We start from the raw sequence: 143,788 nt of genomic DNA on the forward strand, positions 1-143,788 counted from the left end.
CTCTCTGTCTGACTTATTTCATTTAGCATAACGCCCTCTACATCTATTCATGTTGTCACAAATGGCAAGACTTTTTATGGCTAAGTAATAGTCCATTGTACATATGTACTGTTTCTTCTTTATCCAATTGTCAATTGATGGACACTTACGTTGCTTCCATGTCTTGGCTATTGTAAATAATGCTGCACTGAACATACGGGTGCATATGTCTTTCCAAACTAGTTGTTTTTGTTTTCTTTGTGTAAATACCCAGAAGTGGAATTGCTAGATTGTATGGCAGTTCTATTTTTAATATTGGGGGGAACCTCGATACTGTTTTCCATTGTGTCTACACCAATTTACATTCCCACCACATCCTCCCCGACACTTGTTTGTTGACTTATTGATGATGGCCATTCTGACAGGTGTGAGGTGGTATCTCATTATGGTTTAATTTGCATTTCCCTGATGATTAGAGAGTTGAGCATCTTTTCTTGTGTCTATTGGCCTCTTTGGAGAAATGTCTCTTCAGGTACTCTGCCCATTTTGTAATTGGATTGTTTAGTTTTTGATGCTGAGTTGTGTGATTTCCTTATATTTTTTGGATATTAACCCTTTATCAGATGTATCATCAGCAAATATCTTCTCCCATTCAATAGGATGTCGTTTTTTCTTTATAGCCTTAACCACCAACATTAAGTTGTAGAAGAAACAGAAGCACTTACCTTAATTTGCAGTGACAATTCAAATTGCTGAATGCATGACCAAGTCCAATGGGGTTTGTACCTGAAAGCTAATGACACAACTCAGCAACTAAGGTACCATGCTCGTGGCTGTAGAAAACCACATTTAGGACTAGCCTCAACCTCAGAAAGAAACTTACAAACTAGTGTTAAGTTTATGTGCACATTAGATAGTAAAATATGACATCAAAAAAGCAGCAAAACTGCTTTTTTTTTTTTTTTTTGTCCTACATCTTAGCGAAGCTGCAGTCATACCGTGTGCTGTCCGCACTTTGCCATGCCGCCCAAAGACGACAAGAAGAAGAAAGATGCTGGAAAGTCGGCCAAGAAAGACAAAGACCCAGTGAACAAATCTGGAGGCAAGGCCAAAAAGAAGAAGTGGTCCAAAGGCAAAGTTCGGGACAAGCTCAATAACTTAGTCTTGTTTGACAAAGCGACATATGACAAACTCTGTAAGGAAGTTCCCAACTATAAGCTTATAACCCCAGCTGTTGTCTCTGAGAGACTGAAGATCCGCGGTTCCTTGGCCAGGGCAGCCCTTCAGGAGCTCCTTAGTAAAGGACTTATTAAATTAGTTTCAAAGCACCGCGCTCAAGTAATTTACACTAGAAACACCAAGGGTGGGGATGCCCCAGCTGCTGATGAAGATGCATGAAAAACAGGTCCTACCAACTGTACGTTTTGAAAAATAAAACTTTATTAAATCTAATTTTTAAAAAAAAGCAGCAAAACTAACGTAGCTCAGGAAAGGGGGAAATCACACTGATCTGGCAGGATGAGCGAGTCATATAAGACCATATGAACATTTCAGAATGATGTGGTGAGCACACAGGGCCATAGACAGATGATGTATTAGGTTGGTGCAAAAGTAATTGCGGTTTAAAATGTTAAAAATAATTGCAAAAACCGCAATTACTTTTCCACCAACCTTATATTATAGAACTGTACACTTGAAGCCTAAATAATTTTATTAACCAAAGTTACCTCAATAAATTTAATTAAAAAAAAGAAAAGGAAAAAAAGAAAGGCCATATAAACCTAAAGGGCTTCAGTGTTCTTTCCTTTGAACCCATGCAAGAGTGAACATATACAATTTTTGACGCCTGGTGGCTCAACCGTTTGTGTGCAGGGCAGTCGTTTCAAAAATTCCTTGTGTTTAGCCACGCTTTTCCTACCCCTTTTTTTGGCCTTATTTTGTGAACATTTAATCAATTTTTATTCATAACCACATCCATAGTGCTATGAACACCAGGGGCTGTGCTGCACGATCAGTGTATTTTTTTCTGATTTTCTACATGGCCCCACAGGTTGGGTTATTTTTACTTCCTAGATAAGAAGACATGGGGACAAAGGCAGTTAAATTGTTTCAAAAGTTCACCCAGCTACTAAGTGGCTGGTTGTGTGCCAGGACAGCAGCAGAGGGTGTGGCCTAGTGCGCAGGCCAGATTGCCTGGACCTGCCCTTCCAGTGTGTGATTGTGGGCAAGTAGCCAAATGGCCTGTCGCTCAGTGTCCCCGTCCCGTTACTGGGAACACTAATACAACTCTCCTAATGAGGTTATTGGGGTGAGTACGTGAGTTAATAATGCTTGAAGGACTTAGAATAGTACCCAGTACATAGGACAACTCTCACTGAAGGCCTCGTCAGTAGGATGGATGGATGGACGGACGGACGGACGGACGGACGGACGGACAGATGGATGGATGGATGGATGGATTTCACCAGGAAAGACCGCATTCAAACCGAGATGCTGTTACTGAGACCCAAGGCTGGCCAGAGCCAAGCTTTTTTAATACAAGGTCCCACATTGACCATTGTTATTCTGAATTATATCATATCAGGATCTGCATAGCATTTGTTGGCTGTGATTTATACACATAACCATTGTGGGAGGGAAGAAAAAGATTGCAAAAGAGAGCAAACTCATGAATTTGTTTTTTACCATCTGTAATAGATAAAGTCCCATGGTTCCGAGCGCACCCGCGATCCCTGGTGAAAAGATTCCTTAAGGATCTAAATTCTTTCCTGGATCAAGTAAGTATGGCAGATGGTTAGGAAAGAATGTCAATGATCTCAAGGTCAAATATGAGGCATCTTTGTGCAACAAAGCGGAAGCTAAGATACTGTTGAGAGTTGTATTTGGAAGTTCCTCTTGGTTACTATATTATTTTTAAAATCGCTTTGTTTTAATAAGAGACTTTGAGGAACCAGGAGGAGCCGAGTGAGTCAAAATGACCCCGTTACTCTGAGGATTAGGAAAAAGACTACAGATACTATTCTCCAATCCTTTTGTTCAACACTGAATTCCATTTCCTCACTGTGACTAAAATAGGTAAAGCTCAGACATGAGCTTTGGCTGTTAACTTTCTTAACTTCCCTTTCTGAAAAAAATAATATAACCTACAATTAATAAATAACCAAATCCCCAGTGTTCTTAGTGGTGACATGGGAGCTAATCACTTCTTTAGCCATTACACTGATTGTTCCTAAGACTTTGGACATTTGGCGTATGTGTTTACTTTTAAACAAGTCATTCATTCTCTTGTGAATCTTTAGAAATATTTCCCTTCCTCCATTTTAATATTTAACGGGCCAAATTTTTCTGTAAACATGGGAACTTCATATCCAGATGGAACACTCCGCATCAAAAACCATTGACCGTGGGCTCAGCGTCATCTGAAAGAGACTATTCAAAGGGCTCAGAGTAGCAATGAATTCCTAGCGCTCTAGAGTGAATATGGCACTCATGAGGTCTAGTGACACACTTATGTTTGAAAAATAATGCAGTACACTGATGTGACACAGCGCCCTCAATCAGAAAGCATCTTCCTAACATCCACATTCTTTTTTTTTAATTTAAGTATAGTTGGTATACAATATAATATTGGCTATATTAGTTCCGGGTGTAAAATATTGTGATTCAACATTTTTATGCCTTACAATGTGATCACCCCACTAACTCTAATAATCATCTGTCTGTCACTGTGCAATCACAATATCATTGACTATAGTCCCCGTCCCCTTTTCACACATTCCTCCACCCCTGCCCCTCCTACAACCATCCCTTTGGTCTCTGTTTCTTTGTGTCTGTTTTTGTTTAGCTTTGTTTATTCATTTGTTTTGTTTTGTTTAGATTCCACATATATTTGAAACCACATGGTATTTGTCTTTCTCTGTCTGACTTAATTCACTTAGCAATATTCAATTGTATAAATATACCACATCTTCTTTATCCATTCATCTGTTGATGGACACTTAGGTTTCTTCCATATCTTGGCTACTGTAAATAACACTGCAATGAACATGAGGGTGCATATGTCTTTCGAATTAGTGGGTTTTAACCCAATGCTGTACATTCTTTGGTACCAGATTCTTTACTGTTGGACAATATCAACCTACTACATCTAAAGCAATTCATTTAAGTACAGCTTCATGAAGATGAAAATCTATAAATTATTCAGAGTCCTCAGTAGACTCTGAGCCATAAGACGCATTCAGTAGACTTTGATTCTGGTCACTCGCTCCTTCTCAGGAAGGAATCGGTGATCACCATTGTCTACTGTTCCTCCAGGAACACTGTCTGCTGGTCAAGACCATGTTTGGTCTGGGTCCCACTTCACCCTCAGACCTCATCCACACATAGATATCCCCTTCTCACTTCAAAGTTTTTATTCCAAAGCTTAGGCTTTGCTTATAAACTTGTTCCAAGACTAGTCTACATCCAGTTGACTTATGCTAAATGGTTCTTCTCTTCTGTATGTTCTAGAAGACTTGGTACTTATAGGAATGACACATCTGTTCTCTGGGCGTAGTCCCTCTGTTCCCCTTGGGGAATCTATTTTCTTCTTTCTGCTGTGGCAATAAGGGTGAGGTTTTAGGGTCATTTTTGTTAGGAAACCATGTCCTACCTAAAAGAGGAATTAAAAATGAATCATTGGTTGACATGTCCTATGGGATAATATTAGACTCTCTGTATAACACATGTGCGTGCATGCAGACACACACACCAGCACCACTCGAGAACATCACTATTTCATCATTTCAAGCTTGATATCATGTGCATTAAACTTGGCTATGCAACATCGTGGACTTGATGGTTATATTGATGTAGTGGTTGACCAGATGTCTAATGAGAACCATTCAGCAGAGGACTCTGTGTACCACTGGTTCCACTTCTACCCCCACCATGACAGGCAAGTACCTGTAACAGGACAACACCATCTGAACCAGGGAGGGTGTTCGGCAAAGCTTGGGGTTCTAAAAAAGGAACAGATTCTCAGAGTCGGTTACTATTTATGTTAAGTCAATACAACTTTGAGAAAGTACATTGTATTGAAAGGGAGGAAAGCCATGTCACTTAATGGGGCCTATGCCTTATTAGACAGGTGGACAAGAACCTTCCTGGGGAGACATCCAAATCTACTCTTTAGGGAAATTGTTCACTGTCTTCTGCTCATTTTTTTGTTGAGGAGTAATTGACAGAGATGTTGGTCAAAGGGCACAAACTTTCAGTTATAAGATGAGTAACTTTTTTTTTTTACTTAGACGTTTATCTTTTATATCCCTCACACTGTGTGAACCCCCCTCCCCCATCCACTATCCCTCTGCCATCGCACACAGCCATTACATTTCCACAAGATGAGTAACTTCTGATGGTCTGAGTCTGGGATGATGACTGTACTTAAAATGCTGTACCATACACGTGAAAATGGCCACGAGTAGATTTGAAGGGTTCGCCTAAGTTTTCAATCTGGGAATGAATCCAATTGTTGAGACGGCTGTTTAGTCTCTGTCTGTGACTTATCAATTATACAGAAATTAATGAAATCCCAAGTCTGCTTGGGCAGGATTTTGCTTTTCTCGAGGTGCAGTCATGATGACACTTATTTATTTGAAATCACTCTTCCTGTATGTATATACAAGGTGTGACAATTAAGTTCATGAGCTTGTTGCAACAATGTTGCTAACCTTTTTTGATATCAGAAGGATTATTCAGTATGAATTTGTACCAACTGGACAGTTAACCAAGTTTACTATTTGGAAGTGCTGAAAAGGCTGCATGAAAAAGTCGGACGACTTGAGCTTTTCACCAACAGTTCATGGCTCTTGCATCATGACAACGTACCAGCCCACCCAGCACTGTCTGTGAGGGAGTGTTTAGCCAGTAAACAAATAACTGTATTGGAACACCCTCTCTACTCACCTGATCTGGCCCCCAATGTCTTCTTTCTTTACCCAAAGATAAAGGAAATATTGAAAGGAAGACATTTCGATGACATTCAGGACATCAAGGGTAATACGGCGACAGCTCTGATGACCATTCCAGAAAAAGAGTTCCAAAATTGCTTTGAAGGGTGGACCAAGCGCTGGTGTCGGTGCAGAGCTTCCCAAGGGGAGTACCTCAAAGGTGACCATACTGATATTCAGCAATGAGGTATGCAGCATTTTTTGGAGGATGAGTTTGCGAACATACTTGTCAGACCTTGTATTTTCTAAATTCTAATGTTAGCTGGCTAGGGAGGGAACAGAGCAAATAACATTTTAACAGCTTTGCTGAACTATAATTCACTCAAACTATTATTTACTCAAACTATTCCAATAAGACACAACCCTGGAAGCAGACTCACAAAGGTACAGCTGCTGTCACTAAATGTGAGGCATTCGGATATTCCTATCCTCACTGCATTAACGGAACGTTCTGGTCACTGGATGCCAAGCTGATGTCACCACCAGGGCACCAACAGGGTTCTTCCAACAGGCGCTGGACTTGTCAGCCCCACCCCCCAGTCTGGTAAGAGGCCCAGAGTTCCTGCTGTGTGAGCACAGGGACTGGAGGGGCCTGTGGAAGTCTCCTGCCCCTCCCTGCCCCCCACTTGGGCAGATGCCTAAGCCCAGGGCTGGCTCACAGCCTCTCAGCTCACACCTCAGGCTCCAGGGGCGTCCACATGAGGAAGTGCCCTCCAGCCAGGATGACTAACCCTGACTCATAGGGACCAGGGACGGGGAGGGAGGACTGCCTCCCTCCGGCACAAGCCACTGCTTGCTTTGCACATCTTTTGGTGGAGGCACTGGTCCTCACTCAGTGACCACTGATATTTATCCTCCCTGCAACCAGTGAAGTGGGCCCCATGGTCTAGGAGGGGTAGTGGGCTGGCATTCATTGCAGCACCTGACCCTGGGCACAGAGGAGTTAAGAGTCCAGGTGTGTCCAGGCCCCCGAGGACCCCCAGCAGAACATGGGGAGAACTCCAGCCTCAGTGCAGAAGCCCTGACCCCAGGGTGCTGTGCCAGGGCTCCAAGTCCTGATGACTCACAGTGAGTCTAAACTTCAAATACACAGGGCCCCTCCTCACCCAGCACCTGCGGGCTGTCAGCCAGCTCCCCCTCTGCTCTCTCCCTCTGCTTTGTCTCCCCTCTTTTCCCTCTCTCCCCTGCTCTCACCCCACCCCCTCTTGCCCTCCCCCCTGCTCTCTCCCCCACTGCAGCTTCTCCCAAGTTCCCCTGACAGCCTTCCTGGCTGCTCCCCAGCACAGGGCCCCCAGAAACCTCGCTTTCTTCCCACACAGATTCTTCTCTCTCGAGGCCTCTGCTCAGAACACTCCAACCCTTACCTGTCCCTCTCGTCACAAGTCACATCACCATTTCTAGAATTGGGCTTTAAGCCCCAGGAGACTTAGGATGACCCCCTCAAGCACCCTACCACACTGGGGTCACCCCCCCACCACCGAGTGCATTAGACCTTTGTAGACCATGTGCTGGCCCAGGACCGCTAGCAGGGAGATGTCATATCAAATATACAACAAGGGAGTTAGTGACATGGAGGGGACCAGGGCCCAGGCCTGAGGGGTTGGGAGTCCTTAAAGAATGTCCCAGATCCTGGGACACTGGCAGGTCTGTGGCCTGGAGCCTGGCATTCACTAGAAAAGAATGTGGGCGAGAGTTCCCACTGCCTGGCCTCATGAATGCTGGGAATACGAATGAAGCTGGTTTCATGTCCTATAGTGTGTGCATGTGTGCATGTGTTTACACATGTGTATAGTGACACAGAGGACAAGAACAATCAGGGAAGATAATTTACTTGAACGAGATTCAGGAATTCATCGACACTACCTGAAATTAGCCACCTCCAGAGAGGATTCCAAAAGCATGTTTCACAGAAAGAACTGAGGACCCATTTGCTAATAAAATTGAAGCCATTTCTGAAATGTCACCAGGACACAGATAACAAGATGGGAAAACAAGCTCTAATCATAAGAGTTTCATTTTAAAAATGGATGTAAACAACAGAACCAGATCAGCCAGAGAGGGTCATGTTCTAGAAAAAGAGCCGCTGCCACACCAAAATGTCCCAGGGAGGGCTCTGGACAGTGTGCCAGGACCTCTGGACAAAAGTCTGAGTCATCCAGTCTCCCTCCAGCTCTCTCTCTCTCTCTCTCTCTCTCTCTCTCTCTCTCTCCCTCCTTCCCTCCCTCTCTCCCTCTCTCCCCATTTAACAGTTTGGCAGAAAACTCCCTTAAGATAATCCACCCCTTTGCATTGCTCCCCATCTGCACCACAGGGACCCTGAGCCACACATGGGTTCCCTGTTATTCTACCCACCTGGAAAAGTCCACACTCCCCCAAAGAGATCCTGCTATGTTACTTCTATGATTCCAAACTACTAGAAGTTAAGAAGAAAGTCTGCACAACTCATTCGCCAAAAAATGGACCTGACTGACAATCTTAGCCTGTCCCTCTTCTTTACCCCCTTTTTTGGTCTGGTTGCCAGGAAGATCAGAGCCGAACCTGACCCACGTGGGAAAGCCATGCTGACTTCTCATAGATGCGTATATTCTGTCTCATCATCTAATCTTGATTCACCATCCTTCAGATGTGTCCTTTATTTTATTTATTTATTTATTTATTTATTTATTTATTTATTTATTTATTTATCTGACTTTTAAAAAAAATCTGAGAATAAGTTTCTGAACCTCCACTGAGGTCAAAGTCTTGGCCTGGAGGTGAAAACCAGTAGCCAAGTGGCCTAACAAGACGGGGCGCCTCGCACGCCAGAACCAGGCGTCCAGGGGGGACAAAGGTTTCTGTGTGTGGCTCCACTGGCCAGAGCTTGGGAAAGCAGTGTGACTTAGCCAAAGAGGCAGAAGTCAAGCGAGGCCATGGCATAGAAGGGGCTTCTTCCTTCCCAGCCTCTGGGACTGGGTTTGAGACCCATGGGTGGGGACCAGAATCCATCAGACCCTCTTCACGGGAGAATCGAGCCTCAGTATCCCCAGAGCAGACCCTCCCCCCATCACCCATGGTCATCAGGACTGGGGCCATTGAGAGGCCTGCGTCCTCAAGCTGTTGACAATGTTGAATATTGGGCCCTAACTGAATCCTCAATAGCTCCCACAGCGAGACAAATCATCTTAGTGTTTCTAGTGACCAAGTACATTGTCTCCAGAATAATCCCATCTCTCTTGCTAAGAGCAATATTTCTTCAGTCTGTGTCCTGCCCTCTTGCTGGGCTTCAACTCAAGTATTTTAATGGCATGAGGAAAAGGACGATGGGTAAGCAGTTGGGGTTGCAGATTAGCTCAAAGCTGACCCCTGTTTGGAAGCTAGGGAAAATGCCAAGATGAGGGACAGAGTCAAAGCCTGCGGGTGACGGACTCCGGCCCTCTGTCCAACAGTCCTCCGGAGGTGAATCCTGCCCCTGCCCAGCACAGGTGTGTGTACAGAAGCCCCCAGACCCTGGGCCCACACCTGGGGACCCTGACAGAGGGCCCAGGGAAGCCCCCTGAACCCTGGAGTAATTGTGCCTGTGACACAGGTGTGGTGTGGCTGGAGCTGCAGAAGTCAGGGGAATTTGGAAGGTGGCAAAGGACAATCAAGGCTCCTGCCAGGTCCTGCCAGGTCCTGTGGGAAGGGAGCCTGGCAGTGGGTAGAGCATGCAGTGCTGCCCTCTGCTGTCAGAGAATTCTTTCAGGCCAGAGTTAAGAGAAGCTAGGGCCAGTTCGATTGAAATACATGTATTGCAGAAGAAAAAGGTGCTAAGGTGTTGGCTGAGACCTCTGCATATTATTTCCTGAGAAGCTGAGCCACGGTCAGAGCTCATGAGCTTAGCTGGGGCAGAATCACGCATATCCCACATGAGCTACAACTCTGTGTAAATAACATTGTATTTTAACCGTTTGCACCATCTTTTCTAAGTGTAGGATGTTCTAGAAAAGGATGGGTGATTCTAGAGCCCAAAGCCTGTACTGGGGGTGCCAGAGACCTCTGGGCAGAGGTGGGTAGAGCCTGGCCTCTCTCCTGTCCCGGGAGAGTGAAGGCCACCCACCTGCCGTGGTAAAACGGCCCAGTGTCCTTTTCAGCACCGCGGGCCCTGCTGGGGCTCAGTCCATCCATGCAGTTGTTCTCAGGCTTTGCACTCATCCGGACAGCTGGCAGCTGGTTTAAAATACATATTCCCTGGCAGGACTCCCAGAAGCTGGATCATGGGGATTCAGGCATTTCTCCATTAATTCTGCTAACAGCAGGGATCAGATCTCCAGCCTTGCCCACAGTAGGCACTTTTTGCTCTTTTACAATAAATTGTTGATGCTCGGAGATGAGCGGGAGGATGACAGAGCGTGCATGCTGCCAGCACTCAACCCGTCTGTGCACCCCACCTTCTGTCTGGGGTGGCCCTACAGCGAATAGCGTGTTTGTGTTGCTATCACAGGCTTCTCTGGGTTGACAGACGGAGACTTTCTTAGGCTCTTTACCCCCTTGTATCCACTTGACAAAACATTTATTGCGCATGTAGTAGGTTCCGGCGCTGTACCATCCCTACTGTGAACTGCGGATGGATGGGCCCGTGTATGAAACTTTTTTGGGGGTAAGTGCACCCCCAGCAGTGCCTCCTGAGACCACGCCCTGAGGCATCCATCTGCGTGTCTCCAGCAGGTAACTGGCATGGGGTTAAGCTCCATAAAGAGTCAGCATATTCATCAATTACCCCCACACTACATGTGTTGCCTGTCTGCACCTGCCAGTAGGACAGCGCAGGAACTCGGCTTCCTTAGGTAAGAACTTGGATCTTATCTCCCCAACCAGCCTTTCCTGCCCTCCTCAACCCCATCCTATGTTCAGAGCCCAGGGTATCGCTAGACTCTCCTCTAAGGTCACGTTTCTTCACGTGTCCCCGTGCGGGCGGGGCCAGGGCGCGCCAGGGCCCCTCTGGGGACCGGAGACAGGGCTTCAACGTCGCCAGCAGCGACGCCCACGTTTGCCCCTTAACTCCAGCAGCCGCTTCGCGTCCTTCCTCTGGGCCTCAGGCCTAAGGGGAAACCTGGGGCGGAGGGAGGAACCTCTGGGGCGCCCGCAGCTCCGAGTGCCACCCGGGATGGGGAAGCTGGGCGCTCGCTACTGCTGGGGCTCGGTCCCCCAACCGCCGCGGGCCTGGCGTCCCCACCTGCCGCGCTCTCCTGGAATGCGCTGCTCCTCACCCACCTGCAGCGATGCACCCCCTCCCGGTGATGTTCGCCCCCACCTACGGTGCTCCGCCCACCTACAGTGTTTCCTTGCCCCTATGGTGCTCCCCCCGCCGTAATGTCCCTCCCCTGCTGCTTTTCCCGAGTACGATGCTCCTGCACCTGCGATGCCCGCCGCCCCCCGCGCGCCTCAGTACGTGACGCTCCCCAACCCACGGCGCCCCGCCCTCAGCCCACGTCCCGCGCGCCCGCCCCTGGCCGCGGATTGGCGCGCCCAGAGCGGGCGGGGCGAGCGGTTCCGAGCAGCGGAGGAGCGGGTGGGGCGCACTGGCTGTCTCGCACCCTGCCCACTGCTGTCTTCGGCCTGCTAGCCATGGATCAAGACGGTATCCCCTCGACCCCCAGGGGCTCCCTTCGACAGTTTCTGGAACAACTCTCCGGGGCCGGCAAAGCCATCGGCGTGCTGACCAGCGGCGGGGATGCACAAGGTGCGCACTCCCTCCCCGGGCTGGGGCGGAGGGGAGCACCGATGGGAAGGAATGGGGGAACCAGGGAGAAGGAATGGGGTAGAAGAGAAGGGTGTGGGAGCAGCCGGGCGCCCAGGAACCGCAGAGGTACTTTCAGCGGGAGGAGCGGGCCGTACAACCCCCCAGTCACTGCGGGGCGGGGGAGGGAGGAGTATGGCAGCAGGATTCTTTATCCGGAAGACCAGTTTTCCACCTCCACGTTTGTTTTTAAAATTGAGACTTGCGATGGGGTCGCCTGGACCGCCCTTACGCAAGTCGTAGGAAGGGGCCGGACGCCCCTCAGAAGCTGGGTTACAGCGCGGCCACCTCCGATGCCACGCCCCTTCTCCCGCCCAACGTGGTAGGAGAAACGGCCGGGTCCCTGTGGCGCGTCAGGAGGACTCGTGCCCTTCGCCACCCCCCCACCCCCCAAGCAGCGCTGGGGAGGTTCCTGCTGCCGACTGTGGGACACTGCGTGGGGCGCCGGGTTCCCCGGCCGCTGTTGCCTGGCGCCCGGCACCGCCTCGTTTTTCCGCTGGGAAATTTTTAAAAAAGGTTTTCCGCCGTTCTAATTTCCTGTTCCCTTACGGCTCATGACCAAACCGAAAACTAAAATGGGTCATTAGGCCTCCCCGCCAGCCTCCCTGGAAGGGAAGGACCAGGAAGCGGGGACCCAGGACGTCACCAGCACTGGTCGCGGAGTCCAGGCTCCCCACCCCCAACGTGGAGGCGGATTTCCGGGGGAGATGGGGACCCGAACCCGAGTCCGCGGACGCACCAAGAGAATATTTCAATTTAATGGGGTGAGGGGTGACACGGCCACGCCCAGCAGTCGCGCTGGGTGCACTTGGGGTCGCAGGGGTTCCCAGATGTTGGTTTTCCGATCCAGGCAAATCCCTGGGTGGCGCGAGCCAACTGCTAGAAGGTGGATTGGATCTGCGCTTCCCAGGCGAATGCGTCCTTGGAGCCTGAAGGATCACGCAGGCTGGAGACGCGTCCCAGAGCTGGCGTTTAGTTTTTATTTTCCCCTCTGCCCACTAGATGAGTTCAAAGGCCCTGATGCCTCGTTTTCACCTGTTTCCAGGCCACACACGGTGGGGGGATGCTCGGGTGGGCCCGGCGCCCTCGCCCGAGTCCACCTTGCCGGTGACCTTCCCTTCGCCCTTGAGCGGGGCGGGGCTGGCGCGGGTGCGGCAAGTTGGGGTGCTGTGACCGCCTGTGGCACGCGCCTACGTGATTCCCGGTCCGTCGCTGCCTGCGTGCCTTCAGCCCTGGGCACCTGGCTTGCAGCGTGCCTGGAGCGTGGGTCCCCGGAGCGTTGGTCCCCGGCGAGACACCCCCCCCCACCCTCCCCCTCCCGCGACCTATTGATGGCAGCTATTGCAGCGCCAGTCACCGCCCTGGCCCCACAGGCCCGCCTTTGCGCCCGAGGAAACCAGGGTTATTCTGATTTGGTATTTCTAATAAAGTGACCCCAGGTACAGACATTCCAGAGGAAGACAATGTGATATAGCAGAGGCCAGGGTTGGGGAAATGGCAGAATGAAATAGATGACATTGCCCACGTTACTTAAATAAAAACCAGAAGGCATGCTTGGTAGCATCCGGTTAGGTTGCAGTGGGGCTACAGTGGCTCCCCCTGTCAAAAGCTTTAAAAGCACGTGCATGCAAATGAGGAAGCATATTAAGTGAATAGCATCCTGCGCCTCCACAGAGAATAAATCATTGGCACAGGAAGAGGAACTGGTCTTAAGTTTCCATGCTTCAAGGTCAGAGTTTCAAGGTTATTTTACAATTAAGGTGCTATGCCTGTAGAAAAAAAAAAAGAAAGAAAAGAATATTTATTTACTTATTTATTTGTCATTCTTTTTAATTCTATCCCAAAGTTTGCCCACTTGTGTACAGGCACTCAGGTGTTGTTGCAACACACAGAAGCAGTATGTTCACTGGTACTTATCCTGGCTATGCCACCTGTGAACAGTTCTAAAAGAGTTCACTAAGTCCACAGCTGGTCTCCTCAGTGGAGAAGGATACTTTGAGAATCAAAAATCTAAGAGAAGGTTGCTGGGTTGGTGTCCTGTCAGGTTAATGGGAGATGGCAGTTCTCGCCTCAGGGTAACATCATATTTGATGGCCTTGCTCTCCACTGGCATATCTGGGCTGTCCTACATTTCTGACAACCCACCACGGCCGGTTGTCTGGGCATTTCCCTCAGGCGGAGCTGAGGCTATTGGCCGTTTTTCTTGGACTTCGTGCAAAGCGCCAGACCTCCTGTTTCGATGTGATGTCTGAGCGTTTGGATGCACTTGTCACCCTGAGACGTACTCAGAGGTCTGGCCTTGGCAGACACGGACCCTTGGAGTAGTTATTCCCAGAGACGTTGTCTGTTGCCCAGCACCCTTGCATCACTTTATCTGGATTCTGATGTATCAGTGTTGGGTTTCCCCTAGAAGAATTTTGCTCCTAGCTATAGACCAGGGTGAGCATGCTCATGTCTTCATTTCTGGGTAGTTTTCTAATCAGATGTACGATTATGGTAAAGTGTCATGTCGAGGTGACCATAGCTGCTGTGTCTTGGCACATTTTATGTGCTAGGAGTTTCACAGATCTTATGTCCAGGCCTAATTACATGGCTCCAAGACATTTTGGAGGTGGGGACAAAGACCCACAGTGAGATAAGTGACTTAGCTAAGGTCACGCAGCTCATAGTGGCGATATTTAAGCCAAGTTTTATATTATCTCAATTCAAGTACTTTCCAGTCAGCCATGCTCTTAAGGGGCCCCTTGCAAGCGAGGTCGTAAAGTCTAGTTACAGCTCCAAGATGAGCAAAGCCTGACTTGCTCAGAATTTATACAGATAACTTATAGGCAGCTTTGTTTATGGAACAGAAAATGCCTTTGTACAGTGCTAGCAGTCACTTTACAATACAGTGATAGTGGCTAAAAACATGTAACACTTGATTCCAGAATGATGAAATGCTTTTTTTTCCCAATGAAATTTATGTTGTGTTTATTTACTTATTTTTTTAATTCCCCATCTATATTCCTGACTCCCCTAGCCACGCCCATTAAGGAAGAGTATTTCTAAGGCTAATTTTCTCGTTCTTTGGGTTTCTTCTGTTATCACAAGGAATCTGCAAATTTACACTGATTTTCACTTTTACCTAAAATAGGTTCCACATTGCCAAACAGACAGACTTAGCCGGACTAAGGGCCCACGCTCAGCCAGATTGTGTCAGCACCAAGAGTGACTCATCGTCTTAGACAGCGACTGGGCTTCAGGAGGCCTGTACAGCTGCCAGTGCAGAGCAGTGGCGGGCCCTCAGGGCGCAGCGAATGGCAGCTAAGCCCTGTTCTGCCCAGGACAGAGTAAACCTGAATACAAGCTTTCCAGGGAGTTCATTGAATCGAGTCTGTGTAAGTCTTTCCATTGATAGGAAGAGTGACTAACATTTAGGGACCAGTGCGATGCGAGAGTTTCAGGTATTAACTCATCCTCATTTGACACATGAACATGGCAGCTTTGGGAAGAACCTCATATGCCTGGTGCATCTCAGAACTCTGAGCCGAGTTCTGTTAAGTGGGAGAGCTGCAGTGGGAATGGGGGCCTGGGACACAAGTGTCATTCCCCAGGGCAGCTCTGGCACCCAGCACAGCATGTGGCCCTTGCAGGCACTCAAATGTTTGGTGACTGTCTCCATCCAGGCATCTCGGCAAGGAGTGCTTCCTTCTACTGGGAGTTCTAGCTGTCTTCTTTTCTCATCAAGTCGTGTGGATGAAACCTCTGCTAATCTAAAACAAAATCACTCTTACCTGCAGAGCGATTTCTGGGCACCATCAACATCTGGAGGTTAGAAGCCCTAGTCAGCAATGGGAGGTCCTGTGGGTGGCGCCCAGGTGCCCGGGGGGGGGGGGGGGGGTCCTTCACTGAGCCTGTTTTTCTTGAACTCCACCGTGGGGCCTGGCTTGGGTGGGCTCCTTCTGCGCCTGCCCAAAGTTCTGCTGACTTTAGATAAAAAGGGCAACTGGGACCAGTGACCACCTCGCCTCACACAGCTCTGGGCTCCTTACCATCCTGGAATTCTGCACATACACGTTCTGTCATGGGATCTTCTGTGTTTACAATGTAATCATTTAGCAAAAATTGTTGGCTGTAGGAGGCAGTGTGTTAGAATTACTGTGTTAACCCCATGTGTGCCACAGGAAGTCTGTGCAATTACGTAGCTGTCTACAAATGCAGACAACATTGTGTGACCTACTCAGATGGCAATTGGAAGCTAGACATCCTGTCATCTTTTAAAGAAAGAATGTTTTCCCCACTGGTGACAGAAAACTAGAAGCTTTAATATAGATCTGAAACCTCTTCTCAGGGAAAAATGGGGCCATTTGAATAAGCCATACCCATCTGGTGGGCTGTCAGAAGCAATTACAACTAGAAACGTGAGGAAAGGGCAGTGGCAGACACTGGAACACAAAATTGTCCATCCATTACGATTGTACTTGTGCTGAAAAGCTATCTCTGGATAAAAAACAGATGGCCATATGTTAAGAAAGTGGTTGAGTCATGATTCCAGTTACTCTCTTTAATGGGCTTCCTAGGCTACTGTGTTTTCCCAAGTGTCCGCCAGCAGCCCTCACCCCACCATCTTCCCCACCATATACTTAGTGCAGTGGAGATTACAGTCACGGCCTGTCAGGAGGCAAGAGGTGCAAACCCCCGGGGACCAGCGGCCTGAGCACCGAGCCTTACTCAGGGCGCTCTCTACCAGGGAGTGGCCTGGGGCCTGGGATTTTTCATTTGCAAAGTGAAGGAAGTGGAATCACCTAATTCCTGTCGCCCTCCTTCCCTCCTCCTCCGTCTCTCCTTCTCCTTAGTGAAAGGCTTCTGGCCGCAGGAGGACAGGGAGGACTGGTGCAGGACACTGCTCAGGGACCCTGCAGGCCCTGCTGCGAGGGCTCACAGCTTCCTGTCCATGCTTGATGCCCTGAGCCCCTACGGGCCTCGCGTTGATGCAGACCGGAACTTGAAGGTCGAGCGAGGGCAGGCCTGGGAATCCGCCAGAGCTGCGGCCCCTCTGGTTGGCTGCGGACCACGCTTGAGGCCTGCGTCCCCTGGGCATTTTGAAACCCAGGCAGTTCCAACCCTCCCAGTGGTTTCCTGTGATGGTTCTCTGACCCTGACAAAGATTTTGACTGAATTGTGACTTAGGACCCTTTCTACAGTACGGTGGAAATAAGTGACCTGGTCAGAAGTTTCTTTGCTCTGAATAGGGTGGAAAAGGGGTGCTGCAGGGTGACGCTTGCAGCTGTTCCTCCTTGTCTTTTCAGCTCTGCTTCAGCATGACAGGTTTCGTTTCCCTTGGCATGTGACTATTCCACAAACTGACGGTGACCTCCTAGGTGAAGGTACACCATGGGGTCGCCTCTCAGGGAGTGACCTGGGGGCAGATGAACAGGAGAAGGAAGTGGACGGGGAACAGCCCTGTGCCACGCAGGACCCTCCAGCTGCTCCTGGGGTGGGGTGGGGGTGGGGAGTGAGCCGATGGGAAGCAGCCTGGGCAGGCAGACGGGGTGTCTGCAGGGGCTGCGAGGAAGAGGTCAGGGCCAGATGGGCAAGGTTCCTGCGTCGGGCAGGCGTGAGGACTTTGCACTACCTGTGTGATACTGGCCAGGAAGCCACCTGGAGGCACTCACGGGCTACCACTGATAGGGGCGGTTATGTGGAGGGAAGGGGGAGGGGACCAGAGGCCAAGTTCAGGGTCTTGTGAGGAGCAGGGTTGGGCTGTAAGGGGAGGTGTCAGGGTGGAGTGGGCACCTGGCAGGACCGAGGGGTATGGGACGGATTGTGTAAGTGGAAGGTCTGACCTCTGAGAGGAGCTGGTCTGTGCAGCAGGAAGGAAGGCAGTGTGTGGAGCCAGCAGGGTGGAGGCAGGTACTTTGGTCAAAGGGTGTTCTTTACAGCCGTGCTTATCCTAGTGACCTAATGGAGACAGGACACGTTTGGCACCTGGGATGGAATAGTCACCACCTTTCAGGAGCTTTGCGCTGGTGGGCGTGGCAAGATTTAGGAGGCGCTGTGCAGTGTAATGAGGCCTGTGCACAGAGACCCCATCCTACATGTGACTTTAAACTGGTCACCACGGTAACAAAAGTAGAAGAAACAGGTGAAATTAACTTTAAACGTATATCTCATTCAAGCCAGTATTTCAACCCATCGTCAATATAAAGAGTAATAAGATATTTCAATTTTTTGATACCGAGCCGTTGAAATTCAGTGTGTCTCTGACTCGGCACCTCGTCATGAGCAGTGGCTGTCCCCGTGACAGTGGCTGCTCCTGTTTAGTGGGTCCCTACCGAGTGTTTATGTTGAAGTTGGAATGACACGAAGGGAGCTGCTGGCCCTGCTCTCACGTCTGCTGTGGAGACAAGGACCCAGCACGTGGCAAGCACGCTCCTGCTGTGGCCTTGGCCCGCCTGTAGTGCTCTTTTCCAGATGTCCTCTTGGCTGGCCTCTGTCACCTTCTTCCTTTCTCCCTCAGTGAGCACTTCTCCAGGAGGCGGTGCTGGCCTCTGAAGGACAGTAGCAGTCCCTCTCCACAGCGCCACTCTCCAGCCCCCCTCCCCCTGCTCTGCGTTTTGTTCTTCCCCCAGCACCTTCCACCCCTGGGTGTCATGTGCTTGTCATGTTAATGGTAACCACTGGAATAAGCCCAGCAGGGCCTGTACTGTCTCCTGGTTTCTCAGTGACACAGCCAGCAGTAACTGGCAAAGTCAGTCTGTGCATGTGAGATGGATGGATGGATGATGGACGGATGGATGGTGCGTGGATGGATGATGGGTGGATGGGGGAGAGGGGGAGGCATGAGGGCGGGATGATGAATGGATGAATGAAAACCCTTTACTGATTTATCTCAAGCTTTCCACTGACTTTGAGCGCAAGACCTGGTGATTTGGACCTTGCTCACGGCGGGGATGCTCCCACTCGGTAACTGATTCACTGAGCCAGCATCCTGACACAGTTCTCCTTAGGATGTTTTTTTCCTGCCCGTTCCTAAGTTGTCAAAAGAGGAAAGCTTTACGGAGAACTTGAGTAGCAAGAGCAAGTTAGGGTGCATTTTAAGTTTATTTTCTGCCATGTTCCACATCTTTGCTTTGGCACAAAGATGGAAACTCCAAAAACTCAGGGAGAGACCAGTAAGAGGGCTGAGCAACCTGACTGTTTTTCAAACAGGAGTTTAAATGTTGAAATCTGTAAGGCAATGGTTAGAAGTACTGAGACATACAGGGGAGCATGGCTTGAGGCTGCCACAGAGGGCTCAGTAGGGAGGTTTGTCATACTCCTCAGCTCACACAGGACATAAAAGAATGAACCCTGATTGTTTTATTACAATCACTGTGTTTCTTGTCTCTTACAAATTACTCAAAGTTTAAATTTTATCAGCACAGACTCTCAGGAGGCATTTGGAAACCATCCACCTCACTCCCGGACCTCAAGGAAGAGATTATCTTAGTGACTGGCTTACCTGCACGATGGTTCAACCAGAAGCCTTTACTGTGTAACATCAGGGAAACAATTTACCAATCTGTTCTTTCTCTCATATCTGAGTAATTATCACACACTTCTCACTTAGCTCCTCCCTAGTTTTTTCAAGGTTTTTTTTGGTTCCCATCACAAGATGGTACATCCCCTGAGGATTGAGGTTTAAATTTTTGCAAATGATAAAGATTATTTTTAAAATATTAAGATTTGGACTTGGGAGCAGGGTTACATTTTCCCATGGAACTAAGAATGAAAGTTGTTTTAGTTCCCAGGTTTGGCTGCCAAGATCAAAACAAAGGCAAAACGAATGGACTCGTCTGTGCCCAAGCGGTTACTGAAAACAGCAGTTTGAGTGCAGAGTGCAAGACCCCCAAACAGCCTATATTCTGTACGGATGGCAGGTGAGCCCCAGGACAGTGCCAGGCAAAATACTAAAACCGGCCCTACCCACCCAGGTGACTGTGAGACTCCAATACCAGGGACCCTTGTCTTGGTCCCGGCCATGTGTGTAAGAGGCCATTGGTGAAAATCGGCTTATTCTGTGTTCCTTGGTGTTTGCCCTCCAGGCAGCAGTTTGGATCCCCGCTGTGCACCAAGTTGAAAAGGAGAACTGACTAAGGGCACAGGCCCCACCCCACATAACCAAACCGGAATGGGCGCCCAGCAGGCCTTTTTTTCCTTAAAGCCCCTTTAGTCGTTCTAAGGTACAGCCCTTGTGCTAAAAGGAATTAGGACATCTTTCAAGGTAAAATACATAAAACCCAGGACAGCTTACACTGCAGCTTCACCATTTATCAATTTTGCTCCCTTGACTCTCAGTTTATCCACTCAGTGCCCGGCTGCCCGGTGTTCCCAGGTGCTGGGGCACTGACCCGAGTTATGGGTGCTGTGCTGTGAGCATGGCTCCCTCAGACCCAAGCAGGAGGCTGCTAACTCCCAGTGGGGGGAAAGGCCATCTGGTTTCACCAAGTGACACAAACTGGCAAGTGGGTAAAGGCTGTGTGGCTGGGCCTGGTTCTCAGAACGTGGCTCACCCCTGGGGGCCAGGCGGACAGGCGGTGCTCGGGGTTCTCCCCTGCCTGGGAAACCTGGGGGCCCTGGAGCCCTTACCTGTAGCCACTGCAGGCTGAGGGGTGACAGGCCATTTCCCAGGTGAGTACCTGTGTTTGCCCGGGTTCATCCCGGGAGGCAGGGTTGAATTGAAGTGGAGGGGCTGGTGTGAAGGTGTGTGCACACCTCCTGGGACAGGCTTTTATTCCACGGGGGTCTCCTGCTCACCTCTGCATTGTGTCCCACTTGTCACAGTGTCACTCCTGCCATTTCTTATCCACTTCTAAAATCCCCCAGTTTGTCTCCTTTTATTGTGCCTTTATGAAGGGCCCCTGGGAATGGGGGCTTCAGGAAGAGGAGACGTGGGGTGTTAGCCGTGTGACTCTCCCATGAGAAAACATTGGTGTGGTTCAGCGTTTGGTCGCTAACTTGCCAGTTTCAGTGGCGTTGCATAAAGTCCTGGACTCGTGGAGTCTATTGGAGGGACCATGGGGACCTTGTTTACCAGTTAAGTTAAGGTCTGAGGGACTAGGAGGCTCCATGCACACGGCCCTGCAGACAGGAGATGTGGCGTCAGCAGGTGGGTGCAATAAATCCACCCAGGTGTGAGCATGAGGGGCGGGCCAGGTCTGTCCTTCCCAGAACAAGGAGTGGAGCAGGGGAGGGCCAGGAAACCTCTCCAGGGTGCGCAGACGGGGCCAGGAGGCCCTGATGCTGGGACCCGGGGCAGTCCTGGGTGCTGTGGGTCATGCAGAGCATGAGGTTCAAGGACAAGCCTCCAGGTGGGCCCCGCAGGTAGGAAGGGCCTGTGGGGGGAGGGTCTCCCCCCCCAACCAGGAGTCTGCTTTTACTTGCCCAGGCCCTGGGGACTCCAGGGAGGGACATGGGCACGTTTGTGTTTTAGAAAAAACACATCAAAGGTGACACAGAAAACATCTAAACGAAAGTGAAAGTACAGACTGTACAGTGCAGCACAGTGGTGTCATGGCAAGTTTTCTATGGGACTTGTGTGCTGTGTCCCAAAGGGCGGGCGAGGGGGCAGAAGGACACTCATTTTCTAGCTGGTCTGTAATTGTTGTTTTAAGACCTTATTGTTGAGAGCAGCTTTAGGTTCACAGCAAAACTGAAGGAAGGTACAGATAGTTCCCGTAACTGCCCCCGTTATCACACACATAGCCTCACCCATCGTCAGCACCCCCAACACTTGGCACATTTGTTCCAGTCCGTGAACCTACAGTGACACATCATCTGTATTGACATGAGGGTCACTCTTGGTGGTGTCCAGTTTGTGGGTGTGGACAAGTGTGTAATGACACATACCCCCATTCTAGTGTCACACAGAGCAGTGTCACTGCCCTGAAACCCTCTGTGCTCCCCCGTTTATCCCTCCCCCCAACTCCTGACAACCTCTGATCTTTTCCTGTCCCCGTAGCTGTGCCTTTTCCAGATTCTGTAATATTTTTTAAGCAGAAGAATGTACTTATAAATTACTTGTACAATAAACAAAAGAGAAGCAAGCTGGATTCTGGCCATAGTGAGGATGGTGTTAGAAAGAGATGGTGGGTCTGGGGAGCAGTGCTGGGAGAGCACGTCAGCTCTGTGGGCAGGAGCTGGCGAGGGCATTAATGAAACCCAGCTCACACGACTGAGAAGCAGCAAGAGAGCTACGGGGGAGGAGGAAAGGATGAAGCTAAAATAAATGACTGAGGCTCAAAGTGCTGAGCTTGACCTTCTGGACGGGTGAGCGACAACCACCAGTCAGTTAGTAGGTTGGTCAAATTCTCCGTGTAATAAACTAGGTTTGAACATGAAGTAATGAGACTACCAAATATCTATAAATATGTCCACATGAATGTAGGTATTACATAGACATTCAATGTGGATTTATTTCCAAGATATGTACACCTCCCCCCAAGCTTTTTCAGTGACACAAATATTGTAACCTTTCAACATTATCACCTTGCAGAGGTCTTAATTCTAGCATTTCAGACCCGGCTCAACATAATTTGGAAACTTGACCATCTTCTGAGCAGGTTTGCATATAAATATATACAATGTCAGTGTCCGTGTCCATGAGCGTCATTCTGGAGCCACAGAAGCTTTCATTTTTTTTTTTTTCTTTTTCAATTCACCGAAAGTATCCCTTAAGTGGTGGTCCACGCTCTCCAACATCCTTATTCCTGACTTGTGATTCCAAAATTTAAGTTTTTAGAAGGAGGCAGATTGGAAGCAGTGGGTGTCCAAGGGCGGCTTGGCTGGAATAAGCTTTGCTGCTCCCGTGGGGGCACAGGATGTGTCATCCCTGAAAGGAGCGGCCCTCATTCCTTGTCACTTCTCTCCCCATGGCACTAGCCCATCAGCTAAAATGACGATACAGGATTCAGGACATGGAAAATTAGACTGTTCGGTTGGCTCTTAGGCAAGTGTTCCACGCGCCATGGCTTCAGCGGGAAGCAAGACGGAGTGTGTGGGCTCAATACCTCACGCAAAGTGCTTTTAATGTTTTTCTCTTAGGTCCTCTGAGAAAGTGTGGGAGCGTCCTAGCTTTCCCTTGGCTGGGTATTGTTTATAGCATGTAGGTTTAATTCACTTTTTATAAAATGCATCACTGACTTTGCATTTAAGGCCGTTGACTCAGTTTTTTTTCACACGGTAGCTGGTGATGGAATTAATTTTCATCTCCTCCTCACATCATAGACCCATGGTCCTTGTCAGTGCCATTTTCTTTGAATTTGGCTAACCGCAGACAGACGCGGGCCCTCTGCGTTGTGTTGCCACTGGGCAGAGTTGCTGCAAATTCGTCCAGAGTCGAGGCGGCTGGTGCATGTCCCGAGCCTGTGAGGAGAGGTGCTCTGAGCTCAGCGCTGCCCAGGCTCCTCCCCAGTGCTGCTCGGCTGGGGAGCCTCCTGGTCACAGCCAGTCAGTTGCTCAGCTCGTACTCACCGCTGTCCTGTCCCCCCACAGGTATGAACGCCGCGGTCCGAGCTGTCGTGCGCATGGGCATCTACGTGGGGGCCAAGGTGTACTTCATCTATGAGGTCAGTGTCGCCTGGCGGTCCTCATCCCCTGGCTCACCCTCAGCTCTCACGCCTGCCTGCCTTGGGCTCTGCTGACCGCAGCCAGGGTGGGCGGTGACAGCATACTCAGGTGGCCAGCAGGGAGCTCAGGGCCCAGGAAAGTCCCCCTGGGGCAGCCTCCCTGGGAGGGCGTGCTCCCTGGTCCTGATGCACTTGTGGGAGGTGTGTGTGGGAGCGAGGGGAGGAAGGACATGACATGGGCACAAAATGCCATTCTGACGTTGCCTCCCAGGATCGCTGATCGCAAGCCACCTGTGTTGTGGCTCTCATTTGACCTTGTAGAGGTGATATAGTCACTGGAAATGGGGCTGACTTTGAACAAACATTAGAATAAATGGGAAAAGAGGCCACTTTGAGCTTTGCACCATTAATGTATCTGTTTATGTGTTAACTTCTTAGTATCTGTTTATCTGTTAACTTTAAAACAAAGAGTCTGAAATCCAACAGCGGCCATGGCCCACTATCTCCTGCTTTTGAGGTCCTGGAAACTTAGAAGTGAGCAGTGTCTGGGGGGAGGAACCAATGTAGTTTGGACCACAAAACTACTAAGAAAAAACCCCAACATATTTAGTTTTAAGTTTATACACATAATAAAGCTTTAAAAATGTGAGGAAGAGAATACTTTTTAAATGGCTTAATTTCTTCCAGGCCACTCTGTTTCATTTGCATTCCTCCCAGTGTTGTAGTATGTTTCTACCTACCATTGTGGTGATGATTTTCTGTGTGGTATATGCATTCCACAACTATTGCTTCAAGTGTCTGAGTAACATTCCATCAAATTGATGTCTCATCCTTTAGCCAACTGTTTATTTACTGGATCACTCCATTCCCACACCACTGGATTATTTAGGTCACTGCCTGTTTTTCAGCTACCTTAACACTAATATGTGAGGCTATTCTGTGCTTTGTGTCATTCTGGGGACCCCAGGATGTGGCACTGACTTAGAAGGGATGGGATCCTATAATGTCTCTGATGTGTCTCACCAAAGTGAATTCTGTTCCAGCTTACCCCCCACCCCCCGCCCACACTGTGCACAGAAGTGGTGCCAGCCACATCCATGGTTCTGAGTGTGTGGCCCCCATCTCACTCCCCAGAGCTGAAATGGGTTCCCGGGCTGTTTACTAGAGCCGTTTTCTCCTTTGGTGACAAGGTGGCTCACAGTCTTTGCTCATTGGTCCGAGTAACCATTTGTTTATTGTTTTTTGCAAAGATGTTTCGTCAGGTGCTTTGGTTGCTTTTTTAAACTGTGGTTCTGAGGGTTTGGGTTTGTACCTATCTGCTTTGGGCAATGTTAACACGATGAAGCCAATCAAAGCATTTCCAGACCACTATTCCATCGTTTTCTCTTCGGATGTTTTTAGGGCCAGATTGCCCTTGTGGAGTCCGTCCTAGGCCTCCCCTGGAGGACGCTGTCTGTTCACTGACGTGGAGTGAGCACGTTAGGCATGGGCCACACTCACCCCTCCCCCACTTCTACAAGTTACAACGTTGAGTGTGGATATGATGACTTTTCCTGCTACTGCTGAAGAGCGTGCATGCATGCACACGGCTTCCTCTCCTTTTTCTTTTATTGTATTGTATTTGGGGGAAGGGATGGGGTTGCATCCTGCCTTAGAACTTGAGGGAAGACATCACACACCCGGCCTAATGGCACTTCCCGATACGTGAACGTGGTTTTATAAATCTTAGGGGTTGGAGCCCCCTCATGTCAGCTGCTTCTGTTATAATTAAAGAAACGTTTTAGCTTCGCTGAAGGTGGATCCACGTAGACTTCTGGTATCTAGCACGTTTCCCCCGGAAACTCTGGGTTTTGCTAGCTGCTGGCTGCGCTGGTCCTGGTACCCTCCCAGGTGAGGCTGCAGCCTCCCTGAGCTGAAGGCCCCTCAACACACAGAGGTACTTGGCGTCCACGATGACTTTGCAGTGTGGGGAGGGAAGGGAAGGAAGTCGTTTCAGTTATTTTGTAGCTAAAGGAACTGACTGGTCCCCGTGGACAGTTCACATTCTCTGTGTCACTGCTTGTCACTGGCAAGGCTGGGAGGAGCGCCCCAATCCCACATCAAACCAGTGAGGGGCTGTGTTTCAGCCCCAGGGACATTAATGTCTAGAGACATTCGCATTGTCCCATTATTGGGGTTGGGGGGCTCCTACTGGCATCTAGTGGGTGGGGGTCAGCGACACTGCTCAACTCCCACAGTGCACAGGATGGCCCCCAACAAGGAACTGTCTGGCCCCAAATGTCAAGACACCCAGCGTTAAACCAAGAGCCAAATCTGTACTTGCTGTGATGGGTGGTCCTCTGCTGGCGATGGGGGTAGGGCTGGTGGCTGTGTGCCTGTCAAATCGCTGGCATTGAAACTGACATAGTGACTGGTCAACATTAAGTCCTCCTCAGATTTAAGAGTTGTGTTTTTTTTGTTTTGTTTTTTTTTACTTTTTCAATTACAGTTGACATACAGTATTATATTAGTTTCAGGTGTATAGCATAGTGGTTGGACACTTAATTTACCTTATGAAGTGATCACCCCAATAAGTCTAGTACCCACTTACATAATTATTAGTTATTACATAATTATTAATAATTATTACAATATTCCTGACCATAGTCCCTATATTATACTTTACATTCCCGTTTTCATAACTGTCAATTTGTGCTTCCTAATCCCTTCATGTTTTTCACCAAGTCCCCCAGCCCCTCCCATCTGGCAACCATTAATTTGTTCTCTGTACCTATGAGTCTGTTTCTGTTTTGTTTCTTCGTTTGTTTTGTTTTTTAGATTTGACAGATAAGTGAAATCATATGGAATTTTGTCTTTCTCAGTCTGACTTATTTCACTTGGCATAATACCCTCTAGGTGCATCCATGTTGTCACAAATGGTAAGATTTCATTCTTTTATGGCTGAGTAATATTCCACTTTATATATAGAGGGTCTTTCCCTTGCACGAGGAGACATATACTCTTTAGGGTTCTCTACATATAGTGTCAGGTCATCTGCAAATAATGACAGTTTTGCTTCTTTTTAGTTCAGATGCCTTTTGTTTCTTTTTCTTGTCTGATTGCTGTGGCTGGAACTTCCAGTATTATGTTGAATATAAGGGGTGAAAGTGGACGTCCTTGTCTTGTTCTTGATCTTAAAGAAAAAGCTTTCAGCTTTTCACTGTTGAGTATGACATTAACTGTGGGTTTGTCATATTTGGCCTTTATTACGTTGAGATATCTTCCCTGTCCACTTTGCTGAGAGTTTTTATCATAAATGGATGTTGGATTTTCTCAAATGATTTTTCTGCATCTCTGATATGATCATATGATTTTTATCCTTCATTTTGTTTATGCGGTATCTCATGTTAATTGATTTGTTGATAGTGAACTAACTTGCATCCCAGGAATAAATCCCATTTGATTTATGATGTATGATTTTTAAAAATATGTTGCTGAATTGGGTTTGCTAATATTTTGTTGAATATTTTTGCATCTATGTTTATCAGGGATATCAGCCTATAGTTTTGTTTTTTTGCAATGTCTTTGTCTGGTTTTGGAATCAGGGAAATGCTGGCCTTGTAGAATGAGTTTGGGAGCTTTCCCGCCTCTTCAATATTTTGGCTAGTTTGAGAATGATAGGTATTCATTCTTTTGAATATTGGTAAAATTCCCCTTTGAAGCTTTCTGGTCCAGGACTTTTGTTTGTTGGGAGTGTTTTTTTTAATTTTTTTTATTACTGATTCAATTTTGTTAGTAGTTATCAATCTGTTCAGATTTTCTGTTTCTTCCCGATTCAACCTTGGAAGAAGATTCTGTGTTTTTAGGTATTTATCCATTGCTTTTAGGTCATACAATTTGTTGGCATATAACTCTTCATAGTATTTCCTGATAATCCTTTGTATTTCTGTGGTGTTGGTTGTCACTTTTCCTATTTCATTGTTGATTTTATATATTTGGGCCCTCTCTCTTTTTTTCTTGATGTGTCTGGCTAAACCTTTATCAATTTTGTTTATCTTTTCAATGAACCAGCCCTTGGTTTCATTGATCTCTATTTTGTTTAATTTTGTTCTGATCTTTATTATTTTCTTCCTTCTACTCACTTTGTGCTTTGTTCTTATTTTTCTAGTACATTGAGGTATAAGGTTAGATTGAGATTTTTCTTGTTTCTAGAGGTAGGCCTGTATTGCTATAAATTTCCCTCTTAGCACTGCTTTGACTGTATCCCATAGATTTTGGGACATTGTGTTTTCATTTTTATTTGTCTCAGTGTATCTTTTCATTTTTTTCCTTGATCTCGTTGTTAACCCATTCATTGTTCAGTAGCATGCTATTTAGCCTCCATGTATTCATGTGTTTTTCAATTTTCTTCTTGTAATTGACTTCCAGTTTCATACCACTGTGATCAGAGAAGATGCTTGATATGACTTCAATTTTCTTAAATTTATTAAGACTTGTTTTATGACCTAACGTGTGGTCTGTCTTATAAATTGCTCTGTGTACACTTGAAAAGAATGTATATTCTGTCAGTTTTGGGTGAAATCTTCTAAAAATATTAAGTCCATCTGATCTAATGTGTCACTTAAGGCCGCTGTTTCCTTGTTGATTTTCTGTCTGGATGATCTGTCAATTGGTGGCAATGAAGTGTTAAAGTCCCCCCTACTATGATTGTGTTACTGTCAATCTCTCTCTTTATGTCTGTCAATATTTGCTTTATATTTTTAGGCGCTCCTATGTTGGATGCATAGATATTTAAAAGGGGTATACCCTCCTTTGTTTCTTGTTACAGCCTTTGTTTAAAGGCTATTTTGTGTGATATAAGTATTGCTATCCCAGCATTCTATCATTTCTATTTGCATGAAATATCTTTTTCTGTCCCTTTACTATCAGTCTGTGGATATCTTTCAATCTGAAGTGACTCTTGTAGGCAGCATATGTATGGGTCTTTATTCTTTTATCCCTCAGCCACCCTGTGTCTTAATTAGAACATCTAATCCATTTATATTTGAAGTAATTATTAATAATTATGTAGTTATTGCTATTTTATTATTTTCTAATTGTTTTTATAATTCTTCTCTGTTGCTTTCCTACTCTCTTGCTCTCTTGTATATGTTGATAACTTTCTGTAGTTTGTGTTTGAATTATTTTCTCTATTTCTTGTGTATCTCTTATAGGTTTGTGCCTTGTGGTGACTATGTGCTGCATGTACACAGAGCTATGTTTATAGCAGCCTACTTGAATCTGATTATCACTTCAGTTCAAACACATTCTAAAATCACTACAATTTTTACTTATCCCCTCCATGTTTATGCTTTGTCATTATCGTTTACTTCTTTTGTGCATGTGTTGTGTGTATCCCTTAATTTACTGCTGTAATTACACATGATCTTCCTACTATTGTCTTTTAACCTTTGTAATAGCTTTATAGTTGTTTGATCCACTGCTTTTACTAAGTATTTGCCTTTGCCAGTCAGAATTTTTATTTTCTATATTTTCTTATTTTTTTATCGTTTTTTACTTAAATAAGTCCTTTTAACATTTCTTGTAATACTGGTTTAGTGGTGATGAACTCCTTTAGCTTTTTCCTGTCTGGGAAACTTTACCTCTCCTTTGGTTCTAAATGATAGCCTTGGTGGGTAGAGTAATCTTGGTTGTAGGTCCTTGCTTTTCATCACGTTGACTATTTTGTGCCAATTCCTTTGGCCTGCAAAGTTTCTGTTGAGAAATCAGCTGACAATCTTATGGAAGCTCCCTTGTTGGTAACTATCTGCCATTCTCTTGCTACTTTTAAGATTCTCTCTTTGTTTTTAACCTTTGGCATTTTAATTGTGATGTGTCTTGGTGTGGGCCTCTTTGGATTCATCTTTTTTGGGACTCTGCACTTCCTGCGTTTGTATGTCTGTTTACTTCACTAGGTTAGGGAAGTTTTCCATCATTATTTCTTCAAATAGGTTTTCAATCCCTTGCTCTTTCTCTTCTCCTTCCTGTACCCCTATGATATGAATATTGGTATGCTTGATACTGTCCCAAAGGTCCCTAACCTATCCTGATTTTTTTTTTAGTTATTTTTTCTTTTTGCTGTTCTGATTGGATGTTTTCTGCTACCTTATCTTCAAAATTGCTGATTGGATCCTCTGCTTCATTTAATCTGCTGTTGATTTCCTCTAATGTATTCTTCATTTCAGTCATTGTATTTATCTGTTTGTTTGTTTTATATGCTTTCTATATATTTGTTTTAAGTTCTCACTCAGTTCATCTATTCTTCCCTTGAGTTCATTGAGCATCCTTATAACCAGTGTTTTGAACTCTGCGTCTGGTAGATTGTTTGTCTCCATTTTGTTTAGTTCTTATTCTGGAACTTTGTTCTATTCTTTCATTTGCGACATGGTTCTTTGTCTCCCCATTTTGGCTGTCCCCTTGTGTTTATTTCTATGTATTAGATAGGCCTGCTACATCTCCCAGTTTTGGCAGAGTGTCCTTATGTAGTCTGGGCAGGGTGCTTCAGGTGTGTCCTTTGTGTGGGTTGTGTGCGCCTGCCTGTTATAGTTGGGCCTTGATTATTGTTGGCATGTCAGTGGGTGGGATTGACTCTTAGGCTAACTGTCTGTGAGGGTTGGTTGTCTCTACAGCAGACACGCTGTTGTGTGGAGGCTGATCCCATGGAGTAGTAGTCACTTTAGCAGGGTTCTGGTGCAGGTGAGGCTACGCTTGTGGTGTGTCATTTGTGCAGCTGGTTGGATGGTGCTCTGTGTCGTCTGAAGCCAGTCCCCAGGTGTGTTGGTTCTGGAGCTTCCTGAGATGGGCTCTGGTGCAGACCAGCGTCAGCCACCATTTGTGCCCAGCTCAGGGCCATCCGGTAGGAGCTACAAAATTATCTGCAGTTGGTTGTACGTGTTGGGTTTGGAGTTGCTTTGGAGAAATACACTGTGAACCGAGGCTGGCTGTCATTATTGTCATGCTTGGGACACTTCGGTGGGCACCACAATGTAAGCTGAGGCCAGCCACCTCTTGTGCCAGGCTTGTGGCCACTTAGTTGTAACCATACTTCAAGTTTATAATGTCTGCAGCTTATGCCAGCCTTGGTGCCACCAGATGGGTGTTACCATGCAAGTTGAGACCAGTCGCCACTTGTGCTGGGCTTTGGGCTGCTTAGCAAGAAATACAGGGCATGCCAAGGTGAGACACTGCTTGTTTGGGATTTGTGGACCTTTGAGAGATTTTAGGAAAGTCCACAGCTTGAGCTGAGGTAGGCCACTTGTGTGGAAAAGCCCCTGAAAGCGGCTTGGGTTGGGCATGTGAATTGAGTGGGACAGAGTCTTACGGATTCACCAATGCAGGGCGAGAGGTGAAAGCCAGGTTAATGGAGAGCTCAGATTTGGCGCCTGCTGGTTGGGTGGGAGGGGGCTCAACAAAGGCACAAAGACGCCTGCCAGCACTTCTGTCCTCAGAGAGAGCTGCCCTGACCCCTTCCCCTCTATCGCTCATCCTAAAGCCAATCAGTTCAGTTCCCGGTATGTCCCTGGCACTCTTCAAGCTGCCACCCTGGCACTGGAGCCCAGGGCGAGTGAGTCTGTGAGCAAGTGAGTCTGTGTGCAGGCCCCTCAAGAGGAGCACCTCGGTCACCTGCAGCTCTCCATCTCACCCGGACGGAGTCCCTGCTGGTTTTCACAGCCAGAGTTATGGGGTCTCCTCTTCCCAGCACTGGAGGCCTGGGCTGGGGTGCCTGATGTAGGGCTAGGACCCCTCACTCCTCAGGGGGGACCTCCACAGCCAAGACATCCCTCCTGACTCTTAACCGCTACACATGGGTGTGGGACCAGCCTGTTCTGCGTTTCCACCCCTCCTGCCAGTCTCAACGTGGCTGCTTTTTTATTTGCTTAATTATAGGACTTCGTTTCAGCTGGACTTCAGGCGATTCTCAGCGATGGTTGTTCTGTAGTTTAGTTGTCATTTTGATGTGGTTATAGGAGGAGGCAAGCACAGCATTTACCTACTCTGCCATCTTGACTGGAAGTCTGTTTTTGTCTTTTTATTGGCACTGTGTCCTGTGGTTGTCTGTGTTCTGAGGATATCTAGGTTTATTCCAAACTATACCCACCAGACTTCACACATTTCAAAATTAAGGAATTGACATGGAACCGTCAGGTCTGCTTACAACTACAAACCTTTAGTCTTTAAAGGAGTCTTGGCAAAGAATAGCAGGTGACTCTCTCCATGGCCAAGTGAGAAAGGTGGGTTCCAGAACCCACTTCCCTCACACGCAGCGGGCTCTTCCTTCTTCACGTCCTCGCTGAAGCGCGTGAGCTCTGCCTTCAGCCCCCTTTGGCAAATGGGCAGTGAGGAGGCCCAAGTCTGAACCAATCCCATCTCCTTCAGGGAAATAGACAGGAAATTTCTACAAACCTCCGTCAGGAAGATGTCACAGAGAATTCTTATGTGGAGCGGTGTTGGGATGATTCTAATATTTGTATTAAGTGGTTTATTGGTCATTGGCAACTTTGACGGAGGGCGGCTCGGGGGGTATAGTTGAATGCAGCCTTTGTGACTTGGCACTACCGTGTTTCCCTGAAAATAAGACCTAGCCGGACAATCAGCTCTAATGCGTCTTTTGGAGCAAAAATTAATATAAGACCCAGTCTTGTTTTATTATAAGACTGGGTAATATAATATAAAATATAATATAACACAATGTAATACCAGGTATAATATAACATAATATAATATAATACGATGTAACACCAGGTATAATATAATATAATATAATATAATATAATATAATATAACATAATACCGGGCCTTATATAAGATCGGGTCTTATATTAATTTTTGCTCCAAAAGACGCGTTAGAGCTGATCGTCCGTCTAGGTCTTATTTTTGGGGAAACACAGTAGGAGTGATTAGGCCTTTGATGTTCTTAGAGCTGGAGGGAAGAGGGGACAGCCTTAAGACGGAGGCATTTGAACTGAAATTGCCTGTCTGAAGATGACAAGTTGTTTCTCAGGGCACCCTTTCTCTGACCCCCAAAAAGAGAAATTCTGAGTGGAAGGGGACCCTTGGCATCCCCCACCTCGGGGTTCGCCCAGTCTCCCGTCACACCCACGAGACTTCGCTCTGGGGGTCAGTATTATCTAATTGAATTGAAATCGTTTGGAGCATCATCATGTCTCTTTGACAGATATAATGACACTCTATCTGTCATTCTGACATGCAAAAATCTCTAAAATCTGCCAGCTTTTTCCTGAGTCACTTGGGTAACACCCCCCGGTGAGCTGCGTGCAGTCCTTTCTCACCCGCCCAGGGTGACCGTCCCTCAGGTGGTAGGAAGCAGGTCACACTCCTGACAGTGCCAGTTCACATACGCTATCGCATCAGTGTTGCTTCTTAAGGTCCAGAACCTCCTGCATTGTGGCACCTCTCCGACCCCAGGGGTTTGGAGAAGCAGCTGTGGGCCTACGTGTGTAGCTGAGTGATGGGATGGATATGCAGGGGAGCCTTTCTGGCCGTTTCCGCATCTGTCTGGTGAAAACCCTATTTTCCCTTCCTGCACTTGGAAAGCTTTGAGCATAAGCCGGACAGGGGGCTGTAGGGGAGGGGGGTGTGGGGCTGTGGCGGCAGGAGGGGGCGATGATGTGTGTGCTTCTGACTCAGTTGGTTTTCTCCAGGCACAGAGTCAGGAGGAGGGGACCCCGGACTGAATTTACTTCTCTGTAGACCTTCTCAGAACTGGAGCTGTGTCTCCATGTTCCTGGTCTGCTGCCTGGATGCTGCCCTGATGGACAGGTTTCCTTCTTAACTGCAGCACCACTGGCATTTGCAGGGAAGTGTGGGGGTGTCCTGTGCAGTGCAGGATGCTGAGAGCACCCCTGCCGCTGCCCCCCAGAAGCCAAGAACACCTCTCCCAAAGCAGTGACAGGAATGTATCCAGACACCCGCGGGTGTCCCCTGGTGAGCAAACTCTCCCTCGTGTGGACCACTGTCCCAGACCTATTTGGGGTCAAATTTTGAAGCAACACTCAGTGGCTTATCTCACATGTCTGTCCCTTTATAGCCCAGTTTCTAAGTCCACCTAGAGCTTTCAGGGCGACCAACACACCAAACAGTGCGACATCTTTATACTTGTTATTGAAATGAAGGGGTTTGGGGTTTCTTCTTGGGCAGAAGGGGTTTGGGGAGTGTACTGCTCGGAAAGCACTGTTTCTGCCAGACGTCTGGCACCGGGTTCATCCTGCCTGGCTGTGCCGGGCCCAGGACCACTGGGAATCTGGGGCAGTGCTGCGTGTCCTGCCTGGTGAGCCCGTGGGCGCCTCGGGGAGCGGCCGGGCGGGGGCCATTAAGCTGCTATTTCCACTTACTGAGCCAACTGTTGATTTTTTTTCCTTTTAGGCAAGGTGTTTTTTGTTGTTGTTGTTGTTTTAATTCCCTTAGAAGCTTGCAGCTGCCTTTAGCTTCTTGGAGATGGTAAGGGCAAGTACATCACATGTGTTTGCAAAAGACGGTGCTGGGGGTGGCCTGCCCCTGGGTTTAGGTGGATCAGACAGGCGCCGTGTGTGAGAAGCCGTAAATTACCTGCTGTTTGCAGCCTTGGCTACAGAACAGGCTGCAATTCAGTGTAACGTATGGGTTCAGAATCCTATTAGCTGAAGGTTTTTCTGCAGACTTCAGAAAATCATTATTATTATGGCTCTTTAAATATGACTAATTCAAAAGACTTTCCTGTGTAAAATGACTCTTGACAGTTTGGCTCCGCTCAGGCACAGAGCTGCTAAGCGTCAGCAGGGCTCAACTGTGGTCTGCACACTGGAGAGAGGCTGGGAACAGTGCCCGTCACTTTTAGCGGCTGTTTTTTAATTGTCCAAACAAGGCATTGTGAATGCAGGAGGGAGGGGAAGGCAGCACTTCCTGTTGCAAAAGAATAAGGGCCATCAGACCAGCACCATGGGCTAATATTCTGGTTTCAGAGGCTGGACACTCGAGGTGCTGAGGGCCTCACTGTTCCGGGAGGTCCAGTGAGCAGCTTTGTCCCTGGGTCCTTGGGTCCCCGGGCTCCCTGCAGACTGGTTTCCTTTCTTCTTTTTTTTCTGAACTTGAATGACCAGCACATATCCCAAGCTGGACTTGGCTGGGACTCTGCACATTATGGCCTGACTTAACACACTGATACACAGGCTTTAACTGTCAGTTCCTAGATTGGGTATCATTTCCCTTTCCTAACACAAACCTTCTCTTTGCCGTGGGGCTCCTTATGTTTCTTCTCAGACATGGTGAACCACCTGCTGCCACAGTTTTTAAAGTGAGGAACGTCAGGTTGTGTCCAAACAAACAACAGCAAACCCCTGCCTTTTCCAGCAAGGTCACAGCAGGGAGGCCCACGTGGGTCCCTTCTGCCTGGGTGTTTGGGGTCTGGGAGCTGCCTGTGGTCTTGGACGCTGTGGCCCTGATGGATGCGGGCGTTCACCCGCAGGACCGAGAACAGGTTAGAATGTCGGAGCTGGATCTTGGGGACGGGTCTGATTTTGTCATCCCGTTCTCAGCCCTGCTGTTGCCGTCTCCACCGTCCCCCAGCAGTTCCCTGAAGGCCAAGTGAGGTGACCAGAATCCCATTGTCGTGTCTCCTGGAGGTTTTGCAGTTAACTGTTTCTGCATTTTAACTTCCTTAAAGGCAAAGCTACTTAACCACTAAATGCCCCTCTTGAGGGTACAATGAAATGTCTCTCTGTGCACCTGGCCTGTGGATGTTTATGCAAAGTCAGCCAGGCCTGGCCTGTCCCCTGCTCTGCACGCACACGACAAGGTTGGGTAAGTTCCTTAAGTTAATTCACAAAAGCAGGCCACCTAGGTCCCTGCATCCCTTCCCTTTCCACGGGCCGGTTGGCTGCTGCACACGGGGAGCAATGATCAATCACGATGACAGCACTGAGCTCCCAGCTGAAGGCTTCCTGTGGGACCTGTGACTTGGTCCTCACACCAGCAACAGACAATCCAGTGACAGTCCCCATTTTAGTGTTCAAATCGCAGAAGTGATCGTCTGTCCCCTGCCTTTGCCCCCCTCCCCCACTGTTATCACCATGGGGCTGATTAAGTAATTTTACTATGAGGTGACAGGCTCTCTGGCATGGAGGTTGGGGACTGGCTCTGTCCTGCTGTGGCTTTCAGTTTTATGACTTTCGGTTGGAATTGTGTATTTCTAGCTGTGGCTTAAAGAAATAATTGAATAATACCCGTGGGATAAATAAATGAGGCTGGCTTATTTTTGGGTTTCCACAAGCACAGGGTCTAGGGCTGTACAACGACATGTCGTGTTGTAACCTATTTGAGAATTCTGGAGTTGACCGAATCGCCAAGGACACATGTGAATGCAACACGGGGCATTTCCCCTGAAGTCGGGAAGTCAATGAGCAGGGCTGACTTAGTCCCAGACCCCAGCATCCCTGCCCTGAGGACCTGGTGGGGGGAGGTTCTGCATATGCGTTTTCCTGAAGGAACAGAAGCTCCTGATTCCTAACCTTTGAAAACCACTGACATGGACAGCCTGCGTCTCCTGCATACTCCTGGTTTGCACTGTGCTGTTTACTGACCCTCACACTGGAGTGGTTCAGAGCCGACCTCTCACCTGCTTGCTCTCGCTCTCAAGTTCTGTAGGCGAAATGCTGCAGTTCATTCAGGAATAAATCAGAAAAACCTTAATCCTATAGGAAGCAAAAATAGTATTTACTCGGAAGCAGTGAAAGCCCTGGAGAAGTCTGAACACCGCTGATGAAATATCTAGAAAACACCTGTGAAGTGTGTTCTCTTAAGCAGATTGTTTCATCTGGGGGTTGGTGTTGGCCGTTCAGTGAGTTGCTGCCTGAAGAAAGCAGGGATCCGATTTAGAAAAAGCACAGTCTAGTTGGCGAGACACATACACACATTGAACAGAAGTGTCCTGAAGAAAAAGCCTACTGTGAGCATAGGCAACCATCTCCCTCTGGGTCTTCAATTTTTAAAAACACAGATCTCTTAGAAAGAACAGCACCCACAGAAGGACGAGCTCATTTTCTTTTTAGAATGGATTTAACAAATGCCTAAAAATTGGGGTAAAAAAAAAAAAAGAACTCTTAATGTGATCCAATGACTCCACGTAAATTCTGTGGGACGATGGGTTTGATGTGTCCGGCGAAGGGGCTGTGAGGGTCCTCCTCTGAGGTGGGACCTGCAAGATCCACAGTGTTACTTGGGCTCAAGGACTAAGCCTGGCTTTACCATTTGTACAGTTTGTTTTTCTTACATGAGTCACAGAACTGGTTCTGAGGGCAAATTCCACAGGTGTTATTTTAGAAAAAGTTGGGGCTCTGTCGTGGTTGGAATAAACACCGAGCCTTCCAAGGAGTCTTCCCTGGAAAAACTCAAATGCATGATGGTATGTCTGTGTAAAATCACTCTTCCTGATTTTGTCACATCTTCCTCTGAAAACACAGCCCCAAACTACACTTGGTAGTTGTTTTTCAAACGTTATATGAGTTTGACGACTGCTGGTTGCGAATGAGTCATTTCCTAAGACCTGGCCCCGGGGCAGTAGGAGGGTGCTGTGCGCACGGCCCTCACACCTCTGTCCTTGGCTTCCTACCACCTGCTTTGCCATCCGTGCCCGTGCCACACACAATCATCCAATCACATTCTACTTTTCAGAATGTGCGTTTTGTTTGTGGGACTGTCTGCCATGTTAAAACAGTCTCGAAACAAAAAGGATTAATAAATGTTCTTGTAAAATCAGTGTTTAAATTCTGAGAATTAATAAAGGGAAAAGAACTCCTCCCCTTCCCAGCGCGGCATGGAGGAAGCGTCCGGTCCTGTGTGGTGTCTGATGGGGGCGATGCTGCGGGAATAATCTGGAAGTTGGTGGCCGCAGCCTGCGTTGCTGAGAGCTGCAGCACAGTCTCAGCATCCATTAGCATCCTCAGTGTCCTCCGTGTAGGTGACACCATGGCTGGACAGCTCCCTTCCCTCCTCATCTCTTTAGTTACCCAGACTGAATGTGCAGAATTTACCCCAGTGTCTGTTGGCGTGGCTGGAAGGTTTTCACTTTCCTTTTGTCAAAACCCGTGGTTAATGCTCTTGTCCACCCAGCCTGCCCAGGACGGTCCTGAGTGATGCCTGCCGTCCGGCCTAATGAAGGGTAATACCCTCCCTCATTCTCAGGAGCCCTCTGTGTGGGGTCTGTTTCAGCACAGGGGTCCACACTTGCGCCCCGGCCACAGGCCTGCTCACGTGCCTCCAAGCCTCCCAAGCTTCATAGCAATGAAGCTAGAAAGCCAGCACTGCGCCCGATGGCACACTGTTCCTTATGGTCTCCTGTCTTAAGATAGGCATGCTGTGCTGTGCCTGCCGTGACGAGGTCATTCTTAACTGATCCTGGCAGTTTAGGGGTGGCAGAGGTCATTGGAAGGGCACCGCAAGACCAGATTCTTTCTCTCTATTTTCATTCTGTCATCTATTATCTATCCATGCATCCTCTGTCTCTGTCACCTAGCTGTTGATCACCTATCTATCGTCCATCTATCAATCATCTATTCTCTACCTACCTATCTATATATCTACCTATCTATTTTTAATTTGTTGAAATAAGGTCCCTCGGGTCACTTAGCAGGAGGAGGGGCTTGGTTTTGCACGGGGTCCTAGAGCAGCCGGCTGATTTGTCCCTGGTGCAGCCTCTGTCCCTGAGTTCCCAGCATACACAGCACTTGGGCTAAGCCTCCCCTCCCAGAGGGAGCCCATTCCAGCCCCTTTCTTGTTTATCACCCCACAGTGAAACCACATCAGGCTCTGTGCTTTGAGTGGAACAGGCTGAGGATTACACCAGGAAAGGAGATGGGGACAGAAGGACAGACGGCGTCCTTACAGGTGGACCGTGCTGTGGTTGGGAGGAGCTGCATGGTATCCCCATGAAGACAATGGGTGGAGGGCAGGCCGTCCCCGACCAGACTGTTCTGGGAGCTGAGGGCAGCAGGACGTGTGAGGGCTGCGGTCGGGGACTCGGTTACCACAGCAGAGGCCCCTGTAACTCTAAGGCGAATCGGCTCCCAGCTTCTCTTTGTTCTGTGTCACTACATTCCTAGTTCCCTTTCCTGTTTGTCACATATGACATATGTGCATGTATGGCTATGCATGTATGTGCATTCATATGTTAAATATTCATATTATGTAGATTAGACATTATATATGTACTATACTATAATGCATAAGTATGTACATTAATAATTAGACATAATTATATATAGTACATGCTTAATTAAACAATTATGTATTTATATGTATAAGTAATGTTATATATACTATATAGTATTTATTACATAGGTAATAATATAGAATATGTTAATATATGGTGTTATATAATAGTACATTTATTATATTGATGGAAATTTTACATTTATAAATACAAATATACGAACTGATCAATGATAAAGGCGCCTGCACTTATTGATTAATTTATGCACAAGGCTCCATACTCAATGGGCATTTCATTATTAAAAATCTTCATTCCTTTCTTCTTTCTTCTTGGCGATCACTAGGTAGGGACATGAAACCACTATAGTACTCTGTTAAGCTTTTCTTTCTTTCTTTAAAAAAAAAAATTTTGTTAGTTGCATGTACAAAGCAATGCAGTACTTACACAATTACACCCCTCGCAAAGTGATAACTCCCCCCAAGTCTACTACCCATCTGACATCGTATACAGCTGTTACAATTTGCATTGACTATCTTCCCTATGCTGTACTCCACGTCCTGTGACCATATAATTATAGTTGACATTCAGTATTATTCAACTTCAGCTTCAGGTGTACAGTGCAATGGTCAGGCATCTACACAGTCTGTGAAGTGATCCCCCTGGTAACTCCAGTGCCCATCTGACACACTACGTAATCTTTACAACATTATTGATTATATTCCCCATACTGTATTTCATATCCCCATGACTATTTTGTGACTACCAATTTGCAATTTCTAACCCCTTCACCTTCTCCCTCATCCTTAATCCTCCCCATCTGGCAACGATCAGTTTTTTTCTCTGTATCTCTGAGTCTGTTTCTGTTTAGTTTGCTCATTTATTCTGTTCTTTAGATTTTACATATAAGTGAATTCATATGGTATTTGTCTTCCTCAGTCTGACTTAGCATAATATTCTCTAGGTCCATCCATGTTGTTGCAAATAGTAAGATTTCATTCTTTTTTATGGCCGAGTAATACCCCATTGTATAAATGTACCACAGTTTCTTTATCCAATCATCTATCAATGGGCATTTCGGTTGTTTCCATATCTTAGCTATTGTGAATAGTGTTGCAATAAACATAGGGGTGCATATATTTTCTTGAAGTAGTGTTTTGGATTTCTTTGAATGAATACCCAGGAGTGGAATTGCTGGGTCATAAGTAGTTTCATTTTTAATTTTTTGAGATAACTTCCATACTGATTTCCGTAGTGGCTGCACCAATCTGCAATCCCACCAACAGTGCAAGAGGGTTCCCTTTTCTCCACATCCTCACCAGCACTTGTTGTTTGATGATTTATTGATGATGCCATTCTGACAGGAGTGAGGTGGTATCTCATTGTGGTTTTTATTTGCATTTCTCTAATAATTAATGATGTTGAGCATTTTTTCATATGTCTGTTGGCCATCTGTATGTCCTCTTTAGAGAAGTGTCTCTTCATGTCCTCTGCCCATTTTTTATTTGGGTGCTTGTTTTTTGGTCTTGAGTTGTATGATATATATATGTATAAATTTTGGATATTAACCCCTTATCAGATGTATGATTGGTAAATATCTTCTCCCATTCAGTAGGATGCTTTTTGTTTTATGACCGTTTCCTTTGCATTAAAAAGCTTTTTAGTTTGGTGTAATCCCACGTTTCTTTTTTTATTTTGCTTCCCTTGCCCAAGGGTATATATCAGTAAAAATATTACTCAAGGTAATGTCTGCAAATTTACTTCTTATATTTTTTTCTAGGAGTTCTATAGTTTCGGGTCATGTAAGTCTTTAATCCATATTGAATTTATTTTTGTATATGACGTAAGAAGGTGGTCCAGTTTCATTTTTCTGCATGTTTCTCTCCAGTTTTCCCAGCACCATTTATTAAATAGACTGTCTTTACCCCATTGTAAATTCTTGCTTCCATTGCCAGAGGTTAAATGACCATATAGGCGTGGATTTATTTCTGGGCTCTCTAATCTGTCCCATTGATCTATGTGTCTGTTTTTATGCCAATTTCATACCGTTTTGATACTGTAGCCTTGTAGTATGATTTGATGTCAGGTAGTGTGATACCTTTTGCTTTGTTCTTATTTCTCAGGATTGTCATGGCTATTCAGGGTCTTTTATGGTTCCATATAAATTTTAGGATTATTTGTTCTAGTTCTGTGAAATGTGTCATTGGTAGTTTGATAGAAATTGCGTTGAATCTATGTGTTGCCTTTGGTGGTATGGACATTTTAACTATATTCTCCTATCCATGAGCATGGTATATGTTTCCATTTATTTGCATCTTCTTTAATTTCTCTCTTCAGTGTCTTGTAATTTTCTAAGTATAGGTCTTTTACTTCCTTGGTTAAATTTATTCCTAAATATTTTACTGTTTTTGAAGCAATTGTAAATGGGATTGTTTTCTTGATTTCTCCTTCTGATAGTTTTTTATTAGTGTGTACAAATGCAATGATTTCTGAATATTAGTCTTGTATCCTGCTACTTTATTAAATTCACTTATCAGTTCTAATAGATTTTAGTGAAATCTTTAGGGTTCTCTATATATAGTATCATGTTATCTGCATATAATAAGTTTACTTCTTCCTTTCCAATTTGGGTGCCTTTTGTTTCTTTTTCTTGTCTGATTTCTGTGGCCTGAACTTCCAGTGCTATGTTGAATAAAAGTGGTGAAAGTGGGGATCCTTGTCTTGTTCCTGATCTTAAGGGGAATGCTTTTAGCTTTTCCCCATTGAGTATGATGTTAGCTGTGGGTTTATCATACATGGCCTTTATTATGTTGAGGTATGATTCCTCGATTTCCACTTTGCCAAGAGTTTTTATCGTAAATCAATGTTGAGTTTTGTCAAATGCTTTTTCTGCATCTACTGATATGACCATATGATTTTTATTCTTCATTTTGTTAATATTGTATAACACATTAATTGATTTGCGAATATTGAACCAACCTTGCATACCAGGAATGAATCCCACTTGATCATGGTGTGTGATCTTTTTAATGTACTGCTGAATTCTGTTTGCTAATATCTTTTTGAGGATTTTTGCATCTATGTTCATTAGGGATATCAGCCTATAATTTTCGTTTTTCGTAATGTCTTTGTCTGGTTTTGGTATCAGAGCAATGGTGGCCTCGTAAAATGAGCTTGGGAGCCTTCCCTCCTTCTGGATTTTTTGGAATAGTTTGAGGAGAATAGGTGACAATTCTGTTTTGAATGTTTGGTAAAATTCACCAGTGAAGCCATCTGGTCCAGGACTTTTGTTTGTTTGGAGCTTGTTGATTATTGATTCAATTATGTTGGTAATAGTTGGTCTGTTCAGATTTCGTTTATTCTTGATTCAGCCTTGGAAAATTATATACTTCTAGGAATTTAGCCATTTCCTCCAGATTGTCTAATTTGTTGGCATACAGATGTTTGTAGTATTTTCTTAAGAAGTTTTGTATTTCTGTTGTGTCTGTTGTCACTTCTCTTTCATTTCTGATTTTATTAATTTGGGTTCCCTCTTTTTCTTGATGAGTTTGGCTAAAGGTTTGTCAATTTTGTTTATCTTTTCAAAGAATCAGCTCTTGGTTTCGTTGATCCTATGTGTTGTTTTCTTGGTCTCTATTTCATTTATTTCTGCTCTGATCTTTATTATTTCCCTCCTTGTACTCCCTTTGGGCTTATTTTGCTGTTCTTTTTCCAGTTCCCTTAGGTATAAGGATAGACTGTTGATTTGAGACATTTTTTGTTTCTTTGGGTATGCCTGCATTGCTATGAATTTCCCTCTTAGGGCTGCTTTTGCTGCATCTCATAGATTTTGGGTCATTGTGTTTTCATTTTTGCTTGTCTCAAGGTATCTTTTGATTTCTTCCTTGATCTCATTGTTGACCCATTCATTATTTAGCAGCATGTTATTCAGCCTCCATGTGTTTGTGTGTTTTCCAGTATTCTTCTTGTAATTGATTTCTAGTTTCATAGCACTATGGTCAGAGAAGATTTCAGTTTTCTTAAATTTATGGAGACTTGTTTTGCGGCCTAGCATGTGCTCTATCTTGAAAAATGTTTCATGTGCACTGAAAAGGAATGTATATTCTGCTGCTTTAGGGTGAAATGCTCTAAAAATATCTGTTAAATCCAACTGGTCTAATGTGTCATTTGAGATCACTGTTTATGTATTGATTTTCTGTCTGGAGGTCCATTAGTGTCAGTGGGCATTGAAGTCCCCTACTATGATTATGTTACTGTTGATCTCTGTCTTTATGTCAGTCAATATCTGTTTTATATATTTAGCTGCTCCTATGCTGGGTGCATAGATGTTTACTAGAATTATGACCTCTTATCAGATCTATCCCTTTGTTATTCTTTGTCTTTTATTATAGTCTTTGTTTTAAAGTCTATTTTGTCCAATATAAGTATTGCTGCCCCAGCTTTTTTCTTGTGTCCATTTGTGTGAAATATCTTATTCCATTCCTTTTTTTTCAGTCTCTGTGTGTCTTTCGATCTGAGGCGAGTCTCTTGTAAACAGCATATGCATGGTCTTGTTTTCTTATCCACTCACCTACCCTATGTCCTTTGATTGGAGCATTGAATCCATTTACATTTAAAGTGATTATTGATAGGTACATAGTTATTGCCATTTTATTATTCATATTTCTGGTCCATGTTAGATAGTTGGTTTTCACCTTCTGCTTAAAAAAGCCCTTTTATAATCACATTACCTGCAATACTGGCTTGGTGGTAATGAATTCATTTAGCTTATTTTCTGGGCAACTCTTTATCTTTCTTTCAATTTTAAATGATAGTCTTGCTGGGTAGAACAATCTTGGTTGTAGGCCTTGGTTTTTCATCACTTTGAATATTTCCTGCCAGTCCCTTCTGGCCTGAAAAGATTCTGTACAAAAGTCAACTGATAGTCTTATGGGAGCAACCTTGTAAGTCACTAGCTGTCTTTCTCTTGCTGCTTTTAGGATTCTCTCTTTGTCTTTAGCTTTTGCCATTTTAATTATATTTCTTGGTGTTGGCCTGTTTGGGTTCATCTTGTTTGGAACTCTTTGTGCTTCCTGGGCTTATATGTCAATTTCCTTTACCAGGTTAGGGAAGTTTTCAGTCATTATTTCTTCAAATATATTCTCATTCCCTTGCTTCCTCTTTTCCTTCTGGTATTCCTATGATGCGAATTTTGCTGTGCTTGATGTTATCCTACAGGTCTATTAAACTATTTTCATTGTTTTTTATTCTTTTTTCTTTTTGTTGTTCTGATTGGGCTGATTCTACTATTTTGTCTTCTAAATCGCTGATTGTATCCTGTGCTTCATCTAACCTGCTGGTGATTCCTTCTAGTATATTCTTTACTTCAGTTATTGTATTCTTTATTTCTGACTGGTTATTTTTCATGGTTTCTATATCCTTCTTTATGCTTGCTGTCCCTTTGTTGAAATTCTCACTAAGTTCCTTCATCATTCTTATCATCGGTATTTTAAACTCTATATCTGGTAGGTTGACTGCCTCCATTTCATTTAGTTCCATTTCTGGAGGTTTTTTCTGTTCTTTTATTTGGGACATGTTTCTTTCCCTCCTCTTTCTGCCTGTGGCTCTTTGTTTGCTTCTATGTATTAGGTAGATCACCTAAGTCTTTCAGTCTTTGCTGGGTGACCTCATGTAGTGGGTGTCCTTTGTAGTCAAATTGCTCAGTCTCCCTAATCTCCTGTGCATGTGTTCCAGGAGTATCCCTTGTGCTGTGAGTGTTCTGTTGTAGTTGAGCCTTGGTTGCTTTTGGCTTGTCAGTGGGTGGGATTGACATGGGGCTGCGGAGCTATGAGAATTGGTAATGCCCACCGTGTATGAGCTGCTGTGTGAGGGCTGACCCCTCAGCTGATTTGCCCCTGCAGGCTCTTGTGCCTGTTGAGAACCCCCTTTGCGTGCCGCCTGTGGGCCAAAGCAGGCAGTGCGTGGTGTGGTCTGAAGCCGGCCTCTGGGGGTGTTGTTTCTGGTGCCACTTGTGCAGATTCAGATCTTATGCCAGTACTTGGCCTGTGACCCCCTGTACAGCGCCCCGAGGGCACTGCAGCCAGCCTCCACCTCAGGCTTACAAATTCCCAAGAGTTGCTCCCAAGTGGCTGCAGTACAAGTTTTAGGTCACTGTTCACTACAAAATCTCCCCAAGTTGCTGCGGACCATCCACTGCTGTAAAAAACCTCCTCCGTGGTTTGTGGGTGAGGGGCTGGTCACCCAGGCGCCCAGAGTGCCCTGGGAATGCACTTCTAGATGGGCAGGGTGGTATTACAGGGGGCTAAAGTGTATGGTCTGTGTTTTCTACAAATTCAGTGTAGTCTTGACTCCTGGACCAGTGGTGGGCTTGCAACCACCTTGCAAAACAAAACAAAACAATCCAACAACAACAAAAAACCAAATACACATACAAAGAAAACAAATGTGTGAGGGATATAAATGATAAACGTTTAAGTTTTGCTTTGTCTTGTGCACCTGAAACTAATAAATAAAAAAAAAGAAAACAAACCATAAACAGACAAAACACAGAAACAACAAAACAAACAAACAAACAAACAAAAAAACAAGAAAAGCAATAGCAACAAAAAAGAAGGGGAAAAAAAGGAAATAGGTTCTTCACCTGCTTTAATCTGCATGCAGATTGTGGAGTGGGGCCAGCTGCCCAGCAGTCAAGAGTCTTTCCCAGGAAGCACAACCAGCTGGGCAAAGGGCATGGTCCCAGCGCATCACAAGGCAGTGTGTGCATGGGTAGGGGGGACCTGGGGGGAGGGAGTGAGGGGGGGGTTGTTGTTCCACCAGACCAATGAAGTCCCAGACCTGGCCCCCTGGGGGAGGGTCCTACCTGGAAAAAAATCCCCCCCCCCCCCCCCCCCCCCCCCGCAAGCAACACTTGTGCCAGCCTCCACCTCAGGCTCGCAGGCTCCCAGGAGCTGCTGGTAAGCAGCTGTGGTGGCCTCTGGGATACTGTTCATCACCAAAATCTCCCTAGGCTGCTTAGGGCTGTCCTTTGCTGTAAGACACCTCCATGGCCTGTGGAGTCGGGCCGGCCACCAGGCGCCCAGAGTGCCTCTGGAAATGTAGCTCTAGGTGGGCGGTACAGGCCTCCAGGGAGCCATGGGGTGTGGTGGGTGGCTCCACATCAGTGCTGTTTCTGCTCCTACACCAGCAACCAGCCCGCAAAAATGCACTGAGAACTCACGGCCAGCCACCACTCCCAACCAGTGCCCTCCAGCAAATGTTCTTCCAAGGCTGCAGTCCCTCCCCCCTCCCTAATCTGCAGCCTGTGGGGTGGGGCCAGCAGCCCGGATGTCAGGCATTTCCTAGACAATGCAACACACACTGTGGGGGGGCCCAGGGTGTCAGCAAGGTAGTATGCCCGCACACAGACACAGGCATCTATTCCACCAGACCAATGTGGTCCCAGACCTGGCCCTGTTGGGAGGACTTAACCCTGAAAAGATGGTGGGCTCCTGTGAACCGCACGTGTGCAGGCTCCACCCAGGGACAACAATGGCTCCTGTCCCTCCAGCTCCTGCTCCAAAGGCACTCAGTTCAATCCTTTCCCTTAGGCTCCTGGGGCCCCAGGCTGCCACTCCCTCCAGCAGAGACCAGGTGAGTGACGGTCAGCAAGCAAGGCTGTGTGCTGGCTCCACAAGAGGGCATCTGGGCCTCCAGCTGCCATTTGCCCCACTGGGACAGGCAGACAGAATCCTCACTGATTTCCACTACCAAATGTGCGACCTACTCTTCCTGGTACAGTATCCCTGGGCTGGGGAGCCCAGTGTGGGGCCGGTTGGGGGGCTCCTTCTTCAGGGGGGACCCAGCCACCAACGTCCCTCTGTCATGCGGGCGACCCTGCTCGCTGCCCCATTTGTCAGGCGGGGCGGCCTGCGGGGTCTCTGCTCCCGCTCCCCACACAAGAGCGCAGGATATGGTGAGGCCAAAAAGGAACACCCACGGAGCCATAGGTAGGGGAGTCATACCACTATGGTCTCACTGGAGGCTGGGTTCACTGGACGTGCGACCTGCTGTCCATTTTTCTGCCAACCGACCGACGACTCTCCTGCACTCTCCTCGACTCTCCTCGGCTCTCCTCTGTAGCCGCAGCAGTTATATTAGCGGCCAATTGGCTAACCAGCCACAGCCGACGGCCAACCAGCCCCAGCCGACGGCCATCCACTACCCGAGCCAGCACCCTTCCACGTGAGGCCGAGAGCCTGTAAACTACTTTCTGGGGCTCTGTCCCCACACCCTCCCAGCGTTCACCCTCTCTGTGGGCTTTGGGTCAGTGTGCTTCGTGTCTCCACCCCTCCTACCAGTCTCAACATGGCCGCTTTTTTAACTACTTAGTTTAGTGGTTCTGCTGAGCTAGTGTTCAGATGAATCCTGCAGTTGAATGTCTATAAATTATTTGTAATTTTGGTGTGATCCTGGGAGGCAGTAGGTAGAGCACCCACCTAATCCGCCATCTTGGACCTCTCAAGGTGTTTTAGATTCTGTTAAGCTTCTCTAAAGAGTTAAGGCCTATGCCCTTTTAAGGACAAATGCCCTGGAAAGTGCGTCAGGAGATAAAAGTCTGATAAGCATTTCTGTATATCTCAATTTTGTATGTTCTGTGGGGAAACGCGAGATGCGTTTAAAGTTGGAAGGTGATGGTTTTGGGATTCCAGACAAATGTGTGTTTTGGCGCCCTGACTCATGGGCAGTGCAGTGTGAGGGCAGCAATCAGAGGATTGCATTCAGGTACACTGAATGCCTGCGGTAGCACTGCGCTGTGCCTTTGAAAAGCGCTTCCTTTTTACGGAAAGCAGCGTGGATTTGCTGGGGCCAATGGCGGCACGACAAGGATGCGACTGACACCACTGTTTGCATGTACGTCTGTGTTACACAGTCTTAGGGTGGGTGTGTCCTTTTTCAGTCTCTCAGGCACCGTTGGGCAACAGGGCTCTGGGTGAGGCTCTACTGGGGTTCAGTTCCAGGGGCTTCCCCAGCGTTGACTGCGCTGGGCCACACTCGTAGGATGCGTGTCTGCTAACTGTGGGGCTCCTGGTCACTGAGCTTCATTGTCATCTGTATTTCCACCTCATGTCATTTAAGATCAAGCAATGCTGTGACAAAGTTTACACAGGTTGAAAGGGTCTCCATTCTCTCCCCACAGGGCTACCAAGGCCTGGTCGACGGCGGCAGCAACATTGTGGAAGCCGACTGGGAAAGCGTGTCCAGCATCCTGCAGGTGGTACGTGCCGGTGCAGTGCTGTCTTCTGGCCGTCTGTCGGTCTGTCTGTCTGCCTATGAGGAAGGCACGGCCTGTGGCCTGTTACACTTACACTCTAGTCGGACATCACACAAATCAGAGTGCTGCCTGGCTGCCTCCTCACCTTCAGTGTCATTTCATTACATTTTTTAGGAAGCGTTACATCGTGACAACGGAGGAATTATCCTTGCAGTAAAGTTGTGCATCGTGGATAGAGTTCATCGTGGTACTTGCGGCAGATTTTTTTTTTGGGGGGGTGGGTTGTTTTTTACACCAGATCAATGTTGAGGCAGCTTTGGTTTGTTGGATCTGTGTGTTTGTTGGCCAAACTCTGTGCACTTAGGTTTCCTCGAGTCCTTTGGCATCAGGTAACAAAGCCTGGGAGGGACCAGCCATGGCCTCCGAGGGCTATGGGTTTAGAGGGACACAGTACCCTGTGCTGGCCAGCTCCAGACTGCACTGCCCAAAGGATGGCAATCACCACCAGAAGAGGAAAAGCAGTTGCTTCCTTTGAATTTAAAAGAACCCTGCCTGAATGTTTTATATTTTACTATGCCTGATAAATTCCTGGAACACTAGCTTAGTGAAAGCTCCAAACCACTGAGAAACAGAGATTACGTAGAGAGGGCAGATTTCAGGGACTGTGAAATTTGATCTTTGAAACAGGTATTCACCTGTGACTCCTATTTGGGTGCTTTTTAATAGAAAGAACCAAATTGGTACATTCTCCCTGGAGGTGCTAGTGCAATGGATGAATGGATGGAAGAAATATGGGACAATATATGAAAAGTAAATAGAATAGTATTCAGCCTTTAAAAAAGAAAATCATGCAATATGGGACAACATGGATGGACCTTGTGGGCATTATGCTAACTGAAATAAGTCAGATGGAGAAAGACAAATACTGCATGACGTCACTTCCATGTGGCCCTAAAACACTGTACTCATAGACACAGAGACGGGCTTGGGGAGGGGGAAATGGGCAGATGGTGGGTAGAGGGCACAGATTTGCAGTTGTAAGAGGAATGAGTCCTGGGGATCTAATGCAGTGTGGGGACTGCAGTTAACAGTGCCATGCTGTATGCTTGAAGTTTAAGGGAGTAGATCTTAACTGTCTTCACAACACACGGAAGGTAACTGTGAGGTGCTGGATGTGTTCATGAATTGGGTGGTGGTGATCATTTCACAGTGTCCACATATATATTACGTCATCATGTCATATACCTTAAAAAGGTTAACAAGGCTGTATTTAATACTTGAGAGTTGCTAAGAGAGTAAATCTTGAAAGTTCTCACACAAAAAAGGAAGGTAATTTATACTCATCGATAGATGTGCTCATCATTTTACAATCTACACATGTATCAACTCATTGGCTGTGCACCTTAAACTTACACAGTGTTGCATCTCAACTACATCTCAGTAAAGCTGGGGGTGCTAGTGGGGTGCATGTTTTAATGCTGACCACAGATCTGTAAGTCTGCACGTGGACCTTCTTTGCTCTGTTTCTCCTGGACAGAGACTGAAGGACAGTATTGCACCCATACATGCTTAGGGACGGAAATATTTGCAGACAATTAGGGTAGTGTCATCTAAATTCCAGAAAGCACACTGTGTATGAAAAGAACATTTCCGTTCTGCTATTGTGATTGTGCAGAAGATGGGAGATACAAGTGTGGTTGTGGTGTGTGTGTATGCACCCATGTATATGCATGTGGGTGTGCATACGTGCGTGTGTGCAAGTGTGTGTATGCAGGTGTATGCATGCGAGTGTGCATGCGTGTGCATGCATGTGTGTGCATGTGTGTATGCAGGTGTATGCATGCGAGTGTGCATGCGTGTGCATGCATGTGTGTGCATGTGTGTATGCAGGTGTATGCATGCGGGTGTGCATGTGTGTGCATGCAGGTTTGTGTATTTGCATGCGTGTATGCAGGTGTGCATGTGGGTGTGCACACGTGTGTGCAGGTGTGTGTGTATGTGGGTCTGCATGTGTATGAGTGTATGCAGGTATATGCATGCGGGTGTGCATGTGCATGCATGTGTGCGTGTATGAATGTGGGTGTGCACATGTGTGTGTGCAGGTGTATGCATGCGGATGTGCGTGCATGTGTGGGTGTGTGCATGTGTGTGTGCATGTGGGTGCGTGTCGCCTACTGACCGCATCTTAGTGGACCCGCTTTCCCCCCTGAGGCCCTGTCTGTGCTGTCTCCTCCCTGTTTATGTGCTGCTGGCTTAACTTCCAGTCCTCAGGAATTACATGACCCTCAACTGCTCTTGGTCAAATGAAAGTCCAGAGAACCAGGTTAGCCCTGCTCTGCGCCTTGCACCTGCCGCCCCAGGCTCGCCTGTGCTGTGGCACGTCATACCACTGTCCCCATCATACTGCCCATTATTATTAGCACAGGGTCCCTGCTGATGATGACTGAGCTCTCTGACTGAGCAGGCGCTTGAAGGATTGCACGCAAGTCCCGGTTTTATAAGTGACCCGTGATGGGTGTAAGGCAGCCCTTCATTTTTCTAAATACAACTAGAAATACAACTTCATTTATGAATACTGAGTGGGAGAGATCATGAGTTGTCGCTCCCAGACATTTGGATGACTGAATTTAAGTTTTCTTAAGATTTGGCCTTTAAGGCCGGGGAGGTGTAGTGGGAAAGTAAATCCCTCTGGCTCACACATTCCTGTCCATTGTGCCTGCAGTCATGCTGAGCTCTGGCAGATGGAGCGGGAGCCTTGTTCCCTGGGCTGCTGGGCACACGCATCTCTGGCTGGTCTTAGGCTCAGGGAGCACGGTGCCCAGCCCAGCCCGCTGCACAGCCTTACCGCCGGCTTCCCGGGCGGCTGCCGTCCCCTTGCAGACTCTGCTCTGCGTGCTTCACTGACGGCTGCCGTTTCTCCTTGTTTCCCTACCCCACTTGGCCCCCCCCAGGCGTGCTGCCCGTATCTCTGTCCATTGAATTCCAGGATGGAGCTAAAAATGGGAACACTACAAGCTTTGATGGTGGACCCACTCCAAAGATTAAGAGGAGGGAAACCTGATTGCAAAGTCCCATTTGTACATCAGTCCTCACATGTGCCTGTCTCTCCAGCTTCGTGTCCAGTTGGAAGGAGACAGATAACAGGATTTCATTTCTTTCCCAGGGAGGGACCATCATCGGCAGCGCCCGTTGCAAGGCCTTCCGTACTCGGGAAGGCCGCTTGAGTGCTGCTTACAACCTGGTCAAGCTGGGCATCACCAACCTCTGTGTGATCGGCGGGGATGGAAGCCTCACCGGGGCCAATATCTTCCGGGAGGAGTGGAGCGGGCTGCTGGACGAGCTGGCCCAAAATGGTCCGTTTCTGCGTCTGCGTGCGTCGTCTCCTAGGGTTTCTGTCCCCCGCTCTGGTCCCCCCTTCCCTTCAGAGAGCTTGGACCTCATGCATACCACCGGCTTCACTGTCCCAGAGGTATTCGTGGTATGCCAGATCTTATAGCCACCACCTCAGGACTTAAATTGGCCCTCAGATAATAACGATAATAAGAGTATTTACTTTGCTGTGCTGTGGTAGATGCTGGCACATAATTCCAGGTGGACACAAAATATGACCAGCGGAGGTGTATGCCTGAGCTGACGGATGCTGTACGAAAGGCCGAAAGCGCACTGGGGCACGTGCCCTGAGTTCTGTAGACTCCACCGATGAGTGGCCAGCAGACCCGAGCAGCAAAGGCCTCATGATACCTTCTGTCTGGCGTGGGCTTGGTGGTGACAGAGGAAAACTAGCCACCTAAGTCCTAGGCTGAGCTACCCTCACCGCAATCTGCCCGCCCCGTCGGGCTTTCCTGACAGTGTTAAGCAGAGGCCACCGTGGACCTGTGAGAAGCCTCTGTGATGGTTATGTGATATTCTCAAGTACCTACTTTTGTTAATTCTGTGATTGTCACGTGTCCACATTCAGAGCCACACTGTTCTCCCGGGCCGTCACTGGACAACTCAGATTTGATCCACCGATGGCATGGTGTAAACCCTTCCCTTCCCCCTATTTAGTACCCATGCTGTCATCTATGACAGCTCCTATCCCTTAATCACACCCACCATTGTCTGGCTTTTATTTCCATGAGTGTACAGAATTCGGTCGTGCAGAGCTGTGAGAAAACAAAGCGATAGGTAGAAGACGTGTCCAGAATGGCAGGTCCGTCTGCTCACAGCCATCCTGTGTCCCACGCCGGCGGATGGGCGGGCTGCTCGCTGTGATGGACGGTGTGGCTTGTGTCCCCCGCAGGCAAGATTGACAAGCAGGACGTGGAGAAGCATGCGCACCTCAACGTGGTGGGGATGGTGGGCTCCATCGACAACGACTTCTGCGGCACCGACATGACCATCGGCACGGACTCCGCCCTGCACCGGATAATCGAAGTTGTGGATGCCATCATGACAACTGCCCAGAGGTAGGACCTCCCGGGGGGACCAGGGGGCGGGTGGGTGGGCAGGTAGGTAGCATGCGGCCTGGTGAGCCATGGCGTGGGTGCTAATGCTGGCCCTGGAAGGTTCCACAGAGGGTGTCCTGGTGCAAGACTTGTCACTTGAGTGTTAGAAACCAGTGTAAGAAAATTGTTCTCTGGTTTTCTTTTTATTTTCAATTTTATGAAGTTAGTCACCCCCCTGCCCCCAATTATAGAAGAAAAATGTGTTAATTGGAGAGACTCTAGAGAACAGAGGACAAAGCCATCATTATCTAGAGTCCCAGAGGAATAGCGGAAAGTAAGAGTGTGTGTGTGTTACCACGTGTCACCTCACGGTTACATTTCTAACCTGCCATGTGCCAAAGTGGATGAAGTGGTGATGTCTTGTCCACAGTGACACAGACTTCTGGCAGAATCATTGTACTAGTAGTAACTCCTTAGATGGTGCTAGAGTTTCTGAAGCTGTCATCACAATGTGAGAAAGTCAGCAGAACACGCGTATCCCATTTCCTGCATGAGGACTTTGAGACTAGCTCACCTCAGGGCCTGGGAAAGCCATGTTATCTCTCCAGGGTTCTGAAGGGCCACGCACAGCAGTTAGTTTCTGCCGTCACTGGGCACCAATCAACCTTTCTGTCTTGGGTTTGCTGTGGGCTGTGTCCAGTCGTGGTGCTGGACCGTAGGAGTGGCTGAGTGTGCCCAGGTGGCCACGGTCTTGGACAGAGAGTGGCAGTGTCCTGGAGTGTTAGTGTGTGGGGGGACAAGTTATAAAATCGGGAACCAGAAAGTGTGCTCGCTGCCCGATCCCTGTTACTCACAAGAGTTTGAGACGCTCTTGCGGCAGCATTTACTTCTGTAGGAAATGGGCCCCCTGTTGGAGGCTTGGGTCCCTGCCATGATTATGAAGTGGTCTTTTGGTCCAGCTTGGCTGTGAGTGCTTGACTCTGCTGCCCCCAGTGGTGGTAAGTGGACGTTTCCTGTCTCTTTTGCAGTCACCAGAGGACCTTCGTTCTGGAAGTTATGGGGAGACACTGCGGGTACGTGTGGGTAGATCCCACTCAAGTGGAAAAGACCCTCCCTCAGCCCATGGAGAGCCCTGCACCCATAGCAAATGCCCCCTGGAGGGGTGGGGCAGCCGGCGGTCCTCGGCACACCCAAGCCGTCCTGAGTTCTGGGTGCCGGGGGCAGCCTTACAAGATCCTTGCTGTTCCCACATAGGTACCTGGCTCTAGTGAGCGGCTTGGCCTGCGGGGCAGACTGGGTGTTCCTTCCGGAATCTCCGCCAGAGGAAGGCTGGCAGGAGACAATGTGCATCAAGCTGTCAGAGGTGAGTGGGACACTGGCCCCTCGGCTGCCCCCATCCAGGTCACGCTGTGCTGGCCGTGGCTGGTGAGTACCTTCACGGTTCTCAGTTTGGACAGAGGCTTCCACAGGTGGAGACTTAGGGTTCTAACATGAATACACACTGGTCGCCTTGCCTGGGTGGGTGGGGGGACACACATACATTGGTTGTTCACACGGGCACCCACGTCCCAACGTAGTACACAAACGGCAGCTGCATTCTCTGCGCAAAGCAGATGTTGACATTCTAAGTAGAAGAGGAAACTTGTCACTGTGGCCACTGAACGAAATCAGAGCTGGGGAGAAAGCTGTTCCCCACTCTGTCTCCACAAAGCGGCCTGAGCAAACCTGGGTTTAACCGCAGTTCCCCACGGCACTGCGGAATACCTCATGACAACTCTGTCCTTGTGTCCCCACCACGGGGCTCACCATCAGGTCCAACTGTGGGCAAATTACTTTGAAGCAGTCTTTTCCCTTGTGTCCATCATTTGTGGCATGGTCGTGTCACAGTGGATTATTCCTGTAAGGTGAATGTCCCTCTAAGGAAGGCATGTGAGGTGTCCCTTTAGAACAGCGTTCAGCTTTCAGGACAGAAACTCCGATGTGGGGGAGTACCAGGTAAACTTTGCTGACCTAAAACCCTGTGTAAGAAACTTGCTTAGCGCTGTCCTTTTCCCAGGAAGAATCACCCCCATCTGAAGTTGAGGCCCTTAAATGTAACCAGACCGGTGACTTGGGGAGTGTCCGAAGTACGGACAGGACCGCGGCGTGACAGTGAGCTCACTGCTCCCGGTCTGACCTGGGTACCTGGTGGCATTCTCTGCCAACAGCTGGTGCTGGGAGACATGCAGCTGATTGTGTGAGAGGAGGGTGGCATGCCTCTCCTGTGTGCCGCAGAGGACGTCCACTTAATTACCTCCCATGGGATAATACCTGTAATCTTGTACCTGTCACTGGTTTTTGTTGGTCCTTAATGCAGCACTGCGGGGGCTTTTCTAAGGATCTCACTGGATAAATTGGCCCAGGAAGCAAGCCCCAGGCGACCCCAGGTCTCACAGGCATTACAGTATGGGACTGGAAAGGCATTGGGTACTGGCTCTGCCGCCCCCAGGGTAACTTTGGGCACAGGGCCGCACCTTTCGGGTCCTACGCTCCTCAGCTGTACTGTGGGGATGGGGGCTCCTTAGCGACGGTGTGACGGGTCAGTGAGGGAATGCACTGGTCCAGAGAGGCCCAAGGTGCACAGATAAGGCTGCTTCTGTTACTTCTGACCGCGCGGGGGTGTTGGTGTTGTGGTGGAAGCGTGGCTGTCGGGCCGAGTCCCTGTTTCTGGATGTGTCATTACTTCAGTTTTCGCGTTTTCAGATGATGCTAAAATACACACTAGCGTAGTCTTCATCTTTACACCTTTTTGAAAATGTTTCTGATTAATACATTCTTCAAGGTATAGCACACCTATTAATGTCTCTAATGAAAGCTCCCCCAAACCACGCAGCACATGTATTTGTGCCCGCAACACAGATGGGGCAGCCCGTGAGGACAGCACAGCAGGGGACGTCCTCTGGGCTTCTGGCAGGGGCAGCTCCGACACTGCCCACCTGGGCCTCACTGCCCCACGCCGCTCACACCCGCCACCGATCCTCCTTCCTGAGGGGCATTAGAGCAAACTGGCCAAGAGTGATTTCAGGGCCCCCGGGTGACTGCCTTGAGCCCATGAGGGCAGCAGCCCCAGTGTCCCAGCAGCATCTGCATGGCTGCCCCTGCCATGAGGGTGGCAGGGTTGCTTTCTGGCCCGGCTGGGCTCTGCGTTCTCCTGCCCTCCGTTCTGTGCCCACCTGCCTCCTGCCCAGGCCTGGGCGCAGTATCTTCTGGTCCCAATGGCAGAGAATTCCCCGGTGGGGGCTGGGATCACAGGAAGTGGCAGGAAGTCTGGTTTTTGAAGAAAATGAGAAGCTGATTTGCAGGGAGACGGGTGGGGGAGCAGCCTTTGGGCACACCACCATCTGGGGCACTGTCTGGGGCCACCTCACGTGCCGTGACATCACCAAGTCTCAAAGGCCCCTCCCTGTCCCCCGCTCACCCAGAGCACCTTCACCTTCTTTCGGTGTCATTAGGAAACAGCTTGTGAAATTAGGTGACGGTTCTACCTGGCAAGAGGCCAGTTCAAGGGGCGGAGGTGGGGCCCTGCCATGGTTTTGTTGTTGTTAAGAGCGGTTTAGGCATTTTAGGATCTTCATTTTCTGTTTCCTTAGAACCGAGCCCGAAAAAAAAGACTGAATATCATCATTGTGGCCGAAGGAGCAATCGATACCCAGAATAAGCCTATTACCTCAGAGCAAATCAAGGAGGTGAGTGTGCCTGGAATGGGTCACCGTAACACGATTGGCAGGGCTTGGGTTTGGCACTTGCCATTATTATTTTGAAAATAATTTTTGTTCTTCCTGACAGTTAAAAATATTTTCACGGTGACTCATAACTTTAGTGACATGAGAATCATACAGCTCCCGGCTTCTGGAGAAATATTCCCAAAGGGCCAGAGCTCCCCCGGCAAAGAGAGGAAATGGGGCATGGTGGGACGGGGAGGGTTCTGCTCTGGACACCGGCTGCCCTGAGAGCCAGGAGGGTCCACCCCCGGCCGCGAGTCCTGTCCCGGCCAGTCCCCCTCCCACCCCCACCCCCACCCCCAACCCGGGGAGCATGCGCTGAGCATGTCCTCACAAAGAAAGCCCAGTTGTTGCACGTGAGTCACTGCCCTTCCCACCTGCAGACAGGCCCACACCACGTCCTGTTGCCGCAAGGCTCAGGCACGGGTGCTGGCTTGTCAGGCCTGTGATGGGATCGCCTGGGCTCCCCAGTTACAGAGTCAACTGGGCTCGTTCTGGACGAAACATCTGGGAGACAGACAGACAGACAGGCTGTGGTTGAAGCCACCTCTCCGGGCAAAGGGTGTTATCCACTTGGCTTTGCAAGTTGGTTTCTCTGTTCCGCCACCTTTGTTCCCGGGCCAGCTGTGCATCTGAGTCTTAACATATTGAGAGAGAGCGGACCGTGAGAGCCAGAAGGCATTCACAGGACCCAGCCCCATTATTTTCGTAGAGGAGTCAGTGAGGTCTCAGAGACCCGGTTGTGTTCACGGGGGTCCCGGCCGGGTGTGGGGGGTCACCTTGATTTACTGTGTTGTGCTTGTCAAATACAGTTGTACAAATGTAGGGTGATTCGGGAATGTTCGCATTTTTATAAAGTGTTAATCATACTTTCAACACACGCTACAGAAGCAGTGTTGTTTTCCATCATGTTTATGTCCATTTGAGAGGTAGGAAAAATAAAGATTTTATTTGCTAAAACCGTTATTTTTAAAAAATTTCATCTAGCCATTAAACAGAGCATTTCTTTGGGAAGTGAACTACTTGTGCCATGCATACCTGAGGAAAAAGTAGAAAATCCTTTCTCAGCCCCTACCCCCTACCCCCTGGTGGTAGCTGATCTGCCCATCTGTGTTTCCCACAGCTGGTGGTGACACAGCTGGGCTACGACACGCGTGTGACCATACTTGGACACGTGCAGAGGGGCGGGACGCCTTCGGCCTTTGACAGGATTTTGGTAAGTGCAGCGGGAACTGTCCGGCAAATTCACAAGGAAAGGAACATTTCTGGGAGCACAGAGAACCTGCTCGCTGCAGAGACTGACCAATGTTCAGTAGCGCCACCAGAGAGCATCAGCCTCAGCCTGGGGTGGCCAGTTCCTGGATGTTCTGGCCCCATTGTCGCTGGGAGACTAACTGGCTCCCAACAGTCCCCTGCCCTCCCTCCCCGCCAGTCCTTAGTGGAGTTGGAATCTCTTAGTGGGAGGTGGGCGCAGTGGGAAGGACTGTGGTACCTGCCTGGACTCCGGGGAACAGAGGGCAAGTTGAAGGGCACGTTTAGAACACATGGGGCTGTCTAAACAACCAGGGACTGGGGGTCGGAGCCCGTGGACACACCTGCCTGGGGGTCTCCAGTGGGAATGCTGCCTTGGCCGGGCCGTGGGCTCACTGACCTGGTCAATGTCATTTGCAGGCCAGCCGCATGGGCGTGGAGGCCGTGGTTGCCCTTCTGCAGGCCACCCCAGAGACCCCGGCCTGCGTGGTGTCACTGAGCGGGAACCAGGCGGTGCGCGTGCCCCTGGTGGAGTGCGTGCAGATGGTGAGAGCAGGCGCCTCGGTGCCGTGCCCAGTGCTGGCAGAGGCACAGGGAGTTAAGTGACCACCCCCAGATACGAGGCACTGCCTCGGGGGCGCAGCAGCAGGCTGTCTAGCACGTGGCCCCTCCACATTCTGTGGCACTTAGTGTAACCGTCCCCTGAGAGGGAGCCCCGTCTGTGAGGGAGGCTTGTGCTGGAAGCACCGCGAGGGTTTCTGTCAACAAGTCAAAGACGAAATGCAGGAAAAGGGCTCCCAGGAGACTGAGGAGTGGGCCAGGACGTCCTTGTCCTCTCAGATTTCAGCATGTCCTGCTGTCCTGTCCCCGAGGGCATCCAAATCTGTGATGTGACACTGGCATGGCTAATTCAGGTGACATCCCAACATGCACCTGCCACCTCCAGGCCCCGGGGTACAATGTCCCACTTCAGGAACTCTCAGTAGAAGTTGTTCTTGTCTGTTATTTCTCAGAGTCTCTTTGTCACTGTCATCCCACTGGGTCTTTCCAGGGGCTCTGAAGTATATACATTTTATAACATATAGAGAGGTGATTAGTTAAGTCACAGGGCTTATTGGATGTGACCTTAGATGCATCATTTGCAAAAGCCTGTGGGAGGGAAGTTCTTTCCTACCAAGTGGCCTGAGCCTGGCAGTGACAGGCTGGCTACAGCCTGGTGCAGATGTGCCTCCGCCAGGCTGCCAGCATGGAGGGTTGGGTGTGAGGGGACGGGGAAAAGGCACCAAGTGGGCTCCGCCTCTCTACCGGGATGCGAGGACGCACCACTGCCTCTGATACTGCCTTCTTCCTCTCGTCATCTCCTCAAAGACCCAGGACGTACAGAAGGCGATGGATGAGAGGAGGTTCAAGGAGGCCGTGCAGCTGCGGGGAAGGTGACTGTTCTGAAGGACACTGTGTCATGGGGATGTGTGCTGGCAGCCTGGCCGCTCAGAAGGCCCGTGAGCTGTGAGAAGTCTGCAGGTCGTGGGCCTGGGTGACAGTGAGGGGGAAATGGTTTGTCTGTCTCTTTGGGGTGGGCGGGGCTGGGGTGGGTGTCGGAACCTAACAACATTAAGGTAAGTGACAGGTGTCTAGTGTGTTGGGTAAGAGACCTGAGCGTATGGATGCCTTTGTTCCCTAGCCTGCTGACACTGTGTGTGTCCAGGTACCTGGAAACACATGGTGCTGTGTCCCCACGAGGGCTGGCGGGACTCAGGGTAACGTTCGCTTCCCTTCCCCTGAGGGGTGGGGCCCTTTGCTGACTGTGCGCTCCGGCTGCCTGGGTGAGCTCCCTCCTGTGCCATCCATGTTCCACACTTGGTCCAGCAGCCTCTTTTCTTCCAGGAGCTTCGAGGGGAACCTCAACACCTACAAGCTGCTCGCCATCAAGAAGCCAGACTCCCAGATCCAGAAGGTGGGTGGTGGTGCTACATGTCCCCGTCCCTCGCTGCCTTCCTGCCATGGATGTCCCTGGTGGCTGGCAGCTGGTGGCAGGCGGGCCACTTCCTGAGTGTACATGAGTACAAGTGGGGACACTCCTGTGACAGGTGCCACACGCCCTCTGTCTTGCAGAGCGGCTGCAACGTGGGCATCGTCAACGTGGGCGCACCGGCTGCCGGGATGAACGCGGCCGTGCGCTCGGCCGTGCGTATGGGTATCTCCTCTGGACACAGGATGCTTGCAGTATACGACGGCTTCGAGGGCTTTGCCAAAGGCCAGGTGGGTTCCTCAGGAGGCGCCTGGCACGGGGCACGGGACGCCGTAGGGAAATGGGGGACCTGGGACTCCGCTGGGTGGGGAGCACAGCTTCTGCTTTAGGGTCCCGTCCTAGGGAAGGCTCTCGGTGCACCCATGGGATTGACGTGCGTTAACTGGTTTGCATTGCACAGTAAATCGGAGCTGTTGTCCCCATTTTCCTTACGTGAGAAAGGGGTGCGGAGACATTAACTTGACCCAGATGGCAGGGCAGCGTCTCAAACACTGTGGAGGGCTGCGAGTCCTGTACGCTAGACCAAGGGCGTCCTGGTCCATAGTGTTAACTCCCCCGGTTGCTGGGCAACCTTGTACCGAGCCCTCAGATGGCGGGGTCCTGTTAGCTAAGAGGGCAGACAGAACTGCAGCCCCGTGAGTTTGCATCTTAGGGAGGGAGAGGAGGCTAAGTACAAACAGATGGAGTAACTGAATAGCACTTAGGAAGTGACCAGTGCTAGAGAAAAACACCCAGAGGGGCTGGTGTGGGCCGTGGTCATCTCAGACTCAGGGTCGAAGGGCTGAGCGAGTGTCCCACAGACAGGCTGGGTGGGTCCTTAGTAGGTAATTGTAAGGACTTTGGCCCTTATCCTGAGAAGCCTGATCTGAGCAGGGACGTGGCCCATGCTGACCTATAGGGGGACTAAGGGGGCGGGCCTTCTGTAGTAACCTCGGCCAGGGATGCGGGGATTTGCTTCATTCTGGTCACTGAGTCCACGACACGTCTGCTAGGGTCTGTGTGTATTGTGAAGGCAGGGCCAATACGATTTGCTCAGTAAATATGCACAGGGGTGGAAACGGAGGTGAGAATGAGTCCATTTCTGTCCTGAGTTGCAGTTGATGGACACAGGGCAATGTGAGAGGTACTGAGGTTTGCAGGTGTTAAGTGGAGTGTTGGGGGCATCTGAAGGGGGCTGTCGGGGAGCGGAGAGAGGTGGTTTCTGGGTGCTCAAGAGACGTGGGCAAAAGATGCACGTTGGCGGGGTTGGGGGTTGGGGTGGGGCGTCAGCTTACAGATGGTGTTTAAAATCGTGACACAGGTCCGCAAGGGCGTAAGTGAGGAGAGAGAGACCTAGCTCCGGAGGCTGAGGCGTGCCGAGGGGAGGGTGCACATACCTCGCCGACATCTTATATCCATTGAGAAAAATGATAATCTTAATTTTTCTTTTACTTCCCAATGGTAGAATTTGGCCAACACAAGCACCCTTCTGAGCCAGGACTAAGGTGCAGAGATGCTGTGTGGGCAGCGGGGCCTGGCTTCACCAGTGGCTGGACCTTGGTCTCTGGCTTGTGTCTTAACTCCTTCAGCATATGATGGAAGCTGTCTGCTAACCCTTCACAGATCCTTGCAGACACGCAGCCCGCTGGGCTGTTATAAAGCTTCTAATTCCCTTGCTTTCTCACTTCAGCTGTATCATTCTGTTTGCGCGTTAGATAAAAGAAATCGGCTGGTCGGATGTCGGAGGTTGGACCGGACAAGGTGGCTCCATTCTTGGGACAAAACGGTAATCTCCTGCCTTGATTCCAGCCTGCTCTTAGGGGGAAGAAACAGCCATCTCCTAGAGAACAGCAGTGGTACAGAAGCTGGAAAGGGATCCAGCAGGAGGGGGCCCTACGCCACATCCTGCCCTGCCCCAGGAGGTAGAAAACGGGAACCGTTTCCTCCCCAAATTCCTCATATCCTCTGACTTGAAGAATCAAATGCTGGGTAGAAATCCTGCATCTCATTTGAGGTGACAAAGATAAATGATGTCACTGAGCTGCGGAGACTGTACTATGTAAACCAGAATCACAGCATTGTTGATAGTGGCGTACTGTCCCTGGGAACGGACGTGGCCATTTCTCCCCAGCAGCTTGCTGTCCAGGCCCCGGAGCGCCCCTGGTGGAAGCGGGCTGTGCCCCTGCAGCCTGTCGGCGACACCCCAGGTGCTGTTTGCTTTATGAGCTGTGCTTGTAGCTCTCGGGGAGCTGACAGCCCGTCCTGCTGATGCTCTCTAGACACTGGGAAGGATCTTGTCCTGATGTGATGCCCTGCCCCCCAGGCCTGCATGTTTGCCCTGAGGCTTCTTATAAATCTACCAGCAATACAAACACTTCATTTCCTGGCTTTCAAGGCAGTAGAAATGATTCTCTCTCTTGAACTTGAAATGACTGGAACAGTCGGGTGGGCTCGTGGGACTGGGCGTGACCAAGTATCCTGTGTCTGGTCCCACTTGTCGGCGTGTTTGGGATAGGTGATAAAGCGGGGAGCAACAAAGCGAGTGGGTGTGACTTTAAAGGTTAGATTGGATAAGGCACAGAGCTGGCAGTTTCCTTTCAAACGATATTTGTTACGAGTATTTACAAGTTACTGTGTTTTTTTCCAACCTAATGAGGCTGTACAATTCTTTTGGACAGCCGTAAAGCTTCTTCCTGTTTTCTTTTGAAAATACACCTTTTGAGACGTGATCCCTGCCCACTCCTGCTGTGTGTGGTTCCCTGTGCTGCTCGCCACCAGCCACAGGGAGGAGAGAGCAGACATTCCATGCTCAGTGCCACGCAGCTGGGCCGCGCAGATGGGGGCACGGCAGCCGCCGGGGAGCTGGCAGTGCTCCGGCCACCGTGTGCGGCCGTCTGACCTGCGCTGTCTGACCTGTTTCAGGACACTCCCCGGGAAGTACCTGGAGGAGATCGCTGCCCAGATGCATGCCCACAGCATCAACGCGCTGCTCATCATTGGTGGCTTTGAGGTACGTCCCACCTGTGCTCACCTGCTGGCTCATCGGTGCTGTAGGCTGCAACGGCATGGCCTGTGCCAGCTCCACCAGGATCCTCAGGAGCTGGGGTCATCGAGCCAGGCCCCAACTGCCACTGGACGACTGTGACACACAACATAGCAGGGGGCAAGACTCACCCAGCGGGAAGTGACACTGACTCCTTGGCAGGGGTTCATCTGCTCAGTGAGTTCCGATGTCTTTCAAGTCAATAGAAATGATTCTCTTGAACTTGAAGCCCTTGGGCTCTTCAGAGCGGAAGGTAGTTATGTGGCCAAGTCATTGTTCTGTGTCTGTGCTACCTTAATTTATGTCTGTTCAACCAAGGTCAGCCCCATGCTAATCTTTCGTTTTAGAGAAAGAAAAAGCAAGCCTTGGATACTCAGACCCTTGCCAATAAGAGACGTAGTCTCGCATCTATATGACGATGTCCCATGGGCCCCTTTGTGCTTAAAGAGCTGCTTGTCCCCATGGTGACGTTAACCCGTTTCCACGTTGACTTTCTGGCAGTTGTCAGTGCCTTCTGCCCTCTCCCCTTCCTGTCCCCCAACTGCACACGCTTGTCCAACAGGCCTACCTGGGACTGCTGGAACTGTTAGCCGCCCGGCAGAAACACGAGGAGTTCTGTGTCCCTATGGTTATGGTCCCTGCCACCGTCTCCAACAATGTGCCGGGGTCTGATTTCAGCATCGGTGCCGACACTGCCCTGAACACCATCACCGACGTAAGTGTGTGTCCAGCAAAGCAGGTGGCATGGACGCTCGCTAACCAAGGGCACCCAGCCCGTTTTTATCTACCAGTGCACCAGAAACGAGTGCCAGGTCTGAGTTGTTGGTTTGCTGCCAGAAAAGTATGAAAAAAAGTCTGACCATCTCTGATCCAGCTTCCAAAGATACATACCACTCTTTTTTCATGCCATGGCCACGACGATGTGTCCCTATGTGACAGTGAGCGTCTACAGCTCAGGCCATCATGGGTCATGGTGTTTTGTGATTTGGATAATCATTAAAATTAGTTTTGTGATTTTTTTGTTTTGTTTTTCTTTTTGGCTGAGCCAAGCTTACTTGTAGCCTCTGTCGCCTTACTGCAGTGACTGCCTGGTCCGCTGGCCCTGTTTGAGGCCAGGATCTGAGCCAGGTGTTTGTACTTTTATTCATTGACTTGAATCTACCTTTAGCATTAGTTACACTTTTGGCTGTGGCCCCTGGCGTCATTCTCCCCTTTGCAGATTGGGGATATTAAATTACCTCTAAAACAATATTGGTGCTATTTTAAGGCACTTTTTTATTGAAAGGCAATAAACATACAAATACATCGTAAGTCACACTTGGGAAATGGCATGGGAGTTTGAAGATCAGTATCCAAAAGATGCTTTTTTTTTTCAATTTGGTGTCTAAATTTTTTCAGTAAGTTCTCAAGTTTCATTTTCCTTGCAAACCTAGATCTTGAGAATGTTTTTCTAAGATTTTTTTTTTTAAAACCCATGGCATCAGTTTGTTTCTAGTGCTGGTAAATAAAAACAAATATAAACAATGCTTTTCAATAAAATTCTAGTGACAAGTAACGCTTACTGCTTGTTCGTTGCTCTCCTCTGCTTCCTAAATTTTCTGCGGTTTTTTTACTAAGAAGCCTTGCCCTGTGTCACCTGTGTCCCCGTGCTGGAGCACCCCTCCTATGTGCACTCCTAACTGCTCACTGCACCACTGCTCCTGCTTTCCTGGCGATTCACTCCTGCTTTTGCTGCGACTGGACTGATTCCACTCCTGATGGGCCTTGGAGCTGTGCATTGGAAGGTCCTGTCTGTCCCCAAGCGAACTTCGTCTTTGTTTTGACCGCTCTTCTCCCTGCCTGTGTTGGATGTTGACTCTGCTTACACTGAGCTTGCAGTAGAAGCAACTGGAAGTTTGTTTTTCCTACCTGTTACCTCCTCAGAACCATCTGGATTCGGGGTGGGGGATGGGAGTGGGGGACTTTGAAAGATGGCATCTGCAGGTCCTGTGGTGTTTATTCCTTGTGGTCTTTGATCTTCACTTTCAGGCACGAGGACAAGAGTCTCCCACTTGGCAATTCCAGGCTCCTCTGTTACAGAGAAAGTTTTTCTAGATTATAAAGATCTAATACTTGTATGTGTGTTGTTGAGAATTTGAAAACCAAGATATCCAGGGAAAAACTCCAGATTACCCACCGGCTTCCCTCAGCGGGGTCTTGGGATTTATTTCATGACCTTTCAGGTCTGGTGCTGTATTCACTTGGCTTCTCAAAACTGGGGTGATGAAGGAGGCGGTTTTCCGTTGGTGCCAGCGCGGTGGTCTTGGTGGTGATTGGGGATGAGCGGGCACTCAGCATGCCCCGAGACTTCGGGGACAGGCGTGGGCCCCGCGGGCGTGTGGAACCTGCTGTTCCTCCCAGACTTGAGTTTGTTTCCACCAAAGGGAAGTAGAGTGCGTCTCAGAGGTGTGCGTGTGGGTCGGAACTCGGCTGGGCTGGCCACGAGTAGGAAGGGGGGTGTGCCGGGCCAGGGGCCAAGCTGTGGGACGGGGGCCCTGCGTCCCTCCTGATCTGCTTGGAGGACCCAGGACCCCAGCGAGTGCTGTGTTGGTCCGTCCCCCTCGCTCTGTTGCTCTGAGCAGGCAGGCCACCAGCGGATGCTGTGGTGACAGTAGTGGCACCTGGTTGGCCCTGCTGCGCTCAGGGTATAGACCTGGTCGTCTCTAGTACCAGCAGCCCGTCTGTGCAGAGAGCTGGGTGGGGATTTTGCCCCCAGGGGACATCTGCAATGTTTAGGGACATTTTTTTCCGTCAGAACTCGGCTGGGGGCGCCATTGGCATCTAGATGTTGTTGACCCCCCCAGGTTTCGGGATACCTTCAATGGGGAGCTGTTGGACCAGAAGGTCAAAGATGCCGAGGGTGGGAGCCCAAGATGGTTTCGTGTCCTCGGCTGTCGCGTCTGCGTGTCCAGTTGTCCTCACAACCATTCGGTCCTTGTAACATTGCGCTTAGCTCACAGGTGCCTCACGGAACACAGGTCCCAGTGCACTTAGCGCATCAGAAAGATGAGGGTGCCGCCCAGGGGCCCCACGCACGGGCCTCCAAGTGGGTGCTGTCACGCCCCAGAGCGCACACTGCCCTCCCAGTCACAGCAGTGAGGTGCACTGAGCGCGGAGCGGCTGTGACTGCCGCCAGCTGGCCACAATTCCTGCAGCCGGAGGGCCGGAATTGTGATGGTAAACAGATTGGAGACCAGGGCTGTTTCCCTAAAACTCTGTCCAGTTTCTTCTCAGTGTGGACAGCTCCAGTGTCCAGAGCGGCTTCATGATGCTGTGAGACATGTCCACTTGGAGCCCGAGGCAGGAGATGGGTGGGTGGACGGGTGATCGTTTAGGGGCCGTGGAGCAGATGAGTGACCCCGCGCCTCACCTTCCTCCCGGCGTCTTGGACTAACCCCCCACAGGCCCACTGTCCACACGTCCTCAGGCCACAGGCACCCTCGAAGCTGGTGTGTTTTGGGGATCCTTGGGGCAGCAGGGGTCACATGCTTGTCCAGGGGGCCTGAGTCCCAGGCTGCCTCCCACGTGACCTTTCCTGCAGCAGGATATGCGGTGGTCCCCTTGGGGGGATAAATAGAGACCACACATGGGCCCATTTGCCCACAAATGTCTGCCAAACGCTGGCTGTGTCCGGAGCTTTGTGGACTCGGGGGTTGTAGACTGTGGGCCTGTGTCACTAATGAGCATTTGATTAACACTTGAGGCAGATGGCCAGACCCCTGCCATGTGCCTCCGAACAGCTGACTTTTTTGGCATCGGAGCTGAACAATTTCATCTTGGGGTTCCCAAGCAAGTAGGGCCATGGTCCTTGGGGCTGCCTTGTGTGAGAACTGCAAAGGGACATGCAGGGACTGGCCCCTTCTGATGCACCACCGAGGCACCCAGATGTCTCCCCGAGGGGTTATTCGGTGGGGTCCCGCGCCTTGCTCAGTGCACGGCGTCGCCAGGGGGCTCTCTTCACCTCCGAGGTGCCAAGAAAGGCCCAGCTGTTCATCCACCACTAACCCCGAATCTGCCTCCAGCCCTGCTTTGCTGCCTCCTGCTTACGTCCCCTCGTGCTGGGCGGTGAGCGCCCCGGCCGAGGCCTCCACCCTGTGCCCCCTGCACTGGCAGGTCTCCTGCTGAGGCCTGCACACCGAGCCCCATCGGGACAGCTCGGCTCTCAGAGCACAAGCTCACAGCCTCCTCTCCCCCTGACACGCACGGAGGCTCTCGGCCCCACCTGGTGACGGCAGGTGAGGGGCCAGGTGCCTGCTGACCACCCACACCTGCTTCAGGCTTTCGAGAGCTCGGTCATGTTCGCCGAGGCACGTGGCAGCCACCAGGAGCTCTGTGTCCCCATCTGTGTCCTGCCTGCTACCATTAGCAACAGTGTCCCCGGCACAGAGCTGAGCTTGGGCAGTGACACCGCCATAAACGCGGTCGTAGAGGTAAGGACGCTGCCCCCCATGCGCCTGCTTGCTCTCACCCCGTGTTCCTGACTGCCCTGGATGAGCCTGGAGGGTCTTCCTCTTTGCCCTCAAGTGGGAGCTGGAAGGGGAAAGCCGGCTGATCGCCCCGATGCAGCAGCAAATGTCTTACTGCTACTTTTTTCCCCGTTCGCGGGGTCTGTATCCCACTTTCCATGACAGGGTCCTTTCTCCCAGCTTCTCCATCTGAGTGGGAGTCCACCTTGTTCTCTAGAAACGAGATGCTCTGTCAGTGCTCTGGACGGTGCTGGGGCTGAGGCTGAGGTGATGCGAGGCGTGCAATCTGTTAGGGGATCTCAGAGCCAGTCGGGTGGGCGTGAGGTCTGGCTGGTCAGTGAGTGGACATGAGGCCTCTGCTGTGGGGCATGGTCTTCCCCCCACAGGGAAAGGAAAGGTGACCAAGCAGGGGGCCGTGACAGTGACCGGCTCCTTTAGACGGTCACGTCTCCTGCAAAGCCCTGACTGGGAGAGCCCCTCAGGAGCCGGCCATTTCGGTCCAGGTCCGTTGTTCGGAGCTGAATGACCATGTGGGGAGAAAAGGGGAAGGCTTTGGCAGGTCCTACCCTCCCGCGTCTCTCACTCTTAAACTGATGGGCACATCTGAGCCCCTCGCTTATTTTCTCAGGAACGCTGCTGGCGGAGATGGGCTTGCTCTCACCCTCCCAGGAGGGTGATGGCCTCAGTCCCAAGTTGGAAGCTCCCAGGGGCCCTGCCCTTTGTGTCTTTGGAGTTCTGTTTCTTTGCACGTGAAATACAGTCACAGACAGACACATACAGCAGCCTCCATGGGCACATCCAGCATCTCCCCCACTGCTCGCCCCAGGTCCGCCTGGCCCTGCACCTGGCACGGGACCCCAGCTTTGCCAGCCATCTGTGCTTTGCAAGGGTCGCCTCCTGGCCCTGTCCAGCTGAGTCCCCAAGGAGCTGCACCTCCTGGGAGCACCAGTCATGGGAGGCCAAGCTCCTAGCATGTTAAGGGGGCAGGACTGGCTGTGTCCCTACAGCCAAGTCTACGGGCTTTTCTTCTGTCTTAGCACCATTCTGACCTCCACTGTGGCAACATTGGAACTGTCACTTGAGGTTTTCCCTCCAGTGGGATGATGCCCAGAGATTTTTCTCACAGTCGTCCGTGTGCCACTGGAGAGCGGCAGCGTTCAGCGGGAGGGGTCATTCCCGCTGAGAACCTGGCAGGTGGCATGTGGGCCAGGCAGGGGCACTGCCCTCGCAGACTCCTTCCTCTCAGCCAGCGTCACAGCGGGCTCCCCTCCATGTCCACCAGCTCTGGTCAGCGGCGCCGTTGTTGCTGCGGCCTCTCACTGGGCAGTGCTGTTTTAGTAACTGAATGAGGTGAGGCTGAGATGACGCACTGTTTTTAGAAGAAAGGAATTCAGGCTCAGACATAGTGAGGTGACACGGACAGAGAAGTTAGGAACGGCGTGGCTAAGCTCCAAAGGCTGATAGTGCCAGCCAGCTGACACTGTTCTGACACTTGGTGGCTTACAGAGACCTTGGCTCGGTCATCAGGGTCACTCCCTTTCTTTATCAAGGGGTCGCTGCTAAGAGACATGTATTCAAATGGCCTCGCAGGAGAGCTGCTTTGCAACGTGTCCTTTTGCCACTAAGCTGTTATGATGCTGTTCTGCGCCTGGGTGACAGTAATCTCTGCCTTAGGTGGCCTGCTAGGGGGAACCTGTGACTGCAGCTCTGGGGGGGCCCGGCCATCCCACCTGCCTGTGCAGCCTTGCTCCGTCCACCTTCACCCCCCCCCAGGGTTCCTCTGAGAATTCCCACCCCCACCCACTGCAGGGCCCCGTGGGTGTCACCCCCCAGTGCCAGCACCGCGTACGCCCTGCAGCAGCTGTGGGTCCTCAGGCTGTGCGGCGTCATCCCCACCCGCCTCAGTACCCAGTTCCTCTAACATCTTGGCTCCTGGAGGCCGCAAAGCAGCTGCCTGGAGCACATGCCGAATTGTGAAGGAATTGGGTTATTTGGGGAAGATGGGGCTCCAGCAGGGAAACTGACCCAACAGATATAGGGGTGACCTTGGCGGAGCCTGTGTGAGGGACCTGCACATGTGACCAGAGCACTCAAGAGAAGGCTTCCCAGCAGCGTTGTGCCTCCCTGTGCAAACCCTCGCGCCTGGTCCCCCACCACTGCCCCCCCAACGGCTGTTCAGACCCCCTAGGGATGCCTGTGTGACTGGCCCTGGCTGGCAGGTGTGCGGGCGGGTCGCCTGTTCCTCCACTCGCTGCCGAGCATTTACTGGGCGCTGCTGTGCTCCAGGTCAGGCCGAGCCTGCCTGCGAGTCCTGTCCTGATGGGACTTGCGGTCTCTGAGGGACAATGGTCTCTGTGAGGAAGGGCTGCGAGGTGTCCCAGCAGCAATGCTGGTCCCTGCAGTCAGATGGTTTCCCGAGGAAGTGACACTTGTCTGGGTCGGCGAGAGAGGCAGGAATGGGCCTGCAAGTCCCCTGCCACAGTAACAGACGTCCACACACCTGGCACCTCACCATTCTCTGCTGTCACGGTTCTGTCACGGTTCTGGAGGCCGCGGGTGCAAGGTGACTTCACTGGGTTGAGGTCACAGTGTCTTGCTCGGCTGCTACAGCTGCCGTGTGCCCTGGCCCCAGGCCCTTCCTCGCTTGCAAGGTCTGCAGCCTGTCCCTTGCTCCATTGTCACTGGCCTCTGTCCCTGGGTCAGGCCTCCCTTGTGGTCTGGGGCAGGGCTGCAGGGCAGGGAGGCGGCAGGCTGGGTCTGCAGAAAGGCTTTGAGGTGCTGGGCGGAGGAGGAGGAGCTGCTGAGGACCCAGGACTTGTCAGGCTCTTAGAGCCGGTGGGTGCAGGGCCTGAGGGCACCGCAGCCGGGACAGTGCGTGGGGTGTCGCTGTGTTCCCAAGGGACGCTGGCGGCTGGTGGCCTTAGGGGACCTGTTGTCTGTATCTGGAGACCCGTGGGGCCTTTGTTTGGAAGCCAGTGTCTCTGTCAGTTGCAGGGAACCGGACCCAGAGATCACAGGAGCTTTTCAGAAGGAAACCAAACCCCAGAGCTTGGCAGTGACTGAGGTTGGGGCCGGGGCTGGTGGCCTCTGAAGCTCTGTGGGCACTGGTGCGGCACCTGTGGCCACAGGGCCAGGCCCTGCCCCAGCGTGACCCATGCCCTCCTCTCTGCCAGACGTGTGACCGCATCAAGCAGTCGGCCAGCGGGACCAAGCGCCGTGTGTTCATTATTGAGACCATGGGCGGCTACTGCGGCTACCTGGCCAACATGGGCGCCCTGGCTGCCGGCGCCGACGCCGCCTACATCTTCGAGGAGCCCTTTGACATCAGGGACCTGCAGGTATGTGCCATGCTTGTCACCGGGTCCTCCCAGGGCCACCACCTCGTGCTGCGCGTTCTGAGAGGTTGGACGACCCACATCCCCGAGTCGGGGTCCTGGGCAGTGCCGTCTGTGGTGACAGTGAGCATGTGGCCCAGGGCACCTCCCACTGTCCCACAGCCCACGCAGTTTTGTCTGCCAGGCTGTCATGCGCTAGGCAGTCGCCGTGCTTTTGGAAGGCCACCAGCCGATTAAGGAGAACACCCAGGGTTCCCAGCAAGCGCGCAGGCTCCCCACGGCCTCTGCTGCCCTGTGGTCTGGGCGTGGGCAGAGCGACTGTGGCCCTGTCCACTGTGAGTACTGGACATAGTGAGGGACACTGCTGGGGACACAGCGGCAGGCTCAACACAACTGGAAGCGAGCTGCCTCCTGCTCTTCCCTGCGGCTCCTTTCCTTTAAAACATGGTGGTTTTTAGCAACAGTTATTTTAAGAGCAGTTTTAGGTTCAGGGCGGAGATTTCCTGTATACCCGCTGCCCCTACCCCCACACAAACAGCTTTCCTTCCACAAGACCTCCAGACTGGGACCGTGAGAGCCGATGGACCCCCAGGGACATACCATCAGCACCCCCAATCCACAGCTGACACTAGGGTTCACACTGGTGTTGCAGGTGCCTCCTGTTCTTGAAATCAGCAAGGGTTTCTCGGGGCCCAGCTTTGGCTGGAGGGCAAATTGGGCCAGTGTTTGTGGGGTCGGCGGGCGGCTGGGCCCCCATGGTGGCACAGGGACAGGCTGGGGCGGGACCCCCGGCCATATACTGGAAGTCACCCTCTTCAGGACAGGCATTGGCGAGTAAAACACAACTGAAATGCACACGGCTCCATGCAAGTTACGATTTTGTTGTTTCTGAACCAACTCTGCCAAGGAGAGGGACATTGGATGTTTTCACTAGTATCTATGACTTGCCATCTTGACCTGTGACTTTCTCCACAATACTGTGTAAAGATGACACCTGGCCAGCACATGCCACAGCTCTGGGAATGTAGGAGACACTTAATAAATGTAATCATGACTGGGATTTGCTGATATGTAAATATCGCCTTTTTTGCATTTTCTGTCTCAAGAGTTTCTTCCTTAGAGTCTTTGTGCACAAAATTGAGTCTTGTAAATTTCTGTTGCCGCCTACCCCGAAACGCTCATTCGGCAGCTGTATCCGATTCCATATAAAGTAATACTTTCCTCTGAGTTCGAAAATACTGTCGTGAAAATAGATAAGGACACAGAGGGCAAGCATACAGAATATATGAATTAATGTTTTTAGAGGGAAACCTTTTTATTTTGTACAGTGTTTTCCATGAAAGCTGAGCTCCACTCAACTGAACAAGCGTGCCCAGCAACATGATCTTGTCCCCTTCACCACTGGACTTGTCACTACCTGATGCACTGTTGTCCTTGCCACAGTAATATAAACCTGGAGGGCAGCGGCTCCGCCCGTCACGCAGGGTGGCACAGGACCTGGTGCAGGGCCTCCACACGGCCGGCACGCGCTCGGTTTCCCACGTGACTGACGCAGCCCTCTCTCCTAGGCCAATGTGGAGCATCTGACGGAGAAGATGAAGACCACCATCCAGAGGGGGCTCGTGCTCAGGTAAGCAGCCCCTGGCCTTCCCTCAGTGGGGACCTGGCTGCTCTGAAGGAACCAGTGTCACTCCGAGGACCCTTACTCGGAGTAATGCAGGGCCAAGGAAGCAGAGGAACTGTTTGTGTGAAAAACTTGTGTGCACTTGGATAACTGAAGGGTAGCTTCTTGAAATTCCCTTTCCCTTTGTAGTCTTTTTAAAAAGACATTTCCAGTCATTTCTTTAACGAGGCCGCTGAGCTTTATAGAAAAGACGGTGGGATGAGGCTGGGGTGGCCGTTGGTGGCGCGGCCCTGAGCCATGCTCCCTGTGTGTCAGGAACGAGAGCTGCAGTGAGAACTACACCACCGACTTCATCTACCAGCTTTACTCGGAGGAGGGCAAAGGCGTGTTCGACTGCAGGAAGAACGTGCTGGGCCACATGCAGCAGGTGGGAGGCTCCCCAGCCCTCGGGCCGCACAACAGGCCAGGAAGCTGTGCTTCACGCGGCTGCTTTATAGATGGATGTCTGGTCTTATGTTAGCCGTGTTGGGGGAGGAAAATGTGTTTGTAAGTAAATTCCAAGATGATTGAAAACATGCGAACTCTGTTGTGGCTCCACTTAGAAGTCCTACCAGATAGCATTGGCTTTAGGAATTCTGTTGTTTGTGATATTTGGGTAGATGGGTATTTTAGGGGAAATGGTCAGCTTTCGTACAGTGATACCAGTTAATGAAAAATTCATTCAAATTAAGTACCTCTTTCCATACTGGGCCTTAATCACCACTGAGAATGGAGTAGCAGACAAAGTGACGTTTATTTGCACAAAGGCAGTAGCATGTGGAAACTATGTTGGGGTGCACTGTCTGGTTTATACACGTGCCTCACATGACAAAGCAGGAGGTGGGCTGGAGTCGGGCCCAGACTCCTGACCACACATCCATCTCACCACCACTCCTGTGACAGGGACTTTTCACCTCGCCCAACGTTCATTTCAGAGGGTCCCTGAATCTCCTGAAATATTTTTGTAAAAGTGAGCCCAGAACTGATCAGATTCTTAAAGGAAACTGGGATTCCCGCTCGCTGCCCCAAAATAAGGTTAAGAAATTGATAGAAGATTCTGAAGTAATGAGGATGCTTGCCTCATGGGCTCAGCTGAGGCTGCAGCGGTCACCAGGCTGGCTTTTGTCTGGTCCCAACTATACGTGAGGAGGTAAAATTTACAAACAAATCCCTAAAAACCCCAAAATCCGTATTTACAAATTTGAGTCTCCTAAAAATGTGATGTGAATTGTGTCAAATAGTAACTTTATTCCCATTTCATTTTGAAAAATAAACAGCCAGGAAGATATTTTGCGTGACTAACATTTCTGGTAACTCTTACCACAACAGGGCGGGGCGCCTTCCCCGTTTGACAGAAACTTTGGAACCAAAATCTCTGCCCGAGCCATGCAGTGGCTCACCACGAAGCTGAAGGAGGCGCAGGGGAAAGGTACTGAGTGACACTGGGTGGCCTGTGGGGACAAGGGTCTGTCTGGAAGAATCCTCTGCCTGAATCTAGCCCTGAGCTGCACTGACACTGGTTTTACCCCTTTCAGACTGAGGCTGCTCTGTACGACAGTCAAGGTTCTACTTAGGTGTACGTGTAATTAATAAAATGCTTTATTCCTGCTCATTAGCGATGGGAGGCATCGAGTAATCTAGTGACACACATCTCTTAATAGCCAAAAAATTGCTGTGTACATACATACGGGGCTCCTTAGCAAGACCCCAAGATGTCACTTTTCCTTGTTTTATTCTGCGCTCCATGGACACTGTGGAGTGGCTTTTATGTAAGACTCTGCTCATTCAGACCTTCACTGTAGACAAAACAAGGACCGGAGGTGTCCAGGCTGCTTCCTCCCCCACCGCCTAAGGGTCACGCCACCCCAGAAGCACCTGGGACTCCGTGAGACCCAGTCCTCGCTTCCTCTGGTTACGGGCTCATTAAACCTTGGTGCTGTTTCCCAGTCCAGCTGCTTCCATGGTCTCCGTGAGCAGAAGCAGCGAGTGTTCCTGGGACTGGCAAGCTGACAGGGCGCTAGGCTGTGACAGGCCTGTGCTGACACACATCCGCTATGACAGCGCCACCCCTGACCCCGCTGCCCTGGCCCCCAGTGTCCAACCAGGCCGGATGCTCGGTCACGAGAACCAGGCTGGTTCTCGACTAGTGTCAGCACCACGTGCTTCCCTGAGGGGCAAGCCAGTCCCTTACCCATCTGAGACACTTGACCTGTCACCTTTAGACCACTGCTGTCATGTGGGCCTGACAGGCTCCCTGTGGCTCTGAGGCCAACTTCACACCTGAGGGTAAGGCCGGCTCTTCCTGCCTGTGTAACATTGTTTCTCCTGTGGGCTCAGGTATTGTTTTCCTAGACTGGTTGGTTATGTTTGATATTTTGCTTTGTTTATATTATTTTAGAGGATTAATGTGTTTTTGTTTGTTTTTCCTGAAGTCTGTTTCATCTGATAGAAATATGGCTACACCCACTTTTCTCTGGATACCACTTGCTTGGAGTGTCGATTTCCACCTTTTGAGTCTATTTGTCCTTGTAGCTGAGATGTGTTTCTGGGCGGCAGCATATGGTTAGGTTTTGTTTTTTGATCCAATCTGCTCCAAAATATTTTGAAACTATTTTAGAGCATTTTTTTGTACTTTGTTATAGCACATTTCTATTTATATTCTGGCAGTCGTGCTTCAGATACCTGTCCTCCGTCTGTGTACTTGTTGCATCTTCTAGTGACGTGCTCTTAATTTTAATGTAGCCAATTTACTTTTTCCTTTATGGTTTGAGTTTTTTATGTTACTAAAATATTCTTTCACATTTAGTTCTTTAAGCCACTTGAATTGATACGAAGTTTAAGGTCTAATTTCATTTTCTTCCATGTAATCAATTATTTGGATGCCATTTATTGAAAAATCCATTTTCTCCACTCAGCAGTATAATCTCTATCATAGCCCAGTATCTGTACACTTACAGGGCTATTTAGTTCATTTTCAGGGATATAATTATTGATCCTTGCCCATAGTCCAGTTTTACAAACAATTAGTGATACCTGCTAGGGCAGTGCGACCTGGGCCTTCTTCCAGGTCTGGCCATTTCTGGCCTCTCCTGCTGTCATAGCAACAGTAGAATCAGCTTGTCCAGATCCACCACAGATTCTGCTGGAATTTTTGTTGTTGTTGGTTGTGGTAGGGGAGTGCATTTAATCAAGAAATCATTGGTAGGAAGAGTTGACATCCCCTGAATTTGTAATTTGTGAATATCGTCTCTCTCCATATATTTAGGTCTTTTGTGGTCTCTAACTAAAAGCATTGTCGTACTGAAAGATCTTGCATATCTTTTGGTAAGTTTATTCCTGACTTCTTGATTTTTAAAAAATACATTGTAAGTAGCAGTTAATTTTTTTTTTCTTATTAGTGTTTAGAAATATAATTAACTTTTTTTTTTTTTTTATTGGGGAAGGGGAACAGGACTTTATTGGGGAACACTGTGTACTTCCAAGCCTTTTTTTCCAAGTCAAGTTGTTGTCCTTTCAATCTTAGTTGTGGAGGGTGCCGTTCAGCTTTAAGTTGTTGTCCTTTCAGTCTTAGTTGTGGGGGGCGCAGCTCAGCTCCAGCTCAGTTGCCGTTTTTCTAGTTGCAGGGGGCACAGCCCACCATCCCTTGCGGGACTCGAGGAGTTGAACCGGCAACTTTATGGTTGAGAGCCCACTGGCCCATGTGGGAATTGAACCGGCAGCCTTTGGAGTTAGGAGCATGGAGCTCTAACTGCCTGAGCCACCGGCTGGCCCTATAATTAACTTTTAAAAGTTGGTTTTTCAATCTATGGGCATTAATTCTAATAATTATTTATGGATTCCTTTTGGATTTGACGTCCACATACATTATCTGTGTATGAGTTTTGGTTTTTTCTTGGTCCCACTCGAGACATCCTGAATGGATGTGGTGGTGGCAGAACTCGTCTTGGTCTTGACTTTCATGGGAATGGGGATGCCTTCCATGCTTCATGACCACGAATTTGCTGTTGGTCTGTTACTCTGACGTTCATTACATAGTTTTTCAATCATGAAAGGATCTTATACTCTTTGCAATGAATGAGGTGGTTGTTTAAGTCGGAATGGGTTTCCTAGTGTTAAGCCTCCTTTGCTTTCCTGTGAAGTGTCTCAGTGCCAAGAGCAGGTAACAGCCCCTCCCAGGGTGAGTGTGGAGTGAGGGTGGCCTGGCACTTGCCCATCTGTGCCTCCCTGGTCCCGAGGGGACTCTGGGGGTTTCTCTGCCCACCTCGTGGCAGCTCCTGGGGAGCCTGGGTGTATGGCTTCCACCCACGGAGGTGTGAGGGGCCTGACTTCTTCCTCCTTCCACAGGACTCCACTCCCCACGTCAGCGAGCCTTCTGTCCCACCTTTCCTTCCTTCATCAGCCGTTTGACCTGCCCAAGTATCGGTCTTGTTCGTGGTTCAACATGACCAAGTATTCAGTGTCAGATCATTGTCTGTCTTTTCTAGGAAAAAGATTTGTAACTGATGATTCCATCTGTGTGCTGGGAATCTGCAAAAGAAACCTCCTTTTCCAACCTGTAGCAGAGTTGAAGAAGGAGACGGACTTCGAGTAAGTAAACCGAACGTCACAGGCCTAAACCTTAATGCCATTAGGAGGACTGGGTGAGGGGTCCTCAAGGGCAGGGGACGCCGCTGTCACAGTTAATCTGTAAGTAACTATTGGAAGTCACTCGTTTTAGTATTTTAAGGAAACAGTTAGCTAATACAATGTTTAGAAACAGGGCAGGGAGGGTTTGTAGAAATAGAAATAAAATGGTTTCACTGGACCTCTGAAAACTGCCTTGCCTGCCGACTTCATTGGCGTTGTGTGGGGGGGGGGAGCACTCACCATTGCTGCCCCCCATTTGCAGGCACAGAATTCCCAAAGAGCAGTGGTGGCTGAAGCTGCGGCCACTCATGAAGATCCTGGCCAAGTACAAGGCCAGCCTGGAGGTCTCCGATGCGGGTGACATAGAGCACGTGCACCGCCGCGGCCACGGGGAGCCTGCAGCCATCTAGACGCCACCGGACCTGCACCATCTGGCACCGCGTGGACTTCCTGTTTACCGCCCGTTTTTGTAACACTTAAGTTATTTATGAGCATTGTGCGTGAGTGTTGTCGACTTTAATCCCTAACCACAGAGCACCTGTCCTGTTCCCTCCACACCCCCGGGGCGTTGGGACTCCAGGGACTTGTCTGCTGTCCCTTCCACTGTCTCCTGCTTTAAACTGTGCACTCCCAGTGGAATTAAACGTTTGGCTAAAGCTCCAACCACAGTACTGTTTCTTTCATTTTTTTAATTGGGCATTTAGACCTCAGGCTCTGTGGATAGTTTCGTGGGCAGGTACTGGCAACTTATTTTTAGAGGGATTATGAACTAGGCTGCACAAAGTCACAAAGGAGAGAGGCAACGCTATCACACACAGCAAACGGGGCCATGTCAAGTGTGCAGAGCAAGCCCTGGACTAGGACACCAGGTGAGGTGACCCAACTGCGGCCGCATGGTCCCTTCTAAAGTGGGACCAGGTGTAGCATTAAAATCAGACGCCATGAACGCGTGCCTCAGGGGCAAGGTAAGCTGATAGCCTTCATCCCAGCTGCACACGGAAGGCACCGTCCCTGGGGGACGCGTGTGGAACCCTCCGGATGACGGTGGCACATCAGGCCTAAGTAAGATGTGTTATTTAGTATCTGGAGTGAAAAGCTTCTCTGCCTCTTGTCTCCGGTGTCAAGTCTGAGACAAGAAAGGATCCGCCTGTCAACGCGCCATGGGGGAAGGACTCGTACGGAGAGAAGGTGGATGAGCAGAAACACAGGCAGACCTTGGAGACGGGGGTGGGGGGGTTGCTGCCAGACCATCACAGTAAAGCGTGTCACACAAAGTCCTATAACTGTCACATTATCTTGTAGCCAGTGTGCAATAGCAGTATGTCTAAAACAATATACGTACTTTGATTAAAAATACTATATTGCTTAAAAATGCTGACAATCTTTCGAGCCTGTTGGCAAAATGGCACCCAGAGACCTGCCGGATGCAGGACTGCCCCAAACCTTTGGTCTGTAACACACATGTGCCAAATGCAGCCAAGCGGGGTCTGCCTGGAGGCTGTGTAGGAACTGAATTGCAAATGACAAAGGACTTCATCTGACAAATGTGAAGTAACATGAGACAGAGCCCTCCGGTACAAAGTGGGGAGGGAGCATTTGAGATCTCACACGCTCAAATAAACTCAGAAACAATTTTTTTAAAAATGTAGAGAGAAGTTAATGCTTATTAACCCAGAACACAGTAAGTTCTCACAGGGGATCCCAACAGGCTGCTCTGTTTATCATGCGTCTGTTCAAAGACTCACCCCCTCCCCGCCATCCTTGGTATAACTTTTATAAACCAAGGCAGATGTTGGAATACCTTAGTTTGTTTATTCATGTCACTCATTGATTTTTTAGTAAAGGCCCTAAAAATTACTTTAGCAAAATGTCATTTAAAACAATGACTAAAGCACAGGTAGGTCAGAGTTGCCTTTTATTTTTAAATGTTTTAAATAGTGTTGTAGGATAAATAAGGTAAAATAAGCATTTCTGTTAGGAAGTCTTACAGTAGTAGTGTGCGTCTCTGGCATTTAACACAAGATTATTTCAGTTTCTTCATAATCACACTATTTCCACCTGCTTTAAGAGAGAACTGAGTTTTGCTCTGACTTGCCAGACAGTACGTACCTTTGGCAAAATTGTCAGAATGCTAAATGACGACGGTATTTGGGAAGAACAATCACTTTTCTGCCCTTTCAAATTACATTTGGCTTGGGCTTACTTCTCGGGCCTGTAAGCCTGTGGCAGCTAAGCCCTGAGCACAGCTGGAGCTGCTGGTCATCTTAGTACCCAGGATGGGTCGTTGGCGATTTTCGTGTTCTCAGGCCCCAGCAGCGCCAGCCCATGAGGGCTCCTCCCGATGCCCAGGTACCTGAAGGGAAAGGGGGTCAGGGCCGTTTCCACGACAGGCACGTCAGGTCACAGGCTCGGGCCACACAGTCATGCTCACCTGTCGCCCACGTCCATGAGGCCTTGGCGGTGGACAGCAAAGAGCTGCTCCCTGTGCGCCTGCTTCAGCTCGTCCGAGAGGCCATACAGGAAGTGGTCCATGCCTGGAAGGGACACAGGTGAGTGACGGCAGAGCTGAGCCTGCTCCACGCGTACCAATGGACACATTTCCAGCCAAGGGCAAACCGTGGACCTTCACTTTCCCACGGAGCCCCCACCCCACTTGCGGCGAGGAAGAAGATGAGTAAGGGCCACGCTGGGACGGTCTCTGCCCCACGTGGGTCACACCGCCCGGGGCACTGACAGTGCACTCACTCAAGCTCTGAGATGACAGGACGTGACCCCTTTCAAGTGGCAACACTGAGGTGTGCACTCAAGGTGGACGTTTGCGTGTCACAAGGAGGGGGTAGGGGATGAGGACACGACTCAGGACCTCAGCCTGGAACTGCCTCTTACTCCTCCCAATACCTTTGCTTGAGGGAGCCACCGGCGCGTCCACATGGGAGAACACAGACAGCTTGGCCTCGTCAATGTCCTGCTGTGAGAACCTCCCAGATCTGGCCCAGTCAACGGCCTCTGCAAAAGTCTGGAGCGTTTCTGTTGAACGTGGATCCCTAGGAGACCCAAAAGGTCAGCTATTCACACGTTTGCCAATGGAAAAGTGAGCGACAACACAGACTGACATCACAGCTCCAACACTTCCTAGTTGTTCACAGTGTTTAGTCCAACGGCCCACTGACAAACCAACACTCTGGGAATGCTCGCCCAGCCACATAGGCTATGGGACACCCCTCCTCCTGGAGGCGGGGTCCGTCTACCTGTGTCACCACCTGCCTCTGTAATGTCATTAAAAGAGGAAGTCGGGTGGATGGAGGAATGTCAAACTGAGTGGAAGACTCATGGAGAAATGCTACGAAAGGTTCAATGTCAGCCTTCACTTCCACAAGACGCGCCCAGAGTAGTCACCCGTAAGTGGGCCAATCGGAGCCTTTGCTGTCTGAGGGGAGACAGCTGCAGAGCTCTTCGTCCACACGGTACAGACAGCCCGGCCCGTGCTGAGGGTGGTCCCAGCTCCCGGCACCCACACCAGTAAGGGCCACACAGTTGGCAGGAGCAGAGAGAAGTGCGTCAGCAACACAAGCAATCTGCCCCTTCCCGAGTGTCAGAGTACGCGTGTTCAGACGAGAGCCACAGAAAAGGAAGGCTTCCTCTACCTAGGGCAGGCTCCTCTCTCTGAGTCCTGGAGCCCAGCAAGCTCAGGGCACCTCCTAGTGACATGCACTCCCCAACCAATGCCAGGATTCATGTGAGGCACAGTGTTCCCTGTCCTCTCCCACTGTCCCGAGAACCTAGCAGCCAAAAGGACACTGCTGGTGTGGCTGAGTGGTGAAACGCCAGAAAAGGGGGACAATCTTTTTTTCAAGTTCACTCCAATGTATGACATGACGACACTGATGATTTTAGAGCGAGTTACTGTCAGCGACATGAGATGTGTCCACATGTATGAAATAGAAAAACTCACCTATATGAGTAAAAAGTGAATATTCCATTATGGCTGAGTTTAGCGCCTCCACCATAAGCACCACCTTTTTCTCGAATTTCTGTGTGCAAGAATTTAGCAGTCATCAAACTTGCCAGGATCTTAAGACTGAAACGAATGATTGGAAAATGCAAGTTAAAAATAAAACGGTTGGAAAGAAAGTGTCGTATATAATAAAAGTTATCCAAAAAGGTGTCAAGGGTATAATTCAGCGAAAACAAAAACAAAGAAAACCACTTTGTTAAGTAATATATACACCCCGGTCCCTAGGAGAAAGCCTGAGGAAGACAACATTTCACACAGCGGTTTGGGTTTGCAGGGTCAAGGGGAGAAGGGGTGGGGGGACAGGCTTGTCACACGCTTCTGGCTCTGACACTCGGGGCATTTTGAAGTGTGTGGAGCATCATTTACTTAAATCCCACATCAGCATGTGCGTGTATGTGTGCGTGGGAAGCTCCTGGCTGGTTTGCGAGGCCTTGGAATATGTATTCTGCAAGTTCCGCTAACTTACACGATGAATGCTAACAGCTGATATCTTAGAAGGGAAAAGGGTGGTTCTAGAAAACACCTTCCCAGGACAGAGTGGGCAGGGCCGCACCCCAACATGATTGCCATCCGTGGGAGGCATAGCGTTCACTCCCCGAGGTAACACAGGCCCGATGAAAAGCTAAACGGAGGCGTGAGTACATGTCCCTAAAGAAGTGCCGCCCTCACTGGGGACCCCACGCCCAGGATCTGAGGCAGGGGTCCCAGTCCTGGGCTCATGGGCTCTGCTTTCTCCACACAGACTGGGGTTTACCCTCCATGTGTTTTTCTCTGGAAATTTCTATTACCTCTGTGTTTCCTAAGGGACACACATTCACCGTTGGAAAATTCTAAATACAAAACAGGCAAAAAAAATCCCCCAAAATCAATAACCCCACTACCCGGGGTGCCTCTAGGAACATTTTAGTGTTTTAAATCTCCATATTCTATCCAATAGCGGAAACAGACACCACTCTTCCTGATGGCCTAGCATCATGTCTATGTCCTACAGAAATGGAGATAAACTGAGAAAATCACATTATGCTTACATTTCCTAAATTAACTTTTCCGGAACCCAGTAGCTCCACTCCCCCCCGCCCCCCAACCCCACTGGGTTTTTGGGTTTCTATGTGGCCGCCCTGTCCCCTCGTGTGGTGTCGTTTTCATGCCCTCGTCTGTACCTGGCGTGGTCTGGGTCTGTGTAGGGGGCGGTTCTGACACTTTTGCCAACGTAGTTCACGGGGAACGGGAACAGGAAGTGCGTCTTCATCTGGCAAGGCCTGAAAGTGGGGTCCTGGGGGGAAGGCCAGGCTGTGTCACTGTGAGGTGGCTCACAGGCGCTACCCGCAGAGGTGCCACCTAGACTTGTGAAAGTCCTACTTCCCATGGGAACCTTCCAACCTTGCCACAGGCTTCCAGTGTAATCATCAGGCAGTTAGAAACATGCCACCCACATCACCTGAACCAACTGTGGACTGAGCGAGCTCATCTTTCCCTGTTTTCCAGGAACACGGGAAGATGCGTTCTCTGTGATGAACCAAAGCGAATGCCCCAATGAGCCACGCTGAGTGGCAGGGCTCACACGGCCACCGTGGAGGTGAATTATCGAGTCAAGTAGTTACGTGACAACTGGGGTGCAGTGATGAGGCCACATGAGGGACACGGTCTTCATGCATGGGGACAGGAGCCAGGACTCCGTGGCTCCTACATCCCAGCGCAGGGAGGGACCTGGCAACGGAGGGCAGGCCACCCACTGCACGGCGGGACACGGACCAGCTAGGGACAGCTGGTTCTGAAGTGACCGGGGCTGGGTTAACTTACTGTGATCAGCTTCCTGAGGACCTGGGAGCCACTAATGTGAGTGCTGCTGCCCAATCCCGTAGGTGCAGGTTTCTGAAAATAAAATGTTTCCAAGAGAAATGAGAAAAATCCCAACTCACCTGAAATAGCTAAGAAGGCACACTGCAGAAAACTCAGAGGCAATAACCAGTGTTAGGGTGCACTTGCTTATGTGTTTTACGTAACAGTGTTTTCCTTACATGTGGAATTTCCTGACAGGTTTTCAGATGGTCGGGGAGCTGCAGCACACTCTTTGCCCCTTCCACCAGGTCCCATCAGAGGGAGGGCTCTGGGAAGACGGGGCGGCCCATGTGGGGATGAGGACCAGGGACGTACGAGCAGACAGCAGAAGTCCATCCTCTGCAAAACCTGCAGACTTGTCAACCTGCCCCTCTACTGGGCCCAGTGAGCTGGCTCACACCCACTTTGTAAGCGAATCATGGTGAGTAGAATGTTCCAGCTGTGATTATTCTAGAGACACTGTGTGTCACTGAGTCAGGGAAAAGCCTCACCGCCAACAGAAAGACCAGCTTTGTCAGGCCACCATTTTTGGCTGTTCTTACAGGAGCGTGTCCCAGTCCCCAGGGTCATTCCCCATTAGTGACAATAGGAACACTGGGTCAAAGGACAAACTACACGGTGTGAAGTCACTTCTGACTGGACTGAACTGAACCCTCCCTGTCTCCTCACTGGCAGTGGGGATGTCGGGAACCCATGTCACACACAGGTCCTGTGCGGCCTGGCGCCTGGCCGGCTCTCACCTGCACCACCTGTGGGGGCTCCGGCTCCTGTTCCACTCGCCTCTGCCCCAGGCTTCTGAGGAACTCTCCCACCACCCGTTCCGTCTGAGACATCTGCTGGGGGGTTGCGTTCACTGAACACCTGTTTAAACAATCACATATATGCAGAAAACCCTTACTACAGAACATAAAACTGTTTCACCAATTCCTTACATCTTGTATAAACAACAAAACCAAAAAAAACAGATTAATACGAGGTGTCATTAAAAAACTACGGCGAATGTTTAAATAAATAAAAATATTACAGTAAAGGACACATTGCCATTAATCTCCCTCAAAATATGCCCCTTCGCTTTGAACACACTTATCCCATCATTCTTGCCACTTTCTGAGGCAGTTCTGGAAGTCCTCTTTTATGAGTGTCTTTAGTTGCGCTGTCAGGGCTGCCTCAATGTCCTGAATCATTTTGACTTTGGGGAAGAGCTAGAAGTTGCACGGTGCCAGATCTGGTGAGTAAGGTGGATGAGGACACACTGTAATGTTTTTATTTGACAGAAATTGCCGTATACTAGAAGCGATGTGTGACATGGAGCGTTGTCATGATGGAGGATGATTTACGGCACACTTTAAAACAACCTTCTCTTAACCTTAGCTCACACCCAACTGACTGCACCGAACAAGTTGACACTTGTCACACACTGTCCCTAAGGTTCCACGTGCCACTTTCCATGTTGAAGATCCCTGCCTTTCCATTGGATGACATTCTGTGGCAGCATTCACTGTATTGTTTGATCACAACAGAAAGACTCCAAGTTACACATCGCTTCTGGTATATGGCAACTTTTATTAAATAAAAGCATCACCGTGTGTCCTCATCCACCTTATTCACCAGATATTGCACCATTTGACTTCTGGCCCTTCCCCAGAGTGAAAGTGATTCAGGACATCGAGGCAGCCACAACAGCGCAACTGAAGACACTCATGACAGAGGACTTCCAGAACTTGTTTTATAAAGTGGCAAGAACGACGGGATAAGTGTGTTTGAAGGGAAGGAGAGTATTTTGAGGGGGATTAATGACAATGTGTCTTTTACTGAAATAAATCTTTTTAATTTAAACATTCATTATATTGTTTAATCGCACCTTGTACATTGTTTTTGTATAAAATAATGCTCAAAAATGTTAACAAGAGACAGTAGCCAAATATGGAAACCAGAGGCTATGTGACCAGTCTTTCAAGTGTCAGAAAACCCTGTCACATCTTTAAATGTTTCCCAGATGGTAACGGCCATCAAGACGCAGAGACAGCGTTTCTGACTAAATCCTGTTCTGAAGACTCAAGGAGACTGTCTGCCAACACCTTCAGACTTACACTTCAAGTCGAAAGCTTAAATGGCTGCCCGGGACAACATCAGCCTGAAGGAGCAAACAGGTCACTGCGGCAGGAGCAGTCACCAGAGGACCAGCTGGTTGTAACTCCTGCAGCTTCTGCAGAAGGCATAACGCTATCACACAGCAGCTACGCGAACTATATAGTACACTGACATTTTTCTTCTTTTGGCCTGTCCTAAATTTGTTTATTTAAATTGGCAGTATGTACCACTAAAGTACCATAATTATTAACATGTCCCAACTGCCTTGCCATACACCTGCAAACTTGTGTTTCAGGGAGGAGGAAACAGAAGGTCCCTGTGGCTAAGTGGCTGAGACACCGTGGGTGGACGGTCAGTGCTGCCCAAGGAGTGGCAGTCAGCTTGGCCCCGACCAAAGCCCGCGCCGACCTCGGGGCGCCCCTCCTGCCGCCCAGATGGTCTGGGGGCACCTGCCCATGACCCCCAAGAACCAAGGCGGGAAGGCACTGGCATGCTCCACATGCAGCTACAAGCTAATCACAACCTGTGTCCTGGGAGTGAGACGCTGAAAATAGACCAACTGCTCATCACAGCTGAATTCCGTCCCTGCTCACCAGCCTGAGGGCCTGGGGCCAACTATACATGCATGTCCTTGAACCGTTGTGTAATATTTACGAGAACTTCCCGTTTTTGCTGTGGCCTCACTGATGGCTCGTTGACAGGATATACACTGTCTACTTTTGGGAGCAACACGAGAGATGCATGCAGTCAGCCTAGAACTAAGTGAGCTCACCACGTAGGGGAGTGGGGCGTTCTGCCCCACCTCCCACAGCTCTCATTCAACTTAGTGTTTTGTTCCCAGATAAAATGCTCTTGATTATCAGAACACGTGGGGGTCCAGAATCAACTCTGTGACCTAAACGAGCGTTCTTTCTGGAACGACCACCTCCGTGCATCAGCCCACGGTGCTGAATGAAATGGGACGAACCATAAGTCTCTGCCCAGACACCAAGCACGAGCCCCTACCTCATATTCTCGCAGTTCAGTAAGTACTTCTGGATGCGCGGGAGCTTTTTCAGGACAGGTGTGATGTCTGTCATTTCTGCGATGCTCTTCATCAGCCTCACCTAAGCCAAAGGGACAGCACCTAGAGACGGCACCTGTCCCCAGCCTGGAAGCCAGAAAGCCTGGGTACAGGGGCAATGTGACTGCTTGTGAGGTGCACTCGCCTGCCTTGGGGAGAGGGCCTGGCAGGGGTGAGGGGAGGAGGAAGGTACTCAGTTTATTTCCCCATGAACTCTGGTCACTTAGCTTTTCTGGGATGTAAATGTGGCACCGGGGCAGAGCAGCGACTCTGACTGACCTGCTAACGCACAGTATCCCACTTCCCCTCGGTTCGGTACCTGCTCCATCCCACTGAAGGTCTCCTGCAGGTCCCCCGCGGGCGTCAGAGTCCTGCTGGCACAGATGGACGCGTAGAGGTGCCCCGAGTCTGGGACCCCGTTGGACAGCTCCTGGGCGGCCATTTTCACCAACACCCTGAAGTGCTCTTCCTCCTCAAAGCACGGGCTATGGGCACAAAAAGGTGCCCCGGTCCCCACTCAGGCCCTTGCCACACCACAGCACATTCCCAAGTGTGAGCGTCACATGGCACAAACATCCTCCTGTCTTCCAGGCCTTCAGGAACAGCTGCCAAACGGGTTCTGAAGCCGACAACCCACAGAGCAAAGCCCCCCTTTCCAGCCGCAGCAGAGCTCTGGCCACCCTAGGGATAACATCTCTGCAAGTGCAGTCACCTGTTGAAGATGTCAGCCCACAGATGCATCATGTCCGGGAGGTTCCGGTCCAGGCAGAAAGAGGAACACAGCACACCCTATAGCAGCAAAGACAGAAGGCCCGAGGTGCGACGCCATCCACAGAAAACCACCCAGCGGAGCAGGCCCCCAGCCGCCCCCTGTGAGTAGGCCCCACCTGCTCATAGGTGTCCAGCTGGGAGTTGTCTGGCAGCACGTGGGGAGCCGCGCTCATGCCGCCGGTTTTCAGCTCTATCTGCTGAGCCTGTTGCCTGTAGTCCAGGCTGCCGCAGCCCAGTCTGGGGATAGCAGAGAGGGTCACATCACCACTGTCTCGGCCCGTGTCCTGCTGGCCCCAGAGCCGCCAGGGGACCACGGCGCACACGGCAGGCCCTCTCCCGCGGAACCAGGCCTGCTCGGGGCTCACCGGTACAGCACCTGCAGCGGTTACCGACCGCCTCCCACTGCGGCTGTCCAACGCCCCATGGATCTTCCCTACACTGTCCTCCAGACACCCTGCTCAAACACTTGGTAGCTTTGGGCCAAATATGAACAATAAGCCTTCCTGCACTTGTAAGAAAAGCGAAAGTCATGTCAACATTGATGAGGCTTTTGTGAGAAATACTCTAACTGCTGCTCCGGACGCGAAAAGCAACAACACCGTAGGGTTTTTCTAAAAACACTGGAGCCAGGAGAGAACGCGCGATGGGCACCGTATTTAGAGACGGGCAGAGGACCCTGGGACATCAAAGGCATCTCTCCTGATGGGTCCCAGCACCTTGCTCGTGCGTGGACATGACGCGGGAAGGGGACCCAGCTGACAGCTCCCCTCGCTGACCACTCAGCCTGCCACCCTTGGCCTCAGAGACCCAGCAGAGGGACAGGGACACACGCCTGTATTCTCAGTCTGCTCAGGTGCTCACACAGGGACGAGGGGTCACGGCACCAATGTGGTGGCAGAGGGTCCACACCATGGCTACCCCAGGCCCACATGTCAGATTTACTCATTTTCTGATGCGAAACCATCATTCTTGTCACAATCTTAGGAAGAGCCCTGTCCCCGAGGTACATGTACCTGAACTACCTCACGTCGAGGTTTACAACTGTGTTAGTAAAACAACCCCACAATTTTCCTAAGAGAAATCTCAACAAATACACCATCCCCTTTACACACTAACAACGCTATGGGTCTTGAAAGTGACTCATGGAGACGTGACCATGGACGCAGGAAAATACACGCACAAGGAAGCACCAGGGACGACGCAGCACGAAGGGCTGAGGCGCACGGACGGGCCTTACTTGGTGAGGACGCTGCAGAAGAGCGGCACGTAGGGCCCCAGCTCGGGGGGCAGGGAGTGCAGGCTGCAGAAGGCGCGGAAATAGACCACGCCGTTGGTGGGCTGGGCGCAGTACTGCACCGGGACGTCCCCAGCTGGAGAGACAGAGGCATGCGACTTCAATTTTCACCAGTAAATTTTAATCATGTGATCCTTGGTCAGTATTTAAAAATGCTGATGCTTTTCAAGGGTGGAGGTTTAACATTTATGTTACTGAACAGACAGTAGTCATTTGCTGTAACTCAGACAAACTTCTCTATTGATCTTCCACTGTGCTAACAGCTGAGTCTTGAAGAACGCCTGCTTTTTGAAGAACCAGCACTGGGAAGCGTCCTTCAGGTTTCATAGCCACCCAGCACCCAAGCTGGTCCTTGCTTCCTTTACCCAGAGGGGACTGACAGTCATTCCTGCAGCATCTAACCCCACTCCCCACCCAGCCCAAATGCCTCCCATCGTCCCTAACAAGTCCCCAGACCCCTGATGGCCCAGCGTGCAGCCCCCGGCACAGGGTGTCCATGGTCCCCAGCCCCTGGGGGGCTGTGCATCCATCTTTACGTCCCTCAGCACAGTGCCCCAACCAGCGGAGGGACGCAGGTGCTCACTGATGACAAACTTATCCTAGTTCTGTAAGGAACACTTCGTGACCCAAATGGGGGGATTAAAGGCCAGTGGGACGTTGACCCTGCTTTCCAGAGGAAAGGATCGCTCGCCAACAGATCAGACGTGGTGAACATGACAGTCCTGTTACAACCAACAGGGAGGAGAGGGACGCCCCACGGACGTCAACGAGGAGCTCCAACACAATACGCTCCGAATCTACACGAGAGGGGACAGGGCAGAACACCCTGAGGACAGGGCGAGGAAGTCAAGTCATGCCATGTGGATGCTGAGTGTTCATCCGCACAGGGGACGCTGTTCCAGACAGAGGCCTCCTGTGCTTCTGACCAGAAGTGACAGACTAGGGAGGAAACCGCGGGACAAAATGCAAGATGGCATGCCAGCGGCCTCCCTCCCGTTCTCCACACCGGCATACAGGCTCTGTGAGGCATTTCCAGGTCCCCCAAGTGCTGTCACCTGTCCTAGCCAGATGGCTGAACTGGAGAGCACATGCAGCAGGGACTCAGAGGGGGCCTGTGTGCTTTACGAGCTGCTGTCATGCTGCGGCAGCGTCACCCAGACCCTGCCACACCCCTCGGAGGAAAGGACGCAGGCCTGCTTGGGCAGAGAAGTCCACACCACTGAGTGGTGTGGCCACCGAAGGAGACGCCACGGGCAGGACTAGGGAGCGTGCGGCGCTCCCACGCTTCAGGACAGACATGCACACCTGTTCTATGGCCCCATGACGCCCCCACAGCCCGCATCACGCCTGCCAGCGCTCACTGACCTGCCGGGACCACCGCCAGCTCCGTGAATGGGATGCTGCGCTCGATGTCCGTCACCTTCAGCGCGGGCAGACACGAGGCATCGTGGGCCTCACTTTGCTGGGTCTGTAATTCCAAACCTGGGAAAAGGGGGGAGTATTAGGGTGGCAGCGACTGCCAGGCCTGATGTCCTATCCTCTGTCACTAAGCCACAACACTTGCACCGCCACTCCCGAGAGCAACAGGTGCAGGGGCGTGAGTACCCGCTCACAGGCAGCTCTCCTAAGCTCATCCTCAACGAACGAAAGGACAGTTTTTGCTGGGGGTTGGGTGCTTGGCTCAAAGAGGTTCCCCACCCCCCCAAGTTTTACACTAGATAAACTCATTTTTAGAGTTTTCAGACCATTTCTTAGTGGACTAAAGTTTAGTGACTTTTGTATTGTTTCTTACTTCAGGTTTACTAACCTCAGCAAAGTCCTTGTATAATCCCATACATTCCACAAATTATAAAAATGCTTAAAAACTCATGGTATGGGCCTGCTCTTCGCATGGTCTGATGGGATGCGAGAGGGCCATTCCCCGAGTCTGCACAGAACCGCCGGCCCGGCCAGTGGGGGATTCACGCGGCCCTGTGTGACCCACGGCAGAGCTGACAGGAGCAGGGGGAACAGACGGCAGCGTTTAAAGTCCTGTCACACAGAAGTGCATCATGTCACACGGTAACAGCGCCCTGGACTCTGACCCCCACGTCCGGCTCCCCGAAGGTCCCCAAGAGCCACGGATCATGGAACTGGCCTGAGAGGGGTGGGAGTCAGGGCAGCTCGTCACAGGCCATGCCAGGGCTGTGCCCAGGTCCCAGCACAGTCTCAACTGCTCCCTTCCGGCTCGTCCCTGCGCACATTACAATCAAACCTCTGGGACAATCATAGCCCTCCTCACCTGCTGTCACCCCTGCCCCAGTCATCCAAGTGTCCCAAGCCCTTGTCCCTTAGACGTTCTCTAATTCTGCATGTTTGACTTCAAAATGCCAAAGCCTCTTGCCTCTTCACCTGTCCAGCCCTGGCGACAGCTCACAGGCCCACCTCCTGCATCCTCTGAAACACCCCCGGCCCTCTCTGAATGCACAGAGCCCCCTCACCAGGCCACGTGCTCCCAACTGCAGGGCCACACCCCTTCCCAGTACATAATGTTACACAGACACCCCAAAATGGAAGATTAGTGTTTAACACATCAGATGGGAGACCATTCCCATTTTCCCCTTGGTGCTAACCCACAGTGGCCTTGGGTTGCTCCCACTAAGTCCACACCTAAGACTTCCTGACCTGAGGGGATCACTGAGCGCACTGGCAAGTGTTCTCCTTCATGGAACTCTGCCACGATCTGTGAAATGCGATCTGTAAGAATGCTACCCCTGGGGCTGCATTCGTTCACACACGGTGTGGACTAGAGTAACTGGTTTCCTTTAAAACAGAGAACACCCCACAGCAGGCCAGGAATCTGGTCACTCAGGGAGGGTCCGTTCTATTGCTGAGGTGTGGAATTATGTCCTGTGCAAATTAAAAATGGGAGACGGTTGTTTCCACGTCTTGGCTATTGTAGATAATGCTACCCGAACATAAGAGTACGTATGTCTTTCCGAATCAGTTTCTTTGTTTTCTTTGGGCAAATACCCAGACGTAGAATTGCTGGATCATATGAGCGTTCTAGTCTTAATATTTTAAGGACCCTCCATACTGTTTTTTATAGTGGCCATATCCATTTAATTGGCATTTGTGACGAGTGGATGGATCTTGAGTCTATTATGCTAAGTGAAATAAGTTTGGTGGAAAAGGATAAGAACCATATGATTTCACTCATGTGGGGAATAAAACAAAAAAAGTAACCAACAAATAACAAGATGTTCATAGACACAGACAACAGATTGGTGGTTACAAGAGGGAGGGGCTTAGGAGACAACAAAGAGGGTACAGGGGGTCAAATATATAGTAATGGATGGAAACTAGACCTTGGGTGGTGAACACACAACAGAGTGCACAGATGTTGGATTATAATGCTGCACACCTGAAAATTAGTATGTTATTAACCAATGTTACCCCAATAAATTTAATTCAAAAATATCTTCAACAGCAACAGCACAAAAAAAACCCAAAAAACAAACAAACAAAAAAACTCCAAGACAGACAAAGCAATGGAAGATGGATGGGTGGAACTCCATCAAAACAGAAAGCTGCACAGCAAAAGAAAACATCAACAAAATAAAAAAGCAATCTACAGAATGGGAGAACATGTTTGCAAATCACACAAGGGTTTAATATTCAAAATATGTACAGAATTCATACAATGAAATACAAAAAACAAACAATCCCATTAAAAAAATGGGCAGAGAACCTAAATAGACATTTCTCCAAAGAGGACACACAGATGCCCAATAGACATATGAAAAGATGCTTAAGGTCACTAATCACCAGGGAAATGCAAACAAAAACCACAATGAGATACCCCCTCACTCCTGTCAGAATGGCTATCATCAATAAATCAACAAACAACAAGTGTCTCACTTGTATGTAGAATTTAAAAACAAACAAACAAAAGAAAAGCTAGCTCACAGATACAGAGAACAGATTGGTGGTTGCCAGAAGCAGGGGGTTGGGGTGGGAAAATGAGTGAAGGGGTCAAAGGGACAACTTCCAGTTATAAAATAGTAAGTCCTGGGGATGGAATGCACAGCATGGTGACTATAGTTAATACTGTATGTTTCAAAGTTACTAAGAGAGTAAATCTTAAGAGTTCTCGTAAGAAAAACAACTACAACTCTTTGGTGACACGTGTTAATTAGAAGCCCTGTGGGGATCAGCTCACAAAACATACATTCAGCACTTCACGTGCACTGAAACTAGTGTGTCAAATATACCCCAAACAAAAGCCACAAAATGGAGATGGAACCTGTCATCTGGCACTCACAAAACACAAGTTTGTGTTCAGTTTCATTCTCAAATAGCACGTTACATTTACGGAGGAGCTTCAAACAGCTGTACGTCTGAAGAATTCAGAGATGAAGAGGTTACATGCTGACCTTTACTTTGCCTTTACCAGACTGAATCACCTCCAAGTCAGCGTGACCAAAATGGGGGTGTGTCTGTGTGTGCACCATGCACATATTTAACAGGCCTTATTATATGTAATGTCCACATGATGCAATTCAGTTGCAGAGTCAGAATTCAATGAGTTTTGATAAATGAATAATGTAACCATCAGGTCGTGACACAGCGTATCTCCAGCACCCAGGAAGTCCCCTCGGGCTGGCAGCAGACCACCCCCTGCCCCACTCCTGGCTCCCAGCCTGCCAGTGCTTTGGCTGTTTCCAGGGTTCACGTAAGTGGACTCCCTCAGTGGGTGTTCTGTGTCTTGCTACTTTCCCTCAGCAGGACTGTCTTTGATATTCATTGATCTGAGTGTTCAGTATTTTGTTCCTCTTTGGGGCTTAGCACTAATCCATCGTGTGGACATACCAGATTGGTGGTAGTGTGTTGTTTCAAGTTTTATGTGGACATAAGCTTTCACTTCTCTTGGGCAAATACTCAGGAGTAGGGCCCCTTTATGGTAAGTGCATGTCCAACACTGTAAGAAATTACACAACGTTCTGTCTTCACCGCACCTGCACCACACGGACCCAAATGGAGACTTCACCACAGCTCACGTCCATACCCCTCACTGAGACGAAACCCACCTCTTGGGACCTCCCAGCTCACAAGTAAGTGTCCAGGGAAGCATCTGACCTTTTTCATAGATCTGCTGCTTGTCTTCCAGGGAAAGAGAGCTGACCTTTCGCTTCAGTTTTTCTGTTTCCATTTGTGTTTGTTTCTCGGAATACTGGTCATCTGGTGTCATTGATAAAGTCAGCTTATGCTGATTATTCTGAAACAAGCACAGCAACCAAAAAGCCACGTTACAGGAGACTTACTAAAGCAGCCTCCAGCAGTGTGCCCTTGGTCCCGAGTGCCACTGTCCCATTTTCATTAGTGACCACGACAGAAGTCACCTCACGGTGGTCTTATGGAAAGTAAGAGCCAGATAAAATTCTCCCAACCATACCTGCGATGCAGTAACTACATAATCCACATGTGTTGTTACTACGGCTGTTAGCATGGTGATTACGGTTACTATGTCGGAACCACACATGCAAACAGTCAGCATTGTCTTTATACCTTGGTTGTACAAGGAAACTTTGCACTTTTCAATATTATAAATTTGTGTGTTAGTCTGAATTGCAGACAACATACAAGAAAATAATTTTTATCTGGTCTTCATCATACTATGACTCTCTCAAAAGGTGAGTTCTCCATTATGCTACAAATGATGAGGATAAAGCAGATGCTGACCTAACATAATCATGTTAGGTGACATAACGTGTTTCCCTGATTCATTTCAACAACTACACACACACACACACACACACACACACACACACAATGCTCACGTGTAATCCTACAGAGAGGTGGGAGTGTTAGTACAACAAACACTTTATGCAAAGTAACTCTCAATAACTCAGCCGTCCTACCCCCATGGCCAGGTCTTGTAAGTTCTGCCATACTGACTATCGACTGGGGACCACGACCAAGAAAAGAGGCCAAGAGTCTATGGAAGCTAAGGAGCCAGGCGCCAGGCGGCGCTTCACCAAGAACCAGAACAGTCACACGTGTAGGCCACTTGCCTCCTATTCTGTACGTTCTATTAACAAACTAGACCAAAAACACATGCAGGTATTTGTTAATACATACACGCCTATTTTCATATAAAAACACCCACTGACCTCTGAGTCTGGAAAATTGCATTTTTAAGTTAATATGAGCATTTAAATTTTTAATAATTAAGAAATTACATCACCTATTAACAGAAATTGACTTAAATATAAATTATATTCCTAATGCTCTTCTCATTATTATAAAACTCAACTTAAAAATTACAGACTTAAATTCTCCCGTTTTCTTACCTTAAAATACTGTTTCACTTTTTCTTGCAAAAATTTGGGGTTTTCCTTGAGGCACTGCCTGAACTGAGCCACGTGACGTCCCAGCTGCAGGAGCTCCACAGGGTCCCCATCGTGGTTCCAACAGGAAGCTATGTACTGGAATAGAGGGTGTGAAATCCACAAAGCGCGTTACACCGCACACTCTTCCTTAGCTCAGTAAACACCAAAGCTATGACATTTGATTAAGATCTGCTTTTCTATATTTAAAAAATAAGTCATTCTTTGATTAGAAGAAAAACTAAACTCATTTTAAACCTTGTTTTCCTATTAAAATAAAAAAGCTCAGGTTTAAAAATTATTGTTAGAAAATACAATTACCAACAGATCAAGAGTTATCATAAATCCCCACTATTTAAAGTGTTCTATGTAAATCTATTTTACATAAAAAAATAGCTATCAAAAAACACTTAGGTAAGCTGGTAAAAAGACAAACAAAATATAAAACTAAATTAAAAATAAATTTATGTCAGATCCAAAACAACATTAACTTTCAAAGTTCAAATGAAAGATGCTATGAATAGTAACCAGTGTTTTCAAGAACCACTAATTATAAAAGTAACATAAAAAAGACAAGGTGGGTGGGAAATTACACACAGACGTCAGGGCGAGTCCAAAGCTGACAGACTGATGCTTCATTTGTATTTCAATTTTATGAAGTAAAGCTTCAATTCGATCACCTTCAAATCCTTTCCTAAAGAAATATTAAGAATGGAGACATTGAAAAGAAATAAACGTTTTTACTACAAAGCTACAATAATCAAAACAACATGGTATCGACAAAAAACAAACAAATAGACCAACAGAACAGAACTGAGTGCCCAGAAATAAACCCACACATATATAAGCAACAAATTTTTGACAAAGGAGCTAAAAAATACAATAGCGAAAAGAAAGCCTCTTCACTAAATGGTGCTGGGAGAATTGGAAAGCCACGTGCAAAAGAATGAGACTAGCGTGCTGTCACCATGTACCGAAATTAACTCAAAATGGATCAAACACCTAAATGTCAGACCTGAAACAATAAACTGCATAGATACATAGGGACTGAACTTATGGACCTTGGGTTCAGAGAGGATTTTATGAGTTTAACCTCAAAGGCACAAAAAATAAAAGCAAAAATGAATGAATGGGACTATATCAAACTAAAAAGCTTCCGCATGGCAAAAACACACACACAAAAACATCAATAAAAAAAAGAGGCAACCAACCGAATGGGAGAAGACATTTGCAAACAACACCTCTGATAAGGGGCTAATATCCAAAATATATAAAGAACTCGTACAATTCAACAACAAAAAACAAACAACCCAATTAAAAAATGTGCAGAGGACATGAAGAGACATTTTTCTAAAGAGGACATAACACACAGCCAATATGTAGACATATGAAAAGATGCTCAACATCACTAATCATCAGGGAAATACAAATCAAAACCACAATGAGATATCACCTCAATCCTGTCACAATGGCTATCATCAATAAATCAACAAACAACAAATGCTGGGAGGATGTGGAGAAAAGGGAACCCTTGTGCACTGTTGGTGGGATTGCAGATTGGAAAACAGTATAGAGGTTTCTTGAAAAATTAAAAATAGAACTACCTTATGACCCAGCAATTCCACTTCTGGGTATTTATCTGAAGAAAACGAAAACACTAATTCAAAAAGGTACACGCACCCCTATGTTCACTGCAGCATTATTTACAATAGCCAAGATATAGAAGCCACCTAAGTGTCCATCAATAGACGACTAGATAAAGACGCGGCACATTCATACAATGGAATGTTACTGAGCCATAAAAAGATGAAATACTGCCATTTTCAACAACATGGATGCATCCTGAGTATCATGTAAGACAGGCAGAAAAGGACAACCGTATGATTTCACTGATGTGGGATATAAAACAAAAGCGACGAACAAACTCATAGACACAAACCAGTGGGGGTTACCACAGGGGAAGTGGGAGTGGGGAGAGGATGAAGAAGGTAAAGGGGTCAAATATATGAAGGAGATTAGTCTTTGGGTGGTGAGCACACAATGCTATATACAGATGATGTATTACAGAAGTGTACACCTGAAACTTACACAATGTCATTAACCAATGTTACCCCAGCAAATTTAATTTAAAAAGAGGAACTACAAAATTCTCAGAATAGAAAAAAGGAGTAAATCTTTGTAACCTTCTGTTAGGCAATGGTTTCAAGTGACACCAAAAGCACAAGTATCTAAAGGAAAAAAACAGGTAAAGTGGACGAAATAAAAAATAAAACCTTTTGTGCTTCAAAGGACATAATCAGGAGAGCAAAAAAATAAGTTGTATAATGAAGAAAATATTCACAAATCATGTGTCAGATAAGGGCTTTGAATCCAGAATATTTAAATAACATTTACAACTGTATAAATAAATTAAAAACACACATAATCCAAATAAAAAAATGGATCAAGAAATGTATTATTTCTCCAAAGACAGAGGCCAATAAGCACATGAAAAAAGCCATAGGTCACAGTCCCCAAGAAAATGCAAATTAAAACCACTTCAAGCCTACCCGGATGGTTCGAATAAAAAACCCAGAAAATTAAAAGGTCTGTGAGGACGGGGACGCGCTGAAGATGAGACAATTGGGCCTTCACACGTGTTGGATGCAGTGTGGGCATCGTGCAGCCACTGCAGAACAATGTGATTTGGAAGTTCCTCAAAAAGTTAAAAACTGTTACCGCATGAGCCAGAATTCCACCTGGGTGATGGAGGCAACAGACAGGAGAACATGTCTACCACTAAATGTAGACGGCCGAACAACGGAGAAGGCAGGGGATCAGAGCAGAGGGCTATACGTACGCAATGACGTCCTCCAACGTCCTGTCGATTATGTCCCGGACTGTCTGAACGTCCTTGTCGGCCATGCCCTGCAGGCCCACGCTGAAGTAGGCGTCCCTGGTGTGGCCGTTGTACCTGGAACCCGAGAGGAGAGCATGCACAGAGCCCGTGCGGCTCCCACCACTCGCTTACCACACGCCGTTTAACGAGCAACTACGCCAAGCAACGGAGCTAAGAGCATTAACTCTCAAGTCCCACACAACCAAGCCAACGAAAGCAGTGTCGTCCTCAGACATCTGCTCTCAGACATAACTGGCCACATCACATTCGTGTCCTTTGAACATTTCCAAACATCATTACAACTTAAAAAGAGTTAAGGCAAAATAAATGTAGAAATAGAGAACGGCTGAGTGTTACAAAATCTTAAGATTTCAAAATATATTTAATGAGCTGACTTTTAGAAAAGGCCGCAGTATGCCATTCTGAGATCGTGCAAAAGTGTCATTTTCTCCTTTCTTCGTTTTCCCCCAAACCCCCCTGCAGCGGACGGAAGCAGCTCACTGCACCCATAAGCTAAGGCACAGCTGTGTGCTGGCACGACAGGGGCCGTCCCGTAACTGTGGGATGTGAAGCAGCTACCTCCCTGGGAGCCGGGAAACCCATCCCAGGTGTGACAACCAAAAACATGGCCAGACATTGTCACATGTCAAAACTGCTCCCAAAGGTGAGGTACTAATGTGAGCCCGTGACGAAGCTTACCCGACATCAGGAGAGAAGTCTGTGCCGAGCCCAGACTCGATTAAGGCTTTGTAGAAGGGGGAATTGGGTCCACCGATCAAGAGGGAAGACAAAAGGTTCAATGTGAAGGCTTCGAACGTATCAGTGATGCTTCATTTAAAAGGGGAGAAAAAAGAGCAAAGTGTTGTCCCTTATGTTTTCAAACTCATTAAAACCACTACCGTGCTGCCACTCATTTCCAAAGAAGCTGGTGTTCTACTAGACGGTCTTGAATTTCAACCTCTATTTGAACAGCTGTATAGGCAAAGGCGAGAAACTGTGCTTCTCATACTGGGGGTTGTTTTGGACCCAAAGCATGAGACAGTTGGGCTGCGCACTGGATGCTGCTGCAGGAGGGTGCCGAGCGTGTCTTCGCTTCTAACGGCACTGTGAGCACTACACGGCAGACAGGAGCCGGTGGAGACGGGCAGCCGGGAGCACACAGGCCAATGGGCGTCCTCGGCTCGCACACCCTTCCGGTGTCCAGTCTCTACAGTTCGAGTTGTGCATGCCTCCAAACTGCTGAGGCAGCGTGCACGGCCCTCTTCTCAGGCTCAGACACCTGTGACCCCACATGTTAACCACCGCTGCTCTGAGTCAGTCTTTCTCTAGGAGTGAGACTTACAATGCAGTGAGAAAGAAGTGACTTCTCTTCTGCACGGCTACCCAAAGCCATTTCCCCCAAAACCAGCCCAGACATTGCTGAGAACTCTCCTGACACCTACCACCTGCTGGAGCCCTGAATCCCAACCACCCACCATCCACACCTGACTGGAGAACCCACTCTGACCCTGCTCACCTGCATGTCTTCTCCTTTCACACTGTTACTTACTCTGGCAAGAGGAAGCTGACACTGACGGTTGTCTGTTTAGAGGAATCTGCGGCCAGTGAGTCCGGGGCACAGGTGATCTGAAATTCCCTCTGTAAGACCATGCGATACGTGAAATAGGCAGAGCATGAATGAGCGGGTTCACATTAGGTTATGTGGATGTGTAAATGGTCTGAGAAAGACTCCCCCAAAACTACTAGAATAAATGACGTCAGTAAAGTTGCAGGATACAGAATCAATATATATTAGTTGTGCTTCTACACAACAATAACGAATGATCGGGATAAATTAAGAAAAAAATCCCATTTACAGTTGTATCCAAAATATAAAATACCTAGGAATAAATTTACCCAAAGAGATGAAATACCTGTACTCTGAAAACTACAAAATACTAAAGAAAGAAACTGAAGTTACAAGTAAGTGGAAGGATATTCCTCGCCCATGGATTGGAAGGATTAATATCGTTAAAATGTCCATGCTACCCAAAGCAATCCCTATAGATTCAAAGCAATCCCTATTAAAATGCCAGTGGCATTTTCCACATATCTAAAACTAATAACCTTAAAATTTATATGGAACCACAAAAGACCCCAAATAGTCACAGCAATCTTGAGAAAGAGGAACAAAGTTGGGGGTTATCACACTACCTGATATCAAACTATACTGCAAGTAATCAAAACAGCATGGTACTGGCATAAAAAAAGACACACAGATCAATGGAATGGAATAGAGAGCCCAGAAATAAATCCATGCCTATATGGCCATTTAGTCTATGACAAAGAAGGCAAGAACATACAGTGAGGTCAAGACAGTCTCTTTAATAAGTGGTGTTGGGGACATGAAACAGATACATGCAAAAAAATGAAACTGGACCACTTTCTTACAAAATACATAAAAATTAACTCGAGATGGCATAAAGACCTGAAACTCTAAGACTTGAAACTATAAAACTCCCAGAAAACACAGGCAGCAAACTCTCTGACGTTGCTCTTAATTATGTCTTCCTGGATATGTCTCTTCTGGCAAGGGAAACAAAAGAATAAACAAATGGGACTGTATCAAACTAAAAAGTTTTTGCACAGCAAAGAAAACCGTCAACGAAATGAAAAGATAGCCTGCTGAATGGGAGAAGATATTCACCAGTGATACATCCCATAAGGGGTTAATATCCAAGCTACTAGGTTGGTGCAAAAGTATCAGATTGGTGCAAAAGTAATTACGATTTAAAAGGTTAAAAATAATTGCAAAAACCGCAATTACTTTTGCTCCAACCTAATATATAAGGAACTCATACAACTTAACGCTAAAAAACAATCTGATTCAAAATGGGCAGAGTACCTAAAGACACTTTTTCAAAGACCCACACATGGCCAACAAACACAAGACACTCAGTATCACTGCTGAGAGAAATACAAATAAAAACCACAATGAGATACCACCTCACCCCAGTCAAAATGGCTATCATCAATAAATCAACAAACAACAAGTGCTGGTGAGGATGTGGAGAAAAGGAAACACTTGTGAGCTATTGGTGGGATTGCTGATTGGTGCAGCCACTGTGGAAAACAGTATGGAGGTATCTCAAAAATCTGAAAATGGAACTACCTTATGACCCAGCAATTCCACTAATTCCATTCTTGGGTATTTACCCAAAAAAATCCAAAACACTAATTCAAAAAAATATACGCACCCCTATGTTTACTGCAGTGCTCTTCACAACAGCCAAAACATGGAAGCAAAACCGAATGCCCATCAAGAGACAGTTGGATAAAGAAGAGCCGGTACATATACACAGTGGAGGATCACTCAGCTACAAAGAGGAGGAAACGCTGCCATTTGTAATAACATGGATGGACCCATGGGGGGGTATTTTGGTAAGTGAAATAAATCGAAGACAAATACCATATGAAATAAAAACAAAACAAAAAAATGAATAAACAAAGCCCAACAGAAACAGTCTGTTAGGTACAGAGAACAAGCTGATGGCTGCCAAAGGGGAGAGGGTGGGGGATGGGAAAATAAAATAAAATGGTCCAAGAGATACTTTTCTTAACTTTCTTTACAAACAAATAACAAATAACCTTCTGTAGGCTTGAGAAAATCTTACATACATGCAGAACCCACAACCCCGTTTGAAAAGCAATCCTATCATTAATACCCAGAGTGTCTGCACCCTGCGTATTTGGCAGACAGGGTAACAGCACACTGAGCACGCTCTGCGCGGCCACTCACCGGCTTATCCCAAGGCTTCTGAGGTGGCACCGCAGTGCTCGGCTCGATTTTCTGGAATTTACTCAGTGCCTCTTCATGAATTTGTTTCAGATGCTGTTCTAACGGAAAACTGCCGTAAGTGAAGAACCTGAAATTTCGGGAATGTACTTATTAGTCTCTTTTAGTTTAAAAAAATTAGAAATCAACCCATATGGCTTTTTGTAGGAAGGCATGCATACAACAGCTGGAACAAGCCAGTTCCATAATTAAATGAACTTTATATAGGAGTATATATTTTTTCAATTTCCGAGTAGGTTACCAACACCAGAGGCCTCCCTCTTTCTTTTTAGAGGATAGGTGGTTTAAACAAGACACACATTGTACAGAACAACTGAATGTACATTTGGCAATAATTGCTCTTTATTTTAAATCTATTATAAAGGTGTTAAAAAAAACAAAAAAAAACAACAGGTAAGAGCTATGTTAAAATACTTTGTGACCTATTCAGCCAGAAGGAAAAAGGTTAAAATGACAGTGATCTTTTTCTTCAACACGACATTAAAATTTTGGGAACTAGTATCTTACAGATCCTTTAAAAACTTTTACTCAAAGGTTGAGAAAGTGAAAACCAGGAGTGTGAGCCCCTGGCTCCCGTGCAGACACTGGTCTGTGAACGCCTGTCCCATTTGGTCAGACGCCTTGGGACATGACCATCTGCACATCTGCGGCAGGAGCCTGGACTGGGGCGTGGGGGGGGGGGGGAGAATGGCAGAAACCAAAGAGGTTACTGAAGACTAAAAACTGTCAGAAGGACATGATGACAAATATATGGTGATGGAAGGAGAACTGACTCTGGGTGGTGAACACACAATGGGATTTATAGATGATGTAATACAGAATTGTACACCTGAAATCTATGTAATTTTACTAACCATTGTCACCCCAATAAATTTAAAAAATGAATTATAAAAAAAAAAAAAAAAGGACATGATAAGCCTGAAGGAGCTCCCTCCAGTCAGAGTTGGGACATGAGCATAAAAAATAAATAAAAAATTCCACTTGATCACAACCTCAGATATATACACATATAAAAGTAGGTGTATGGGTTCATAATAGTAAATATAAAACTAAGTAAGGCTAAAAAAAGACTCTGTCGTCAATGCAGGAGTGGCTGCCACCATGTCCCCCGGAAACTGGACAGCGAAGGGAAAGCAGCAGCCCCGCCTTTCCCACCAGAACCGCATCTCAGGGGAATCCACAGCCCGCGGACAGAGAGCGCCTTCAAACATTACAGAATTCTGTGGAAACTGCTAAGTCTACTAAAGGGCTGCTCAGGAGGCAGCATCAGTGATGACAAGATCGGGACAGGCCAACGAGGGGCTCCACAAGAGCTCAAAGGGTGCCGGCTCGGAGTCTGGGTCCGCGAGGGAGGCCATAGTCACCATAGGAACCTGCAGACCAGCTGCAGCAGCCCCACTGTGGAAGCAGCTCCGAGATGTCTGATGGGACCTGCAGGCGTGCCGTGCAGGCAGCACCTATGCAGGAGAACTGGGTCTTCGCAGCCAAGTCCAGCTCTCAGGAAACACAGGACATGCCCACCAAGGCCACAAAGGGGCAATCTGATACCCCAGAAGGTGAAAGTTCAGGGGCAGCCCACCTACTTTCTTCAATTTCAATGAAAACAAGGGGTTGGGGGGGATACTGTCCTACAGGAAAGGAACTTAAGAGACACACTGACAAAATGCGATTTTTGGGCCTCATTTGGGTCAAACATTTTGGGGACAACTAGAAAGTCTTAATTTAGGATAAGAGGTAAATGGTTTTAATCAACTATTTTTTTATTTCCTTAAGTGTGAAAATGGTATTATCTTATGTAAGAAAATACCCTTACATTGCATGGCTACAAGTAGAAGTGTCAGGGGTACCCCACCACACCTGTTGGCAAAGTAGAGACCTGCGTAGTCAGTGCACGGGCACACTCTTCTGGGGTCTACACTTTTCTGTATATTTGAAGTTTCATAATTAAAATTTACATTTTTTATACTTAACTCAATCTTGCAAATCTGACTTTACATTAGCATTTAATTTACTTATAAACACAAGTACTAACGTTTCATCATAGTGATCTCTGAAACAGGAATTTACCAAAAAGCACCCAGCGTCACGACCTGCAGCCCCACTGCGAAGGACCGAGGCCACAGAGCTTTACGGGCACCCAGGCCGCCGCCCCTGTGGGTGGGGCCTCCTCCAGGAGGTGCTGGCACCACCAGGCTGGGTGCATGAGTGGAGGCTGCAGACTGAGGCCGAGCATCGAGTAAATGAGACAGGCAGCTTATGAAGATCCTGTCTAAATTCCTTTGGTTGTCAAACGGCGGAAGCGTACAGTATAAAAAGTGCCAACAAGTCACCTCCTAATCAAACTGCCATCGGACTTTAAAAACGAAACTCCACCTGGCATTGCTGGGGTGATAATGTGTAGCATGGAAGTGTCTGAGCTGCTTCCACGTGAGGTCTGGGATGCACAAGGGGTCACCACCGGAGACCACGGCGTACGTGTGGTCAGGAAGCAGAAGATTCTGAAGGTGCTGAGAGAATACCCTCTCGTTGTCTGCCTTCAAATGAAAAGAGACACGTCACACATAATGTGACACACACCCTGCGCAGCACAGTAGGTTAACCTGCGGGAGCGCACCCTGGGACACCCTGCGACACCCTGCAAGTAAAACCGTCCCAAACGTACACCAGGACATCCATGCAGACATTGTGTGAACAGCATTCCATTCACTCAGGACCTGCGTGTGGGACGCAGGGCCTGGCTGCCAGAGAAGGCCACCCCCTTGCAGGGCGCACTGGGTGACACCACCCACAGGCGAGGGCCACGGGAAGGATGCTGCAGGCAGGTCCCAAGGGCGTCCAGAGGGAAGGCTGTCACCCCAACTTGTTTCAAGAAGATGCTTGGGGGGAATGCTGCCCAAACTGAGTACTAAAGTCTAAAGGAAAGAAGTAGCCTCCAGGGGCAGAAGGCAGCCGGCAAGGGAGCAGCCCCACATGGCAGGGGCTGGGGGAACACGGCCAGGACAGCAGCTCTCAGACCCCTCGTTCTCCGATACGTTGAGGTCCCTGAGGAACTTTTGATGATGTGGGTTTCCGGATCATACGGGGGTGTGTGTGTATAATTTTTTTGTATTAGAAATTAAAACTGAAACACTCTCAAAGTACTTACTTGTATTCATTAACCTAACCCATTATTAGAGGTTACTAAATAAATACCTTTGAAAGATACTTTTCGTAATGAAACAAAGTTATTGAGAAGAGTGGCGCTGTTTCATGTAGTTTGCAAATCTCTCTAACATCTGGCTTCACACAAGGCAGCTGGCTTCTTGACCAGCTTCTGTGTTGACAAGTCGAGACCTCACACACCACGTGACAGCCTAGGGGACTCTGTGGTGTGCTTGACGGGAACGAGGGTGGTTTCTGCTCACAGCACTGTCCCCCAGCTCATCTCATGTAGTAAATTCCATATGACAAGAATATTAAATGACATAACTGAATGATCTTCTAAACCTACTTATATTTCAATAGTTTACAGAGAAAGATAATTTTCACACAACATAAAAAGGAAAACACTCACAAACGCTCCTTTCATCTCATTGAAGACGACCCCTTTGAAGGTCAAGGCTGTCTGAGGGTCACTTGGATTCTCATGTTCCAGTCGCCATCCTTCCTGCCTAAAAAAGAACAAGTAATTACATGGCGATAGTGCCTCTAATACCACAGTCTGCACCAATTAACTACTCAGTACGTACCAAAAATCAAGTTCCCGCAAGCACGGAAAAAAGGTTGCATCCAAATACACAGACAGGAGGTTCTGGAAGTCCTTGGGGTTTTGTGTGGAAAATGGGTACAGAGTATAATCACTAGCTGGGTGCAAACAAAAGGAAGATTTTAAAACACCAGATTCCTGCAGGAACACTCCTGTCAAGTCTCGTCTCACCCTCACCATGAGTCCTAGTGTCACAGTAAATCCTAATGTCAGGGGCACAGAAGCTGCACTACTCCCGGCCTGGGGGTTCGGGCCTGGCACCAGCGACCTCTCAGGCCGACAAGGACAGCTGTGTTCCCGTAACTGCTCCTGAGCTGCTCCCAACAGCACTACACACTCACCATCAGCCTATTCACTCTCCTGTTTCCTAAAATTAAAATGCAAACACCACCTCCGTCAACACCAGCAGTGCTGCAAAGGCCCAATCTTACAGCACTATTCCCCAAAGACCTTCTCCAGAAAACCCTCAGATGTTCTTTTCCCGAAAGCCCAGTTTTTACAACCCAATCACAGTGTGGCATGCCCAAAGGCCCACCGTGCTAACGTCTGCCCCGCAGACCTGCAAAGGGCAAGTTTATTCTTGCCCACAGGGCGCCAACCGCATGCCCTACCTACCTTAGAGACAGACCCTACCGCAGTTCCGGCCCAGATGTGGGTCTTACCTGTGAAGGCGTTCATAAAGGTGGACAGCGACCGGTTCAGCATCTTGAAGAAGGGATCCCTGCACGGGTACTTCTGTGAGCCACATAGGACCGTGTGCTCGAGAACATGGGGAACCCCAGTGCTGTCCATGGGGGTGGTGCGGAACTGCACGCTACGGCCAGAGAGACACGACGGGTGCGTTAGACTCACACCACGGCTCCCAAAGAGCCGATCACCAGAATTGCTTCGCTTTACCCTCACCCCCTTTCACAGAAATGTCTGCTGACTGTAATGTGCAAAATCATGTATGACTTTCACCTTTAACTGTGCGTAGCCAAGGATGTAAATTCACCTAATCTTTTCCTCCTTTCCAGGGTGCTGTCTGCCCTGTCACTTTAAGCTGCGGGAATGCTCTCTGGAGAAACGGTTCTCAGGGTGCCCACACACCTGAACAGGTTATTCGTGTCCTCTCGGGCCAGGTGTAAGTGCCTCGCTCCCGTGCCGTCATGGCTGAGCTTCACGGCAGTCAGGAGCAGTTCAGGGACAGACGTTACCTGAAGCAACAAGAACAGGAGCAGCTGCTCAGATGCAAAGGCGTTCAGAACGACTATGTTAGGTCATCTGCCTTAAACTCGGACCACACCGGGACGTGGGGGCCCCTCGTCCAAACCTGGACCTCATGGACGAGGACAGTAAGAGCTAGGCTGATGACAGCACACACCGTTCCTTTCCAGAGAGTGTACTACTTGCTAGACGTTTTCTAAACATTTCCCGCCTGTTGCAGGTGGATTTAGAACCGTTCTGTTACACCTTCCCAAGGCATGAGAGCTCTCATTGGAATGTCAGAACGCTCCCGGGAGGTAAATGCTGGAATGGGCCTCAGCCTAGGGTGGCGGATCGGGGACCCCACGTGGCCTCATCTAGTTCACGGGGTTCTCACCAGTTACTTGTTCCCAGTGGGAGGGCCCAGGAGGGGACAATAAAAACGAAGGCACCCTCCCCGAGGACAGTCGTCTCTTTCTGTGTCAGCCCTGACGTAGACCTCCAGTCTTTGGCACTGAAGGAGCAGCCCTACGTCCACCTGCGCGGGGGCCCCTCTCCTTCAATCACAACACGTCACTGGGATAAGCACACCGCCACCACCCCGCTTTTCAGAGGCCATGAAAGTAACCCGCCTGCGCTGACTGGTGGGGCAGAGCTTAGAGCTGGGTGTCCCGACCTGGCGCTGTGGGCCCCATGTGGCCCACCACTGCTGTGCAATTTACAGCTATGAAGTGACCGGTCTCTCAGAGCTCACTGTGCTTTGTGAGAGGTCGCAGAAGACACAGTGCGATCTCTGCCTCCTAACAACTTTCACGGGAACTATTTCTCAAACAAGGACGACCGTGGTTTATCATTAAATCAGTTTCTATACAACTTGAATAATGTGACAAGACGGACATTAGCAGAACCTATCATAGTAACCATTTCACACAGGCGGCGAATCAAACCGGCGTTCTGTACGTCTTAAACTCAGACAGCGTGTCAGCTATTCCTCCCTACACTGGAAACAGAATGAAAACCACAGGGGAGCACCCCACCCCTGGGTAAGGCCCTCCTTACTGTGACTGTACTGGAGACGGCAACCCCTCTGCATGGCCTGCTGGAACCTGAGAGGCACCTGTCAGGACTCAGCACCAGGACCCTGCCTCGAGCCACCCCCCACGGCCCTGCCCATGCTGCTTCCCTCTGAACTCAATGGCCCCCTGTCCAGAAACCTGCCGACCACGCTACCCAGTGCCACCCTGTCCTCCTGTCTCCCTGCTGCTGGCTGCACTCCCACCATGACCCCCACCCGCACCACTATTCCTGTATTACAGACACTTGGTCCTCTGGCCCGTGGGCGGCTTGCCTGCCTGTCAGCGCGTCAAGCCCAGCAAGATGTTGCCAGTGAACCAATGTGAAGTACATACGTCTCAACTGTCATAGTAAAGATAAAACCAACGTGAAAGTTTAAGCAAAACAAGAGCCAAATGAAATCCATTTTAACATCAACTTAAGTACAGGACCGCAACCTATATTCCATAACCCTGAAACGCAAACGGCTCCAAACCAGTCTTTATGTAAATCTGCAGCAAACTCGTTTCACAGCAAAACCTGACCCAAGTGGATGTGCGATGTTCAGTCTGATGTGGGGGTGACCAGATGTCTAGAGGCAGAAACATCAGTTTGATTCGCTCTCTAAAATCTGAAGCGGTTCAGGGAAAGGACTGGGAACCTGTACGCAGGAAGTCCTTTCCCTGTGTACCTGGCAGACATACCTGGTTTACTGTGAATCCGTGGATCTTCTCCCCCACTTCGTACTGCAGCGCCCTCTCACAGGCTGTGGTACTGCTCCACCTCCTGGCTCTGAGGGCAGCATGGCTACGTTTACAGAAAGTAATCAGTTAGATGGTTTGCAGGAAAATGGCCTCACATTCCACAATGTAAAAAAAAAAAAAACCACCGTGTGATCAAGATAATGCCAAGAAAAATTAAACCTTGTATCTTCCAAACACATTTCCAGAAAACTGATTTCTGGTACACTTCTTTCAACTTTAACCATCTTTTATCTCAACTCAGCCAAAGCTTCATAACATCAACTAATATTAGATGCAAAAAACCTTTTATTTGTAAATAACTACAACAAAATTACGACACCAATTTCCCTTAACTGCATGAAAAACAACTCCCACGTCCACGCGGCTTCTTCCATCACAGCATCTCAATTTTACCTACAATGAAGTCCTATCACACACCCAGCAACCTGGTGACAATTAAGCACTACCAGGAACTCTCATGCTGTGACAGTGACCCTGACCCTTGCATGGCATTTGGCAGGACTTAGATAGCACTTCACTCACCCAGATGTGCAGGTAACCCTGCTTTTCAAATGTTTGCTTTCCGCCACTTCATTTTCAGACCTATGTTAGTACCTGTTTCACTCTAACCAAAAGATACACCACAGGGATTTTCACTTTTACAAAAAAGGGTTAAATGCTCAGCATTTGTTCTGCAGGAGCCACTACAGGGGCAAGGGTGCCCCAGCAGGGAGAGGGGCCAGCCCAGCTCCTTCCCAGGAACCACACTCAGCACCAAGCCCCCAAGTTGAGCTGTCTGCAAGCAGCTGTCTGCAAGCAGCTGTGCTGCGTCTCAGCTTGTTTCGTGCGCTCCTGCTTTTATTCTACATTAATGCATTTCAGATTTTATGCATTATTTGTTATGATTTGGTAGGTTATTTTGAGGATTGGGAACACTCAAAAACTTTTCCATATGAACTAATGGTGATTGTTTCTTCACTTTAGGCCATTTCAGCTTAGGAAGGTTTACAGAATGGCTGTATTTTCGGATATGGGGGAAGCTGCAGAGCAGCTTGCACAAGTGTGGGCATCGTTCCTAAAGCCTCAAACTCCACTAACCCCGATGTCCACCAGCAGAGAAGGGATGAATCATGCACTATTCAATCAATAAAGTTAGCCATAAGAATGGACTACAACTACATGTAACAAAGATGTGGGTCACAAATGCTGAACCAAAAACAAACACAACAAGGACAGGCACAGTGTTATTCTAAACAGGGACTGTTCAAACAGGTAACACTGTATTGTAGGACTGTGTATAGATAGTAAAACTATAAAGAAAAGCAAGGAGATAATTTCTGTAAACCAGGAGAGAGATTAAATCTAAGAGGGATGGAGAACTATGACCGGTTAGGGGTGATCTTAAACTGAGTAACAGTGACACAACTTATTTTTAAATAAAATGTTTCTCAACTGTATTGTATGTTTTATAGGATTTCTACATTAATATTTCTCACAAAAATATTTCTTTTAAAGAAGCTGTGTACAGGAAAACCACTAACTCAGGCCATACTAATTATGAAGATTATTATATCAACCAACATTTTCCTTATTGATTTAGTAAATTTGAGAATGGTGGGATATTTTAAGAAGTTATTTGTCAAGAACCCAATTACAAAAATCAGATGCTTACACAACAAGCCCATGAAAAGCCTGAGGCAACATGCCCCCCCCCATATACTTTCTGGTAAGCAACTACACAAATGAACAATGCTCGCCACTAGGGCACCCCAACAACGCAAGCTCCTGCACTTCCTCACCTGGGCTAAGGGGCTATAAACTAAACAAGGTTTTGTGAATTAGCAAGAAACTAAACAACCTAGCTTTTCAAAATAAGTAAGTCAAATGTTACATGTTTCAAACTCAGGGCATGGCACTCATTCAGGGTTGAAAACTAAAAGTAATCTTTTTCCACAAATAGTTTAAAAAGTTCAAATCCTATAAGCTGTAATTTTACTAAAAACATAGCAGCTTAAATTGAAATTGAATTTCCATACATCGTGTGGAAGCCTGGGGTCTAAGAACCCACCGCCCACAACAAAAAAGGGGGGCCAACGTACTGAGACCCATAAACTACCAGTTACTTTTCTCACACGTATTAACACCTACAGCAATAACCATCTTCACTTCCACAGCCCTGACTGCACACAGGGCCCCCCAGCCCGAGCTCGGCTGAGCTCGGGTCAGCTCCCGCACTGGCCTGGTCCCGCTTGACTGCACAGCCTTATCTGGTTGCACCACCCCAACCTGGGTACTGGGCAGGAACTCCCTGGATGTGAATGGTGACTGGGCTGCGGGAGGCGATGGAAGCGGGACGGCGCTCCACGGCCCTGAAAGGCTCCTCAGGCTGGGCTCCCGGCTCTTGAAGCCCAGGAGGCCCAGACGAGACGAGGGGTCTCGGGGTGCAGGAACCCCCGGCGAAGGGTCTAGGGGCGCAGGAGCACCCAGAGCAGAGAGCTGTGGTGCGGCACCTCCCGCCAGGACGAAACCCTGAGCCTTCCGTCGCCTCCCCGCCGCCCCCCTTCTCCTCCTTTCTTCCACCCGCCTGTCCTTGTCTCACCGACCGCTCAGCCTCCCGAACACGCCAGTCAGCCGCCCACTGCAACGCCACATGGTGTGTGACCTGCACAGGGACCGCGGAACAACTGCGTTTATCCCGACGCACAGCGCGGGGGCGAGACACTCCTGCCGCTATCCCATTGGTCAGTGCACGGCGACGTCCTCTCCGATAGGCTGGCGAGGGAAAGGGCGGGCTCCCGCTGCGGCGGGGCGGGACTCCAGGGCCGAGGGGCAGCGGCGCACGGGGTAGGCGGGGCATCGAGGGACGGGCTGATTGCGGAGTCCGAGGCGTCCGCTGGGAGGGGCGGGGACGGAGAGCGGAGCCCGGGGGACACACGGCGGGCGGGATGGACACCGCGAAAGGCGGGCCTGCGCTGGCGAGGAGCGGGCTTGTGCGGATGAGAGACCGGACTACGCAGAAGAGAGGAGAGGGCTGAGCCAATGAGGGGCGGCCCTGTGAAGAAGAGAGGTGGGACTACGCAGATGAGGGGTGGGCTCAAGCTGGGCCAGGTGAGCTGCGCGGTCCTCTGGCCAGGTGTAGGTGTTAATCCGCTGGATGGAGGGTGTGTGCCTGCATCTCTGAATGCTCATGCTTCCATCTGTAGGTGTTGGCAGTGAATTCAGAGTAAAGGACGTCCAACTTGGGGACTCCGGCAGTTGCCGTAGCCCTGCAGGGTGGCTTCTGGATAACGTCCGAGGACTACACTACATGATTTCCAGGGAAACGCCCTTTCCCAAAGGTCCCACTCAGAATGTCCCTAACACACCGCAAGGCTGCTCAAAGCGCAGAGCATAAACCACTGCTCTCCGCACCTGCTCTTCGTGTCTGGGAAGACTACACATGTGATTTCTAAGGTTTCCAAAGTACCACATGCCCTTCTTGAACCTCGGGAGAGGCTTAAGGAGGGCAGATCATGAGGGCCCGCACTGAGCTGTGGGTTGGAAGGATCATATGGGATTAACCACCCATTGGGCGTTGCGTGAGCGGGGCTTTGAAGAGGTGGCACCCACATCTGACCTGGGTTCTCAGAGCTTTCACATCCTCCTTCTCGCCTGCCTCATTTCCAATCGTCCACGAACGCAAACAGACTCAAATCTTCCTGCCCCTTCTTCCAAGCTCTAAAGAAAAAGAAGGTTAAGTGGCCAGGTGTGATGGTCCTGAACATATAAACGTTTTGACAGCAACGCAGAGGGTAATACCATGAGGGAAAGCGACCAAAAGACTACAGAACACTCTCCACAGTGCAGCAGATTCTGCAGTTAACCAAGTACCCCTTTATTTAGAGGACAACCCCAGTGACCCAGAACAAACAATGGTGATGATGAGAAGCTATTGATACAAACACACTCTGCAAACATACCTTTCTTCTAGTGAGAATTTGGGTGATAATGCTCCTGAGTCACCCCCACAGCTCTGTGATCTTGGGGGGAGACAGCTGGGTATTATTAACCCTACTGTAATTGTGCCGGAAACTGAGGCAGTGGGAGGTTCCAGTGTTTTGATGTTTATGAAGGATAAATGCTATATAAATCTGGTAACTGCCACTTACTTGTATGTTCCCACAGGAAACAACATCACTGATGGATGGCCTACACACACATACAAAATAAGAATTTATAATTAAATATTTTGAGCAGCACCTAACACAATTTTACCACTCCTATGTAATGTCGATTTATATTAACACAAATCATTGCGATGTGAAATTAAAAATTGTCAATGCAATAATATCCTGTGTTACAAAACAACCGATGTTATAAAGAAACTCATTGCCTTAGGAAGGCCAGCAAGTGAGTCCTGATCAGAATAGATGGTAACTAGGACTTAGAAAGGCAATCAAGTGAATACTGGAGCATGAGGGGTTGAACTGTGTCCCCCCCCAAGAAGCTATTTTGGAGTCCTAACCCCCGGGACCTCTGAATGTGACCTTTTTGGAAACAGGGTCTTTACAGAGGTGATGAAGGTAAAATAAGGTCATTAGGAAGCTCTCTAATCCAATATGACTACTGTCTTTATCAAAAGGGATATTTGGACACACGTATTGCCACACACACGTGAAGATGAAGGCAAAGATGGGGTGATGCTGCTACACACCAAAGTACACCACAATTTTCCCCCAGAGCCTCAGAACGGACCAATCTGCCAACAGCTCGATCTCAGACTTCTGGTCTCTGCAGCTGTAAGATAGTGAGTGAATTCTACTGTTCTAGGCTACCTGGTTTGTGGTACTTATTTATATACAAAGATGTGACATTTTTATACAAATTTTAAATGCATGTGCTCTTTCACCAGAAATTTGTGGACAAAAAAGGGGCCACATACTCAACCCGACAAGCTCAGGGGAGGTCAGCCTGGTGGGCCCCACAAACTCAGAGACCAAATAGTAACCACATGGGATGGTCGGAACAAAAAAATTCTTAACTAAAATCTGGTCACAGCAGGCAGTCACATCCTGGGCCTCTGGCTTCCTTGACCAAGGTCTTTACCTGAAGTGAGCCTGTCTATTGTCTTTTTGCATCTAAGATAACATGCCCTTGAAATGTCAGAGTAACCCCTTTTGTAGGACTCCTCAGGACCCCCCATTGTTATCTTGTTCCTTGCATACCTCTCTATGTGCTGTAATGTTAATTACTCACTATCCCATATCCACCCATGTAAAAGAATGTGTCTCCATTTTATTTTTTATCCTTCCCCAGAGATTCTCCCCCCACTTTGCTTTCTCCTGCTCCCTTAATGTACCAGCAATGGATTTCACATGACCCCGCTTACACCTCCTTCTTTGATTCTAATGTATAAAATACGCTGCAAAACTGCATTCTCTGGAGCATTTTATCAATCTCCTGAGATTTTGCCATTTTGGATAAAGGAGAAGGGGGCAGGAACCCGGGATTTCAAAGGGAGACATGGCAAACAATTCCTGCTAAGCCACCCAGAAACAATGGGACACTGGCAATCCCAGGAGCCGACCCCTGCTTAGGACCTAACTGCTCACCATACCCAATTCAAAAGGCTAAAGCAGGTCCTTCCATCTGAATCTCTTAGGCAGGAAGGGAGGGGGAGGGGCAAAGGCTGGTTCTGAGTCTTTTTGTTTCTTAATAACCAGCTTAAAATCAGATCTTAAAAGGAACATTTTGGGGTGGTAAAATATTGGTCTATATACGGGGTGCCAAAAAAATGTATACGCATGACTTGTATTCATCTTTTGTTATCAATATATATTGAGTATCACAATTTTAATAGTTTTTTTCCTTTCTTAAAATGTTTCATTTTTTTGGTTCTGTCTCTCTGTCTCTCTGTCTCTCTCTCTCTCTCTCTCTCTCTCTCTATATATATATATATATATATAGAGAGAGAGAGAGAGAGAATAGGAAATAAAAACATTAGTAAACAAAAAATAAATAAAGCCAGCTGCAAGCTAAAGCGCTCACTTGAAGGGCAAAAACATACTCCCATTGGAGTGGAATGAGTCAAAAGGAGATTTTAATTATGAACCTAACATAACGCTTTAATGCAAGATATTTAGGAAGACCTAAATAAATAGCAAGACATTCTACGTTCATAGATAGGAAAACCTGGATGGTAAAGATGTCATTTCTCACCAAAAAAATGCACTGCAATTCTAATAAAGATCTGAACAGATTACCATATTTCCCAGAAAATAAGACCTAGCCGGACCATCAATTCTAATGCATCTTTTGGAGCAAAAATTAATATAAGACCCGGTCTTATTTTACTATAATATAAGAGGGGTATAATATAATATAATGTAATGCCGGGTCATATATTAATTTTTGCCCCATAGATGCATTAGAGCTGATGGTCCGGCTCTGTCTTACTTTCGGGGAAACAACTAGGATCACAAAGGGATCCTACAATACAGCTGAAGAAGCAAAGAGTCAAGAACAGGGGAAACAATTTTGAAGGGCAGTGTGGGAAACTTATTTTAGCAGAAATTAAGACAAATCGTATTATTAAGGACTTTCAGACTTATTAAGTCTTAAAACTACAGCAAATACGACAGTGTGTACTATCCGTGGGGGGGGGGGAGAGAGAGAGAGAGAGAGAGAGACAGAGAGAGACAGAGACAGAGACAGAGACAGAGACAGAGAGAGGCAAAGAGGCTGAAGGAATACAGAGAAAGCCAGGAATAGAAACCTAGAAGTAGGTCACTAGAGGACAGATACAATAAATCTTGTGATTTCTATGGGAAAATAATTGAATCGCTACTTCAAATGGCTACGCACTTCGGCACCTACCCCAAGGCCTATATTTCTTTCTAAGGGCCTGAAAGTTTTACTTTCCTCACTTATGCTTTTAATACACATGGTTGGAATTTTGTTTCTGCTTCCTGTAATAGAAAAGCCCTCAGGATTAAAATGACCTCAGAATCAGTCGCTAGGTTGCACCCCCAATTTATGGTACAGTTTTAGGGTTGGAGTTGAGGCAGAGAAAGGACCTGCATCCACACATCATCCTTAGCAGGTCTTCGCTGATGCCTAAAATACTCTAGCAGGAGACAGAATTGTGTCTGAGCAAAATACTTGAATTGCAAATATCCATTTTCTTAAATTCACATTGAAAGCAAATGACTTATTGAATAACGGTGTAAGGAAAATTATTGACAGGGAAAAGAGATAAGTATCAGGGATAAAATGAAGAGAGAAAAATAAAACCTGGAAACTTCCAAAGACATTTATTTGCTTCAAATATTTCTTTTTCAAGGCTAGCCCCTTCTCAAATTTTGTGTGGTTCAGACTTTTTAACAGCAATTCAAATGCTACTTTTTCCTTGTGAATGAGTTGGTAGCTGGTGTAACTAATCCACATTCACACAGTTGGTTACAACACAGACCTATTGTGTTTGACCTTGTATCTGCTCTGTGGCCAGGGATTACATGATTCACGTGACAAGTTATTTTATAACACTTGTAACACTTTATAACACTTTTGTCATTGGTTTCCAGGGTGGGAGCGCAATGTGCTCAGAACCACTCTGGCTGGATAAATAAGTGCTGAGATCCCAGGACTAGCTACATTTTTTGCTGCTGCTGAGTTTTGGATAAAAGGTTAGAAATGAGCTCTGCAGGCAGAGATGAAGGACGTGGTCCTGATGTTCACCGAACCAGTAGTCTAGCATAGATTACAGGAAAGTAAAAGGGAAGTTACTGGGCCAGGTAAGGCTGTGTGCTCAGGGAGGACAAAGGCAGATTCCATCACAAAATGATGGGTGGGAGGAGCAGTCCTGGAGCAGGAGACAATGAGACTTCCCACATGGTGAGTTAGCAAGTGTCTGTGTGTCTGTGTTCCTTTCCTGTTGATGCTATAACGAATCGCCACACATTTTGTGGCTTAAAACAACACAGTTCCTTATCTTACAGTTCTGGAGGTCAGAACTCTGACAGGGGTCTCACTGGGCTGGGATGTGCTTCCCCAGAAAGCTCTAAGAATAATTCGTTTTCTTGCGTTTTCCTGCTTCGAGAGGCCACACACGCGCATTCCTCGGCTCCTGCCCCTTCCTCCATCTTTTTTCCATCCTCCATTCAGTCTTTCTCCTGCTTCTCTAGTGAAGGACCCTGGTGCTTAAAAAAGCCCACCCAGTGAGTCCAAGATAATCTCTTCATTTCAAGGACATCTGATAGGCAAGCTTAATTCCATCTGCTACCTTAACATTTTTGCTGGGACTTTCATCTAGTTCGACTATGTTTCCGTGCCACGGACTACAGCGTTCAACTTTCCCACACAAGCTCAGTGTTCCAGAAAGGAAGTTTAGGAAAGCAGATGTACATTTTTCTATATTTTTGTATTTTTCAAGCATGAATAACAATAGGAAAATTTTATACTTTAAAGTAATCATTTATTTTAATAAAATGTAGCGCCTTAACTGTATTTACTTAAAAATATAAATACTGTAATGATTTTCTGTGGATTTTTGACACATTTTGGAGAACAAACTTGAAATCAGTTAATGCAGTGAAAAGGTTACTTCCTCCTTGCCTTGTATCATCATTACAAAGTCATATGTTCCAGGGATTAATTAAGACATGAATATATCTGGGGGTTACTATGCTGTCTACCACAGTGTTAAAGTACATCTCCTTCCTGTATTATGACATGGCACAAAGGTCTTTAAAAGTAAGATATTTACTTATTAAAATTAATGCCTCATTTCTCTGTTGTTGATATTATAGCATAAAACTGTCAGATTTATATTCCTAAAAAGAAGTAGCCTATTGTTATGCATATATATTATATATATCATTATATATGTTATATATAATGACATATATGTGTTTTTTCCTGAGCTTCTTTCCTGAGTTTTATTTACTGGTCAAAATCATTATTTCACAGAATAATTGAGAAGTTTTATTGCCAATTGTTTGTCTTTTCAGCATAACATTTTACAATATTCTAGTTTATGTGTATAAAGGAAGAATTTTAACATGCCAGAAACAGAAGGAAATAAAAATTAATTGAATGTTCACACATCACTTTTTGGAGCTTTGGAATAAAACAAATACCTGTCAATTAGAGAAAGAATACATGGGTACATATCTGAGGACAGAATAAGGAAGAAATGCCCAAGATAGCATTTAGAGCGCATTTAATGTGTTATTGTTTGTGGCAGTGAAATAAATATTCATTAGTGAAATGTCTTTATGGTGCAAACAAGACAGAAGCAACAGCGTATTTATACTGCACGAAACTCAACGGAGGAAAACCTGTTTTGTTACTTCTCAATCCATTGTTTTTAAATTCGGAGGACATATTGTCATAAAGTAGGCTAATTTCAACAACCTCTCAACATACTAACCATTAAGCTTACTTCTTTATCCATGATATTGATAGAAAATGTGAAGTATTTAGCACAGTGTCTTTTATGTAGTAAGAACCAAGTAAATGGTACTTTGAAAACTTTCAAGCTGATATTACCAACTGCTGTCATTATGATGACAATCGTCGTTGTAACAATCTAACTTACTCCAAACAGACTTCTTATAGCCTCTACTCCTTGGAAAAGAAATCACTTTAAAATATGTACAAATAGAACAAAGCAGTTTCTAATCTGTTGTTTCCTCACAATTTTGATAAACGATAAAAAGTTTCCTTCTTTTAGAAAGATATAAATTTGGACTTGATATTCTAGAGGTAGTTTCGATTAACCCAAAGGAATAGATTACTGCAGTCTTCTCAGGAAATTTGCTTAGCACTTAACCTCCCTCACATAGAATTGCTCTCCTTTGTAACCTAACCATAATAGAATTCACCTCATCAGTTTTGCAGAATTTCAGGAGAGAAGGAATCTGAAGTACAAACCAAGGGCCCCCGAATAGCTCTAGTACTAGTATTTTATTTGTTACCCCAATAAGAAGAGTGAAGCTGTGTCAGAGACTGCTGTATTCACCCTTCCTTCTAGTGTTTTAGCTTCCGCAGAGGCATCCGCTCCAGAGTGCCTGTGTCCAGGGCAATGTAGTTATGATGTTAACACACACAAGGATAGATTTAGAAAATTATCCAGATTCAAAACACTGTTTCCCACTAGGAATAACTATGTAGCCCAAGGAATGCTCTCCACTGATTTCCATGAAGTGACTCACCATGCTCATGGTTGTGCCTTTATTTCCTCATTTGTAGCACATAACCTACCCGTGGGATTGGTGTCTCACTTAGGTCTTCATCTCCTTCCACATAAATTACATATAAACTATTTAAACACAGATTCTGTATTTTAGGAGGCATTCTGATTATTCGAATGAGACCAGGTTTCAGAAGTTTGATTTATTTTCATTCAATAAGCCTGGCCTTGATTTAGAAACAGGCTCCTGCACCAATGACCGTCCCTTCACAGGCTGGCCTCAGGTCTGTGATATGATTGGATGTCAAAGGCTCCACCCAAAGGTTGTTAATTGATGGTTATGAGCTGAGCCTAGCAGAAGCCCTCTCCTAATTATTACATTGGAAACTACAGGGAGGCTAAGCCAGTAGGAAGTGAGGAAAAGTGTGTCAGAACAGACAGAGGAGCTGAAATCTGTGAATGTGGAGTGGGGGCCCAGGGTCCCTCCTTGTGGGGCCTGGGAGCTGCCTTGGATTGACAATGCAGTTCACGTCCATACAGGCTGGACCTCAGATGATTAAAAAAAAATGTCTCTGAGACTCACTTTCTTTATTCCCTCTCACACATGCTCACGGTGGACCCCCCCGTCCTTGATCCAGTGCGAGCGACTCTATTCCTTGAGATCAACATCAACAATTGAACCCATTAGCAGAGGTCAGCCAAGGGCCAAGGAGCTTAGGTCAGCCTGGTTTTGAATGAAAAGTTGCAGGTTTTTCAAAATAAAGGCAATGCAAACCGTGAATTCTTTCTCCTTTATGAAATCTTTGCCTGCTTTTAAGAACAAAGTGCTTAGCCTAATGTTCTGTAAAAATGTAGATGGCAAGTTTGTATTGATAGTGACTTATATTACCTGGCTCCTTACATTCAATATCATTTTATTTTCCACCAGTATTTATCATTGTCGTGCGGGAGACCCTGCTCGCTGCGCCATTTGTCGTGCGGGGCGGCCTGCGGGGTCTCTGCTCCCGCTCCCCACACAAGAACGCAGGATATGGTGAGGCCAAAAAGGAACACCCACGGAGCCATAGGTAGGGGAGTCATACCACTACGGTCTCACTGGAGGCTGGGCCCACTGGACGTGCGACCTGCTGTCCGTTTTCTGCCAATCGACCGACGAGTCTCCTCCACTCTCCTCGGCTCTCCTTTGTAGCCACAGCAGTTATATTAGTGGCCAATGGCCCAATGGCTACAGCTGACGGCCAACTAGCCACAGCTGATGGCCATCTACTACCCGAGCTAGCACCCCTCCACATGAGGCCGAGAGCCTATAAACTACTATCTGGGGCTCTGCCCCCACAATCATGATAGATATTTTTGTTATGTTTCAAAGATGACTATTTAAACATATGTGGGGGCAGAGCCCCAGAAAGTAGTTTACAGGCTCTTGGCCTCACGTGGAGGGGTGCTGGCTCGGGTAGTAGATGGCCATCAGCTGTGGCTGATTGGCCGTCAGCTGTAGCCAGTTAGCCAATTAGCCGCCAATATAACTGCTGCGGCTACGGAGGAGAGTAGAGCAGAGAGAAGGAGAGAAGAAGAGGAGAAAGAATGGGGCTAGCAAGGAGATGGCGGCTGGGCTGGCAAGCGTGGATGGCGGTTTGCGGACAGTGTGGATCCAGCCTCCAGTGAGAGTATAGTGCCGCCAGAGAGAATATAGTGGTATGACTCCCCCATCTATGGCTCCGTGGGTGTTCCTTTTTGGCCTCACCATATCCTGCGTTCTTGTATGGGGAGCGGGAGCAGAGACCCCTGCAGGCCGCCCCGCATGACAAATGGCGCAGCGAGCAGGGTCTCCCGCACGACAACATATTATGGAATACTTGATAAGCAATAATTTATATCAAAATTTAATATAGGCCATCTAATGCCAACAGGTCTGTAAGTAGAAATATTTTAACTTCATAGGGAAAAATACTCTGTTGTTGCATCATCAATTCATTTAGTTCCCTAAAAAAATAAAGGGGCTCATGCAGGCCTCTAAGGTCCCTCCCTCTCTGTTCTAACATTCTGTTACTCTAGGAACTCGCTGTGCAGCCCTGATTGGGCTGGGGGACAACCCCAGTGATAAACATGCACACTCTTTCCTTTGAAACCTTGAGCAGAAAAGGGTCCTGTGTCCCTCTGTGCCCCAGTGTCATGCGGGGGACCCTGCTCGCTGCGCCATTTGTCATGCTGGGCGTCCGGCGGGGTCTCTGCTCCCGCTCCCCATACAAGAACGCAGGATGTGGTGAGGCCAAAAAGGAACACCCACGGAGCCATAGATGGGGGAGTCATACCACTATATTCTCTCTGGCGGCACTATACTCTCACTGGAGGCTGGATCAACACTGTCCGCAAACCACCATCCACACTTGCCAGCCCAGCCACCATCTTCTTGCTAGCCCCCATTCTTTCTCTCTTTTTCCTCCCTAACGTAGCCACAGCAGTTATATTAGTGGCCAATGGCTCACTGGTTACAGCTGACGGCCAACTAGCCACAGCTGATGGCCATGCAATCACAGTTGGCCATTTACTACCTGAGCCAGCACCTGTCTATGTGAGGCCGAGAGCCTGGAAACTACTTTCTGGGGCTCTGCCCCCACACTCCACCCCTACAGGCTCTCGCCTCACAATCTACGCGACAAGCGTCTTCCGCGAGGGGTCCTGTGCGAGGAGCCTGGGGGTGAATGCAATATCCTGGACATAGCCAGGCTCTCTGGGCACAGCCAGGGTTTCTCAGGGCACCACCAGTGCTTCTGGGCACGGCCAGACTTCCTGGACTTCTTAGGGTACCACCTGTCTTCCCGGACACAGCCAGGGTTTCTCAGGGCACTGCCACTCTCTGTGGGCAGAGCCACACTTCCTGGACACAGCCAGGGCTCTCAGGGCACTGCCACTCTCTGTGGGCACAGCCACACTTCCTGGACTCAGCCAGGGCTCTCAGGGCACTGCCACTCTCTCTGGGAACAGCCCGACTTCCTGGGCACAGCCAGTTGATCTTCAGGGCTCAGCCAGACTTCCTGGACACAGCCAGGGCTCTCAGGGCACTGCCACTCTCTCTGGGCCTCTCAGGGTACCCTGCTGGAACAACAGCGACTCACAATCAAGGTGCTTACATATTCTCAATGGCGGCCAGTCAAGAGACAAAAGCAAATATCCCCCAGTTCCACTAACAACAGTTCCCAAACAAACAGTCAAGCGGTCCATTAAATTAGGGATGGAAGGCAATTCCCCATAGTCCATAGTCATTCACCAGGGCTGTCCTGGGGGTGAGGGACGACCTTGACCTCACCCTCATCTCCCACGGAGGACTCAGCAAGCGTTACCTCCTGGGACTACAAGTCCTGCATCCGGGCTGCCCGAGCAGGAACCTCCCAGCCCACAGGGCCGCAACGACCTTCGCTTTCTCCGGCCTGTGCTGGTTGGGGAACCGTCCACATCTTTCCACCTCTCCACTGGGCTCCATCTCTGCAGCAGCTGCATGGCTTTTCCTGTGCTGGTGGGAGAACCGTCCACGTCCTCCCACCCCTCCACGGGGGTCCAGCTCTCAGGCAGCTGCTCCTCCTGGTCTTCCAGACACCGACTGTTCATACACACAAACTGCTCCACCGGCCTTTGGAGAGCTTTGGCCGGCACCATACCCTGCTCGCTGCGCCATTTGTCATGCGGGGGACCCTGCTCGCTGCGCCATTTGTCATGCTGGGCGTCCGGCGGGGTCTCTGCTCCCGCTCCCCATACAAGAACGCAGGATGTGGTGAGGCCAAAAAGGAACACCCACGGAGCCATAGGTAGGGGAGTCATACCACTATATTCTCTCTGGCGGCACTATACTCTCACTGGAGGCTGGATCCACACTGTCTGCAAACCACCATCCACACTTGCCAGCCCAGCCACCATCTTCTTGCTAGCCCCCATTCTTTCTCTCTTTTTCCTCCCTAGCGTAGCCACAGCAGTTATATTAGTGGCCAATGGCTCACTGGTTACAGCTGACGGCCAACTAGCCACAGCTGATGGCCATGCAATCACAGTTGGCCATTTACTACCTGAGCCAGCACCTGTCTATGTGAGGCCGAGAGCCTGGAAACTACTTTCTGGGGCTCTGCCCCCACACCCAGTCTGTCTCGAAGCAGCTCAAACCTGGTTTAACATCAGACACAGCACAAATTCAAGATACAAACTTGATGTATAGATCTTGTGGGGGCAGAGCCCCAGAAAGTAGTTTCCAGGCTCTCGGCCTCACATAGACAGGTGCTGACTCAGGTAGTAAATGGCCATCAACTGTGATTGGATGGCCATCAGCTGTGGCTAGTTGGCCGTCAGCTGTAACCAGTGAGCCATTAGCCACTAATATAACTGCTGTGGGTACGCTAGCAGAAAGAAAAAAGAATGGGGGCTAGCAAGAAGATGGCGGCTGGGATGCTGCATGACAGACCTCTAGCACAAATATATTTTGCACATTGTGTATTTTGTGTTGCTTTAAAATCCTGACAATAACAATTCTGTTCCTGATAATATCCCCTGTATCCCTGACCTAAGAAAATGGTGTATTTGTTTTACTTTTCACAAAATTTTATTATATCTGTATGCTGTCCTAAAATGTAAGTTTCTCTCATTTGAGTCAATTTGAACCTTATGAAATGATATCGCATGGTAGATGAATTTGGGGAGTTGTCTTTTGTGCTTACGATTACATTACTAAGACTTACACGTTTGTATTCATGTTGTTGACTGGCAAAATCCAACCAGGAGTGGCCTTATAGGGTCAGATGAATGTGAATGAGGAACACACCTGTTAGAATCAGTGAAATATAGTAGTTGGAGACCTTCAGTCATATATTGGAAATTTCATCCTCCCATAGTAAGCCAGAGGCAAGGTTTAATTTATCATAGACACAATGAAATTACATGAAAATAGTTTCTGTATAACTCTTGTGTCTGTGAATTTCCTCATCGTTTCCAGTTAGATCTTGGCTTCCCTTAAAGATGCAAAATGATGTCTACTCTATAGTCACCTTATTTCCTCTAGATGATAAAATAATTTTCCACTAAAGAGAACTGAATTCCCAAAGCCTCTACAGTATTTTGCCGTATATAATGCGCATCCACATTTTTTGCCCAAACTTTTAGGGAAAAAAATCTTTCATTTTAGTTGTTTAATTCAAAATTTTATTTGTTTACATGTAGGTACTTGCTTTTTGTATTATAAAGTAATTTTAGCATTTATTTTTAACATACTATGGTACAAGAAATTTTATGTAAAAAATAATTACAAAACACAAGAACAGATACAAGGTACAAGAAATTTTATGTATTGGTAACAAATTTACGATATTTACACATCACAGAAGGCCAAGAACTCTTCGTCATTGCAAGTTCCTCATAAATTCAACAAAACCTATTATGGTATTCCCAAGGTGTTGTTTTGCAGGCAGATATTGTTATTGATTTCTAGAGTTACACTTTTAACTCAGAGGTATAAATAAAAGAATTAAAAACATATAGATACGGAATTAGTACTATCAATGTACAATGCACATCCTTATTTTTCCGTCACAGATTTGGGCAAAAAAGTGCACATTATACACTGCAAAGTACGGTAGGTTGATTTTCGGCAGCAATGTGAGCGGATGAGCCACTAGATGGCGTCCTTCCCTGTAACTTCCTTGACGTCTTTGGCAAGGATCTTGCTTTTTGAGTAAATATGTCCTTTATGTGGTGTGTTTATTTTTACTGAAATTGCTTTCATGACAGTTATTCAAACTTACAACCACTTCTTGCTGCTTGGCTGGCATTTAAAAAGGATGAGTGAAACAAAGCAATTGTCCCTGTGAACAAATGAAAAGTGACAGGGAGCTTGAAAACGCTGGGAACTTGTGTTGGGCTTGGCTGTTTGATCCTTTCCAGTAATAATCGAACTCGTAGAACCCGTGTTTGATGATGCTGTAGTTAGATGAATGTCTCCCCACACCCTGGGCCTAGCCGGCCAGAGTATGTCACCCCTCCTGGAACTGGTTAAGATCAACAGACGACTTGAGCCAAGTCAGCAGAAACTCATTTTTCTGAAACTGTTTTGGCAGACTCTCAGGAAAGATACTTTAGTCTTCACTTGGGTGAAGAGGGCACACTGAGGCCCCGGGGGAAGCCCCCCTGGCGTTCCTTGCACCCCTGCAGTTAGCCGGGCCGGGGCTTCTTCAGCTCGTGGTTTTGTGCAGTTTTACCATTTGAAGCCACATACTTTCTTTCACAGGCACCCCCAACTCCTGCAGCTACAAAGTCGCAATCCGTGTGTTGACTTTCTGCCTGCTTTCTCGCTGTATTTGAAACAAGTGGCTTTGTTGTTGGAAACGTCAACCCTTGTCAGCCTACCTCCATGCACCTTGTGTCTTCTGGGCCCCTGGTATGTCCTGGGGAACAGGACGGGGACAGCCACTCGTCCGGATGGCAATTTCATAGTACAGTCACCGCAGTTGCTTGGCCGCATCTCAGCTGTGAGTGTGTCCATCTGCAGTGTGGGGTCTGACTCAGGTGGGGTCTGACTCAGGTGTGCCATGCCCTGTCATCACCCTGAAAGTTCACATCCCATGAAACGTGGAGGAAAGTCAAGACAGCTGGGAGTAGGGAGGCTGAGGACACGTTCTCGGCATGTGGAGGAGCTTGCTTTCTTCAGTCTCATGCCCTTATCTCATTAACCCTGCAATTTTGTCATGTGACTGGCACCTGAAAGCTGCCATCTGCAGTCTGACTTCTCGGTGACAGCCAAAGGGACTCAAAATAACTTTAGAGGTAGTTCAAATCATGCCAAGCGCCCACCACAGGGCTTTTTGCTTGCTGTCACCCTGGCCCAGAACAATCTTCCCCAGACAACCAAGCCTTTACTGACCTGCAATGCCACCCTAACCAACCTGGACATAGCCCCACCCTATGCCCTGTCCCCATTCTCTGTTTTTCTTGTTCATTTCATCTGGGTTTCACCAAGAAAGAGAAGTGTGGGAGAAAGGGGAACCAGAGGTCGGGGCACAGTGGCTTGCTTTCATCCCTGACCTCCTGGCCACGCCCCTACCTGTGGTCCCGAGTCCAGGAGCTCTGACCACAGCTTGCAGCCCAGGCCTCCAACAGGTGTCTCGGGGCCTTCCAGCAAAGGGACACGAGGTGGCAGCAGAAGCCCAGGTAGTGGGCTGCTGGCCATGATGACTGCAGGGACCTGCTGGGAACGTCTCGGGTGGGACATCTGTGATCCCACAAGAGCAGCTTGTACTGGGTCCTCCTTCAGGAAGAAGGTTAATCCGTCATTAATTCTGCATGCGGCAGCTGGAGGGGATGTGCCCACAGTCTCCCCTGGAAACTTCCCCAAAGCCAGGTGATTTAAGAGACATTTGCCTGCTTGGGGATTTCTTGGAGTTGAGTCATGATGACTCACAAGGCTTATCAGGGACGAAGGTCTGTGTCTGGTGTCACTGGTGAAAAGAAGGCAGTCTTCCCTGCCACTGTGACTGGGGCAACCCCAAGTCTATCAGGGCTATGTTGTCCATCTGGTCAGGTGCTGGCAAAGGACCTCACGAAGTTGTCCCCAGTTGTCACCTCTCCCCAACAATATTAGGTATACAGTTCCCACTGTGTGTGTGTGTGTGTGTGTGTGTGTGTACAGTCAAATATTTATCTGAGAATGTGAAAGTCCAGTCAATCGGATATCTGTGGGCTACTGACATAAGCCAAGCTTTATTTTCTTTTTAAGTATCACTTTTCCCTGTTTATTCTTTGGTTTTTAAGGGTGATCTAAAGAATAGTCTGCTGTCTGTTACCTGGGAGAGGAACAGCCAGGTTTTCTGATGAAACAAGCTTAGCTGGGCTCTGAGAAGCACTGGCTTGATCGTGGAAATCTCTACTTCCCATGGCTGGCTGTGTCAGTCAGTCAGGCTGCAGTATCAAAATGTCCCAGCCTGTGTGGCTTAAACAACATGCACTTATCTCCCAGCATTCCGGAGGCTAGACGTCCAGGACCAGGGTCCAATGTGGTGAGCTCTGGTGAGGACCCACTTCTCGGTGCCTTCTTGCCATGTCCTCACCTCGCGGAGAAGCAGACAGAGCTCTGGGGTCTGTGCTTATTGTAGGGGCTCCAACCCCATCATTGGGGCCCCACCGGGGTGACCTCCCCGCATCCCCAAGGCCCTGCTCCCAAACACCATCACAGGGGTTCAACACGTGAATTTCAGAGGAACACACACATGCAGGCCATGGCACAGGAGAGCATGGAGGAGTCATGTCGTGAGCTAAACTGCATCGTCCCCACATTCACATGTTGAAGGCCTAACCCCCAGTGTGGCTGTATTTGGAGACAGGGCTTGTAAGGAGTTGATTAAGGTTAAATGAGGTCATAAGGGGGCCCTGAACCTATAGGATTGGTGTCCAATAGGACTCCTCATGAGAAGAGGAGATCGGGACACACACAGAAAGTAGACATAAGTCATTTCCTGGTGTGGAGTAGCTTGCAGTCCACAGGGAGGGGGACGTGCTCTGTGAGGGGAGATGCAATGGAAGAATTGGCTGTGCCCGTCTTAGAGATCTGTGTGAAGTGCGGGTGGAGCCCCAGGGAGGAAGTTCAGTGATACTGATTCCTACAATTCCAGCAGTGATGGCGGTAGCTAGCCGCTCCTTCACGGTGGTTGGTCAGTCCTGTGCCTTGGCAAGAGTCACGGCGACCTTTCATACAGGTGACCTCAGAGCAATGATTGTACAGTGTGCTGCCTGCCCCATCCCAGTGCTCAAGTCCCCGGGTATCCTCCTTACTGTCCTTGTGTGGCTGTGACGTGACAAACTTTCACGCCAAGTCGTGGAAGCACAGGTGAACATACACATTGTGTTTGAAAATATTCTCCATGAAATCTGAAACGCGATAATGCTTTGGTCCTCAGAGGATTCTGGGCAACAGCCCCAGCGACTCTCTCGATATTTGCAGACAATTACGTGCCACCCAATGGGAGACAGAGCTGGATGAGCCTAGGCGACACACATTCAAAGCTTTGCTCCAGCCCAGCTCTCTCTTCTCCAAGACCCCCTTTACCTGCTGATCACAGGTTTTTTTTTTAATTTCTTTTTTTTTTCTTGAATTCCTTTCACCTTAGTAGACTCCATTTTTTGGAATGGCCACTAAAATGTTTGTGAAATGCAAGGATAAAAGAGCTGAACAATTCCTAGATGTCTTCCTTTTCGGGAAATTTTCATTCCTCAGTGTCCCAAGTTAGGTACAATAATGAGAATGTTCTTTCAGTAGTAACAATGGAACATCTGGAAATGGCAGTGCAAACCCTGAGAAGACATAGCCACGGGGGCGATGCAAAGCCCAGGCTTGCTAATACAGCGTAAAGAAGGCAAGCGGAAAGTGAAAGAGGCTGTGCTTACAGGTCAGCCCAGGGCGCTGACCAAATCTCTGGGAAGTCACTGATTATCTGCCATTTTGTCTCTGCCAATGAATGATCTTGCCTTACTCAGCCAGTCCACAGAAAGAACATTAAGAAAGCAAATGCAACAAAATATAAAATAATACCGTAGGGGCGGCCAGATGGCTCAGTTGGTTAGAGCATGAGCTCTCAACAACAAGGCTGCAGGTTCAATTCCTGCATGGGATGGTGGGCTGTGCCCCCTGCAACTAAAGATTGAAAAGGACGACTGGACGTGGAGCTAAACTGCACCCTTCACAGCTAGATTGAAGGACGACTTGGAGCTGACGGGCTCTGGAGAAACACACTATTCCCCAATATTTCCCAATAAAAATTAAAATTAAAAAAAGAATATATATATATATATATATATATATACACACACACTCACACACACACACACACACACACACACACACACACACACACACACACCCTAGGGAGATGCTGAAATAGATGCAGTTTGTCAGGCTTTACTACAAACAAATGGGTCATTAACTGAAGCTACAGTCTTAAACACATGCAAAGTCTTAATCCCTGTCAGCATCCAGGTGAGAACTGTACTAGAACATTGTTTACGACTTCTTTCTTAGGCTAGAAGAATGCTTTGAAACCCCAGTTAGTGATCCAGGTTTCCCCCAACCGTCTTTTTGTCTCCCAACCTGAGGGTGTCTGAAGCGTGTCAATAGATGACCTAAAACTCTGTGGTTATGAAAATTCGGCAGCAGAAAATAGAACAAATTCTTCCAGAATCCCTGTACACTCAGACAGAACTGCCCAGCAGCTGGCAGCCCTGTGGCCACTTGCGCTGGGATGTCAACATGCAATAAATGCTGTGAGCCGTATAGCGCACACTCCAGCTGCCGCCACGGTCTATATTTCAGAAAGTGTGCATTCCTCACGGCTGTAATTTTTTTTTTTTTCACAGTTTGTCGATTTTATCTTTCTTTCTTTTTTTTTTTTTTAAGATTTTATTGGGAAAGGAGAACAGTGTGTATTTCTAGGACTTTATCAGGGAACAGTGTGTTTTCCCAGGACCCATCAGCTCCAAGTCAATTTGTTGTCCTTCAGTCTTAGTTGTGGAGGGCACTGCTCAGCTCCAAGTCCAGTCGCTGTTTTCAATCTAGCTGCGGAGGGCACAGCCCACCATCCCATGTGGGAACTGAACCGACAACCTTGTTGAGAGCTCGTGCTCTAACCATCTGAGCCATCCGGCTGGCCCACGGCTGTAATTCTTTTTTTATTATTTATTTATTTATTTATTTATTTTTTAAGATTTTTTTTTTTTTTTTATTGGGGAAGGGGAACAGGACTTTATTGGGGAACAGTGTGTACTTCCAGGACTTTTCTCCAAGTCAAGTTGTTGTGTTTTCAATCTTAGTTGTGGAGGGTTCTGTTCAGCTTCAAGTTGTTGTTCTTTCAGTCTTAGTTGTGGAGGGCATGCAGCTCAGCTCCAAGTCCAGTTGCCGTTGCTAGTTGCAGGGGGCGCAGCCCACCATCCCTTGTGGGAGTCGAACCGGCAACCTTGTGGTTGAGAGAATATGCCCCAACCAACTGAGCCATCCGGGAGCTCAGCTGCAGCTCAGCGGCAGCTTAGCGGGCAGCTTAGCTCAAGGTGCCATGTTCAATTTTAGTTGCAGGGGGTGCTGCCCACCATCCCTTGCGGGACTCCAGGAATTGAACTGGCAACCTTGTGGTTGAGAGCCCACTGGCCCATGTGGGAATCGAACTGGCAGCCTTCGGAGTTAGGAGCACAGAGCTCTAACCGCCTGAGCCACCGGGCCGGCCCACGGCTGTAATTCTTGACAGCAGGTGGTTCTAACACCGCCCAGGCAATGTTGGAAACGAGGGTTAACTAGTGGGTAGCAACGAGCTAACAGTTTATTGTCATCTACTGTTGGTCCATAAAAATCTCTGCAGCAAAAGTTTCCCTACAGTTTTGTGAGGGTTTGAGAGTTTTTTTACTCAACTTGTTTCAACATGGAAATCTCAAGAATTATTCAAGCAATGGTGGGCCTTGAACCTCCAACAATTAGCTGCATATTTTTTTCCACGTGTCTACATCCACATTTTTCTAAGAAGAGGGTCAAATAGCTTAAATCACACTGTTATAAAAAATTAGTGCTCTAAGGTTCCTATTTGGGTCCTATTTGGATCTGAGCACACTAATTAATTTGAAGCCTAACTGGATATTTGAGCCTATTAAAGGAATATTTTATTAGTATTAAAAACATATTTTTTAAAAAAAAGTAATTTGAAGTATAAATATGGAACTCCTGTTCTGTTTTTTATCTGCCGTTTCAGATACCAGACGCCTGTCCTTCAGGAAAAGATGATAGAACTGTAAGATCATATTCTTGAGAATATGGGGTAATAGTAACACAGTTCTTGGTGGTGGTGTCCTCTAGGGGGGTCATTTTATGAATACATGATTTTAGAATAAGAACTTGGCTGAAACAATTTTAAATAACTGCATTTCTCGCTCTCCTATGACAAGTGTAGAGTTGCTGGGGGGCATCTATGTAGGTTACATATATATTTCCAACAACCTCAGCTATGTGGCTCACAGCTGAGATAAAATAATAAACAAAAACCATTTTCTGCCCAAACCATTTTCCTAATGCTCATATCCTCAGAGGTGAAGCCAGTTCCTGGGAACCGCACCGTTTGGACAGCCACACACTGCCTGCTGTCAGTACTTAAGCCTTAGCTTTTCCATAAACCTGGATGGTGCCTGAAGCATGTTACCCGAGACACCTTTGGCAAAGGCCTCCTTGAGCTCTCCTTCCCCACCACTGGTGGCTGGCGTCCTGTCTGTGGACAATCTGAAACTCTTCCTGGGGAGGTGGGGGGGGTGTTGGAGTTTCAAGAAGCTTTGTTGTACAGAAGCTCTGGTGTACGGCGCTCTGGAGGTAGACCCCTGGGCCCTGTGTTTTCTTCATACCTCTTTGATGTCCTCAGCTAACCAAGACTCTTTGGATATCACCAAAGCAGGGGTCCTGGTGCCTCCTCCTGGTGCCTCCTCCTGGTGTCTCCACAATTTACGCAGCCTTAAGGAAGCACTAATCATTACTGCTCAACAATGGTTACTGCCTCTGGTCTCCACGTGGGCACTAGTCAGTTACCACCTCTGGAAGAATGAGGATTTTCACACAGAAGGGCAAGGCTGATGCAGCCCAGTCTATAAACTGTTGTCAAGCCGCTAGCAGAATCCTGCCTCAAAGTTCACAACTGTTGTGTTGAGAACCTGGACAGAAGGGGGCAAATGGCCAGAAAAAGAACACAGAGCAGCTTCCTGGGGTCAATCAGGTCCTTTGGCCTGAGCTCTGGAGTTCTTGGTCTCACCGGTGCCCTGATTAAATAAACCTTATCCACAAGCAACACCACGGCCTGCACGTTATAGTACATATAAGATTCCGAGAAGAAAAACAAGAGGGAGTGGCTATTACATAAGGAGCAGAGAGAAAACAGAAAAGACATCTAATCCTCTTCCTTATTTCATAGGTAAGAGACTCAAGTACCAGGAATTTTTAGGTTTAAATAGACTTTAAGATGAAGATTTAAAGAAGAAAAACCATAAACACAAAACTACTACTCCATTAATTTTTTTCCTTTAGTATTACTATAATATTAACTAATTATTATTTAATACTAATAAAATTTTCCTTTAATAGGCTCAAATATCCAGTTAGGCTTCGAATTAATTAGTGTGCTCAGATCCGTATAGGAACCTTGACACACCAGGGTGTGTAGCCAACAGCAGACAGGGGATTAGGCTGTGAATTCTAGACTGATAGGAAAATTAAGTTTCTGACAAAGGAGATTGCAACGCATCCAACCAAACACTGGTAAAGATGAGAACAGCTCAGCTGAGTGGTGTGTTAGCCGCTGGTTGCTGAAGTCCCAGGAGAGCATTACAAGAGTTTTGTTAGCACTATTCCACTGTCCTGGAACCCTCGCTGCGTTGCTGGAGAGGCCAATGAGAAGCTGTTCTAAGGCCCCAGGCACTTCCATGGTTTGAGAGGGTAAGCATTTTCTCCAAGTGGAACCTTCATTGGCAATCCCAGTGAAGGGACGTCCGCCTTCCTCTGTCATTCCGCCCCAAGACACATGTTGATTGGCTCTTTACTGCTTTCTTGTTTACTGAAAATATGATGAAAACGGGAGAGGGAGTATTAGAACTCCTCTTAAAGAAAACAGGCATGTCCAAGCCAGAGATTAATGATACTGGAAGAAGAAACGTTTCATAAATTCCAAATCCATCACAAAACCACATCTGTGCGACTGCTACGTGCATTAGACATTTCTTAGAAACTGGTACTTTACATCCCATACTGCACGTGGGAGTATGCAGGTCACAGCCCGCGCTGTGCTGTGAACACTCGGCCACCTCTTATTGTGACATGGAATGCACAGCTCTAGTCAAACTGGTCTGCTTTCCCCTGTGATCTGAAGGAGTGTGAGCAACGTCATGGCAACAGCCACCAAGAGTCCAGCGCAGTATTCGTCAGGGTTCTCTCCTTCCACTCCCCAGCCCCGCGCCTCAGCCTAGCACTCTGTTGTCGAGTCATGTTTCACTGTCTTACACAAAAACGCTTCTAGAACACTGGGAGTTTTAGCTTGTGATGTAGCTGGATGATGCATTTCACCATTTTTGATGACATAGAAAGGCATTCTTCCAACAGCCTTTTAAATCTGAAATTCCTTTCTTCAAGTTTGAACTCTGGTCAAGTCCGAGCTTTCATTCAAATGCTTTCCCAACAGTTTACTTTCCAGACTGGTGTGGAATTCCCTCTCTCCTTTGCACCGCTTGGCTCCTGCAGGTCTGCCCCACCTATCCTGGGATGGGGCGCACAGGGTCACCAGGAATCCTCCAAACAGCTGCACACTTGGTCCTCACAGGACAGCAAGACCGTGTAATGCTCTGTTGTCACTTCTGCTTCCTGAGGCTTTAAGTCTGTCACATCATTGACTTTGTTTATTATGGAAGGACCGTCCAGCTCCAGGGGTCATCGCAGAATGCAGCTTGTAGGTCAGCCCACAGCAGAAAACACTGCCAAGCTCTATGTATGGTCCAGGTCAGGCATGGCTTCAGAAGCCAAGATTCCTCGCCCTCCGCCATTATAATTTTGCCCAAACCTTGTTCTTTTCATGAGTTCTTTAAGTGTGCATTGAGAAACAGTAGTATTGTGAAGTGTCTGAGGACAACTAGTGGTGCCCAAGTTGATCCCAAGTGGTGTCCTGTAAATGCACGTGGGGATGTCTAGTGTTTTAGTATAAAATGACCTGCCCTTCCTTGAATCAGTGTTTACCTTCTCAGTGTTCACAGTGCCTCAGGTAACAGGACTGAATTCTCAAGTTGGATCGGGTTTCTATGTCCTAACAAAACCTTCCATATAGTCTCATGGGGCCAGGTCAGTCAACAAAATACACAAGGAACGATGAATGAGACCCCTGCACTGTGGCCGACTGGTTGAGGATGAGGCCAAATCCAAAAGCTTCCTCCAGGTCCTGACTTTTATCTTTTAGAAGTAACAGCACTGCTCTGATGGCTTGCAGGATATGGGGCAGCCTCGGTGAACTTACTAATCAGTGAGCTTGTCTTCTAGGCAACCCCATCCTTACAAGTCCCATAAGTCCCAATCTGTTCAGCCATGCTCAAACCCACAAACACTTCTCAACCCACTTGTCTTACTTTTGCCCAAGCTCTGCTCTTTTGTAGATGGCAGATGGCTCCTCTGAGACATCCATCCATGGAAACATGAGCCTTAGTTCAGGTGTGATCTTGGTGACCTATGGGGTGCTTGAAGGCGGGCCCACACCAAGCTCTTGGTATGTGTCATAATGTTCATTTACAAAGGTCTTCTTTGCACCCACTGCACCACTGCAGGTCAGGTTCTCTGAAAGGCTGGTGGAGACAATGCAGGGGCCGCACCAGCAGACCTTCTGTGTGACATGCAACCTGACAACGATGTCTGGGTCTCCCGTCTTCAAAGCACACATACGTGAGCACCATGGGGGTGGGGGCTGTCTTCTCAATGAGCTGCTTGTAAAACGTAATGACCCTTTCAGAAATATTGTTGTTCATAAAACATTAAGCAAATATACAGTCTATATAGAGTTCTGTCCTCCGGTTTACCAATGTTATAAACATTATACAAAGATACCTCCATTGTCTGATGATTTAAATTCAGAACAAGTGTTATACAGGTAAATAAATTTGAGAATCAAATGACTGCATTCTAGAAACCCCTATGATGCATGTTTTTAAAAGATAAACACAGTGACGAGGGAAAAACTTTGATCTCAGATATGTCACTTTTTGGCCTCCAAAGTACATTATTTTCCTCTGATTATGTTAATTAAAGAAGATTACCTTTTTTAAATTAAAGTTTATTGGGGTGACAATTGTTAGTAAAGTTACATAGATTTCAGGTGTACAATTCTGTCATACATTATCTATATCTCACATTGTGCGTTCACTACCCAGAGTCAGTTCTCCTTCTGTAACGTATGCTAGAGCCCGTTTACCCTCTTCTAGAGCCTCCCTTCCCCCCCTTACCCTCTGGTAACCCCTAAACTATTGTCTATGTCTGTGAGTTTTTGTTCCTTCATTTGTTTGTCTTGTTCTTTTGTTGTGTTCAGTTTTACATACCACATATCAGTGAAATTATATGGTTCTTTACTTTTTCTGTCGGACTTATTTCGCTTAGCATTATGATCTCAAGGTCCATCCATGTTGTCACAAATGGTACTATTTCATCTTTTCTTACCGCCAAATATTATTCCATTGTGTATATATACCACAACTTCTTTATCCGTTCATCTATCGAAGGACATTTTGGTTGTTTCCATGTCTTGGCCACTGTAAATAAAACTGCAATGAATATTGGAACACACGTGTCTTTAGGGATAAATGTTTTCAGATTTTTGGGGTAGATACCCAGGAGAGGGATTGCTGGGTCATATGGTAATTCTATTCGTAATTCTTTGAGGAACCTCCACACTGCCTTCTATAGCGGCTGCACCAGTCTGCATTGCCACCAACAGTGTATGAGGGTTCCTTTTTCTCCACAGCCTCTCCAACACTTGTTACTATTTGTCTTGTTGATGACAGCCATTCTGACTGGGGTGAGGTGATACCTCATTGTGGTTTTTTTTGCATTTCTCTGATGATCGGTGATGTTGAACATTTTTTCATATGTCTATTTGCCATTTGTATGTCTTCTTTGGAGAAATGTCTCTTCAGGTCCTCTGTCCGTTTTCAATTGGGTTGTTTGTTTTTTCATTGTTGAGTTGTATGAGTTCCTTGTATATATATTTTGAGTTGTATGTATATTTTGGATATTAGCCCCTTATCAGAGGCACTGTTTGAAAAATGTTCTCCCATTCAGTTGGTTGCCTCTTTATTTTGTCGATGGTTTCTTTTGCTGTGCAGAAGCTTTTAAGTTTCATATAGTCCCATTCATTTATTTTAGCTTTTACTTCCCTTGCCTTTGAAGTCAAATTCATAAAACGCTCTTTGAACCCAAGGTCCATAAGTTTAGTACCTATGTTTTCGTCTCTGCAGTTTATTGTTTCAGGTTGTATGCTTAGGTCCTTGATCCATTTTGAATTAATTTTGGTATATGGTGACAGACAGCAGTCCAGTTTAATTGTTTTGCATGTGACTTTCCAATTCTCCCAGCACCATTTATTGAAGAGGCTGTCTTTGCTCCATTGTATGGTTTTTGCTTCTTTGTCAAAAATTGTCTGTCCATATTTATGTGGGTTTATTTCCGGGTTCTCAATTCTATTCCATTGGTCTATGTGTCTGTTTTTCTGCCAATACCATGCTGTTTTGATTATTGTAGCACAAGCTAAAGTTAGGGAATGTGATACCTCCAGCATTGTTCTTTTTTCTTACGATTGCTTTGGCTATTAGGGGTCTTTTGTGGTTCTATACAAATCTGATGATTTTTTGTTCTATTTAAAAAATGCCATTGGGATTTTGATGGGGATTGCATTAAATCTGTATATTGCTTTGGGTAATATGGCCATTTTAACTATGTTGATTCTTCCAATCCATGAGCACAGAATATCTTTCCATTTCTTTGTGTCTTCTTCAATTTCTTTTAAAAATGTCTATAGTTTTCAGCATATAGGTCTTTCACATCCTTGGTTAAGTTTATTCCTAGGTATTTTATTCTTTTTGCTGCAATTGAAAAATGAATTCTTTTTTAAAATTTCTTTTTCTGAGATTTCATTGCTAGTACATAGGAATGCAATAGACTTTTGTACGTTGATTTTGTAGCCGGCAACTTGACTGTATTCGTTGATTGTTTCTAATAGTTTTTTGGCAGAGTCTTTAGGGTTTTCTGTATATAGCATCATGTCATCTGCAAAGAGTGACAATTTAACTTCTTCATTCCCAATTTTGATGCCTTTTATTTCTTTCTCTTGCCTGATTGCTCTGGCAAGGACTTCCAACACTATGTTGAAAAGCAGAGGTGATAGGGGACAGCTCTGTCGTGTTCCTGAATGTAGAGCAAAGGGCTTCAGTTTTTCACCATTAATTATGAGATTTGCAGAGGGCTTGTCATATAGGGCCTTTATTATGTTAAGGTATTTTCCTTCTATACCTATTTTATTAAGTGTTTTAATCATAAATGGATGTTGTATCTTGTCAAATGCTTTTTCTGCATCTATTGATATGATTTTTGTCCTTTATTTTGTTTATGTGATGTATCACATTGATTCATTTGCAGATGTTGAATCATCCTTGTGCCACGGGGATGAACCCCACTATGTCGTGTTGAATAATCTTTTTAATGCATTGTTGCATTCGATTTGCTAGAATTTTGTTTAGGATTTTTGCATCTGTATTCATCAGAGATATTGGTCTGTAGTTTTCCTTTTTTGTGTTGTCCTTACCAGGTTTTGGTATCAGGGTAATGTTGGCCTCATAAAATGAGTCAGGGAATATTGTCTCTTCTTCAATTTTTTGGAAGAGTTTGAGTAGGACAGGTATTAGATCCTCTTTGAAGGTTTGGTAGAATTCACTAGTGAAGCCATCTGGTCCCGGACTTTTGCTTTTGGGAAGGTTTTGGATGACTGATTCAATTTCCTTACTGGTGATCGTTCTGTTTAGATTTTCCAATTCTTCATGGTTCAGCCTTGGAAGGCTATATGTTTCTAAGAACTTGTTCATTTCTTCTAGGTTGTTGAGTTTGGTGGCATATAGTCCTTCATAGTATTCTTGGATGATCTTTTGTATTTCTGTGGTGTCCGTGATAACTTTCCCTTTTTCATTTCTGATTTTGTATATTAGTGTCTTTTTTCTTTTTATCTTAGTGAATCTAGCCAAGAGTTTGTCAATTTTGTTAATCTTTTCAAAGAACCTGTTCTTTGTCACATTAATTTTTTCTATTGTCTTTTTGTTCTCTATTTCATTTAGTTCTGTTCTGATTTATATTATTTCCTTTCTTCTGATGACCTTGGTTTTCGTTTGTTCTTGAAAGAAAATTACCTTTAATAATACAAAATAGACATATTTTGGGTCCCATTAACTTGTAGTACAAGCTTGCCTCAAGCAAGCACTAAGGAGAAGAAATACCCTCAGCTTTGCTTATGAAGAGGGGCAAACATCCCAGCCCCACAAATGTGTGCAGTGGTTGCATCATTATGAAAACATACTTCAGACCACCTGTGCCATGCTCCGAAGACGCTCAGATGTAAATCTTGTATGTGAGAATAAAATTGAGAACACCACTGTTTCAATACGGTGAAATACTTAACAAACATTTAAATGCCTATTTGTGACCCAGTGCCACCAATGAATAGTGTCTGTTAGCGCCACATATTTGCAGGACTGTTGCGAGTATACCTCCCACTGCTTTCTGTTGTGTATTCACCACACTCTCATTTACGGCTCTTTAACATGTGTATATCCTGTGTCTTAGTCTGTTTGGGCTGTTAAACAGAACTTCTCAGACTAGGGGGCTTATCAACAACAAGCATTTATTTCTCACAGTTCTAGAGGCCAGAAGTCCAAGATCAAGGTGCCACTTCCTGGTTCATAGATGGCGTCTTCTCGCTATGTCTCCATGGGAACACCCAATAGGGTGTGTACGATGTCTGACAATTAAGTTGGAGAACTTGCCACCATGCACTTATATTGGCAGCACCGTAGAAACAGCTTGGTAAGGTTTCATAACCTTGGTATATCAGTGTCTCACAGCTGTGTTCGTGTTGACGTGTGGTGGTATCTTGCTGAGTGGCGTTCATTATTGTAGTTGCATGTTTTTGTGTGCCATCGCTAGAATGTCTGAGCTTGAATTACAGCAATGAACAAAACATTAAATTTCTTGTTAAACTCGAAAAGAGTGGAAGTGAAATCAGGGACACGTTAGTCCAAATTTATGGGGATGATGCCATGAAGAAAACGGCAGAGTACAAATGTATTAGACATTTTTCTGAGGGGAGAGAATGTGTCACTGATGAAGAGAGGTCAGGATGGCCAGTAATGAGCAGAACTGATGAAAACATTGCAAAAACTCATCATATTGCACATCAAAATCATCGGCTGACTGTGAGAAGCACAGCAGAGCAAGAAAACATCAATAGAGAAACAGTAGGAAAATCTTAACTGAAAAGTTTGGCATGGGAAAGTTGTGTATAAAAATGGTCCTGTCCAAGGAGCTCACTGATGAATAAAAACAAAGAAGAGTCAAAGTTTGCCAAAAACTTTTAGAGAGGCGAGATGATGTTTTGGGCCGTGTTATCACTGGTGATGAAACATGGGTGTACCAATATGACCCTGAAACAAAGCGTCAAAGTGCACAACAATGGAAGACAGCCAATTCTCCACAATAAAAAAGTTCCATCAGTGAAAAACAAGAGTCAAAACAATGTTGCTAAACTTTTTTGATGTCAGAGGGATTATTCATTATGAATTTTTACCAACAAAACAGTTAACCAAGTTTGCTATTTGGAAGTGCTGAAAAGGCTGCATGAAAAAGTTAGACGAAAACTACCTGAACTTTTCCCCAACAATTCTTGGCTCTTGCATCACAACAATGCACCAGCTCACATGGCACTGTCTGTGAGGGAGTTTTCAGCCAGAAAACAAATAACTGTATTGTAACACCCTCCCTACTCACCTGATCTGGCCCCCAGTGACTTCTTTTCTTTAACCAAAGATAAGGAAATATTGAAAGGAAGACATTTAGATGACATTCAGGATATCAAAGGTAATATGACGAAAACTCTAATGGCCAATGCAGAAAGAAGAGTTCCAAAATTTCTTTGAAGGGTGGACTAGGCACTGGCATCGGTGCATAGCTTTCCAAGGGGAGTACTGATATTCAGCAATGAAGTATTCTAGGACGAGTTCACTAACTTAATTGTCATACCTCATATGTGTGTATAGAAAGAGATTTGGGATAAAGGATTGGCTTATGCAATTATGGAGTCTGGCACGTGTACAATCTGCAGGGTGGGCTGGCAAGCTGGAGACCTAGAGGAGTGAAGGTGCATTTCAAGTCTGTAGGCATCTGCTGGAAGGTTCTCTCTTGCTTGGGGAGGTCAGTCTCTGTTTTCTTCAGGCCTTCAAGTTATTGGATGAGGCCCACCCATGTTAGGGAGAGCAATCTGCTTTATTCGGAATCCACCAATTTAAATGTTAAAAACACCCTCACAGACACACCAGAATAATGTTTGGCCAGATGCCTGAACACTGTGGCCTGGCCAAGTTCCCACGTGAATTTAACTGTCAAGCCCACAACCACTGTGCTTGAGGGTGGAATCTCCCCACAGCCCAGACAACCCTGACTTTGGCCATGTGAAACCCTAAGCAGAGAAGCAGCCGAGCCCATCTGGACTTCTGGCTGGGAGGACAGGTGCTAATCAAGGGTCTGTTTTAAGTCATTAAGTTTGTGGTGATTTGCTTTACAGAAATTGAAAATAAATGTGCAGGCCCTGATGTGTCAGAAGGACATCGGAAAGTCAGAAGGAGGGGATTCTAGGCTTTGGGACAGCATGGAAAGGCACAGGTCCCTGAGGGGCTGGTCAGAGAATATTCTGGGATGGCCAAGGTAGTCAAAGAGGTCGAGAATGTAAGTTCAGGCTAGAATCTAAGTCCTAAGGCCAGTTGAGGAGTTTCACACAGGAATTCTGGGAAAATGTGCCTCCCAGGTGACAGCAATGCTTTTACCCCAATAAAAAGTGCTAGTGCCTGTCACATGTCTTGTCAGGTGTGACATTTTAGTCTTTCTAGGTTCTCTCACGTGTTATTGCATTTAACCTGCACAAAACACCAATACACAGAATATCTGTGAATGACCCCCGCTTTACGACTGGGCAAACCAAGGCCGTGAGACATGTCAGGTTCCTTGTGTTCCCTGTGGGAGACAGACAGAGGGGAGCCTGCATGCTGGCAGGCCTCACCCTTGGGGGAGTGGGAGGCTGGGCTGGGGTGTCCTCTATCGCCAGGCTTCCAGTCCTGCACATCACAGCTTTCGTGGTGTGGAGGGCTCCCCAGAGTATGCTGGCACCCGAGTCGATGTCTAAGAGATACTGAGTTAGTGCTGCGTTATCCTTCACTTTCCTGATGATTAACTATCCATTTTAAATTTCAGTGAGTCATGGCTACCTTGAGCAGAGCCAAACTGATGTGGGCCACCTAACCCCTCTCCTTTCCTCTTTTCGCATCTCAAAAATGCTAGGAAAAAAAAACCTATCTATGATCAGAGAAAAGAGCCTTTTGGGGATGGATAAGTGGACCAGAATTAAAATGTAATGACGAGCCAAGTGCATGGGCCAGAAAGTGATGTAAATTAGGCCAGGTTTGGCCATTTTAAAGCAACTCCCAGACTCATGCTTCATTCCAGCTCCAGGCTGTGGCTCCAGCGCCATAAAGCAGGGTTGCGGCTGTCTCCCTCTGACATGTTTATGGGCTCCCGGGGCGCTGTCCTTTGGGGTAATTTAAAGCCCTGCTCAGCTGTCCTCACAGCACAGCCAAGTGAAAATGAAGCGACACCAATGTAACCCTCACTGCTGTGTGTTGAGGCCTTCCCAGGGCCTGAACACGAGGGGCCCCTTGTCTGAGATGTCGGCGGCGGGGTGGGGGGAGGCACGTGATGGCCGAGGTCAAGGCTGCAGGCTGGCCTGGGCACTGGGCACAGCAGGCCCCTCTGGACTGCTCCCCGTGAAGATTTCCAGCTCCCTTCACTCCTCCCCTCAGAGTCTGCATCCACGTTCACAGAGCTTTCCACACTGGCAGGGAACTACGTGTGGGAAATGCTGAGTTTCGTGGTAACGACCTCGCTATATTTATGGGCTCTCTGGGGTGCATGATAAGGACGGTCATAACATCACAGAATAGCGGAGAAGCTGGGGTGCAGCCCCATACTTTGCTTCAGTGACGGAGGAGCTGGGGCTCCGATGGCATAAATGACATCCCCAAACTGCTTAAGTCCGTTGGAGAGCAAGGGTCTCCTCCCAGAGAACTGGGCTATGTCTGACTGACTTATTTGTGTTTACTTATTCTTAATGGTGGTAAAATCCACTTAACATAAAATTGACCCCCTCAATCCTCGTGAAGTGTACAGTTGAGCAGATTCACGTTGTGGTGCAAACATCACCACTGTCCACCCACTCTCCCATCATCTCATACTGGAACTCTGCACCCGTTACAACGCCTCATGCTCCCCAACCCTCAGCCCCTGGCACCCACACTTCCTGCCTATGAATGTGACTGCTCTAGGGACCTCAAGGAAGTGCAGTCACACAGTGTTTCTCCGTTGGGTCATGACGGGCTCATCTCACTCAGCATAAAGTCTTCCAGGTCCATCCATGTTGTAGCATGTGTTACAATTTCCCTTCTTCTGTTTCTTTTTTCTTTTTTTTTAAAATTGGGGGATATTGGGGAACAGTGTGTTTCTCTAGGGTCCATCAGCTCCAAGTCAAGTCGTTGTCCTTCAATCTAGTTGTGGAGGGCTCAGCTCAGCTCCAAGTCCAGTCACCATTTTCAATCTTATTTGCAGGGGGCACAGCCCTCCATCCCATGTGGGAATTGAACCGGCAACCTTGTTGTTAAGAGCTCGCACTCTAACCAACTGAGCCATCTGGCCGCCCCTACAATTTCCTTTCTTTTTAAAGCTGACTTATATTTCATTGTGTGTTTATACACTTGTGTATCCTTTCAGCTGTGGATGGGCACCTGTTGCTTCCACCTTTTGGTAATTGAGACTATGCCGCTGTGGGCATGGGTGTGCAAATATCTGTTCAAGGCCCTGCTTTGGCTTCCTTGGGGTTTTATTAATTTTTATATGTTTAACATTGACCAAAGTTACCAACACAAACACCAAATCAACTTTGTTTCCTGATAATTGAATAAATTAATGTTCTGTAAGAGCTGGTCTTTTTAAAATTTCTTAAGAACAAAAAACAAAGTAATACGCTGAGTCCCGTTTAAGACAGCAGAGTACAGACATCTCTATTTTCTTATTGTCCCAGAGAATAAGACGAACAGAATTGAGGAAGCAAACTCTGTCTTCCATGGAGCTTGCACCATAACTGTGAACCATGGAGCACGTGCAAGGGCACCAAATGCAGAAAAGACCACGTGGGAACCTGAACGACCCTGAGAGGCAGGGCCCCTATCCAGGTCCCAGACAGCCAGCAGGCCCCCAAGTTCTCTCACATGATGCTGCAGCCTCATGGCAGAGAGGATGGCCCCTGCTCAGAAGAATGGGCTCTGATGTGAGTGAGCTGCAGAAATTCCCCTGGGGCCACAGAGGACCAGGGGTGCTGCACAAAGACAAGAAGTGATCACTGCACTCTTTGGAGATGCCACCGTGTGTCAGGCATTATGCGAGGTCCTTTGGGTGGGACTTTAACAAGTGAGATCTGCAGTGTGGTCAGAGGGAGAGAGACACCAGATTGAGCAGCCACAACCCTCATTTTTCTATTAGCTGGGGAGAAGTGACAACTAAAATAATGCACACACACATACACATATACATGCACACACACATACACAGACATGCACATGCATGCACACACATATGCATGCATGCACACATGTATGCATGTGCACACACACAAACATGCACGTGCCCACATGTGCATGTACACAATGCACACATACACATACACATACATGCACACATGCACACATGTACAAACACATGTGTGCGCACACATGCACACACATGCACAAACACACATGCACACAAGACACATGCAAATACATGCATATGCACACAGATGTGCACACAATTGTACACATTCACACGTGCACAACACATGCGTGCACACACAATGCATATACATATGCACACATGTACACACTTGCACACTCGCACACATATGCACACATGTATACACACATACAACACACACATGCACAGATGCATGCATATGTACACACATCCAAGTGCACATATACTCACACACACATTCACATACATACACATACACGGACACATGCGCACAATGCACACACATGCACATACATAGACATACACATGTGTGCACACATGCAGACACACACACATACATACATGCCCAGCCTTGAGTCATAAGGACCTTCATTTTTAACCAGGGGAAGTTGTAACCTGACCGCATCTGTATCTTTGTGTAAATAGCTGGTCCAGAAAAGATTCTATTAAAAAATGGATTTAATAAGAAAGGAAAAATCATGGGATCTATTAAAGATAATATAAGAGAAAAGGAGGAAAGGAAGAAGAAGAAAAGACAAAACTCTGCAGGCCATGGAGTAAATAGAAATGGGCCCATGGCCCAATGAACTTGATGAAATAATCTATTTAAAAGGCTATACAGAAAGCCAAGAACTCCACATAATGGGAACTGTACAGAATCGTCCTCATAATTAACATGAGCTGATTAACTAATTAATCAGTGTTTATTAACCACCTCGTAGTATATGCTCACTCCACCAATTGTCTCATTGTCAACAGACTCACAGATGATACTCAATTAAAAGCAGAGGCTGTGATAGGATTAGCAGGACACCGCCTTTGTGGTCCATGGGTGCCGAGGATGACACGACGTAAGCATTGTTATGGTACGACCTCTGCGGCACGGGCCTTCCATATCACAGTGCAGCCTGCTTCTGGACACAGCCCGTGGTCACAGACTCATCTTGCAAAAGCACAAGTCATCTGGAGAAAAGGAAGGCGCTATTTTGGAAGATGGATTTTAGTAAGAGGTACTGATTGGCTTTGAAGAAAGTTGGTTCAGCAATTCTTTCCAACTAAAGAGTTCTACCCTATTTTTTTTTTTCTGTAGGAAAGAAACACTTACTGCATAATTTTATAGATATCTATAGATCATTCAGAGCTATACAGAATATTTTCACTTTTTCTCTTTGCATCTTCTAACCATGCCATCCTCAAAAGTGAGACATTCTAGGCTCTCATTCCATATCATAGCGATTTTGATTTTAAAAAAGACTCTCTCTCTCTCTCTCCCCCAGAGCAGCTTTAGGTTTATAGCAAGATTGAGAAGAACATACAGAGATTTCCTGTACAGCCCGCGCCACCCTCTACACAGCCTCGCCCCTGGTTAATGCCCCCACCGGATGGTACATTTGTTACAATGGATGAACCCACACTGACACATCTTCACCCAGAGTCCACAGCTGACATGAGGGTCACTCCTGGTATTGTCCATTTTATGGGTGTGGACAAATGTGGAATGACACGTACCCACCATTCTAGTGTCACACAGAGCAGTTTCACTGCTCCCCAAATCCTCAGTGTTCCACCCACCTGTCCCTCTGGCTGGTCCCTATTCTTTTCTGTTAATGCAGATTAAAAACGTCATATAGCATCTGAATTTTTACCAAGAATTTTGACCATAGCTATGGTAATAGCTATAGCT

General features: G+C 47.8%; 2 protein-coding genes and 1 pseudogene across 4 annotated transcripts; 2 read left to right on the forward strand and 1 right to left on the reverse strand.

The window, feature by feature from the left end:
• Positions 1–955: 955 nt before the first annotated feature.
• Positions 956–1,409, forward strand: LOC109433961 (small ribosomal subunit protein eS25; annotated as a pseudogene).
• A 10,051-nt stretch (positions 1,410–11,460) lies between these two features.
• Positions 11,461–77,064, forward strand: PFKP (phosphofructokinase, platelet). 3 transcript variants are annotated; one of them, XM_074325044.1, is made up of 23 exons: positions 11,461–11,667; positions 23,239–23,312; positions 47,708–47,785; positions 50,946–51,135; positions 52,065–52,230; positions 53,238–53,282; positions 53,464–53,572; positions 55,839–55,934; positions 57,094–57,186; positions 57,642–57,767; positions 58,590–58,654; positions 59,106–59,175; positions 59,334–59,480; positions 60,945–61,015; positions 62,152–62,239; positions 62,835–62,987; positions 66,589–66,741; positions 69,951–70,115; positions 71,681–71,742; positions 72,052–72,163; positions 73,105–73,204; positions 76,260–76,362; positions 76,664–77,064. In XM_074325044.1, exons 1-23 carry the CDS (start codon positions 11,553–11,555, stop codon positions 76,809–76,811), a joined length of 2,529 nt encoding a protein of 842 aa, XP_074181145.1. In that variant the 5' UTR covers positions 11,461–11,552; the 3' UTR covers positions 76,812–77,064. The 3 variants fall into 3 exon arrangements, with proteins under 3 accessions (XP_074181145.1, XP_074181143.1, XP_074181144.1); XM_074325042.1 differs by lacking the exon at positions 66,589–66,741 and having other exon boundaries at positions 11,463–11,667; XM_074325043.1 differs by lacking the exons at positions 23,239–23,312; positions 66,589–66,741 and having other exon boundaries at positions 11,472–11,667.
• A 1,235-nt stretch (positions 77,065–78,299) lies between these two features.
• Positions 78,300–110,023, reverse strand: PITRM1 (pitrilysin metallopeptidase 1). Its single transcript, XM_019710583.2, has 27 exons — positions 109,881–110,023; positions 107,243–107,345; positions 105,390–105,496; positions 104,963–105,114; positions 104,284–104,398; positions 104,109–104,205; positions 102,929–103,089; positions 100,499–100,625; positions 98,270–98,358; positions 97,420–97,548; positions 96,682–96,795; positions 94,440–94,536; positions 93,807–93,941; positions 92,593–92,731; positions 88,840–88,956; positions 87,418–87,550; positions 86,297–86,417; positions 86,122–86,198; positions 85,729–85,894; positions 85,352–85,452; positions 82,996–83,116; positions 82,217–82,288; positions 81,577–81,689; positions 80,354–80,479; positions 79,300–79,445; positions 78,833–78,935; positions 78,300–78,754 (listed from the first exon to the last, which is right to left on the reverse strand). Exons 1-27 carry the CDS (start codon positions 109,931–109,933, stop codon positions 78,661–78,663), a joined length of 3,108 nt encoding a protein of 1,035 aa, XP_019566142.2. The 5' UTR covers positions 109,934–110,023; the 3' UTR covers positions 78,300–78,660.
• Between the last annotated feature and the right edge of the window lie 33,765 nt (positions 110,024–143,788).

This window comes from Rhinolophus sinicus, linkage group LG02 (genome assembly GCF_036562045.2).
Source record: "Rhinolophus sinicus isolate RSC01 linkage group LG02, ASM3656204v1, whole genome shotgun sequence".
Classification (NCBI taxonomy): domain Eukaryota; kingdom Metazoa; phylum Chordata; class Mammalia; order Chiroptera; family Rhinolophidae; genus Rhinolophus; species Rhinolophus sinicus.

Excerpts from the sequence above, each read along its gene's own strand:
- PFKP (XM_074325044.1), top strand. The coding sequence starts at position 11,553 with ATGGATCAAGACGGTATCCCCTCGACCCCCAGGGGCTCCCTTCGACAG. Across the intron at positions 58,655-59,105 it reads GCCGTGCAGCTGCGGGGAAG|GAGCTTCGAGGGGAACCTCA; the intron begins GTGACTGTTCTG and ends CTTTTCTTCCAG. Across the intron at positions 62,240-62,834 it reads TCATCATTGGTGGCTTTGAG|GCCTACCTGGGACTGCTGGA; the intron begins GTACGTCCCACC and ends CTTGTCCAACAG.
- PITRM1 (XM_019710583.2), bottom strand. The coding sequence starts at position 109,933 with ATGTGGCGTTGCAGTGGGCGGCTGACTGGCGTGTTCGGGAGGCTGAGC. Across the intron at positions 92,732-93,806 it reads AAGTGAAACAGTATTTTAAG|AATAATCAGCATAAGCTGAC; the intron begins GTAAGAAAACGG and ends TGCTTGTTTCAG. Across the intron at positions 88,957-92,592 it reads GCAGCAGATCTATGAAAAAG|GTTTGGAATTACAGACCCAG; the intron begins GTCAGATGCTTC and ends CCCTTTTCCCAG.